Below are 142,198 nucleotides of genomic sequence, written 5' to 3'. Positions count from 1 at the left end.
CGGAGGTTGGACTCGATGATCTTGAGGTCTCTTCCAACCTAGAAATCTGTGTCTGTGTCTGTGTCTTTAAGGACTCATTAGCTGAAGTCTGCATCTCGTAATCATTTAGTTTTCTCCTCCTTTCTACACCATCAGCATAAATCACAGAAAAAATCACTAGAAATTGCACTAACATTCCCCCAATGGAATCCTTCAATTGTCTTTCACAGAAGCAAAAAAAAACAAAGACGCATCCAAATTCCACTGCATATGGGAAGCATTGTCTTCTTCATGTCTGATACTGGGTAATTCTTCATGAAGGATTTGACATGCCATAGCACTGCGCTGATCTGATTAGGATTTAATACTGATCTTCATGAAGTGCTGCAATTTGCTGCGGCAGTCCTAGCTTGGAACTGAGCGGCCCTGCTGAAGAGATACTACCCTGCATGAAACAGCTGTCCATCGTAAAGCTTGGGTCAACATCAACTAGAAAACAAAGTCAAGGGGCCAGTTCCTTCCTCCTCTCCTTCGGCACGGATATGAAGGTGACAGCTTTGTCCGAGGTACAATCTGCCAGGGAACTTAGGGGGCAGAAAAAGCCAGTTAAGCACACCTGGAAACTATGCTGGGAAACCAACTGAGGCATAGATGACTTCTTTGGCCACAGTGGACCCACTGAGTGAGCACGTGCTTGGAAAATTGTGCGAGATTTGCTCCCTATCCCTAGCTCTGGTTTGAGCTGTCTGGCAAAGGGAAGTGGGTTGATGCCTCAGTTTCTCCAACAGAAAAATAAAGTCAAATGCCATTTCCTTTCTCTTTGCAGAGGTGGTGCATTCCGAGGCCAACCACAGTTTAAAACTCTGCCAAGGTTTCTGGATAGAAGGTGCTATGTAAGTGCAAGGAATTAACATCATTACACTTTATATGTGAACCAAAGCCCTAATTCCCACCCCAGCCCGTGGACTAAGCCAGCAGCTGTAAAACTTCCAACATTTAACACATTGCTACTTACCAAGATGGGGCTTAGCTAAGAATACCGTTCAGAGGCATACTTGCTTCTACAGGAATTAAGCATATCGATTCAGGGAAGAGCAAATTTATCTAGTCTCATTATGAATCCAAGAAGATAAAATTGATCATAAATACCTAAGATCATTTTTAAGATCAGAGGACACACAGTTGGAATGGTAGTTCTGTTTCCAAGGAGAATAAAAAGATATATCAGTCAGGCAAGTAAGGCCAAGAAACTCTTTCTAGGCTTGACCTCCTTGACTCTATCAGGCATGCCACCTTTCCTCTCCTTGCTTTCTGATGTTGTTTTTAGACCATACACAGACAATCACCACCGTTATTACCACGACTTCAGAATACAGTCTTTGATGGCACACAGAAAGCAGTTTGTGATTTGGGAATCTGATGCTTGTCCCAATTCACAACCCAGCTTGTCTACCAAAGTATTCCCCCCGTTGCTCCTTAAATATTTGTGAAGGAAAAAAAGCAAAACATTAAGCCCTCTCATCTCACATAAATGTCTGCATCTCTGCTGTCACGTACATCGTGTGAAATTGAGCTGAAAAGGCCTTCAGACTTTAACACTTCAAAAACCAATTTGGACTGAAAAAAAAAAAAAATCCCCAAACCACAAAAGTGACTGATGACAAATTCGCTTTTACAAGCAAGTAAAACTCTCCCTTCTCCTAGAAACAGACATCTGTCTTGAGAGAGAAATCAAACTTTCCCTGACCACACTGACCTTTGCTCTTTCTGCAGAGCTTCTGCATGCTGTCTGTTCTCATGCCGCCACATCTGCAGCTCGTTCTTCATGGCATCCATGTCTTCCTGAATGTAATCCATGATCCTGCCAAGTGTAAGGGCACTCCGGCACAGTGTCTGAATAGAGACCTGAAACTTCTCGATTTCTTTGGCTACCAGGTCTCTCTCTTTCTTCCTAGCTGCTTCTGACACAAAAGGCTTCTCCTAACAAAAAGGAATGAATAAGGAGGAAAGCATCAAAATTAGGAAAAACGTTTGTTGTACACAAAGTATCGAATGATGAAGGCTTTAGAGACCGCTAACCGAAGCATCTGGAGAAATTTTTATGACAGTTTGCAATGAAAGGGAAGAAATGAAGCAATAGTCTAGAAACAGATGAGCAGAAAGTCTACCATATCCAAGTCTCACTGCTAGGAAGAGCTGCTACAAAACTCTGCAATAACATCAGCAGTATTAAATTGCTTTCGGGTCAGAAAGCACACAAAATTAAAATTAGTATTTGATCCCATAAATGACCTCACTGATGTTCTCAACATGATCTTTCCCAGAGCAGTGGGGGGGGCGCTGTTGGGGGAGACCTCCTTCTCATTCAGTCATGTTTGACTGAATACCTTCAACTCAACATATTTCTATGTTAAAAGGCAAGCTTCTGGGGCTTACTGCGGCATCATTACACAGAATCTCTCAACACACATGTAATGCTGAACAACACATTTGTTAGTGATCTGCTGCTGCCACTGGCTGCCAACAACTTCTCTCTGTAAATCACACATCCATCCGTCCATCCATCCATCCTCCCCCTGCACGCCGGGCAGCTGCCCAGCACAAGACCTTCGTGGATTGATGTTCACTCAATACTACCGCAAGTCACAACACAACCACAGCAAAAGAAGTTCACATTCAACTCCAGAGGACAATGATCATGACTTCTGAGAGGCAGTGTTTTTGGAGAAGCAGAAGCGTCCCTGCTCATGATGATACGGTACTGCAGCACAAACATTTGCTGGACCTGCTCAAGGCAGTGTTTTGGGAGGTGCATTGGATGCTCAAGAGTACAGCCACCTTGCAGCACATAGTTTAGTTCTCCAAATCGCTCCCTTCAGGATGCTTCTCTCTTTCCACCGGCTGTATCTGGAGTTCCAGCTCCTAATGCTGGTCCTAATAATAGCACCGCATGCTGCACAGCTGAAATAGATGGTGGTTACTCCCTTCCTTGTAGTTCTGTTAACAGTGTAAAGTCATGCCGGCTGCAGATGTGGCCTCAATAAACTGCACTACTCAAAAATAATTTGGTCTTGTGCACGCTTCCCTCGTGCGCAGCCAGCGGACTCTCTGTGGTCAGTCTCTGAAGCCTCACTGCAAGTTAAATACAGGGAAAGCGCGTGCTAAAACGGCAGTCACGAAGAGCAAAATGATGCTCCAAAAAGAGCAAAATGATGCCACATTACGAATACTTTGTCATTACGAACACTTTATTCCAGGAAAGCCCTCCCCGAAAACAACAATCACCATGGAAGAAAAGTCCACTGTTTTTCACCCCACAAGAAAAACAGCCGAATTTCTCTTTCTTTCCCAGAGCCCTAAATGTCTAAATTCCCAAACCGAGTTTTTCTTTTAGACACGCAAAGCTTTAAGTAAAGTTTATTTAAAGTAATTTCAGTCATTTAATGCATGCCGGAAAACAAGAAAGGTCTTTCTTTACCACCCCAACCACAGGATCAACCCGTTACGAAGCAGAGGTCCTCGCGGCTATATAAACACAGGGGTGGCAGCGTGCTGCTCCCTTGCAGGGACACAATATCTACCACACTGTCCCCTCCTGCCCTCCTACCCAATTGGCCTGTCTTCCTGTGTGAGCTGTGGGCTGTTTGTTCAGCTGTGTTTGGAGGCAGCAGGGACTACTGCCAAGCACATTTCAGCAGCCCTTGGCTTACTGATGAACTCAGATATATATATTTTAGAAAAATACTTCTAAAGATTTGAAGGCTGAGATTTACTTACGTCTGATGCTTGTGTTTTACCACACACACGGCACATGAAAACTGCGGGACTTCTGAGTTTACTGTGATTTTATAACGCTAAAGTTGTTTAATTAGCAACTGGGCTGAAGTGACAAATGCTGGTGAACTCATGACCTTCGCTTCCTAAGTCAATTCATGAGTGCTGGCTAAACTGTTAAAAATAACACTCATCTTAATTCCTTCTCACTCGACCTGTACCTCTCTCACAGAAGCAGGTGTTTCATTATGCTACATCACATAAAACACGTTATTCAGATACCTTCTGGAGGCATCCATGTGTTTGCTATCCTTTACAATGCAAAGATGAAAGCACTGCTTTTTGACCCATTTCATCCCCCCAGAGCTGGTGAGCACCCGTGTTCAGAGCACAGCTGCTCAGGCTCGAGAAGATATTCTCCCCTGGGTCTCCTCCTTGGCAAACCTTGGAGCACCACGGCCAATGGCATCCCCATCAACTTCGTTGGGTTTGTTTCCCTGTAGGCCCTGCAGCTCCCCAGAGAAGAGAGCTTTTGCCCAGGTGTCCCTGAAGGCACCAGTCACAGGACACAGTCCTGCACACCAGCCATTTTCTACGGCTAAGCATCTATCTGAGGTTGACAAAAGTTTCTTTTCCAGTGGTATTTTTCTCCCTGCTAACTTGCTGGACCTCATAAAGACAGTGCAGATCTGTTCATATGTCACAGGAAGTCAGATCCTATGCTCTCTATCCTATCTTGTTTTTTCCAGGCAAGTTCTTGCTGCGTGTTGTGCTCCACTGAAGCCACATACAAGGCTTAATCCACGGTACCAGAGTTTCCACATGTAACTGGGAGGTTATCTATAAGCAAAATCACCTTCAGTTCAATAGTGGAGCAAGGCTGTATCATAATCAACAGCTTCACAGGAAAAAGTCCTGCTGCCTTGCTTTTCCTCCTAAGTGCACCAAACCATCACCACTTTCCTCTGCCTGCATTGTAAAAATCCATAGCCAGGAGGTAAGGAATTTGTTTCAAATACAATTATCTCAAAAGCAAGAAAACTCAGTCAGTCCATTATCCAAGGATACATCTGTGTGTGTGTGTGTGTGTGTTAAAAATGAAGTATTCTTCGTGTTTTATTTTCCAAGTTCAATGTTTTACATTTTTCTAGAGCTGCATGACCTCCCAGATGCCTACACACTCCAAGCAGCCACACCTCTCAACTCCAGCAAATGTGGTATGAAAATGAAAAATAAAAAATGAATGAAGATCCCACAATTTAGTAAATGAGCAAAGCAGAACTGTATATTTTTAAGCATGGATCCAGCTAACAATTTGAAATATTCCATACTAAAATACACAGCTGATCTAAAAGCTCAAGTGGAAATAAAACACAGTGGAATATTTTCCATTAATCACGAAGATGCCCTTAGAGTATATTAGAAAATATTAAAAAATAATTTTAGTGTCCCTGTAACTTCAGTACATTTTATGTAGTTCAATTCTTCAAAACCAATATAAAAAGAAAAAAATATTATCCCATCTAAAGTAATTTCACGTAATGAAATATAAAAACATTACAAATCTATTAAATACTAATCAGACTTTAAAATGTACATCAACAGGATTGTTAGAAGCTCAGTGTCTTCAAAACACAAAACTGCGCGATACAAGTGGTATAAGAGCATATGAGCTTTTTAGTGTATCCTTCTTTAAAAGGGGAGCACTTAAATTTCAAGCTCCCAAGACAGATTTCCCAACACCTGAAGGCACAGTCCCTCCTTGAGTTAAAAAATAACAATCAATCCTTTCTTTCTTTCCGCTCACACTTCCACTCCAAGATGCCACATTACATTTCCTGCAGTCCACCGAAAGCTGAGCTCAGGGCACAGAATTATCATCACGGAGAAGTACTCAAGCTTCACCAGCTACTGTTGAATATAAGTGACTAAGGAAAAAAAAAAAAAATACAACCACCAAAATGTCTGTTCTCGGTTTCATAGGTACAGCTATGGGTTAAAGTCTGCATGGGTCACTCTTAAATTACTAAGAATTATGGCAGATGGTTTATTACAACAAGCAATGTGGGTGGTAAGAGTCCTGAATGCCACCTTTGCTCATTCTGCACAAACATGTAACAGGATATATTCATTTTTAAGAAAAATGCCAGAATCAGAATTGTTCCAGTCTATTTAATTAGGTCATACACCTCAATGAACTCTCCTTTCACAAAAGCCCAAGAATCAATAAATTATCCCCATATAAAAGACTGTATCACTTCTGTAGGCCCAACACGCTTCCTTTCCTTCATGTTTTTCATAAGGCACCAAGATAAATGTTTATTTTGGATTCCTGGGAAAAAGTCTGCCTTTCCCATTACCTCAATCCGAACAGAACACAACGTGGACTCAAATGCAGGGACCTAAGAAATTAAAAAGCAGAAATTTTATTTTTAATCAATACAGGGGAAATTATCAACAGGGTTCCAGAAACCACCAGAATTTACCTGCGTTTAATTTACCCTCACTAAAGCAATTAGTATAAATATTATAGTGTGCACAGCTCCATAAAAAGGATCATTCACAAGACATCCATTTCCAATATCCATACTGTTGAGGGCATTTGAAATGTCTAACGTCTACTAAGTTAAAGAGGTGGCATGATTTTTTTCCCCCCAGCGTTTTTGAAAGTTCATTTCTAGAAACAGGATTTTTGATTGCTTTTATATAGCTTCTTCTTTGTTTCCACTTTTAAAATTAACAGTTTTTAAATATGAAACAAATTAGAGCAAACATCCATCAAACAGCTAATAGTTTCTACAGCCCCTTTTAACTATTGTGTTATGTCCCATTATGGAAACAGACCCAAGTAATCATAGTTTTATTGAGCAGTACCATTTCCCTCCTAGCTCTTTCTATGGCTAGGACAGGACAGAAACTTCATTTTGGACAAGTAATTTTGATACATTCAATGCAAAAACAACAACGTGGGCTTTTTTATTGTACAAAATATTTTTTGATCATAAAGGGTGTTTTCTTTTCCTGGTTTTTACAGAGTCTGCATTTTAAGTAGATTGTAACTATCCACTAGGGATCACCATAAGAAACTCTTTCACAGAAACAGAGGGGAAAACGGTAATGTTAAATCACTTCAAATGAACAGGATGCTTTTTCTGCTTATGCCAGGTACTGAGTTCAGTAGCAGGCCAAGGCAGAGACGTGATGTTCTTTGCTGCTAGACTCACTAGAGTTAGGCTGACCTCTTTCACGCTTGGAAGACACCAAAAGACAAAAAAAAAAAAAAAAAAAAAAAAAAAGGGTTGCTCTTTTTAGGGCAGGGAGCTAGGGATTCCACATACACACCCTTCAGTTCACATCTGACACCTCTAAAAAAGAGCTGGAATTTTCCGACCTAGGTAAACATCCCACCTCAGCCCCCTGAGCCAGCTTGCCTTCCTTCCCGTTAACTCTGTGCTGTGGAGAATAAAACCTCACATATTGGGTGCAATGTTCAGCATGCTAAGCAGAATCCTGTGAGCCTGACCACACACACACACACCACGAGACAACTCTAGCAGTAATTAATGAGAGCAGATAGTATTAACTCAACTGTAATGGCATATTGGGTGCCAGTCCTGCCCCACTTTCCTTTTCTTCCTACACTGCTGAAACTGCGGGTCCGTGACCTCCTTTTCTCTTGAAACAGCAGCCCGTTTCCTGTCCAAAAGGAATTTGCAGTCCTCATGCTCCTTGTGTAAACCAACTGCTTCCACACCAGTCTATGCCCCAGGAGAATATCCTAGCCAGATCAGTTGATAAGCTTCTTGAAATACACAAAAATCGCCTGCACTGTCTCCTACACCACGCTATTACTACACCACTGATACGCTGCATCCTTTCCTGGGGATGGAAACCACAGCTGCCTCGCTGCACTTTTGTACATACTTTCTGTTTAACATATCCATCTGCTGTCTCATGTTGTATTTATATTATATCCACAGGAGAGAACATTTGTGTTTTTGTGTGCAAAGGCCACAGCAAAGGAGCCATGACACAAAGAATATCACAAGAGTGACAAAAATCCCATTCCTGCGTTCACAGCTTGTAACACAATTACTTGAGGGCCACATTTCTTTTCTGAGAGTTGTTATTTCTATAACAAGGACACTCAAGCATAAACTCATTCAATTCAAGCTCCTACGATGCCTGTCCATAACTAGACTGCTAGGTAGAGCTCTTATTTTTGAGGAACTGCATGCTTTCACGAAAAATTTCTCATGGCACCTTTGTTTCTATCACTGTGCGAACATCATGTCATCACGGCTGTCAGACAACGGTGAAAGCCCTTCTGCATGTAATTCCAATTAAATTCCCCTGTCGGCATTTCTCATGACATATAAACTGGCAGGATGCTAAGAAGCTGTGGTCTTCAACGGTGAACCTCTTCAAAACACCTAAATGGTGGGACACATGAATACATATGGTTAACATGTCACACTGCTAATTGCGTTGACTGGAGGAGACGCACAACGCTGCCCAGCTGATGGATTAATGTAAAAATCAATGTCCTGAAGAACTTTAAACAAACAGAATCAGCAATGATTCTGTTTGTTCTAATCTTCGAAGAATCTACTTAATTTACAACATCTGTAATTAAGGTTAATATTGTCCAGGTGCTAAGCTATTTTAATATCACTTGTTCCCAGCACAAACCTCAAAGCTGCTTCTTTTCCGAAGCCTATGAACTGCATTTGGTAGTGTAAAGATGGGAATTCTGTGATCCCCACTTGCTTAAACTATTTAATAACCTGCCTATATTTTCCACACATCAAATAAATGAAGTGGAATACAAAAGGTACCATCTGTTTCTTTCTCTGTTTAACATAAGAGGATTACACTCTAAACAAATACATTTAGGAATTCTTTTTAGGAATTTGTTAGGCTGAACACAGCTAATCAAGGCAGCAAAAATCTTGTGTATTTCCAGAATGACCTCTTTGTTTGACCTGAAAATCGTGTATATTATTTTAAGTTTCTGCACATGCAAAATCTATGTGATGAAAGTCCCACTCTTTTTTTTTTTTTTCTCTTTTTTTCTCCCTCTTCATTTTCTTTATTAAAACTTCTTAAAAAGCAAACGTATGTTTGGGAAACTCAGCACAACGAAGGTTTCAAATGACTGTTTTTAACACAAATAAATTCTCTTCTGCAATCAGCAGTTAGAAGCAAAGGTGTGAAACATGTCCAAGAGTCCATGAGTGCTACATTTTGATTAAGTATCAATTCAGCAGCTTCACCTAATTTCTAATTGACTAATCCACAATAAATCAGGTAGATCCACTGATAAGTTGATTGCTGAATACTGGACTTTATAAAGCACCAGCCAAAGGATCCAGTGCTCAGAATACAGATATATTCTCTTCTCCCTTCATTTTCTCAACTGGCAGAAAAACAAGGTTTTAAAGACTAATGAATATAACTGGAAAAATATTTCATTTATTTTATATGTATTGAACAGTTTAACAAAACCGTGGAAGATAAACATTCTTACTGACAGACACGAGGATAACCTTCAGCTATAATTTCCCAAAGCAAGTATTCTTTCTAATTTTCACTGGAATTTAGTTACCTTACTGCAAAATGCAGAAGTAGAATCACATTTTACTCTTCCATGCATAATACATTTTGGAATACTGTTGCATACTGATGTAGAAGATATTTCTTCTGGAGAGTTTGATGGAAAACAAATTAAATAAAAGAGCTGACAGTCTGGGGAGAAATGGTCAAATCGCAGACTGATACTGTTCCCAGCAGACTGCAGAGCTAGACCTGGCACAGAACACACGGCTATTTAACACAACACGCTGGCCAGAGTTCGCTGACCCATTCTCACAGTCCCAGCAACTTAACGGCACTTGGTTCCATTTGCCTGCCTGGAGCACTTGGCAGGAATAAACCACTTGAAACTCTTCTTTCTTTTTAATTACTTTTGCTGCCTCTCCCCGAAGAGATTCCACAGACCAGTAACTATCTTTCTCAAAACCGCTGGTCTGCACTCTCACAGGAATAACTCCTGTCACTGTCTTCTTGGGATCTCAGGAACGTCTAGGTCACGCATAAGCATGCCAGACCCCTACCTGCTACACACTGCATATCTGGCCCCTGAAAGACTCCTAGAGACAACACCACATTGGAAATGTATTTTTTTTACATTTACTTTCTCCTGCATCACAGCATCTCTATCCTCCAAAATAAATCCCCAGAACTCAGTATTCTCTCCAGCTCATGTTTTCTGAGCTATATCTGTCAAGTCCCAGGCACCAGCTCTGAGCATTTTTAATCACCTTGTGCACTGCTTTTCCCTCTGCTGTCAGGAAAACTATGCTTCTCCTCTCTCGATCACAACAACTTCTTCGACATAATTTGAAGAGCAGTAGCAGCAAAGAAACCTAACGCAGCAGCAGCCAGCTGCTTGGATATGAGATCAGATGATATTCCAGGAGCTTAGTGCTGTATGTTGCACGTGATAGACCAGGAAGTCAGCAGGTTTTTTTTTTTCCAGAATTAGTCGTCCATTATCAATGCTGCTAACGCAGATCAGTGCTTCAAAAAATGCAACAAAAGACAAACAAGGACTGAATGAATGTTTAGAGACTGAAACTAGGCAATGGGACTAAACAATGATTGTACGTGGACACAATTGTCCACGTGCATTTAAAAAAATCTAAGGGGTTAACAGTGAGTCATTTTAGTCAATAAAAAAAGGGAAAAAAAGAGAAAAAAGTTTAGTACAATCACCAGAGGAAGCTTCCCCAGCATGAAATCCATGAGGTTTTGTAAATCCTCCCCATTGTCCCTTTCTAGGTCCAGTGCTCAACCTGACAGGACACAATACAGAACAATACAGCCTTCAGTACAATTCTGTAGTGGCAGGAAAAATCATGAAATCAACTACTATTGCCGTCCCAAAACTTAGTCTGGAGATTGATGATTGAACAGCACCACCTAGTTATATAACCAGGAACAGGAACAGCTGTATCTCGTGTTCTCACAAGTGCCAGCTCAACATACGCTCCAGTAATGAGCTTTAGAGCTACTGCATAAACACAGCAATATCACCTTTAAACCCTTCTTTTCTCCAAACAGCTACATAAAGACAGAACTTACTCAGCAGGCAAGTTTTCACATCAGACATTCATTAGAAATAGCCAATAGCACTTAAATGATCAGTACATAGAATACAGAATACAGAAAGGGATTTTTTTTTTAATCAGCCTGGCAGGCCTGGATCTCAGACAGCCTCAAACTTCAGATAGGAAGATACTTCCCACAGCTCTGATCTACCTCCCTGTTTTTCTCAGTGTGTTGGGGATAGCATGAAAAAGGCTGGTCTGTGTGACAGCATAACCTACTATCACTAAACAAGAAAGCATATGGGAGTGTCTCTATCTAAGAGAACTGTTGATTTTACCCTCCCAAAACTGCAACCCTAAAAAGCTATGGCTGTGTCACTTCTGCTGCAGATTGCTAGAAGCAATTATGAAGTCATACAAGTTCTAGATAAAAATATATTTTTAAACAGCCTACTGTCTACCCCAGTTTTAGTCCCTCAGGGACTTTTTTTTTCCAGCTGTGCATTTTACTCATTGCCAAATAACTATATTTGATAAAGTGAAAAGAGGCAGTGAAGTGGTCAAGGCTTCAAAAAGTCACTACTGATTTCGGAGAACTATTTGAAAGAGCTTGATACTCAGCACTGCGAAAAGTTTAACTCCTGAGGTCTGAGTTATGGCATCTTATCAAACTGCAGCATGCCAAATCATGGATCATTCCCCCCAAAAAAGGAATAAGGTTGGTAAAAAACCACAATACTGAATTAACATTAAAAGAGATGTGCAATTGAAGATATAAGAGTTCTTTGAAAGTATGTCTTTCCAAAACGTGGTGTATGTGTCTGTATTTTTATAACAGCATTTTGAACTGCACTCCTCAGTGTCTCCTCATCAGCACAACAAACTACCTCATTGATTTAAAAACTTGCCAAAGGGTCAATGGACCAAAAAAAGTCAATCTAAAAATGCCCCACCTTTTGCTCCTTCTTGCAACATGAGCTTTGCAAGGCCGAAAGGGCAAAAGCTTTCCAGTTGTGACAAGAAGACATTAAAATCTCAGTGTTTCAACCATTTGCTTTTTTTTTTTTTTTTTAACCACTGCTAGACCTTTTCTAGGTCCTTTTTAAGCTGTCAACGCCCCCCCCCCCCCCCCAAGGGGAAAAAACAAAAAAACAAAAACAAACCACAACACAATCATAAAAGCCATACACCCCTACTTCTTTTCCTTTCCCAACTGCTGGCTGGGGAAATAAAATAAAATCACTTCATAGATTCAGAGTGTAACGTTGGGGTATGCTAGATGTTACTAGGGTAACATCCAGTGATATGAAAACACTCTATACAGTTAACTGCACCGGAGGTCTTATTTTTTTTAGGCAATGATAACAGTTGTTGGGCAACAGGACACTGTTCTTCATATGTCCAGAGGACAATTAAGATTGAAATAATAATGCTGCAGCTGTACAAATGTAAAGTATGTCCTACTACATCTAGGGCAAGGCTGAAATCAGCAGACTTTGTTCTGGAAAAAGAACAGGCTAAAGGCTACCTGAAAAAGTTTTGGATTTTATTCAGCATTTCAGTACACATAAAAAGTCAAGTTGAAGAAGACAGAGCACAATGCAGAGAATGTAAAGGGCTGATGGAGGAAAACAGTAAGTGTTAACACGTGAGGGAGGAAAGTTTAATCAAAAATAGAAAAAAAAATCAGTAAGGGAGAGAAAAAGGTCACTATTACAATACTTAATATTCACGATTCTTTGAAGGCCGTTACCATCTTACCCTCTCTGTTGCCTTCGATGATTTTGGTGATGATTCATAATCTTTCTTTGTTTCTAAGATTCTTTTTACAAGCCCACCTGGTGAAAATCAGTACATTTCTCAGCATTGGTTGACACTATAATATTATCCAGAATATTCAGACAACAACATTAAAACCAACACGAACAGCATTCTGTTATATTTTTTAATTACAGAGACAAAAGGTATTTTTTGATCTATTTTCTCCAATATCTTTTTATACACACACACGTATGCATATACATATACCTTTGCTAGGAATTTTTTGATACAGATAAGTATGTCTGCCTAAATTGCATCCAATGTAACCATAATGGATCAAAGACTCTGAATCAGAGATCTGAGGTCACGAGAAAGCATAAATATTTTTAAGAACCAGTCTATCTATTTTTCTAGAAGCTTTTCTGTAACCTGCATTCAACAACCAATCCCATCTCCTATCTCAGAGAGATGTATACAGTGAAACTGTATTTGACATCAGCTGTAAATCCTGCTGCTCAACTAAACAAGGTGGCATTTGATAAGTATTTCCTGGTTTTCTTGCAAAAGCTGCAAGCTCCTGTCCCTTCAAGAAGTTATCTTGCTGCTGTATTCAGCATATTAAGTGCTCAGCACTTGGTTTAAACTTGTGGTTTTATTCTATACATATATGTATACAAATATATATAAAAGCAAACAAACATACCGTGCTTTTCATCCTCGACCAGATCCACTTCTGGCTCCTACACATGCAGGAAGAAAGCTTTAGTTGCAAAAAGTTGACATTGGTATAGCATACAACTAGTCAAAGAAACATTTAGCTAGAAGCTACTTAAAAAAAGAAAGCTACAAAATGTGGAAAAAGGTGCTATAATTGCAACATTAACAGACCATTTCCATCTCTGGTATTTCAGGCACTGGCGGGGCTGCCTCCACCACAAACTGGTCATCATCATCATTAGAAATCTGCTGGTCTGTGATAACATTTGGGACCGTTTTACCACTACCACTCCTGAAAGAGACAAAACAAAAATGAAAATCTATTAAGATCTGTCCAATCCCATTAAGATCTATCCAGAATAAAGGAGACAGCAGCTCTCTCCCTTCTCTCCATAACATAAAGCAGCACATAAAATTCTGTCATTTCTAGTCACAATCCAATTCTGAAAACAGTCAGTCATCCTCCTCTCACAACAGGATGTTACTCTCCTTCTGGACACACTGCTTTAGTGCTCAGCACTTATTAGAGATCACCCATAAGCCATTTTGGCCATCATTTCAAGTGCGTGTTTTACAGATCTCTTCTAGTGGTAGTTTAATGTTCTAGTCTTATCTGTTTCAGAGTTCCCAGAGGCAAAAAAAAAAAAAAAAAAAAATGTTGTTGTATCTTTGAACTTGCAGATGTGGCTACTAACTGTAACTTTTATATAATGAACTGGATTTGCTGAAATAGTGAACAAATAAAGCAGGCTTTAATTTTCTAACCTGAATGAACGCATAATAGCAGTAAGGCAATCCCCTGCTAATGCTATACAGTGGCAGGGGATGGACAGAAAATCTAATGCTGTGGCATGAGAGCTAGCAACGTCTGCTCTGCCACCTCTCACATTCCTTACCTTTCTGGAAGTAAGGCCTCTACACTTTCTTGACGTTTTACTACTCGGGGCGGTGCTGGTCTTGCACTGCTGGGACGGGGAATACGTCTGCAAGAACAGAGACCTTTCCATTTATACTTTAAAAGGAAGCCTCACGTGTCCCCCAGAGAGAAAGACATGCATATACAGATGAACTTAGTAATTTAGTTGATGCATAAAAACACTCAAAACATTCCCAGTATATAATCCAATATAGCAATACCTTCTATCCTAGTGGGAGTCTAGGAAAATCAAAATCTAGGAAGTGTGACCTTAAAGAAAAAGATTATGGTTTCGTGTAGAACCACCTCTTGATTTGTATCCAAGTTATTTTTTAGTGAGACAACAGTTATTTAGCATTAACAACTAATTTAGCATTAAAAATACACGCTGCATTGCAAAAGGAAAAAAGCGATACAATTACAGCAGCCTTTTTCTGGGCAAAGAAAAGTAAATTGGGATTTGAAAGGCAAGTTCATCTTACCCTTAACACCATACTTCGGAAATGCATCTGCATAATGCAATACTCTTCTCAATAGACACTCCACACATCGCTCTTACTTTAATAAGACTGCATCAAAGCACTTCATGGATTATGAAAATAAGTCCAAAACACTTTAAAATGTTAGTTTTGTTTATAGAAGGAAATGAAGATGAACAAAATGAACCATATATGGGATAATCTTTATTATTTGGTACCACAAGCAGAAACATGCTGTTCCAAGTTTCCTTACTAATTTCAAATTGACTGAATTACCTCCAGACACCATCATAGCTTCATTCAGACAGAATAAAGAATAGGAACAAACCTTTGGATAGCCTGAGGAGGAAGATCATTGGGTACTTCACCATTTTCAGATACCACAGGCTTTTCAGGAGCAATGTTCTCTGCTTCTTCTTCTATTAAATGAAAAAAAAAAAAAAAGAAAAAAAAAGTGTAATTTTGGCTCAGCTGTCAAAGTTGCCACGGAAAATCTAACTTTTCTTTACAACAGTACTTCAAATCTTATCAGCACTATAATTTATGCTAATGAAATACATCGTATGAAAAACTTTATAAATAAAATTCTATTTGCTTATATAAAAGTTAAATATCTTATGAATTTCTAGTTTTTTGACACCTCAGAGTATTCACAATTCAGAAGGGACACTGCAAAAACATTTAAACTTTCATTTTTTATTTGTTTCTTAATATCGTGAAATTCCCTCATACGTTTAAATGACATCATCTCACTAGGTTCTTTCATAATTTCACGGCAATGTTTGCAGTATTTCAAGCTGCTCATTCTACAAAGTCACGAGAGGAAAAAAAAATGGTTTTAAAACTGTATCTCTACATTGATTTTTTTAAAACCTTAATTTTATTTACATTAAATTAACTCCTTATTTTCCTTTACTGGTGCTCTTAGTTGACCCTGACCTGAACAGGGCTCAAATGGAGTAGCTGACTTCCAACAACCCCTTCCAACCTGAAGGACTCTATGGCTGGAGGATGAGTGTGTATTCTATCATCCCGCCACTGTGATGCTCTCTGTAGGGCTGACCCATTTGCTGTTGAAACTGGACAGATGATGCAGCTGACGACGTGACCCCACACCTTCCAAGCTCGGGTTGGACCATCCTCCACAACAGCAGAGAAGATAAATGGCCTCTTTGCCCTGACAATCTAACTGAGCAGGCATCATTCACAACTTTCTGCTTTAATGTTGCTACAAAACAATTTTGGTAGGTAAAAAGCATTTGATGTCCTTCAATTCCATCTAGAAAACTTGCTCAGATGAACAACCTGTCAGTAAGCATTGCTCCTGTGTAATGCCACACACACAAAAGACATCTCTAACACTATTTCTTCCATCCCAGCATCCCTCAGCTCTGAAATCACCAATGAATGGCACCAAAGGCCAAGTCACACTGACTTTTACAGGCTGAAATCTAGGTAAAGAAAGAGTTTTCTTTCTCAGAGTCTTGTATTCCACCTCCCTAAAGTGTTTGTGTATTCTCTGAACAGCCATTTCACTTGTAGGACCTTCCCATATAAAACTACCAAGTAGTTTTATACAGTATTTTGAAGAAACTTTATGTTTAAAAAGTGTATTAATCCTACACACAGTCTACTGAAGAACATATGGAACATACATAAATACACTTACCTTAGTAAGCACTAAATGCACTTAACTAGTAAGCACTACGTTAAGTTTTCCCTCGGTCTTACTGGTATGGGGAAAAACAACTGTGCCTCACACGAGCGGGAGTGCTCCCTGCAGTAAGGCACCAGGCCTGAGTCCAAAAGGTTCGCCTGGTTGCTGGCCGTATCATAAATTTCCTATACTTCCCAGGGTGGCTCAATTAGCATACCTGCCTAATGAGTGTGATAGGGATTTCCAAATCCTCCTTCTGCACGGCAAAAGGCATTTTAGCACAAGATGGAGATCACGAAACAACAGAGAAAGGAAAAGCAGAGGTCTGCTCCTTACTGAAAGATCTGCTGTTGCATGGGGACTCTGCTCAGAGCCTGCAGCTGCAATCCCAGGAGCTGAGACTGGTAACCAAGGGTATGTCAGTTAAGTCAGACCGAGTGAAGAACACTTCGGCAGCCCTTAAGGGTTTGGGGAGATGTGTGCGCCCAGGAGTATTTCTCTTGGATGTGCCACATTCAGCCTACTAATGGCACAGCTTTACTTCTCGTTCTGAAATGCCACCACGCATCTTAGACACGGCTGGTTTCTGCAGCTCTGTGGGAAGCTCATGCGGTCCTCACATGCCCCTATACACACCTGAACCCCAGGAAAAAAATGCCTACAAGGTTCACTATTTCTGTTTTCAAGTCAACAGCTACCATCAAGCAAGGAGCACACACTGCTAAATAATTTAGCTTTTGGAACAGCATCAGCTATACCCACAGCTTCTGCTGATCTCTTGCTCTCGCTGCACCTTGACACGTATCACACTGACTTCACATAGACAGAAAGCCGATGGCTGACAAAAATCCTTCAGGAATTCATCTACTCCGTGTTAAAAACCTCACTTCCCTGGTTCATTCCAGCTCCGACAATGCCTCAGCGCGATACTGCGATGTGCACAGAGCCGAGCCAGGGAGGCCTTGGGGCTGCCAGGGGATTTCTACACTCACCCTTTGTTACTGGCCCAATTCTCCAGCGGTTGTAGGGAACTTTTGGTGGAATAAAACTTTCAGTTCTAATACAAACAGAAGCCACAAACACAAGTAATAGAGCACAGCAATGTCCCGTACTGACATTAAGAAAATGGAAAGCGTATGTTTTATTAAACTGGTTATTAATAATAATGACCTGTAATACATTGCAAGAAGCTCCTCACAATACCTGCTTATTTTCAAGTTAAAAACCATAAAGTGCTCATAAACTATTACTTTTTTTTTTTTTTCCCCTCAGGAAAGCACTTAACTGAAGCACAAAAGCACTTTCATAGATGGCTTTTTGGTATTCTTTTAACTAAAAACTATTTGAATAAAGTCTACTCAAACCATGCAAACACAAATTGTATTTTTATTCAGTTTTTAAAAATCTTTAATGTACAGCATTAGAGGTTAAGAGTCCCACTAAAGTACAGGAGTGTTTTATTTATTAAAAAGCACTGTTTTATTTCTACCAGAAGTTTTTAACTATCATCGGTATGTTCACTATATTCACCGTATATTCACTATAAATCACTGTATGTTCACGGTATGTTCTTTTGTTGCTATAAACTCAACTGATCCGGAGTCACTGGCAAATCCACCTGGAAATACCAAACACACTGATTTTTCAGAGAAGTTATATGAAATCCTTAAAAATAATATGAACAAATGAGACATTAAAAATACACACTGAACTACAACCAGCTTCTGACTCAAGATCTACTGCCAGAGCCAGGAGAACAGGGACAATCATATTAGGGATTGTTTCCAGCAACTCCACCACAGTGCTACAGACATCAATGTTCTGGTCATTAAGCAGATCAAACATCAGAAACAAAACATTGTTAAGAAGCCAAAAGACAGTGGAGGATCAAAACAATTGTGTGGATAGAATAACTGAGTAGACAGTCCTGAAAGTTAAGTAAGCTGTGCAAAAAGGTACAACGGATGATTAATGAGGCAAAGTCATGCCCAGCTAGTTTGCACTGCTAAAAGCACAGGGATTGCTCTCCCTTCAAGGAGCAGTTTATAGAATCCTCAAATATAATTAAAGGTCCAGAGGAAATTCAGAAGCAGCTCACAAATTTACTTATTTACTTATTTGTTGAGTAGTCACAAGTTCCGTGCACACTCTTGAAAACCCTGTAGGAGAATGGAGTTCAGCTCCTCCCTGACTAGCCTGCTCCAAAGGCACAGCTGCTGAGGAAGGACACCAACTGTGGTTTTCAAGCAGTCTCAACACCCAGCTCCCATTTAACTCTGCTGGAGTATAAATCTAATGCATAATTAATCAACCTAAATGCTAACATGGCCCAGCTGCACAAGCAATCGATGCAGTGCCTAAACATCTTGCAGGGACTGATGGCTGGGATGCTTCGACAAATGGAGCTGAGTTTCAGTAGCTTCCTAAATGCTTTTGTGAGTGTAAACTGGCACCATGAAAAAAACCTCCCGCTTCCATGCTTCCCACTCCTTCCTGTTAGCACACACGTTCACACACTGCTTAAAGAACGCCTCAGCACGGCTTGGTGTAAGGCACTGCCCTCCCAGTGTCTGTGGAAAGGACGTTCACATTTTATATGGGTCAGGTCTGCGCAGGTGAGTGGCAGGAGCTGTGATGGCTCTGCTGAATGACTGACAACATCCCAAGGTTACTGTAAGGTAAACTTCAGAAGGAAGACTGGCATTACTCCCACAGAGTACCTCAACACAAGCACCAGAACTGTGAGAACATCACCACCACCAGTGGAACCCCAAATAGGGCTCACTTTAGAATTTAACAATGTTAGGAAAGCCTTCAGTGTTAGTCATCACTTCTGAAAAGCCTCACAAAGGCCTACACTTCATACACTGACTGTAAAACACAGCTGCTCCGCCCTCCTTGCCGCAGTGGGTGCATTCATTTGGACATATCTAAAAGGAGCAGAACCTAAGTAACTTCAGGAGTGAACCTCCACACTTGTAAGAGCAATAGCTGAAGCAGGAGGTACACCCTACCGCCATGAAGCTTTATACAGATACTTCTTATTCAACAGGCTGCCGTGAAGTAGCCAGCAAGGATTCCAAATAGACGACATCAAGAAAGAATAAGCGACATGCTGACAAATCCACACTTATAAAGAAAGAAAAAAAAAAGAAAGGAAAAGCCTCTGTGCTCGAAGACTGAATATATGACTGAAGCTGAATTAAGAAATTACTATTTCTGCCAAAGGATCCAACAAATTAAGTTTATTTCAGCCAGTGAACAATGCTTTTAAAATCCTATAAATGATTCTTCACAGGATCCCAGACTGGCTGAGGTGGGGAGGGACCCCCGGGCCCACCCGCCCCAGCCCCGCTCCAGCAGGGACACCCCGAGCAGGGTGCCCAGCCCCACGTCCCGGCGCCTCCTGAAGCTCCCCAAGGAGGAGACCCCACAGGCTCTGGGCAGCCTGTGCCAGGGCTGCGGCACCCGCCCAGCACAGAAGTGCTGCCTGGTGCTCAGAGGGAGCCTCCTGGGCTCCAGGCTGTGCCCAGGGCCTCTCGGCCTGGCGCTGGGCACCGCTGGATGGAGCCTGGCTCCTACTTCATTGCATCCTTTGGAAACTTTCATTTGCAGTTATAATAATAATACAGAAAGAAGGAACAGGTCGCTTCTGACTTATGCTGATTACTGCAAAAATATGCATTCAACTTAGCTATCTGCAATGACTGCTGTTATAAATCGTTGTGATTTTGCATTCCAATTGTGAAAGAAATATTCATTCCTCTAAGAACTTACAGAAAATTAAGGTTCACTAATGCACTAGTACATTACACTCTTACTGAACAAAGCTGAAAATACAGACGACTTGTATTTTATACCACCTGAAAATCTGATCCAAATCAATAATGAACCTGGGGATATTTCTCTTATATACATTCAAATTGGAAATACAGAAATATAAAATAGTATTTCATAACAAGTACATTCCAATAGACAAGACAGCTCCAAAAGATAAAAGGAATTAGCATAGAAGTTCTCCCAGTTGTGTAAAGTCACGCAAATGTCTTGGCCAACTGTCTACATTTCATTGGACTGACCCAGCTATGAGGCCCTAAAGGCCACAGGTGGACTGGGAAACAGCCTTTGACCTCCCACATACATGGCATCAACTCTCCTAACTAGGTCAAGCATCTGGATCTGGAGAAAATAAAAACACAGCTTTTTGCGTAAGTGTCAGTTCTTTCTCCTACATTTTGCTTCTATTACTGCATGTATACTGTATCTGGATACAAATGACTCGTTAACAATGTATGCCTTGGGAGCCATACACAACTTTAAAAAAAAATGGAGACGTAGGAATGCAGAGATGGAATTTGTCTCTAAAATCCTGTAAAATGCAAACACTATGTGAGACTCCCAAACATTTGCACAAAAAGGCAACATGCAGTGATTCTCTTCTTACAAAGAACAAGTCACCAAGGGATTCAGGCGCATTTTTCCTTGGGACAGTGTAAACTCTGAGAACTTGCATAAGGGTAAGAAAGGATAGAAGGATACAAGACTAACTTGTTTATCAAGGAACACACATTTATCAAGCCAGGACATTAACCACAACATTTGATTAAAATACAAGGGAGCAGTTGGATTGAGTCATTTAACTTAAATCATTTTAACTGCATGGATTCAAGCTTGACCCCAAAGCACTGAAGATAGACTTTCAAAGGCAGACAAGCTTTTATTCTTCCTACCATTCTGTTTGACTGCAAGTCCTGGTTCAGCTTTCTCTTGCAGTTTAGCAACATTGTCCTCTGAAATCCCATCTGCCACACTCTTCATCTCTGTAGTTCCTATAAAAAAACCGTTTATAGTTAAATGAAACCACAGATACAATAACAATTTTAAATAAAAAGCCCTGCTAAATACCTGTTAGACTTACTAGTTCTTTAAGAGCTACCCTACTTTAACAAAACATCTTGAACGCAAATAAATAATATCTAAAGTTCACAAAGGCTTTTTACATGACCACTGATTAAAATCCTTATGTTACTGCAAATTAAAGGCAATTTCTTCAACTGAGAACTGATTTAGAGATATTTATTAGCCAAATAGCCGGTAACACAATACTGCATTTACCTAACAAAGCCTAAGTAATTACTACAATATGCAATATTGTTTGTACACTACTTGAAATGCACAATGCACTTTTGTTTATTTCAAAGGGTTTTGCTTTAAGTGCATTTCATACTAAAGCCATTAAGAAATTTCAAGCAAGAAAAGGTTATTTCCAGCATATTAATTCCACAGCTTGCTGGTAATGCTATAGAAGAATCTAGTCCATCACTTTTGATGCTACCTAAAATGGTTATTTTCACTAAAAAAATGAAAGACTGTTTTATTTACCAATTATCTTAAGTTAATTCTCCCACTTACAACAGAAGAATGTTGACAAAAGCAAGGTAACAGGAACTGGAAGAAGAAAGCTGAAGTGCAGGTATACTGGTGATTTCTAAGTTATGTGACAAAGGAAAAAGAGACATTTGGGGCAGAGGGAGACAAAAGGAGGAATGATTCAGCACCATTTGTACATGATTCCTAAAAACATAGCTGAGTGTTTAATGTGATATTAAAAAAAAAAAAAAAACATACAGTTGGTCACAATACCTACGGAATGGGTAGAATATTTAACTTTGGTCTTGCCATTACAAAATACACTTCCCTTACAATAATATGTTCAGTCTTTACACTCCTCAAAATATAAGAGAAGCAGAATACATTCAGAAAGAGGAAGATAGAGAAATACATCTGCAGATACTGAGAGGGGTACCCAAAGTGCTGCCCCAGAACTGAAATGAGAGTTTCCAAGTCACCTTATCTGCAAACAGGTAACTGTAACACAAGGGTAAAGGACAGACTCACCACACCTCTACCCTCAGGCCACATTTCCACCACCAGAACAAATAAGCAAACAGTTCTGAGTGCTCAGGAAAAGATTTGCCAGACAGAGGCCTGCCTAACACTTAAGGCTGAAGTGCCCAACACTTCCGAAACAGCGATGCAAGTACCACAAGCAGCATAAAGCTGATGCTTTCAGGACACACAGATCGATAGCAGAGGATCTACCCGTGCATTCATAATGCTATATAGCCCGTTGCAGCAGCAATGTTGAGTTCTGCTTGCTTACGATAAAATTAATACACAGCAGCAAATGGCCAACAGCCCTTCCATTTACCTGTGCTGACAAAGGCCAGGGTGAGGGGCCACTTGATAAATCTGAAACAAGCATTTAAAAAAAAAAAAAAAATCCTCACCAGCCTATACAGCTGTGCCACAAGGCACCCATGAGGTCCGGAGCTTTGCAGAAAAGCCATCCCAACAGTGGAAAGTGAAGTCCTTCACTCCATCAGAAAGGCAGGGTTTCATTCAGAAACTAATTATGTCATGCCATATATTAAAACAATTCCCAAGGCATCCATCGTTGAAGACACTAACCCGCCACTGATAAACAGCTACTGGCAGAACGGGTACAGACTGTCAGAGAGATGCTACAGGCTAGACAGATGACTAATGTGATTTCCCAGGGCAGTTCACACATTACCTTCTGACAGTTTCCAATTATCCAGACAACTAGATCAGACTCAGACCTGACATGACAAGCACTGCTTTCCCTTACTTGTAGGGCTGGCTCAACTCTCTCTCTGGAGGCTGTTTGAGCACGTCATGAATTGTTGTTTGCTTCCTTTCTGCCTAACAAAGCAATATACAGCAAGGTATGCACAACAGACAGCAGGCACGTGTGGTGACATCTCAAAATTAGCCACTGCGGTCCAACAGGCTGGCAGGTTGCCATTGGGTTATTCCCCAAATTAGTTGTTTTAATTTCTCAGCAAAAAGGCTCGGTTTGGCTCCCTCCTGAACATACAATATAACATCCCTGAGAAACTACTGCATAGGTCACAGACTGCAAACCAAGAGCTCTTTGCATTCAAAAGCTGGGTTTGTAATAAATTCTCCTGGTTTTCACCTCTTCCTCTTCTGTGGCATCAATCCTTATTACAGAACCAGTTTTTAATATTCATAGGTGGACATGCAAGTTTGTGGGCAGTTTTCTTCCAATACACACATGTGGTGTGCGCACACATGATGAGCATTACCTCCAGAAATAAGAGTCAACTATTTTCAGATGCACAATATTCAGTGTCTTAAAGCAAAGTTGTTTGGATCTCAATTAAGAGCAATTGTAAGTTTAAAAAAATATATATGCATTTAATTTATAAATCAACTTTTAAATTAGCAAAAAAGATCTCTACAACATGAAAACAGCTTTGCTGCAAGGCATGTTGCAATTATGAAATAATTATGGCCTTAGTAATAACATTAACTATAAAAAAATTGTTCTAATACCACTAGAAATTTGTTCTTAATATATAGATGTAATGATGTTACAACTTGTTTTCATTAGGAGGATAGCAAACATATTTGTAATTGCTTAACTGTCCTCCATTTTCCACTTCAGTTCTGTTTATCTAATAGGATGAACTGGCATTCACTAGCCCCTTTCTGTTCAACCGGTATGCATGTATTTATCTTCAGGTAGCATTACAAAATACAGAAAGCTCTGATCGTCATCGTCCATCACTACAGAGAACAGTGAGCAACAGGCATCAGCACAGCTCCAGAGGGTTTTTTCTACCCTCTGGATTACTTGTTGGGGCATCTATGAGCATAGATTGCAATATTGCCTATTGCAACTCTGCTGTACTAGAACAAAAAGAGGGTTAATGTCCCCAAGTGCTTATCATATAGGTAAACTGACATTTGAGTGCACTGGCCTGCTGCATCATGAAAAAAGGAGTATTTTAAAATATTTACCTTAAAAGACAAAACACGGGATAAAAGGTAAATCACATTTCATTTATTAGAATAACTGGATACTGATTTTAAAGAAGAAAAAGAAGAAATGATCCCATAAAACATGCCATGTCTGGTCACTGCAGTTTAGGTCCTGTCTAGGCTATAAGGAAAATATTCCATTTTGAAAATAAATAAATAAAGTTGTAGGATCAGCTAAGGATCACTAAGTAGTAAAATAAGACTACCTTTAATGAAATCCAGATGGTATTTTTCAGCAACAAAATTATTAAAACCTCACAGCATGTAAGTACATGAGACGTGATATAAAATTTTCAATAAGCACTAAGTTGACCTAAGCTCCTAAATAAACACTTGTTTATTTCGGAGCACGCCAAAGTACCAGAACATTTTAAAGTACTTAAGGTGCCTAAACATCTTTTTATTTTTTCTAAATTCTTTTGAAGGCATGACTATTGATTGTTATAAATACGTTATCTGAGCTCTAATATAGCTTCCCTATTTCAACACGGCCATTTTTAAACCCACTGAAATGCAAACCTAAAGAAAATACAGATTCTTGGGAAGACATGCAGCAACACAATCTCTCTACATAAGGTAAAAATAGTGTCATTGACAAACTAAGGGTGTGAAGATCCTCATGCTTCATTAGTCTAAACAATCAGTCTTTAGCCAGAATTAGCTACTGTAACAGGCATCAGTTCACAGGTGTTACTGTATCTTCTGAAATGAGATGTTAAATTGATTTATGTACAATGACCCTTCATTATGAATAAAACATCAACTGTCAAGGCACAAGACCACTGAAAGAAAACTTGAATCATAGTAAATAACCAGGTCACTGAAATACAAGTAAAAGGAAAAAGACACTTAGATCCATACGGAAATTGCAGTTACGCTGTGATTATATGAGCTCTGGTTATTAGCCACTTTTGTTCCTCACCTATATGCTTCTCTGGGCTCTTCCTGTGGGCTTACTTACACAACGGGCTAGCTGTACTAAGTTTAGATCCTTTTATTCCTGATGCAAAAGTTTAAGTACTTGGGATATTCTGAACAGAATCTAGTTTCCAATTAGGATGCAAATACAATATTGAATACACTTACTAACAAAAGCTGGTGACATAATCAATTACAATGAATCACTCTAAGAGATAAAATTATTTCCTTATTTGCAACATCTTGCACCACTGTCTACTAGATTTTGTTAAAACCATCTCAAGACTAAAAACTGCACTTTAATCTTGTCCAGAGACATCAAGAAATGACCAATGAGTGGCAGACAAGCAGCGATGTTTCTTGATGATTGTACCATTTGTGTGGAGCTCCAGCGAACAAAGATTTGGAAGAGGTTATCATCCAAAGGCCGGTACAATGGCCTGTACTCCACACCTTTACAGCCTGTATCAATGCACTTCCTAACAAACAAAAGCAATCTCACAGCACTGTTAGCACTTGTGACAGCCATGACAGACTTGGCACCAAAGCAAGGACACCACCACCAGGGACAACTCTTGGCTGGCACAAGGTAGCCTTTTGCCGCTTCTCATATCCTGCTGATAATCCCCAGGTACTAAATAAATATCTTGCCTTCCTTCCCTGCACTCTGATCAGGAATGCCACAGGGTTTGGTTCCCTTCTTACACATGGCTAAGATACTGAGGAAGATGACACGGGACAAGGATTCAGCACTGATGACACCCAGACCACCTTCCCTGCTCCAGCTCAAACCACAAGGTCCCAGTCTGACACCAGTCCCAGTACAACAGCTGACCACAGCTGTGGTGGCAGACTTTGGCCAAAGTCAAAGTCTACCAACACATGCCATGCTCCAAAACTCAGAGGAATCTTCTCCAATCAAAAGGGTGACAAGCCAGGGGTTTTAATTAACAGCTTATCTTCATCTGCTTTCCAGCTTACACCTGGACTACTGCAAGTATCTCAAGTTATGGAAATTACTCAAAAAAGATTTGGCTAGTCTTGAATTTACCTAACCATCTTTTCACTGAAAAAAGCCCAGAAAGTTGAACATAAAATTGTATGGTTTAATGTATGGCTTATCAGACAAATACATAGGGTAATTCCTTTCTGCATCGAACAGTAATCAGTTAATTCAGAGAACGGGCCTTTTTTTTTTTTTTTGACAAATATGATCTTTTCATCTATAAAGCCAAGATTTCTAAAAACCAAACACACAAGGACTTCAGATGCTTGAGAAAGGATTAAGAAATTAAGAATGTTAATTAAGTCTGAATTCCATAGCCAAATTTAGGAACCACACTCTTCCCAAATATTAGAAAGTGATGAAGTTAAATATTTCAGGGTTCTTAATTATATGATTAGTACCTACAGAAAAGCATATCTAGCCTCACAAATTTCTTTAATCTTACTAAAACATCTTAAACAACTAAAAAATCTTAAACAACGTATCATAAGTCTTACTTAAATAAAAATATTGTGCTGGATATTGCTTTGTTCTGAGTATTTAAGGAACCTTTACATGTTCCTTTATGTAAAGGTAATGTGCAATATTTTAGCATCTGAGACAATACTGTCCACTTACCCTCAATAACAGAAGAGAAACAAAATTAAGCCTCCTAAAGTTATGCAAGGCACGTTTGTCTAATCTTGCTAGATTATGGAGCAAAGAAACTTTTTTTTTTGTGAAACTAATGGAAAAACGAATAGCTGTAGAGCAATTAAAAGCACTTCAGAGAGAAAACTATAAATTCAGCCTCGTCTTGATTTTTATATCTGTAATTTTGCTTGCAGAAAACGACCAAACTGAACAAAGTACCACTCTCCACATACCAAATATATGCAAAAAAATTGCCTATTAGATTCACAAATGCAGACTGAGTAAAAATAAGCACTGAAAATAATAAACAAGGATATTTAAGTACTTATCCTGTTCCAGGATAATAATAACCCTCCAGCATATTTAATAGAAAGAATATCCTTCTCCTAGTTACCTTCTCCTCCGGGTTTGGCGCGTTGCCTTGATCCTTTTGTTGAAGGCTGCCTTGAAATTCCTGCAGGACTTTCGCTCTTAAAAAAAAAAAGGCACAAAAATGATATATTTTTAATATAGAAATGTATATATTTAGATATAAAATTTAATTACATGTGTTGCTTTTTTGCCTACATTTATTATGTATTAAATATACATAAAAATGATGCACACATATAAAAATATCTGAAGTCCATTTTCCTCAGAAGAGTGCAGATGTTTTTGCTGGATACATGCTAGTTATATACGTATTTTTAATGAATTCATACGATTAGATTTCACTATTGTAAAGACAACTTCCAAAAGTGAACTAAGCATCTTCAAGGCAGAGAGATTTTGCAAAACCTGCAGCACACCTGTGATGTCACTACTGGTCTTAGAATAGAGTGATTCCCTACCAGTGAGCTACCAAAAGGGATAAGATGCTTAGCATCACCTGGGTGTTTCAGCTATATCAGACTCACAGTTCTCCTTTAATCTTCCAGGAATTATTTTGAATTTATTTCCAGAATAGAAGCAGACACGAACAAAATCGTGACACTAGACTCATACAGTCTTTTACTCAATGGCAACTTCCTGGGACAAACTAAGAAATGGGTCATGTCAGAAGGACCAACAAACAAGAAATGGATGACCTGAAGGAGCAACCAGTACAAACAGGATGATATCAGTTCAAAAGTGGAAATATAAAACTGAAGGAAAAATCAGGACATTCATGAGGACTCTGTCCTAAGTCCCAAGTGATTCAGAGAGGCCAGGAAATGAAGGCAGGCAAGCATACTCAAGTTTTATTATTTTGTTTTCTCTGGATATAGTTTTCACTGCCTGAAGTTAAGAACAGCTGACTGACGATGCTTTCTGCAAAGGCACCGTGTTATGTGTTTCAGTGGCCATAGGTCCTTGGAAAGGAGCAAGTTAAATCAGCAGATCCATTTGGCTGGAAATTGGGAAGGCGATATGCACGAGCTGCAGCCTCTCGAATGATGAGAGCAGCACTGGTTCTAGGAGACAAAGCCACAGGGGTCCTCAGAGGCCTGATGTGTGAAGGGATAACTGAGCCTACACTCAACATTTGTTGCTAAAAAGGATGCAAACACCTCTGAAAACAACAGATGAAATACAGGTGATTTATAGAATACCATTTCACATTTCTATGCTCTCTATTCCCTGTAATACATCCCCGCATCACATTCAAAATCCTGAAATATGTTTAGCACCTTACTCCTTATCTGTTTTTTGTAATTCGTGTGAACTAACAATTCATGCAGTTTGCATTCAAGAACAGCTGCCAACTCTGCTGATAATGTCCATATTCATAACATGAACGAGAATTACATATTCTTCAATTTCTACGCAAATGTTAACATTATGTTCCAAAAACACAAGTAATAGAAAACTGCCAAATTACATAATGTAAATGTAATGTTCATTTGCCATAATATCTTATATATATGACAATGGAACATATATTCTGTAAAGGAAAATAACACTACAAAATGTTTCAAAATACAGGATACCAGTAGGGAAATTTACTCAGACTAACTTAGGTGACCATACAAGAGAGAAGCCCACCTCTACACGCCTACAACAATGTACCCTCTGGCCCCACAGGCACAGTTACATGAAGGAGAGTGAAGATTACACACCAGGAATATGGTTCTAAGTTTGATCTGAAGGCAAATGTTGCTTCTTTATACACCACAACAAACTACCAGCTCAACAGAAGCTCTCGGCAAACAAAGGGGAAGTGCTATTAACACCACAAACCTATGGTACGCAAACCATGATAGGGAAGCCAGCAGCTAAGCCAGAGTCAGCTCCAGCAATTAGTTTGGGTAATTCAGAAACTACGTTTCCTTCACCTCGGCAATGTAATATAACATGCACGTTAAGAATTTCAGGAATCTGGTATTGAATCAGCCAGAAGAAAGCCCTACACCCTACACTTGGCAAAAGTCTAGCCAATAGCTCAGTATGGAGTCCTGCTTTGACGTAAATTAATTTTGACGTAAAGTATCTTCACTGGATTGTTACAATCGTTGTTTGACTCACAACCAAAACTACCAATATTTTTGTTTTGCTCTTTGGGAAACACTGCCACATTTTACAGAAATTAGATAGAAGGCCAAAACGCACAGCTAATATTGAAGTGGTTCATCGTAATTCCTACCACCTTTGGCAATCACAGCCCTATACGAGGAGGAAAGCAAAGCTCCCATACCATCAGAGCCGGGCTCTACAGGCCTGCAGGCCACATCTGGCACACTCAAACATTGGCAGCTCCTTGGGTGATGTAATTATTAGCACAGGTGGGGAAGGAGTTGAGAATAGGTGCTGAGGCTTCTGGAGAAGTGGAGTCAGTCATTTATTTATGTCAGGCAGTGGCTGCAAACACTGCTCGACACTTTTGTAGCACCACATGTGCACGCTGGCAACAGGTGCAAAGTAAAAGCTAAAATTTAATCACTATGGTAGCATACAAAAACATAAATCCCACAATATTTATGACTTGAGCTTTTCCAAAGGGAGATAAAGTAGGTCATTCTTCTTCTTACAAATTCAGAGGTTCCAAGACTTTGAAAAGCAGTAAATGCAGCCATTAAAAAGAAATCTTACACTTCATCTCACACAATGCTGGAAAAAACATATTTAAGTGGAATCCAAGATGGATGTACACACACTTCCCCGTTTTGAGTAATTACATTTCTATTTGGAGAGGATACAGCAGTCTGCTGTAAACCATCCAGTCTGCTACTTTGTCCTCATTATTAGCCTTTATATAGGTTGGTATTCACTGTAAGACATAAGAAAATAATGATTTGTAACATTTCAGTTGATCAAGAAGAGGAATACACTGTGAAAAGACACCCTGCCAAACGGTTCATTCCTCTCGCCTTCCCTGCAGTAATCAACCTCTACATTCATGAAGGGATGTCACAAACAGATTCTATCAATAACTTTTACACACAGATCCTCGGGCTCCATATGCTTTGATTTTGTACTGCTGAAACTCATTGACAACCCTGATGCCTGACACTGAAGATGAGCAGAAGGCAGCACACAGAGGATGCAAGTGGTGTTGCAGCACTCGCACAGCCCTAAGTTTTCTTAAGATAGCAGCTGGGACACCAAAACTTAGCTTAGCTTAATAAGGCAACATTTTTTTTCCTGTATTACTACCATACAGTTTGCCTTGTGGGTGAACCCACAAGGGTTTCTGCCCTCCTAAGTAATTCTGAACATGCTTACATACCTCTCCAGCCATGGAAAGAAACTACGTGCATCTACGGTCAATGGGAGGAAACAACTGTCACCCAAGCAAAGGAGGAGGACAGCTCATTACATAAACCAGCCACTGTAAATTGCTCCCTGTAATTCATCAGAGCCACTGATAGTTCACTAACAATATATAAGAATTACATCTGTGCAGAGGGATCTTTTTCAATCACCTCTGTTTTGAACGACTTTCCTTCTGATTAGATCCATGGTGCCAGGAGGCATATTTGCATGTGTACTCTAAGTAGCATATACATAGAAAGACAGATCTTTTACATAAATAAAACTATATATACACATACAAACACACTTTTTATTTTTGTGCAACAGACTATTCCTCAGCACATAAACACAGCTTATTTCTAAAGCTTTTAATGCAAGCTACATATCCATCCAAGACTTTCATTGCTCTTTCCCTCAAACTGCCTATATTTCCTGTCTTTATTTCTAAAACAGACATAATTATTAATAGGCAGAATTCGTTAGTGTGCAATAGCAACATGGAAGATCTATATTTGCTAGGCTTCTTTTTACTCCAGTGGTGATAAAACTAGGAAAATATTGATCAATTATCTTTTCCTGAAATAGGGGCTCACAAGATGATGTTATATTGTCATTAGCTTCTGCTAATTAAAACCTCTCAAATGCAAAAAGAGCCATTAGAAAAAATTTGTTTCTTAGAATGTAAATTTTAATGTTGGATTTCTACTATGGGAGCCAATTATGAATAACTGACACCAAAAAGAGTTCCAGTTCACAGCGCTGGAACAAACATAGCTGAGCCACGACCAGGAGATTTCCATGGAACCTTTCTCTCTGCTGCTTCTGGGGCAGTTATGTCTTTTTTCATTCAGTGGTTGTTTCATTACACATTCTAGATGAGTTCCAACAGAAATAGAAGTTCATTAGACGAGACTTAGAGGCTGATTCAAATGACCAGTTCCAGAGCAATACAGTTTGAACAGCAAAAATAAAAGTTATTATAGAAGTGGCCAAAAGTGACAGGATATTACAAAAAGCTTTAGCCAAAAGTTTCAGCAGCCATCTGTAAAATGGAAGAGACTTTTCCAGCGTGTTTTGCCTTAGGGGTAAAATGACATACCTATTCAGCAGCCACTTTTCAGATAAACAGCACCATACGCTCCTAAGGTCTACAGCTTGAATCACCTCTTGTTAAAAGACAAAGTTATCTTCGTTATTTTGTAGCATGACTGACTGAGCTTCTAAGTGTCCATTTTAAACAAGACCTCTACCTGGACTGAGAGTTCACAGAATAGAGCTTAGCTAGCACTGGTCACAGTGTGGTATGCAACAGCTAGCCTTCAAGCAGAAAGGAGTCTCCTTCCACTTGCCATGTGTTAGCCAAATGTTTCTTCTTAATTCCTACTTATAGTTGCTTTCTTTTAGTTCCAGAAAATCATGGATACCCACACGATGACTATTACATGCCGGGTAACATACACTTTCTTCAGTACAAGGAAAATACATTTAAAAAAAAAATTCAACCTGTGAAATTTAAATCGTATTTTAAGGCTGGCTTTAGATAACTATCAGCAAGAAAAAATGAAAACTTCAATGAGTAAAGATAGACTCTTATCTAGACTCCTAATCTCAAAGGAGCAAAAGCAGGAATTAAACTTTGCAGTATGTGTACAATATAAAAAAAAAAGAAAATCAAAATTAACTTGTTCTCTAAAGTAAATGCAGCATAGAATCCATTTAGCCTGAAATTCCATGGACATCTCAAATTAAATAAAAGCTCCCATTTCCACATTGTTTCCACATCCTTATGCTGTGAAACAGGCAGCATGTCTGAAGGAAGGACCTGTTTGAAAAATAGTGAAAACAAGACAAAATCAAGTGGAAGATGAATGGCACAGTGCAACATAAAGCCAAGGAAGACTAGGTTTGGAAAGAAGGAGAAGCTGTGGCTAGGAGTACAAGCACAGAGAGCAGGACTAGAAGCCAGGGGTACGTAACCAAACACAACAGGAGCAATCCAGAGAAGAAGAGGTCAGTCTCTAGGGCAGAAGAGAGCAGGCATCATGTTAGGCGCTGGCATATCAGACACTGCTTGAAAGGGGCTGTTTCAAATTGTTTCACTTGCTGTGTATGATAATTACAAGAAGATGGATGCTAAAGATTTATTAATTACGCAGCAGACACTAGCAAATAATACAATTAAATACTCTTAAAGTGCATAAACACGTAAATTGTTTCCTTTCTTTTTAATATATTTATTTTGCTGCCACATGACTTAAATAGTATTACAGTAAATCCCTGGAAATAAAGGCATTATCCTGCTGTGAAACTACCGCGAGGAAAGGAAGATCAGCCCCAGTCCATTAAGATGCACTTCCCAATTATTTCATGCTGGAAATGATTCACTCACTTTGCACAGCTATCCCAGCTCTCCAGCTTTAAAGATTCATTGGAAACATTTTCATTTCGTTCCCCTCTTCCAGTCTTAACTAGGTGACCATTTGTCATGCACTAGTCTAAAGTGTATGTTTTCATCACCCAAAAGCTAAGCACTGTCTACTGTTACGCAAGCAAGTAAAGGAAAAGCATGTCATCTAGATTTAAGGTAGTAAACCAACATGCCTTGGAATCACTCCCAAAAGCACTTAAGACGGGAAATGAAACTTTACTGCCCTAGTGTATTATAGTGGTGCCCAAGAGCACTACGATAGTTTGGGATGAGGCTCAGAATTTCCATTAGAGACCCAATTTGCAGGAAGTTTAACTTGGCCATGAATATTTGCTTCAGGCTAAAAACTATTTTATAAGCTCTCCCTCCAAGTGCCAATAATTTAAAAAGTTTGGTTGGATTTCAGTCAAAGAATGGCTATAAATTTGTCATCTCATGCAGAAGACACAATGATGTCAGTGGCCCACAGACTCCCAACAGAGACTCCTGCTAGACTTGGGATCCTGCCGATTTCTTCCTAGCCTGAACTACTTTAGGTTAATTTATTGAAGGCTCACTCGTTAAACATTTAGCCAGATGGCTTCATAATTCCCCGAATTGCCTCAGGTCATCAAGAAGCAGCAGATGCAGACAATGGTATCACAAGCAACAGCTACTGTTCAGAGGCAGTCTGTGAATTCCTATTCTGCCCTACCGTCATCCAGCTGCAAAACACAGGCTCAACGCAACACTGGATTCATTTTCTTTCCAGCACAGCAACTTCTATTAAAGTCCCTCTCCTGGTTTTGGGACAGGTAGTCATCTTCTTCATAGTAGCTGGTGTGGTGCTGTGTTTTGGATTTAGGATGAGAATAATACTGACAGCACCCGGCTGGTTCAGTTGCTGCAGAGCAGCGCTTGCACAGAGCCAGGGCCTGCTCTGCTCCTTGTGCTGCCCCAGCAGTGAGGGGCTGGGGGTGCACAGGGGGCTGGGAGGGGACACAGCCAGGACAGCTGGCCCAGGCTGCCACAGGGACACCCCGCAGCCACAGGACTGGGGGCCTGGCCAGGGCTGGGGGACTGCCGTTGCTCAGGGACTGGCTGGACATCGATCAGCTGGCGGTGAGTGAGTGTGTTTTGCATCACTTAGATTTTTCTTTTCTTCTTTTTTATTTTTTTTCCTCCTCTTTCTCTCTTATTAAGCTGTCTTTATCTCAACACAATAGTTCTCGCACTTTTACCTTTCTCAGTTCTCTCCCCCACCCTGCTGCAGGGGGAGCGAGCGAGCAGCTGTGTGGTGCTGGGCTGCCTGCTGGCCTAAACCACAAAAGTACCATAAACAAACATGCAAATACACGACAGCATTGCAGGGAAGATTCAGAGGAATAGGGAGAAAACTTTGAACAGATAAACATTTTTCTGAAGTACTCAACGTATCAATAACTAGAACTAAAAATCTGGAAATGAAAATAAACTGATTAGGTTTTTTTGTCCAAGCTATGAGAAATTTTAAAACAAGCAAGAATCAGACAAGCACCTGTTTTAGAGCCCAAAAACTCAGCATCTGCCTATCTTTCAATCTGACTTCCATTACGTGCCAAGCCACGTAATGAAGCCATCCCAAGCCATTCTAAAATGTAACACCCTCTATAATCACCTTCCCAGATCTTCTATATTACTAACGTCATTATCTGGCTGGCACTTGCTGTCTTTAGTTGGCCTCTGCAATTTTCTAAGCTTGGATTCCTCAGAATCTGTGGACTAAAAACAAGTAATTGCTTTAGATTCCATGTGCTGAGGAGCAAGCTACTTACCTGAATTACGTGAAAGGGGAAATAAGAATAACATTGTAATGTGCTCAGTTCTGCTGTGTACTCATCCTTCTACCTACTCTCTTTACCTTGCTTGGCTCTCTTGGAAGCCTAACGGAGTAAAATTAAACACTATTTTTGAGTAATACCAAGAAGCCTCAAAGCCAGCAAACAGGTAATGCCAGAAGTGCTTTCTCAATTGCAACATAAATTAAGCTACCTCCTAACAGCAGCGTCATTGATATCCATTAATCCTGAATTTCTACCTTGAACCAGCAAACAAAAGAAGAGCAAAGGCAAACAACAAATGTTTAGATGAAGATTTAAATATTAAAGACAATGAAGAGATGGCTTTTAAGGCACTTTAGGACTTTACACTGAGACCTGAAGCAAGTTGTAGTGGCAGATGCACAGTCTACCACAAATAGAGCACCCTTGCTAAAAGGAAATGATTTGACCCAAATGGGCTTCCCAACAATTCTTTCAAGAAAAAAAAAATGAAGTTGGAAGCAAGCAGCTTAGACTAGAAAGCAAAAAAAGAAAAAAATGCAGACACATGACTGTCCTATGGGTTCTGCTACAGAAGAAGTAGGCTCAAGAGACAGACTAATGACCAGTATGGCTCACATAAACTCTCTTCAACCCGTATCCCAAAAGCTAGCTATGGCTGCAACAACAGCATGCATTATTGGGAAGACGTGAGGATGCAAGTACACAGTTCCAATCGTTGCTGCCACCCCCCTCTGCCAAACAGAATCGAATGTGGTGAGGAGAATTCAAACGTGCACAGATCAGAAAATAAACTGCTTGTTAGACGTTCAGGAAGCACAGTCAGACGAGTCCGAAGGCTCAGAGACAGGACGGTCCACACACAGCCTCGGCCACATTCTTACAAGATCAAATCCATACCAAAAAAACCCTTTCAATTCATGAGAGTAATTGCTGTTAAAGAAAGTACTTAATCGTTAAGTGAACATACAAGACAAGACACAAGACCATTTCAGAAAAATATTCAGTCCTTACCACAGCACGCCAGAAGTTATTTTTCTCTGAAATAAAATTTCGATTACCTTTTTCTCTGCTTTATCCTTTCCATGTTCTTTTACATGCTCCCCATCTTTTCCTCTGTCTCTCTGCCTATCCCTGTCCCGACCTTTTCCCCTTTCTCTATCTTTCTCTCGTTCTCTGTCCCTAGCCTTGTCTTTGTCTCTTCCTTTCAATCTGTCTGTTTCTCTTCCTCCTTCACTTTTTTTCTCCCTTTCCTGTCCTTTATCATGTTCAGCATCATCTTCTCGTTCTATGTCTCCTTTCCTTTTGTTTTTTTCTGTTTCTCTTCCTTGTTTGGTTGTTCTGCTTCTTTCCCTTTCTTGTTTTTCCTCTCCCTTAAAGGTGTCCCTTTCAGCGTCTTTGTGCCTGTCTTCATTTTCTTTCTGTTTATCACTTTCCTTTTCTCTTTCTTCACTTTCTTTGGAATCTCCTTTGGGTTTTCTGTCTCTGCTTGAGCTTCTGTCTTTAATTTCAGTATCTCCTTTTCCCTAAAAGAAAGTAAAAACTAATATTTAGTTTCAATACACGGAAGTTTATAACAGTTACTTTTTACAGATAAAATGTACGCTAAAAGAAATTTTAAAAAATAATGGTAGCCAGCGTACCCGAAAGTTGCAAATGCCTACCTCTTTATCCCTATGGGGTTTTTGTTCTTCTGTTTTGGGCTCTCTGCTTTCTTTATCTCGAGATTTAGAAGATGGAGGTTTCCCTTGAACATCAGCTCTTTCCCCAGCTAAGATCCTTTTTACAGCAGCATCACTGGAGAGCTGCAAGAAACAGAAAAATTCCCTGAAATGACTAGGTTATTTTGTTATTATCTCCCTTCTTCCTAACTCTGTAGTCAACATGACTTTTTTTTCCTTTTGAAATAAAGCTTGTATTTCTGCTCTTCCAAAAACATTCTTTCACAGGCGTAATAATGGTCCTTTAAGTTAAACACCTCTTTGTAATTCTCATAACAATTTGACCACACGTACCAGGACTATATAAATACATTGTGCTTTTTATGGACGTTAGCAGAATTAGCAATTCTCATTGCAACACCTTATACGTTTTTCAAAACAATAAGGTAAATTGCTGTCAAAACCTTATTCCATGGCTGCCATCAGTTAAACATTCTTAAAATTGCATTGTTATGTATTTGCATCCATTCTCAGGCCACTTCAGTGACATCTAATACTTGCTCAGCAACAGTCATTAACAAGGAAAACTACATTAAAAATGACTTTCCGTAAGCTGCAGTCACTGCTTTTAAATATCTTTTGCATTTGGTGAAGTTTTTAAGAAGACAAGCAATTCTTTAAACAGTTAAGTTAAATATAAGTTTTCATGTCTACTTAGAAACTTCTTAGACAAGAAGTTTGACTGTTCTTAAAGAAAAATAAATAAATTAAAAAACACACACACACACACCATCACATTTCTGAGGAATTCTTCCTGAAACAGGATTTGCTTTCAGATCACTAAAACCGATTTTGCCCTGAGGGTTGACTCCTGATCTGTAAATATAATATTATGGATTTTTGTGGGTTTTCACATTTGGACATTAACATCTGCACATTAACAACACTTGCCTGAACTACCTAACTCCAAGCAGCACAGTCAGCTCATCACCGAAAGTATCAAGCTAGAGCCCGAAGCAAATCTTTTCCACAATGTACATCAAGCTTATGTTTCACTATAAAGCCAAGGGGCTAGTTAACTTTGCTCAAGTGGGTAGACGATATCCTTTGGATATTAAATCTCATCACACCATGCTAGGAGGCTGTGCCATCAAGAACATTCTCTAACTTGTCCCATCTTAGTGCACATGTTCATCAACTTCCCCCTTCCCGATCTCAAGCAATCTATATGGAAGAAGCCTGTATAGAACACTCAGCTAACTAAAAGAAAATAATATAAATTTAAATTAATAGATTATCAGACAAAGATTATTCAAATAAAATCTCCGTACAGCTTGTACATATTATAGGACTTCACTGTTAAATATACACAATCTGTTCACATTCATAACTTCAAGGGTTTTCAGCTAAGATATCCAGAATGTATTTGTGTGGGGACCTGGCTCAAACTCTGCTAAGGATCACATACTATATTTCTGTTAATATTATTATTAATTATTATTATAAGTGGTGACTCAACATAGTATATCTTGTGTCATTAAAAATAGCAATGAGTGTCAATGTCTGTCACAAATAAGCTCTGATAATATGTAAAATAAATAAATATGTAACTATGTATATAAAATGCATACAGTGATGTCATACCTTATTTAAGCAACACTTCCCAATCGCTTGAAGAAATTCATTTGTTTTTTCAGGTTCATGTCCAGCCACAACACGTGCTGGTTTTACTGCCAGTGGCTCTCCTGTTACCATTACAACAGCATCAATTGCCTTCTGAAGGAAGCTGATTTTGGCATCTTTATCCTAGAAAAACAACAATTAAAAAATAATATTGAGACTAAAATAATTCCATACACCACCTAAAGGTTAGGAAAGCTCCGACTGGAGGTGCAGAAAGTGTCTGTACAACAGGAGCAGCTGAACTGTGGCTCACGAGGAAGCTTTGCCACGGATGCCAGGAGCCAAAGCATGGCTGAGCTCCCTGGGAATGAAGCATCACCAGCCACCCTGGCCGCACCTCCGGGTCGCCCCGCGAGGGCTGGGAGCCCAGCTTAGAGCTGCCCCGAAGCAGAGGGGCCTCTTAGCAGAGCAGTTTCCAAGCCTGGAACAAGGGATGCATTTGTGCCTAAATCTCTGTGCTTTTTTTAGACTCTCCAAGGTGAATTGTGAATTTGGAGAATCTCAGGCACGTGGGGATTTGGGCATGGGGTTTGGAAGGCCAGGGAAGTGGGCTACCCTGCTTTAGTTAGCCACTTATTTCTGATTAAGAAGTGAAAGCTTTGAGCAAGGATGAATATTGAACTTCAATGACCAAATTAAAAGTAGAATTTTGTGGTTCGTGTGGGTGGTTTTCGTATTGTTTTTATTATTATTCTTATTACTATTTTCTTTTAAGTATATTTATCATTCAGCTGCAGTACACTTTCTGACACTCTGTTTTCAAGAGAATAAAGACGTTGCAGAAAATACAATTTTGTATAAGAAATGATGCAAGCATTACCAAAAGAAACACTAAAGAGTTACAACAGGATTGTTACAGCAATTATTGCTCAGAAAGACAACCATGTTGCCCATTTTTCGACACAGGAGTCCCACTTTTATGGGGCTTGTGAGTCCAAACTGAAAGGCTTACATGCTTATACATGTACTTTAAAAACCAGACTTAACCTTGAGTAAAGAAAACATACAAAGGATGGTGGCCAAGAGATACAGGCACGTATTTTATCTCCACAATTACCAGATGTGTTTTAGTTTTACAATTACACTTACAATCAACTTTCTCCATGTACCCTTTAGCAAAAGCGATGACTCTTGGTGATTATGGAAAAACATTAAGAAAAATAAAAGCAAAACAACACCCACCAACTAAAATGTTATCGGATGCTTCACAGCACAGAGAACGAAATGATGGTGTGAAGTCTCTGCAGCTGCAGAATACTGGGGAGGGGGCATGGATTAATTAATAAAGCAGAGTAAAATTCATGGAATTTTACCAGTCCCATCACAGAAGTCTACTTACTTATCCTTTACTTTCTTGAGTGGAGATAAAGATACCTTACTAGCCTGTTAAAAAGTAAACCCACATGAGAAGAGTTCTATATGTGTGTTTTAACAGGTATTAGTTCGGAACAGTAGCAACTACAACATTTAAGCCAATAACCAAAAAGCTGACCACTGACATTTCACTTACTTCAGCAAAGCGAGCAGTTTTAACTACCCAAGAAAACACCTGATTTTGCACTGCACTTCTTTACTGTCTGGGCATCTCAGGTGCACAGATCCAGAACGATCTGGACTTAATTTGACAAACATACCAAAATAAAGGAAAGCACCAGAAGCCAGTAATTCCTCAGCTGAGCAAGGCCAATACCCTTTAAAGGCCATCTGGCAGCATTATCTACTCCTGTGGCACTGGAGCTTTATACGGCTGTCCGTGCGATATCCCAAGTCCCAGACCTGCTCCATAAACAAGACCTGGGTTGTGCTGCAAGCATGTGAATGATAACTAAACGCGTGGGAAGACGGTCTCCAGAGCCAGGGTACTTCCCGTCTCCGACTCTTCCAAACAGATTAAAACAAACAACTGCCACATAGCTAGGATTTTCAGATGTCTCCACCAACATCAGGGCCGCTTCACCCTCACCAGTGATCCCTGCATTGAAAAACAAGGAAAGAAAAGGAAGGAAATGCTGCACCCTCCTTTGATTAAAATAGTTGCCCACCCTTTCAAGGACATATGCAATCTGTTAATTCAGGGAAGGAAGCAGGATACTATTCTAAACCCAACATTTTCAAATAAAAGTGATCCAGAAGTCCCTCCTACATCCTTGTCTTTTTCAGCAGTTACATTATCAGTGTTTTCTGTCTGAACAAGAAATCTTTATGAAGCCAGTGAGAAACCAACAGATCCCACCTGGATCAGTAAATAAAGTTCTACCAGAATAGAAACAAACGTCTGAAACAGTGCTGAGAGCTTTAAAACCACAAAAAAAATATTTTCTATTAATCAAAGGCATCTCTACTATTCCATGTGCTAAGACTTTTCATATACATACATATATATATATATATATATATATATAGAGAGAGAGAGAGAGAGAGAGAGAGAGAGAAATAAAATATAAAGCTGATGGGAAAGGCTAACAGAGGCTGACATTCAGTCTTTCCATTTATAAGAGAACGCTTTGCTAGACCCAATGAGACAAACCTTTCTGATGGCCACGAAGGTAGCAATACTGCCCAATGCCATTGGTAGGAAGAGGTGAATTTGTTTCAGAAAAGTCCCAGCCACTCAGGAAACCTCATGCGTCCATTCCCTTACACTTAAATTCCCCTGAAACACATCCCTGAACCAAAGTACAACTCGGTGAGGTCCAGCTGCATGCTCTGCAGCATGCTTTGGCTCATCAGACGCTTCCAGCCTGCCTCCCACCTCTTTCTACACAGAAGGAGGTACCAGCTATCTAAGCAGTATGTATTATTCCAACAGTGGAGACAAAAAAAGGTACTGTAGAAGAAACGGTGGGTACTTTAAAGATCCTAGTGCTGTGCCATGTGGAAAAGGCGAGTCAAAACCCAACCCAAAATGGCTGCTGCACGCATAAATGCGTGCATGACACCATGTAGCTCATAAGGGGATTTCAAGACCAAGAGCCAGTCCCAACAGCCACAGAGGCTGACCAGGACACTGCCATGGCTTTGGGCTTTGGTAGTTTCAGCTTGTGCTTCTTGAGATCTTTAACTGCACAGCACAACCAGCCTCCAAAGAGCAGCCGTCAATTCTTCCCAGCCCACAGCAAGCAGACTGGACTACGGCACTAGGAGGGCTATTTCACAGCGAGCACAAACCTTTCCTTTCTTGCAGAAAGCACCCCGTCCATCCCAGGTCCGTGTGCCCATTGCCAGATCATCACAGCAGACGAGCATCATTCCCCAGAGATACATAAAGCAGATCACCCTCACATATACAGTGATCACAACGCGTACTCCAGCTGCTGCTCTCAGCCTCCAGCCATCTGCAGGTAGCTCTGGTCTCCACAGAAAGATTCCTCCCCTCCTACCACAAAATGCTAACTCTCCTGATTTTATAAAACTCTAACAGAAACCACAGTAAGGAAGCATCCTGTGACAGACAAGTCTTTCTCCCAACTTGTGCTTTGAAAAGAGGTACACAAGCTAGAGACATTTTCCTCAGCATTTTAATCTCCTTTTCCTGAACCCTTGAAAACATGATCTTACGGACTGCAGGAAAAAACTCTAAAAGAGCTACTCAGGAGGTTGGTGCAACTTCACAGATATCACAGTATGTAGATATTTGTATCTACATACAAAGACCCGCTTCAGAGCTGCTAGGAAATGTTTTTTCAATCCACAAAAGAAAAAAATGCACAGCGCTCTGCAAACAAGAGACAGCATGTGCTTAGCTGTTCACCTCCACTGACCCTACTGTCAAGCTTCAACAGGGAAAGTAGGAACAAATCCAATCAATTGTGTAATTAATTTAATTTTAGTTATCCCTACAACGACAGGACCAGTCACAGAAATAAACGTACCTATAAGGCCAATAATTAGCTGTGAGCAGCGCATAAACCATCCATGCAACTGGCTGCGGGGATGGCAAGCCAACACTTTAGTTGCTATGTTAAACAATCACCAAAGGATGTAGCTGTTTAACTAGCAACACACAACAGGGATTGTGTGCCATGCGCAAGTGACACAAGTTTTGAATCAAGTTGGTTGGTGGGGAAGTCAGCAGCCCTGGCTCCACAAAGAGGCAGACACTGGGAGAGCAAACACAGCCTGAAGTCATCTGTGCACTTAAGAAAAGCACTTCTCAGTAACAGCATTAACTTCCTCTTTCAGTAATTGGCCATTCACAGACAGCAGTAAAGCTACTGTAGAGTGCCTATAATAGATGAATGTCTTATTATAATTGTATTATAATGCAATAATATTTAATGTATGTGTATACAGCACACACAGATATGCCTGTATATACACACATTTTTTTAAAAAGCAAGAAATTTAAAAACACGCATTCTATCGATAGACCTCCAGGCTCAGGAAAAAGCTGTGTGCGGATTTCCAGTGTTTGAGATTTACTATCAGTGCCTAACTGCTTCAAGGCGAGTTCGCTACATAGTGATTATCATTATCTGCAATACAGCAGACATTTGGAAACCTATGTTTAGTCATCGGTTAGATCTCTCTGTTTTGAGATGTGTACAGAAATAGTTCTTTAAACATGACAGCTTGTTTGTGTCCACCCCCTGAGCTATACCTATAAATGTAATCTATAGGTGTTCACCCTACACATTGCATAATCTAACCAACAGGCTGCAAATAACCTTTTCATACTCCTTCACAACGTTAAACTAAAGGCAGGCAGCAGAAGCTGAACACAAAAAAGACCAGAAGAGCCTTGTGGAAAGTTTCAAAGAGCGTTCATGTTGAAGCTGGGTAAACAGGGAAGTTTCATACCCACCTTGACATTATCTGATTTCAATTCAAAATCCGTGTAAAGTCCTTTCATAAAACCTGTCACTCTGATCACCTGGACAACAGAAGAAAAGGCACAAGTTAGGAGCACTCAAAGGTTTCTGTGGGATAATACTTGGGTGGCAGCAGCAGGCGTAATGGCCTGCTTCACTTCCATAGGCAGTACAGCATTTGGGGCTGTGCCTGCAGCAGGATCGGGGCCGCTCGTGTCTGTGCACCAGGGAGACATAATCCTTGCTTACGGCTCCGGCCTCCCTCCTGTTTAATTCCACCTTTAACCTTGGCGGTCGGGGAACATGGGACACCTGCAGCGTTAACGAGAGCTCACGCATTTCAAAGGCAGCTTACTGCTGTTACCACTGACCTCTTCGTGCACAGCCACGTGTGGAACCAGAAGCTCAAGGAATTGATACACATATATTTTTAAAAAAATTAAAAACCTACCGGCTCCCCACTGACCTCTTGGTGCACAGCTGAATATAGACCCAGAATCTCAGGGAATCAATACACACAAATATTAAAATAAATAAAAACCTACTATCCCCCCAGTGACCTCTTCATGCACAGCCACGTATGGAACCAGAAGCTCGGGGAACTGACACATATATATTAAAAATAAATAAAAAACCTACTATCCCCCCACTGTCCTCTTCGTGCACAGCTACATATGGAAGCAGAAGCGCAGGGAGCCAATATGCATATATGTTAAAATAATTTAAAAACCTACAATCCCTGTCACTGACCTCTTTGCACACAGCCACATACAGAACCAGAAGCTTAGGGAACTGATATATATTAAATTAAATTTAAAAAGACTACTATTCCCTCACTGACCTCTTCGTGCACAGCGACATATAGAACCAGAAACTTAGCAAATAGATACGTATATATTAAAAATAAACAAAAAAACTGCTGACCCCCCACTGAGCAACTTGTGCCCAGCCACGTATGGAACCAGAAACTCGTGGAACCGGCAGATATATTTTAAAAGCTCGTGGAACCGACACGTATTAATTAAACCATCCAAAAATCCCCCAAACAACCCCCAAATCCCCCCCCCCCCTCCCCGCCCGCAGGGGGCGCGCTGCCGGCCCGGCCCCGTTGCCTAGCGACGGCGGCGCACCTCGGTGATGACGTCGTGCAGGTAGCGGAAGGGCGGCCTGCTCAGCAGCCGGTCGGTGAGCGGCGGCCGCCGGATCACCCGGCCCAGGGCCTCCCGCGTCTGCCGCAGCACCGCCTCGTTCATGGCCGCCCCCCGCCGCCGCCGCCGCCGCCCCGCCGCCCGCCACCGGCCGTCCCGGCCTGCCCCGCGGTGCCGAGCGCCTCGGTGCGCAGGCGCGCTGTTGCTAGGCACGGCGCGGCCCTAGCAACCGGCCCCGCGGCCATCTTAGAATCCCAGAATCCCAGGATCCCAGGATCGTTTGTGCTGGAAAAACCTCCGGGATCTTCTGGTCCTCCCGTCCCCTGCCACCTAAACACGTCCCTAAGCACCACGTCCTGCCTCTCCTTAAACACCCCCAGGGGTCGTGACTCCACCGTCTCCCTAGGCAACCCGTAAAAGTCAGTCAAAGAAACTCTCTAAGACCCAATTTGGACTTTTAGAAAGCAGGCATTCTTTATTTGTGGCGCCAGATGCACAAAGGATCGCTGCACCTAGTGTGCATGCCGAATTAGAATTGTAGAATAGCCCAAGTTGGAAGGGACCCACAGGGATCATCGAGTCCAGCTCCTGGCTCCGCATAGAATCATCAGGGTTGGAAAAGACCTCCAAGATCATCTGGTCCAACTATCGCCCTACTACCAATGTCACCCACTAATCCACGTCCCTTCTGGTCGTGGCTTCTTCGTGGCCACGTCTGACTTCTGGTGCGTCAGTGCAGCAAGACTAAAGTTTCCAGGAAATGCTGTCCAATGGATGTTTGATGCTCCCTGCAACCCCATGTCCCCAGGAACTGCCCCCCAGGTGAGCCCAGTAACCACAGCGCACACACACGGTAAAGTCAGGACAAGCTAGTTCTGAGCTGCCTGATGGCCATGGGTCTGTCTGACTTCACCATGTCTTGAAAAAAAAATTGCTGTGCATCTGTCAAACCCTAGTTCCTTCTTCAAATGCTGTTCACAGTCTACCCACTTATAAAACAGAAGACTGGTCTGTTGAGGTACAGCATGATTTTAAACATACGTACCTGTTACTCTAGAATACTCAGAAATGGAAAGGGGATTCAAGATACAGCTCTTTAGACTGCAGAAACCTTTGGCTTTTCTTTAAAAGTGCTGAAGCAATCAGTAACAATGATCTGAAAATAAACAATTGGTATCAGCTTCCTAGCTTACTGAGCTGGTTGAAGCCGAGTTTCTTATTCAAGCACTGCCAACAAAGTGAGGACAAAAGACAGTGAGTACACGTTTATTCAGGAGCAAAGCTCAAGAGTTGAGGAGAGATTTCAGCTACTTCAGAACAATCTGATGGTTCCAAATACAAGTGACCTGAGGAAAAAGGGAAAATATTTTGCTTCACAGGACAGCCAAAACTCATCTCTGATTAGGCACTATTACAAAGTAAAAGCACAGTGCAGGAAGTGTTAGGTGTGGTATCTGATTATATGGATAAAATGTAAGATCTGTGTGTCCTATCCCAGCCGTGCCAGAACAGACAGACTATCTGGGAAAGACTCCCTGGAACGAACCCTAAAAGTATCTTGTCCCATGCAATTAGTCCGACCTCAGTCCCTTACTTGAATAATTATCAGACAAACAGTGAAGTGTTCAGAAAGTTAACATTTCTTAAGGTGATTTTTTTTTAACTGTTCTTGAAATAAAGTAGAACGTAAGGGTGAAGAACTGGGGAGGAGCCAACTTTAAAATTCTCTGATCCCACATCACATTCCCTGTCAAAGCCAGGATGAGGAAAGTAAATGAAAGGAGAGCACAGGGTCCCCAGCACCATCATTGTCTTCTGCAGATGAAAGACACCACTGCCTTCCCACCAGGCAGTTTACTACATCCTCTGTGCAACCTCCTTTGTTCTTGCCACGTTACATCCCTTAACAAAAAAACAAAAACTTGGCTGTTCCTGAGTGTTCATGCTGCTGCCAATTGTCCAGACCATGACTGGGAACCTAAGAAAGAAAATACTACTTTTCTGCTTGACCAGTCATGACCATTAATGTGTGAGATTGAAACTTCAGTAGGATTGCACACAGTCTGAGTTGCTGTGTGTTGTGATTGCCTACTTGTTTAACAGCCCAAACCTGCAGCTCACCTGAGTTGCTGCATTTGTGCATTGTGTTTCTCACGTTGGTTGTAAAAGGCATTGTTACCAGCTCTTCCATGCCAGCTCCAAGTCTCAGATAAAACAAAGCACAGACTGAGTTAGAAGAACAAATCAGATTTAGGAACAAGAAGAGATGCGTTACAAAACAGATTCACCTGGTATAAAACAGATTTATCTGGTTTAGGCAGGGAAAGAGGTTGTTCTTACGCAGAGGAAGTCAAGTGGATAGCTTCCACGCTGACAGAGTAATTACACCTGGGCTCCTGAGAGCAGGTAGTTCAGCAGGAAGAAGTTGCAGGGAAACAATTTGTCTCTTCCCTCAGCCTGACACACACATAAATTGATGAGATTCCCAGACAGACTTTGACTACAGGATCTGGTGAGCCTGGGAAGAAGAAAAGGTGTTGACAGCTTCTACATACAAGGGCATCAGAAGAAATCTCAGAGGAAGCAAGAAGACTGGGAAGAAGCTGCTCTGGGGAAGAGGGTTGTTTGTTTTGGAATCATGGTTTATCTGGATTTCTGCCACCAGCTCTCTATGAAGCGTCTGCAATGCCTGAGAATGAATCTTAGGGGTTTTGTTAAATTTGACCTTTGGCATGCTCAGTTTGCTGAAGAGGTAGTACCCTGAGGAGGCACAGATCAATTTAACTGAAGAATCAAAAGCTAGCAACCCACAAAGACTCCATGAATCCCTGTGGACCTAAAGGGAGGCATTGAAATTTTAAAAAGTATCCTAAGGCTGTAAAACAGATAGCTTGAGGTTTAGTCTGCAGATATAGTCCTTTTGAGGACCTTGGACTAGAATTGTTATTAGAAGTTGGGCAAGTTAAGATGTTGTCACATGTGGTGAAACCAGGGACAGAGAATATCTAAGTAAACCTGGCACAAACACAACGATGGCTGGTGAACTGCAGAAGCAGTAGGAGCACTTACACATCTTTATGCTGCTACGTTAAGAATCTCATGCAGTCCTCCTGTCCGTAGAAAATTCAGCTGGATGTACAGTGTCAATTAAGAGAAAAATCAGATTATCAAACGACTCAAGAAAAGAAGGGGGGAGAGGGAGGTTAGAAGATCCTACTGCTTTTGCTGCAGAACCCAGAAAAGGCACACCAGACTGATAGTCTGTAATCATTTCTTAAGACATAGGGAGTTAGTGTTCCCCCTTCCTAACAACTAAACTTTTCTGAAGTTAAACGGATACAGACCCTGTGGTTATCTACTAGGAGCCAAAGCTGCTACAGTACATGAAATGCCCAGTGGCTGTTCCTATAAAACGCTCTTTTTCTGTTGCAAGAACAAAATTTGGGAGTCTGAAATCCTCTTAGCTTTTTTTGGTGACTCTATGACATTTATTAGTGTTTTTTTTGTGCTTTACTGGGTCTCCCAGTTTTAAGACTTTTAAAAAGATAACTGGAAGCCAAACAGTTTGCAGTTGTGCAGAATCCTAAAGCAAGTGGGAATTTCTCTAAAGATCTCCATGGTATAAGATTTGGGAAGTTTACAATACAATCAATTCCTGAAGCAGAAATAAACATTCACCCAGTACCCCTTACCCTAACATCAAGAACTGCAACCAAACCACGTCCACTGAAAGAGCCTGAGACATGGAAAAAATGGCAGTGCTTGGGAAACAGCCTTCCCGTGAGCATGCCTTTTAAGTCTCTAATTCCCTCTCCTCCTTTAAACAGCTGTGGGTTTGTTTGCCTTTTAAATTACTACCACCCCTTAGAAGTCAGGTTTTGCCTTTTGAACTACTACTCAATGTGGAATTTGGAATTTTGTCCAGCGATCCCACACATTTCAGATTACTATCAACAGCCAAAGTTACTCCCAACCTGTCAGGTAAACATCAAATGTAAGTGCAAATCACCACAAAGACAGGTTGGTTCTGAAGATCAGCAGGAAACTGGTGAGACACAAACTACTGTTGTGCTGCAGCCCATTACCTGGACATCTTTGCTCCTTGTCAGTTTGAAATAATTGTATTTTGATGTTGCACACTCATAAAATGTTTGGTTGTCAGGTTCTGCAAGATGCCTTGAAAAATATAGATTTAAACTGACGCTGACTGAGCTCCCCATTGTTGGCTCTGCATTGCTAGGCCAGCACTTACAGTACAAAAAGTCATTTTATCTCATGAAATTTCAACCTTGCAGATTGCAAAATCCAGGTTCGGCTATCTATTGATTGAACCTACTCCTCTCCTCTCCTGCGTGCTGGATAGAGGTCCCAGTGGCTCCAACTCACCAGTGCAATGCACGAACAGATGCTAATGACTGCTCGGCTTCAATCTGGTACCTTAAGGAACTGGACAGACATTTCAAAGTGCTCAGCACTTCCTGCAAAAGCATGGAAGTGATTTCACACCAAGCATATTTCGAAAAAAGAACTGTGGCCAGTGGGATGAAAATCTATGGCAGAGGGACCTGTTTGTACCAGCTACCACGTTGACAGGTAATACATGGCCACAGGCATCTTCTACATCATTTTAGGATTTCAAATGCAGGATGAATCTCAGGAAACATTTCTATGCCAGCTGAGTTTTTGGCATCTCTCTTTTGGGAGTTGGCATGGCTTGGGGTAGTTGTTTCATTGCCCAGTCACTGTACTGTTTCACATTCTGGTTCCTTGCCACAGGATGCATTTGTAGGACTTTCAGCTCCATGGAGGCTCTGCTGCCTTGCCTCTGCCACCCAGCAACCATCCAGCTAGCGAGACGTGTCCCGGTGCTGGCTGACCCTGCCTGCAGACTTGCTGGGGCCTCTCCCTCCTCAAGGGGACACAAAGATGCTGTGTCTCAGGAGTTCTGCGTGCAGAGCAGTAAAGTGAGTTGCCTTTGTGAGTTATTTTATCAGATATGAAAACATTTGATTGATAAAATACACCTTAAATTGTTATTATCTCATGTGGAGGTAATAACTAGACAAACAGCTGTGTGGTTTCCTAGATAGATAGTTCCTGCTGTTTTGAATCTGTTCATTACAGATTGCATACAACTTTAAGATATTTTTTCTTATCTTTACCTGCTTAAGATACTTAATGGAGGGACTATTCAGAACTCCAGCACAAATTTGTTTTGGCCAGTTATGTTTGGGTTATTGGATAAGATAAAACCACCACGAGCAGCCTGCAAACTGCAACATGTTTACTCCATGGAGTGTTAATCGAAAGCCTTGATTGATTTGGTTAAATCAAGTAGAATTAATTTTGCAATGAATACCCATATGTTGCATGTTCAGATTTGTTTTATCAAGAGAAACAGTTCCTTTTCAATCAATCGGTGTATTATATACATCATGCCTGCAGTTCTGGTGTGGATCTATCCTATCCACCCTGCCGTAACTGAAGTCTTTCACAAGAGCTGGGTCTCAGCAGCATCACTTCATTCCCTTGACCCACATGTACCCCTGCTCCCCCCCTCCCTTCACCTACTTTTTAATTCTGGCTGTATGCTAGTTTTATTTTCCCAACCTCTTCTACAGCTGTCCATGCTGGCTTTTATTTCTCCTGTAATTCAGGAAGGCTTGTCATTCAGAGCACAGCAGCATACGGACATTTTTATTTGCTAGTTTTGCAAATGAGCTCAGCTTTTGAATTTTACTGAAATGACCATCAAATTTCTTCTGCACAATGCAACTTCCCCATGTAATTTATATCCAGATTTCATGCAGTACCCTCTAGTTCAAGAAACATAACGCTTCACATTTCAGCAACTCTCTCTCTCCTGTAATCCTGTAAGCCACTGGTGGTGAAACACTGGTGAAGTTTCCTCAGTGGCTCGTTTATGCCCATTTACCCCCCTGAAGATTTTTCCCCCTCCTTGATGCACAGCCACCACCATCACCGTCTAGCTCGCTAGCAGCCCAGAGCTGTTTCACTGAGGTCTTCAAAGGAAGACCAAAATCTGACTGTGTACAGACACAGAGCTGGGATTTCTTTACAGGGTGGTGGTTGGTTCCACAATGGGAAGTGTGGTCTTTTTCATGTGAGACCATAAAAGCTTTGCCCAGAATTATCATCCCTCCACTGGAAGTCGGTGCTTCACTTAAGATTTATGATGGGGAAAGACCATCTCCCTCAGGCTGTGCAGCAAGCCCTGGTTATCCCACACGTTCACCTCTCTTATCCTTGCATGGCCCTTTCGGTTTGCTGCTGTTCCCTGTTACTGTAACATGGCTCAGTTATACCACGTTGTTGCCTTTTACATTGTGATTTCTTATTTTAATATTTTTCGGAAAGAAATATGCTAAGCCTCTTCTAAGAGTACTATTCTCTGTCCCACTCCTGGTTTGAAGGCACTGAGAAGTGTATGCATCTCCTCTGTATCTCTCCATTTGGCTCTAGGAGCCTTCACGGTACCTGGAGACCCACAGTTCATCCCCAGGGAGCCAGGCGTGTCTAGCACAGGCTCTGTGTGCGTGCTTTAATAAATCAATAAACCTCAATTAAAAACATGCGTGTTGCTGGGCTGATTAAGGACGGCTTTTGTAAGAAGGTTGTTCTGCACCTTGGCAGGAGCAGGATATCCTGGAATTCCAGCTGATGTCCACGCCAAGCCATTGTGCAAACACAGAGGTATAAAGCGACCTTGCCTTAGCTGGGCTGGGGGGAGAGACGGCGACAAGGACACTCGCTTCAAGGCATCAACGGGAGCCACCAGGTGAGAGACCAGTTCCATGGAAATGGCTTTTTCGGCTTGTCTTTGAGGAGGACCAGGCATTTCTTCCCCCTCAGCATAGCTGCTCTTTGTGGGTGGGCTGCTGCTAGATTTAATTGCTGATTATTAATTAGACCAGTGAACAGCACCCAGGTGAGGACTGCTTGGCCAAGCCAGATAACATACCCAGAGATCTCACACATTGAAAAGGGTGGCTGGCAGGACAGATGGCACCTGCTGCCCCATGGCTATTTCAGCCAACTTTTCCCAAGTCACCCATCAGGCTCCAGGTGCATTCAGATAGAGCTGACCTTATTTCCCTTGCTCCTCTACCACCCTACCTCCCACCAAACCTATCTGGAGCTCTAGCTGATCCATGCTGGGCTGAAAACATAGAGCACTTCAGAGTGGATTGAGCAGCTTATCTCTATGCAGGTGTTAGGAAAAATACAAATGCTGAAATTCAGCAGCAAGGCAAGCTACAGAGTTAAACAGTTGTTGCTGCTGTAGCCAGATGCAGCTGTTTTCTCTTGGTGAGATCAACCAGCTAGACAAACCCTTGGAATCACTTTAAAGGTTCCCTAAGCTTTTGCTCTGACACCTTGAGGTAAAACTATTTCTAACAGGGAGATGGATGTTTCGTGGGCTTCTTTCCAGTATTTGCCAAGTTCTGCCTGCCTGACTCAACCCCTTCTCTCTCAGCCAGAAGCATGCACAGCTTTCCATTACTGTGCTCCCTCCTTCTCTGCAACGGCCTAAGGGTAGCTGCACAGGAAAAGGTTCAGAAGCCCCCCAAAGAAGAGGAAAGCCCCGCTCAGATACGGATCCCACAGACTCTCTCTCGAGGTGAGTGATCAGGATGCATGAGGCAGCCCTGAAGCACTCATATTTCCCTGTCACAGCGTCTAGTGTGTACCTCCAGCCACACATCCAAGTACGATATGCTCTGAGCACAGTAGCTGGGAGTCCCTCTCTATCCCCAAGCAGAAGCAGAAGCCCAAACCTATCTTCCACAGGTGACATTTGTACCATGGCCAAGAGCCCTGTTGTGTTCAACAAGTGAGAAGTCTTCACGCCCTGTACTTGGGAACAGGCAGATTCTTTGCTCCAAACCTGGGCTGAGGATGGAGCCAGGAGCCAGACTGTTAGGCTGGCTGCTGATCAGCTTTTCAGAAGCTGAGCCCAACAGGCAGCCCCACCAGCAGCTCCTAAACCTACCAAAGCATGCTAAGTTGGCAGGAGGCTGCAGTCTCGGAGCCAAGCAGCAGCCAGCTCAATCTTTCTGCTGTCCTTTTTCCTGCCAGCATCATAGCTCATACACAGGCAGCACGTATGTCCTCTTCCCATAGGTTATGGCACTGTGCAGAATGCAAACAGGGAGCCTGATTTGGTTTTTTGGGAGGGTGTTCAAGGGAGGAACTCAGGACTCCAGCTTTTGATGGGCTGGAAATACCTGCCTGTAATCCTAATCCATCATCTGAAACCCAGGAAAGACGGGGTTTCACCCCCATCTCCATATCATCTGTTTCTTCATACATTTCCACCTGGGACTCTCCTGGTACCCACAAGAACTTGGAGGGTCTGGCTACCCTGAGGGAAGTGGTGTAGTTTGTGGCACCTGTGTGACTTTCAGCAGAACATCCTCATCCAAACTGAGCAGTAGATTAACTAAAGGTTCTTTCAACAGGCTGGGGAGATGACGTTGAGTGGGTGCAGACATATGAAGAAGGTCTAGCACGATCAAAACACAGGTAATCCTCCATTCTTCCTATGCCTCTTCATATGTTCAAGAAAACAGAACAAAGGTATGCTCTAACATGATGCTCAGACTGTGCACTGTGTAAGCAGCATTCACCTGTATGGTAGAGGTTGAACAACATTTTGGTGGGAGCTCACCTTCTGAGAGATCATCTTCTAGGACTGAGCCTCACATCCTTCTTCAAATCTTTTCTAACCTGCTGCCCTGCTTGATATTAGCCACACTTTTAAGAGCTTACAAGCCATGAAAAACACCTGGTCAAGCTCCAGGAATTTATTTCCTACCCTGTGCACTTCCAGAGCCATAACGGTAGGAGAGAGGCGTGGGCTGTGGCCTCCTGCACAGCCAGCATGTCTTACCTTCAGTGTATGTGAGCAGTCAGCTGGGTACAGCCCCTCTTTGAGATGGGAGTTCCTGGTGTCAGTCCAAACACCCTTGTGGTGCCTCCAGCGTTACCTTCTTGGGAATCTGCTCCCTCTGAACATGACTGTGTCTGCACCTCCCTGCTAGCCAGGGTCTACTGCTCCTGCAATGTGAACATGCTCCTGGAGCAGCTCAGTGGTTTAACTCCTTGCAAGTGCTGTTTGTAAGAGCCCTGAATTGCCCCCCCACTCCTTTCTTGCAATGTCGTTTCAGCAAGAAGCCACTGATGGTTATTCACCACTTGGAAGAGTGTCCTTACAGCCAAGGTGAGCAAAGCAAACCTTTCCAGACAACACTGGGGGATCAAAATCTCTCAAGCCATGCACATTCATGATGTGTTCTGTCACTGAGAAGGAAATGTCTTCATACACCAGCATTTCAGTGTCCCAAGGACTAAATGTCTTCTGCATTTTACTTTACTAGAACCAAGTCCTCCAAACTTTCTGTGATATGCACATGTCAGAAAAGTATTGCTTTACTGGTAGGTTTATGATCAACGTAAGATACTGCAGAACCACGAAAAGCAGCGATCCCTGTTTTTTGTTGTTCCTTTTTTCTTCCCCCACCCAAATAAATTTATTTTTTTTTTTTTTTAGCTTTGAGGAAGGCATTTGCTTCCAGCCCAGAGATCCAGCAGATGGCCCAAGAGGACTTCATCATGCTTAATCTGGTGGTAAGTTTGTAATTTAAAATATTAATCTAAATGTTTACTGGGGAGTGGAATAATCCATATTAATAGTAGAAATGGACTCACTTTGCACAGCTTTGAAGCTGTATTTGAAACTCTGGTTTTCTGCTTCTCTGGGAACGTACAACAAGGTTTGCACAACACCAGCACAGCTCCTGCTTGGAGAGAAGGCAGGGAGACTTTCATACACACACTTATTGGTATGGAAATACCATTCTGTATACTGCAAACATAAGCAATACTCTGATAAAAGTTTTTTTTTTTTTTAAAAAAAAGTCATCAGGCTTTCTTAGTTGCCTGCCTGGGGTTTCTGTCCTCCCCAAGCATCTAACATGGGACAACTTGGACAGAACAGGGTAACTCCCTACTTGATCATACCAGAATTGAGACGAGCTTAGCTGGTTCAGTCCATTCCTAGCACTTGGAGAAGCATTTTGACAGTTACCCTTCACTAAAAGAGGCTATCTATCTGACAGCATTCCAGCAGCGATGACAACATGGCACCTGATGGCCATTACGTCCCTAGGATCCTCTTTGTGGGTGAGTCTCTGGGCCCAGGGGAATAATCACAATAAAACAACCAACTGGCAGCATTTTTTCCTGTATGGTCCCCACTAAATTCATGTTGCTCCAAGTAATAGCTTACGTTCTTTTCAGCACTAAAGCTGTGAGAATAGCCCGGACTTTCAAAAGGAACATCTTATGTTGAAAAACCCAAATCGGGCCTTATCTCAGATTACTTGTTTAGCAATCAGAACTAAAGTGTGACATCTAAAAAACACTACTACTTTTAAAAAAAACAGGACCATGACAGGCTCATTCCACTGGTGGAAACAAACAGCATGTCACTCGTATTAACAACTAGCATACATCCTCTAAGAGTTTGGTCATGTCTGTGACACTGTGCTACACCTGAACACAGCCTCTTACTACGAGCCTGTCCTCACATGAATGACAGAGGCTCTGTCCAAGCCTGGTGCTCCAAGATTACATTTCTGCCAATCAACACCATTTTTAAAGGCCTCAGATTTTTCTCTTCCCTTATTATTTGCCACTGCCTCACTTCATAAACTGTGCATTACTAATGTCCTGCATTCCCCCCCCCGCCAAGACCCTTCTATGACAGTTCGAGCTGATCTAACCGGCAAATACGGGAACAGGATGTACGCTTACGAACCAGAAGATATTTCGACCTGTGAGTGAAATAAGCTGATTCCCTTTTTAACCATCTAAAGCTTACACAAAACAAATACAGTTAAAGGAAGGCTATGTAAGAGAATCTTGAGAAATATTGGGTCAATTTCTGTAGTAAAATCCATTCTCAGCACTTCAGAAACAATGTAAATTTAGTCCAAGCATCTTCTGGGAAGATGATGTTGAATATTTCTGAAGAACAGGGCACTAAACTATGGGGAGTTGCCCTTGGTGTCTGAACCTCCGAGGCCTGTTAGGGAACTGGTGGAGTTTTCAAACACTGTAGTTTTGCCCCCGAAACCCACCTGCTTTGGTTAAAGGCATTTGCAGACTTCAGTGCACTGCTGTTCTGCTTCATAATCTGAACCACTGAAGTTGTTTCGATCCGGTCCTAGGGGTAAACAAGGTTTAAAAATACATATTCCACTGAGGACTGAAGTTAATGCCTACGGGTTGGTGTCTCTACACTCCCCTCTCCTGGCTGTCCACTTCATTAACACTTAGAAAACTGCATTTTTCTGAGGTCTCAACCCCTAGAAAATAGTAAATTGGGGTAAACCAGATTCAAAAACTATGGGTAACAAAAACCTATTTCCACAGACAAGCAAAATAACAACGAGGCTGTGATTTGGGTTCACGGTCCTCTATTTTTTTCCACTTCTACAGTACACAGATTTTCGTCTGGCACTCAGACAAAGCTTTGAAGCTCAAAAGACACCTGCAGAGGAACACAAAACAACATCTGTGCAACCTGTGAACTGCACTAGATGAACCCCATCAGTATTTCAATAGCACTTTGTCACTGGACTACTAAAACAGAGTTTAATATTTCTGCTACCAACAAGAGTTACCAAAAACAGTCCAAGAAAAAATCTCTCAAGCCAGTTATTTAACATTTTCTAGCAGCTAATTCCAGTCAAAACTTTGTTGCTGAGACAAAATAACTAGTCAAAACTACCCGTTAAAATTGAAAGAAAGTCTTAACATTACTTTTTAGAAGTCTAGCTATCCTGAATAGCTTTAATTTCTGATTTTTAAGCTCTACAGATGTAGGAACCTCTCCTGTCATCTTTAGTAACTTCAGTGCTCTCTCCACAGTGATTGAAAACATGAGACAAGCAAAGTTGCTTCTGCACACAGAGCTCTGACCAAGGGGCACCACTGACCTGCACACACAGACTGGAGACAGCAGCCCCGGGAGCACTGAGGAACACAGCAAAGCAGACATGAGCCGTCCTCGTGCCTTCCCTTGGAGATGTTTTACAGAGAAGCCACATTCACAAGAACTCCGTGCATCCCACATCCAATAGATGCACGGAATGAATCATTACCCATTTATTCTTAAGAAATGGTTTACCTCAATGGCTTTAAGTTTATTTTTAATAGAAAATAATTTTGTCTACTAATACTTTACCCCAATTATAAGTTTGAAGAGTATACTTACTGACATTATAAATGCATTTTCTAGGTTTGCCCTGTGAGTGACTAGCTTACTTGTACTGGTAGAAATTGTGCTGTGGAAAAACGACTGCTCTTTTCTAAGCCACGAGTCTTTTAGTTTGGGGTTATTTTCTCATTTCCACAAAGAAACAGGTTCACTTTGTGCCATTTGATCATGAACTATATCAGAACATAAACCAGATATGGCTATCATATCCCGATTTTACCTTTTTGACATCTACATTTTTTTGTTTTGCTTTTCTCATACAGAAACCTATATTATATACACCTTCACTGATTTTAAATGTGCATAGTAAGAAACAAGCATAAAACTACATTAAGAGACACAGATTTTATATTTGTATCACTTTGAATTGCCATGCTCGTTACTGTATATTTCAGAAAATGGTTTTATTATTATGTTAAAGCTTTCGCTGTATAATTTGAAAAAATAAAGAATCAGACTATTTGCCTTCCAAATTTCCTTTCCTTTTTCACATTACATGTATAGCCAATAAAAAAGTGACACTGTAGAATTGAATGAATCCCTGTTATTAGAATTACATCATTAACAAAGTTCACTGAGCAAACTAGGTCTAAGAAATAATAACCAAGAATTCATAAGTCATAAGTAAATTCTGAATGGGGAATCTTTAATGGTCCTATACACCATCCTCAGTCAGGATTCACTCCATGCATACCTTATAGCTAACAGCTGTAATGTTTCTGCAGAAACATTACCAAGCTTATTAGCATTACACATTTGTTAAGAAACCTAAACATGCATCAATTTAGCAAACCATGGTGGCTGTACCTAGTTAAAATGCAAAAAAAAATCACATCCTGTCCCTGCCATGAGCGTCCAATGGGAGCAAAATAAACCATGCTATTAAAAATCCTTCCCTTTAAGAGCCAAAGGAAAGGTGGGCAGGAGAAGAGTTAGGCCTGTGTTTTTAACGCCCAAAGGAGTTTAATTCACAGAAGTCACCCAGGAGCTGTTTTACACCCAAACCGTGGATCTGGCCAGCAATTGTTAACCAGCGGTAAGAGGAGACATGTAGAGCAGCGCAGTTACAGGGTGCTCATCGTCTGCCATGTACAACACAGATCACATGCACTCAGCAGCGATCAGCACTTTCCTGGGACCACTAGGAAAAATGTGACCGCAGAGGAGTTTGAAGGCAGGACCTGTCTTGGTGGTGGTCACTGGGGAAGATCCTAGTGGATCTGCATGAATGATGCTGCCAGCACGGAAAGGGAGAATGCTCCTCAGAGCCCTGTGAGCAATAAATGCCCAGGGCTTGGGGCTATAGCAGAATAAATGCACACAGGAAACTAAAATTGGTTAATTGGTGGAACAAAAAATAGTTATTGAACTCCAGCAGAACTTACCACTCATGAAGCAGGTGTGATGGCCAACAGCCAGGTGTTCATTGGTGGTGGTGGGCTTTTTTTTTGTTTGGTTGGTTTTGAAGTGTTTCTCCCTGGCAAATAGAAAGGAAATTTTAGCAGAAGCAGGTGTTTAAGCCCCACTGATCACCATATGAATACAAACATTGGAATAAAAACTCATTTGAGGTCCAGTTAAAGTCTATAGGAAAGCTTTGTAATGCAAGGATTCCGAGATTTGTTAACCAAGAAGCTGCATCTCTCTTAGCAAGAGATCTCCAATCCAGCAAGAAGACTGATGCCCTTAGAAGCCACAAACAGGCTTCGAAGAAACAGGAGCAGTGGTAGTTGGAAACTGAATTCAACAAAACAAAGCTGATGCAGCTTCATGCAGCTTCACTAACCTGGCTGTACCACATCTTCCCAGGGATCTTTGTGATTACTGTGTCTTCTGCATGTCTGCATACAGTGCTGTGCTACCAAGCGTCAGTCAGTCAAAAAATAATTTAGTTGTTAGCTTTCTAGATACTGGCTCCAGGGCTGGGAGCTCCCTCGTTTTGGTTTCTCTAAGCTTGCTTGCAAACTCAGCTTGATACTATTACTCATCTTGTAGAGAGGCCTTGGATATGGCAAGGGCTGAAGATGGAATTTGCCTGTAATTAAAAAGAAGTGCTGGTAAAATCCCCAAACTCCAACTAACCACACTAGAGGGCACTCCCAGAACCCCTTGCTGGGATTTTTTTTTATTAGTTTGTTTGCTTTGCTGGGCAAACAGCAAAACCAGCCAGCAAGTCCCAGAATTGAGCAGCTTCCTCCAACTACAGCCTCCCTTGGCCATCACTCACCTGTCCCAGCTACACACCCCCGTGCTACCCTTTGTCTTCCTTGTACCTGTAATACCTTTAACAACTCCATGGCTCTGTTCAGCAGCTTCTGAGGGAGAATTAAAGAGAGAATGAGATGGCTTTTTAAACTGTCCACTTCCTCCTGTTCTGTGATCACTTCAGCACACTGGAGTGGAGTGAGTTCTGAGAAAAAGGGAAAAAAAGAAAGCATTCCCATAATAAGATCCCTCAAGTTGAGTACATTCTTTTACAAGGATTTTACCAGGATCAGCTACCCAAGACAACTATTCTTCAGCAATATGTTTCTTACTCTGTGCAGATCCACTGTCCTCTGGATGATTTATGCTACTTCTCTTTAAAAATAGATCAGATTAATACATCTGTGCACACACGTTGTTCCAACTCCTAGTTAGTGTAAGCTCTGAAACATACTTTCTGAAAAAGGAGGAAACGTAAGTTAAAACCACCAACTTGCACCAAAATCCTAATCCCGCAGCTGAACACAGGGCTTTTCACACTGCAGCCCCAGCTGGGTTGGGGAAACTTCTTGCACAGTGATCAGAATGCAGGCTTCCAAAGAAATTTTAAAATTTAAACTTAATGAATGTTGTGCCCTGTCCAGTGTTAGGAAAATAATTCATGCCACTCCCAAACATATCAGTGAAACATATATAGACAAATCAAATAGACATCTATAAATCACTCTTTATTTTGTGAAGAGCACTTGAAAAATAAAGACAAAAGCTTTTCCAGGCTTTGGAATATAACCATCGCAAAGTGTGGAATCACAAAGACTCCATTTTAAAAAGGTATTCCCTCTCCCCACCCTGCTTTTAATGAACTCATTGTGGAACGATCCACAATATAGCTTTAACAGAAAAAAAGCCTTTTGAGCCAACATTAGAAATAATTCAATACTGGTTCAGTGCAGAAGCTGCTACATTACACTTCAAAGGCACATACTAGAATCCCCCCCATTAGTCCTTGTAATTCATATTTAAATTTCTCCAAACCTCACATTTTCAGGAAGAGACTAGAGTTATTAAGAAGTAGTTGGCAAGGTTAAGCCCAATACAGCTGTCCAGCATGGAACTGTAGGAAATAAAGTGACAGCACAGTAAGTGTAACGCAATGGAACGACTTGCAAGTAAAAAAAGGCTTTCTCCTTTACCTTACTAATCAGCATGTGCCATAGTTTTGGTAAACCTTGGCTCACAAGACGACTTGCTGACAGGGAAGAAGGCTTCACAAAATAAGTTGGATACAGCAAGCTGAGTTAGAAAGAAATTTTTTCTGACTGAGTTGAGGGCAACGAAATAATCTATAAAACTAGGATTCCAAGAGTTCAAGATTCAAGCCTACCTATGACCAAAATAGTTAGGAAATTAAAATACCCCCTTGACTGAAACATCATAAAGCACAGAAACTGCTGAATTTTAAACCTATCAAAAGAATTAAAGACTAATCATATGCTTCAGAATGAGGTACGTTTTACTTTTCTTCCCTTTTGTTTTGTTCAGTGTCAGTTTGTCTTGAAATTGTCAAAAATACCAGAATATTACTAATCTACAAAAGGTAAGTCAGTGAATGTTCTCACATTAGTCAAAATTTTGGTAGTCTGCTATACTTGCATCTTCTACAAAATCTTCTCTATACATCTCCATACGAAACGGATTAAATACGGTAGCATCCGAAAATTACTTGTATTTTGTTCACTCAGGATACTTCAGGCTATGTTGAACAGTTGTTTTTAAAAGTTGCTTTGCTCATCCAAACATTTGTGCAGTTCAACAAGGCTGTGTAGTGTGTTTAATAGCAGACTCCATTTGATACAATAACCAATTTGCACAGGTTCCCAGCAGCAAAATGCAAACACATTACATGCCATCAGCATTTTACTGCTGCATGGAAATGCTTGTGTTATCTTCCACTATTCCATGTTCACCTTATCATTCATAGTATGCTTAGAATTTGATTATAAACAGTTAATTCTATTAAGAGTTTGAGTACAACTATTAGTGACAATTTAAGCCAAAGAAAATTTTGAACCTGATGGGAAATTAGGTAATGAATAGGCATGTGCAGTGGGGGAACACAGTTTAAGTATTATAAGCATTAGAAAAGTTTATCCGAAGATGCTAAAACATCAACTTTTAGTAAACCCTGATTCCCAGCTTCAGGTCTAAGAAAATATGGTCTCATTAGGTAATTACAGGCACTCTCAATCTTGAGATCCAATCTTACAAGCATTTGGCAAACATTCCACTTAACATTTAAGAACCTTTGATACTGAGTTCAGCTGTTAGTGGGCTGCCTACATGCCCTTCTGTTGTGGAGGCTGTAAATCAACCATCTGACTCAAGCGAAACATTTTCTTTTTCCTCAAGTGTAATAAATGTTAGCCTTTTTCCTGAGTACACTAAAACTCATACAAGACCAAACAACAGGCCTGCCCAATTTTTCCATTTTTTAACGAAGCTTGTGAACAATAAAAAAAACACCAGCAACTTTAAAATGTAGGGCTACTGCACTACTGTTTTGTATCAGAAAGGGTCTTCAGGTTTAAGAGCTTGACAAATTCTGAACTTAATCCTTTCTTAGTCAGTTTACTACCCTTTGTCCAGAGACTTCCACATTTCCTTCATTCCTGAAATCGGACTCGAGTTACTACAGATTTAGGTTTATATATAAACAGACAGAAGTAAACTCTGGTATTGCTAGTAACTTTAGTGATCAGAGATGGAAAAATAACTTCTAAAAAGATATGTTTATGACTGCATTAAAAAAGGAAGCAAACGTCGTAGTGATGGTGCAAGACATCAGCATCTGACAAAAACAGCATTTAGGGTGATTATAAAAAGTCAAAAAGGGTAATACAATATATTATTCATTTTTCTCACGAATAAAGTGCATTTACCTAGCCTGAGAATAAGTACCACATTGACAAAGGGATGCAAAAGCACTTCCAAGAGAGATTAGAAGAAAATCAGTTATCCTGAATCCTATATCCAGTTTGTCTCGGTGATTCTTGAAGATGCTTCGAGAACAAGCATCCCTCTTGCTGGTCCAGTTGAGGTACTCCAATTCAGTACATCGGTAGTAGGTTCTCATCAGCAAAGCATCTCCTGTGCTATCTGAAAACTCCCACGTTGATAGAAAGAGCCACTTCTGGTTTACGTTGCTTAATACTCAGTTTTTCCTCAGACAAAACATGGTCCTGTAAGCGTTCAGCTTGCCGACTGTTAAAAAAAATTAAGATGCCTGAAATTAATATGAGCCCTAGCACCTAAAGCAGAATGAGACAGCAGGACTGGAAATCCGATTTCCACTAAATTGTAAGAATGATACTGCCAGTTTCCACTTATGACCTCTGCATGGCCACTGCAGCAAAGGAGTTCATTTTTCATCTCCACAGGCAGTGTCAAACTGTCCAGCGTATTGCAAGAAAAAAAACTAAGGTAGGAACGTGGCACTTAAAGCCAGAAGTTTGAATTATCTGAGTGCTTCTTTTGGCACTACTAAAGTTGTACACTGTAACAGCTAACACTGTCCCAACAAATTATCCAGGTAATAAGCTACTCTGAAAGACTAGACTGTAAAGAACAGCTTTCACATTTCTGAACAAAAATAGAAGTAAATATTCAATACCTTTTCTTTTTTTCTAATGCAAGCTGTCTTTGTTTCTCCTTTCCAAGATCATCTCTCACTGTGCTGAAGTCCTTACTGTCATCAAGGAGAAGATTCTGTTGACAAAAGAGATTGAGTGTATTAGCATATAAATTCCATCTACCAAAACTATTCCCTACATATCGATCAGTTTAAACAATAAATTTAAGGCATTTCGTCTAATTCCACAGCAACTGATTTCAAGTTAAATGCAGATGATTAAAAAAGGCAAAAAAAATCTTCAGCTCCTCCGAATCGGCCTTAATCAGAAAATTTTCTCAATACTCTGATATATCAGAATAGGACACCAGACCTCTAGCACACTGCCTGACAATTCAGCAAGTATGTTCTTTCAGAGGTCTCCTAAGTAAGTTTTATTACCAAATCAGAGTTCAATATACTTCTATGTAACTTACTTATTTTAAGTACTTAAATGGATCTGTAGTAATTCTTTGGGAAATGTAATGGATTTAAATTTAGGATATGTTTTTAATGGGCATTGTTCTCGGATTTTATTCTGAGTTGAAAAAACAAAATGAGGGCAAGAAAAACTCAGTTTCTTCTGGATAGTGTTCAAGCATAGAGCAGAAACTGACTGTCTTACACTGGCTAAGAGAGCACTGCACAAGAACCTTTAAGGTGTTGCCCTCTAGTGCCAGTAGCAGGACATAAGGGGGGAAAGGCATGAAACTTCCATGACTGGTTAAGAACAGGAAGAAAAAACCCAACATATCAGTACCAATGAGGTTCCCCCCTCCACACTACGTACTGGCCAAATTCTTATGTTAGAACTTCCATACCGATGTAGCAGGATACAGGAAAACCAGAAAGAATTTGATTTACTGCAGACGGGACAGTGTCTGAACCTAATCCTTGGGCAACAATTAAATCCACGTTAATTTACCTTCACCCCAATGATATCTCCATCTTTCAGGTGATAAGGCGCTGACTGTAAACTCTCCTGTTTTTTCTTCCGTTTTCTCTTTGAAATTTGCTGAGTCTGTATAAAAATCAAAGTAGAACATTCATACACAGCTGATTTCAGAAATTTGCTTAAATTGACATTTGCTGGCAGTCCCTAAAGGTGTAGGGTCCCCACTAGCTATTCTTACACAGAGTCTTATTGTCAAGAAAATTAGTCATTTTGTTTTCTGTTGCTTCCTCATGAAAAAAATACTTATTTCTTTCTTCCACAATCTCTTCCAGCTCACCTATATAAAGTAAACGACACTTCGTGATCGGGAACAACTCTCAGCCAAAGGACCTCTTGTATAGTGAAGAGAAGAAATGCTCTGATTCTGCTACTTCTACAGAAGTCTGTCATTTCCATTAGCTAATTGCGACAGCAGTAGATTGAAAAAATCAAGCAAAACATACATTTGCATAACACCCATACTTATGAACTGCAACTAAGTAATGTTTCTCAACCTATACAAGCAAATTCAGTAGTACATGAAAAACCTTGAATAAACTACAGATTTATCCTGTGCCAACCACACTCTTAACCACATAAAAGTCTTTTGGGGGAACTTGGCAGAATTGTAAGTTCCGATGACTTGTGGTGTAATCAAAAATCCTAATGTCTTAGCTATGATTTAATGAAGTCCTAACGCACCCTTGAAGAAATAAACCACTTCCACCGAATTTACCTCACATTCATGTTGCAGGAAGATAAAGATGTGCATTCAAATACGCATGCTGAAGAACTGCAGCACAAACCAACACGTATATTTCTCAAAACAACTGTTGGATTCTGTCATTCCAGATCTTACCCAGCTAGATATTGGCAGCCACTCAAATTTTTCAGGGAAGTATTTGGCTATTTCAATTTTATCTACAGGGAGACAATAGTGAGAAGCCACTCTTTGCCTCAGTGACCAGGTAGTGCATTCTTTGGAGATATCCCACACCAAATCCATGGAGTCATAGTAGTCCCTCTCCCCTGGTATGCCCATCTGTACTCGAAGCAGCAATTCATGTGGGCTGTCACAAGAAAGAAAATAAACCACTCCTGTGAATCATGCTTTTAGAATCCAGAATAACTAGTTTTCACTGCCTCCCACCCTCCCTTATTTTTAGGCAACAGCTCTACCAGAGGAAAATAAAAAATAAGCCCCAAAGCATTCAAGCATAGTGACAGCTGTAATCTCGACTGAAATTATTTCAGTAAAAAGCTGCTAGGTTAAGTCGCATCTCAAACACACAGCAGTAAGAAATAAGTATTTTCAAGACTTACCCCAAGTTTTCTTCTTTTTGCAGAGGTTCTATGCAGATTGCCACTCTGGCACCCAGCTTATATTCACTGAAAACAAAAAGATTATACACATTTTTCAGTCATGTATTCTAAATTCACAAGTAGAAAAAAATCACGCTTCTAGTCAAGTAGATCCATGCTGATCTGAACCAAAACAAGAGGCTATTGGAACAAAAAAACTCAGAAAACTGCCAAAACTGCATTTAAAAATACAAAATAAAGCTTAGCATAACAAGTGTGATATGATCTACTTATGTTCACACTTGTCCATTCCATACCACTTGAGTTGAAAATTATGTTGAGCAAAAACTTGAAATAACCAGAAATGGGCTTTATTTGGCTGAGCCGACTTCTCTCTCTACCAATCCATCTCACAATTCAGTCTTTGGCAATACTACTTGAGTGTTCAATAAGAAACCTACTTGAGTTGCTGCTTGTTGTGTCGTAAAAGCTTGCCTGGGTGCTTACTTTCCACTGTCCAGGCTCTGAGAAATGTGGGCAGTGGGACAACGTGCTCCTGACGGCATGGTAAAGTCATAGCCTGAAAAAACAAACATTTCTTCAATAACTTCAGCAGCCATTCTGCTTGGAAAGAAAATGATTGATTCTCAATGCTATACTGAAGCAATTAGACACAGGGCAAAGTATTTAGATTTATTCCAGCTTGTGACTCACAGGTAGTGAGCAGGATCAACTTATTTGCTTTATGACCTCAAAGCGAGTTGACCTTCACTCCCTCCCAACACTTCTCAATTTATCCTAAGCTTCTAAAGTATTTTTATTTTTTTTTTTTATTTTTTCCCAACCAAAATTTGTATAACTGGGAGGGAATGAGGCTGACAAAATCATTACCATGATCAAGTACTGTAAAAAGCTTCTTTAAACCCTTATGGAGGGCACAATGCTGTTTCCATGCTAGGACAAATCTTGCTCGTAAGATGCAAATGGGCAGTTTTGCATAGCAGCAGTTTGGATGAGACTGTGAAACTGAAGTCATACCCAAAATGGCAAATACTGGTATGGATCAGAAACTAGAGAAATATCCTTTCCCATGCTGTTAAGTAGAACGACCAATTGGCTAAATAATAGAAGAGTCTTATGATAGTTTTTTCTATTTTCCCTTTAGAAGTGTATTAAACTTTTATTTTTCTGGTTAAAAAAAGCATTAAAAGACATCTTAGTTTCTGGCCAAAGAAACTAAGCTATACTTCCCTGAATGACAAACGTGACCTTCTGTGCATCTAAAGCAATTTTTTATTCATTAGATTCAACATACAAAAAAACACGCATAAAACTAAAACAAGAACAATGTGGAAATGAAAAGTGGCTTTTGAGGAGTGCTTGTATGTGTGTTCTTGTCATGAATAATTTGTACATTGTGAAATAAAAATAGGGCTGCAACCCAAAGTTCCAGATGAAGTGCAAGAAAGGCTTTTGCAGCTCAGGACACATGAGAGGTAGAATGGCAACTGCAGGGAACATACTAAGGAATTATCTGAGCTACATGCTCAAACTGCCTCTTGGTACTTACCACTGAACATGGCATATAAGCAAATGCCATATCAGAACATACTAGAGACAAGGGAAAAGGAAATAAAAAATATGTATTAATATAGCTCAATTAATCACAGTGTTGCTGTACATTTCCAACACAGGAGAGCATCTAACCTGCATCTTCAGATCTTCCAAAGTGGCTTCGCCTGCTATTTCTATACTCCCAGCGTAACACAAATCCGTGTCTGTTTGGATGCATTCTGGTGAGTCTTTAGATGGGGGCAGGAAGGGAAGAGGGAGGAAGAAAAACAATCGTAAAGTGAGTATGACATTGTCCATTGTCCTAAGAGATGGGTCACTTGTAGGTGAGATTTCACTTAAAGACCTGACCTAAGTTTTTTTATGGTAGTTTAAGAAACCTACTCAAGTCTGTAAATAGTATTAATTAGTGGTTATGGCTCTGAAATGCAGAGTGTCTCGCAAGGAAAATTAAAACTGTTCTTATCTACACTACTGGACTCGACATGGAAGCAAGTCAGACTGACAAAGCTTGAGAGAAAAGGAGGAAAAACTGAAAAACAATCTACACTTCTGCAACACAGCTCAGTAGCAAAGGAAGAATTTTACGCTTACTATAGAGAGGAAAATTGGTTAGTTTTCCCTTTTCCAATTTGTTGTTTTCCCCAGTTGCTTTTCTCCTTCCTTTCAACCCTGTATGTAAATGTAAAATTTACTCATTCTCCAGCTTCTCCAAAATCCATTTAGCTTGAAGTGAGATAAATGTGATATCAAGAATCTGACATTTGAAGCCAATCACATGCGTGCTCTTTAAGTTGATGCCTTATTTTGAGTTGATGCCTTATAATACTGCCACTGCCTTAAGTATGGAGAAGCAATTTTATTTGCTGGCAGGTAAACAACCCAGGCTTCAAACTCTAGTGAAAATCTTTGTCTCTGACCAAATACAGCCAAGAAACACGAACAGTCCCATCCAGCATTCTTGGTCTAATAAAAAATTAGATCTGTCTCTTATGTGGCTCCTTTCACCATAAGCTTACTGAAACTTGTACAGTTGCTCACAGGTCTCAGGAGAATTTTAAAGGTTCAGATTAAAATTTAGATTTTTGACCAAAAGCCCTCATTGTTATTACAGGCAATATGATTCCTTTCAAAAACTGATCAAGCTCACCACCTCCTGCAGGAGACACCTGCAAATCGTCCATCCTGCAGGTCAACCCATTCACTTGGTCTTGTCCATTTTCTCTATGTTTCATATGGCTTGAAGGCTTGAACCACCAGATGGGAATTTTCAGAAAGCCCTGAAAAATGAACAGAAAATACCAGTCAGCCCATGTGTTCCAATGCAAATTAAAAAATTTACCTTCCTCTAGTGAAGAAGGAAAAAAACTTGTTCAAGTCTGAGTTTTTGTAAAGATACTGGCATTCTTTTTACAGGGACTACTCAGTGAAAAAAAACAGCCTCATATCACATGCTATCACCATCCTGCTCTGCCATATGGCATCTAACATTACATTTTCAAGTGACTGACATTTGTCTGGAGATCTAGACATAAATATGACCTTACCAGAGGAAGCTGTATTCATTTAGCAACGTTGTTTTGCCACTTCAGAAATGCTCCTGACTTTCTTACCTGCTCCTTTCTTAGTGTCCCTTCCTGTCTGGAAGCAGGTAAGTGGATGTTTCCCTCATTTTCTGAGTAGGATATAGGCTTTATTTCTTCTCTTCAGATGCAGCTCTGAACTGGTCTATTACCACCCACTGCACTGTTGCTCTTATCCTACATTTTTGTCCTCCCAACAACTATATTAGAAGTATCTGTTTTTCCTTGAAGCTTTATTCACCATAAAATTGCTGAGATCTCTACTATGTGCCCAGTGCTTCTTGCAGTCTTTTAGCCTCCTGTCTCAACTTACAACACCCTTTATCACTTGAGGTTTGCTTGTGCAGAAACCTTCCATGGCCATTGCTGATGAGAATTTCCCAGCAAGGCCCTCCATTTTCAAGCACAATCATCAGGACAAAATCTGACCTTAAAAAGGAACACAAATTCCTTTTTTTTATGATTTTATGAGGAAATAGTAGCATAAGAATTGTGCCTTCACAAGACTCTTGCATTCCAGAAATACTGATTTCTTCCAGGTTTGTTAACCTTGACACACTTCTAGACAAAGCTGCTGCAATGGGAGATTTTTACTACAAAAGTCTAAAGAAGAATATAGACAAATTAAGAATATTATGAATAATGATTTAAATAAAAAAGAGCTGTAAAACTACAAAGCATTATTCATTACTTCTGACTAAAAATATTTCAGCTGAAGAATTCTAGAATAAGAGAATAAATTACTTTCGTATTCAAGTATCAAGATACAGTCACCTGACTAAAGGACATAATTTGTTTGTTTTTACCTTTGGTGGAAGCTTTCCTTCAGTTATAACCAAAGTATCTCCTCTACAAACATTAAGTTCCTTCAGAGTGGCATTCTGCAGGAAGAGAAAGATAGTACACTTGTAAGTCTACATGTTATTGTGCTTTGTTTTCTAAATTATGATTTTATCTTTTTTTATGCAATGTATGCCAAAGGTGTTTTTTTTTCCACATCCACCACTTGGAGACAACTTTGCAGCAGGACACAACTACTACATCTACAGGAGTCTGCACTGCAAGAGCCCTTCCAGTGCATCCTGCCGAGCTGCACATTACCTTCGCACCTCTTACCAATTAACACCTCATGCTTGTTTGTAGTGTGCTTAACACGTGCTAATCCTAGACTTTAGGAAAAACTATGTGGATATGGCTTAAAAATAATCCCTGAAAATAGGAGCCAGGTGCGTAAGATTTCCATTTTGACCTATTGTTAAAATGCCTTCATAAGGCCTTGTGAAAACAGAACACTGTGCTGAGTAAAGTAGCACACAAACACCACATTTACTTTATAGCAGTTCTCTTTGGGAAAATCTCTAAAGAAAGATGGAACAGACACTATTGTGTGTTTCAAGTCAAAACTATCACGTGATTCAAGTCAAAAATAGGATCCTCTTACTTCCTGACTTAATGCTTCCCCTGCTTCATAGCACCAGTCAATCCTTCTCAAATGCCAGCTGTCACCTACCGAAGAACAAAAACACACGGAAAACTAGTTAGCCAACAATACTGTTTCATGGAAGAAAAAACACACAACTATTACTACAATTAAGACATCTATAAAGGTTTGTTGCTCTATTTTTTTGCCCCCCTCTCCCAATAAAAAAACAAACATCTCTGACAAACTGAATCGTGTACCACCTTCACATCCTTCCTCAAACCCTAGAAATACACTTCGCTGTTTGGAAGGTTTTTTTTTTTTTAATAAATGCCCGCTTCCTCACCTACCTACTTAATTTCCCTAGTTTAAGAAGAAAGCAAAGCAAGTGCATTGACAATGCTTAGCCAAAAAGCATTAAAACAAATAAAATTGTACATAAAAAAATAAAATGCTGAGGGGGGAAAAATTTTGGAAATACTGTGTGTGAATTGCTGATGAACTTCTCAATTCATTATACCATTTAAATCAATGACAGGCTCCTTAAAATGAGAACTATACTATAAAGAAAATCCAACTTCCCCTTCTAAACTGCTTATCTTCTGGATTTCCGGGAGACTTTACAGTGGAGGACAAAAAGATGGTATCGTTCAGAAACTATGATACTTTAGATTTAGCACCTATGCATAAAGCATCAAGTACAGAAGGAAGAAATACAGCTAAACTTTTTAATTTGATTAAAACATAACAGATGAAAATGCACTTTCTTTGCAGAGTACAAAATTTGATTTTCACAACTAAACCAAGCACATAAGGAATCTCATCAATAATTTATGTGTAGAAAGGACTACTTTGCAATCTTTTTAAACAACATCAAGATTCAGTGAAGCCTGACATTTCTTTGAGAGAAGTCAGATCACAAAGCTCTACACAAGGCCAAATTTAATTTTCCACAAGCAGTAATATAAAAAGAAAGCAACGAAAACAGAATCACTGTTTCTTGGCAGTAAACCTATACCACAGGGAAATAAAAAAGGTTAAGCTTGTATTTAAGACATCGTTATGTACTCCACCCATATGTACATGTAAACAAGAACACAATACTTAATTTTATCTTGGGCTACTCAATGTGTATTTTGACAGTAACATGTTTCAGGTGAACATTTTTTATGGAGTATGGCTTAACATGCTGCCATCACTCCACCATAAAACAAATTCAACATTTAATGAATATTTAGAAGTAAAACTGGAAAACACCACCACTCCAAGCCTGTGCTTCTTCCTCCACATCAGCATCAACACAAAGACATTCAGCCAGGAAATTCACACGTGATGCAAGTGCTGTCTATCTCTCTTCCTTAATCCTCATAAAAATGGTCAGTAACAGGAACTCCTACCACTCAGATTCCCAAACAGTGACCAAACTGTGATCTCATTTTGAACAACTTGTTTTTGCCAAGTGACCTAGAAAGGCTTTTTTCTTTAAAAGTTCATCACATGCAGTGGTTTCCAATGAAACAGATGTCAAAACAGCCAAACACCTCCACCTGTATGTGCACCCAACTGTACATTCCAGAAACTGTGGGTTTTGCCATACTGCCATTAAATATAAAGCTGGAAGCTGCACAACCAGCTTTTATCAGAGCAAAACTATAAGTTCATAATTCTTTCTTCTCCCCTCCTCACATTACAATGACACAAATCATTGTAACAAATTAAGTTTCAGGGTACCAAGACCTGTCTTAGAAACCTGAAAAATACATTATTAAACAACAATACAACTAACCTGATAATCCAGATTTTTCCAGCATTAAATTTAGACACTGGAAAAAAGAAAAAACATAAGTTGAGACTTCACATTCTCAATTCATAGGTTGGGAAATAAAGTTTTCAGCAAATCTACACTAAAAATTCCTAAGACACAGAAAGAGAGTGACTGATTCCTGTTCAACTCCTAAAAGCAATATAGTTACATAGGCATGGTGCATTTGAGCTAGATATTATACCCTTTAAATAGGGAATTTTTCTCCTGTAGGAAGTTTACTGTGTCAGGTGAGTAGGCTCACACACAGTTAAAAGTTTGTGCTGTCAGTTTGTTGATTCACTAAAAAGTTCTGCCACTGAGCTCAAAAATGCACCTTTTAGAAATAAAACCTGCAAAACTCACTTTCCACTACTTCTAGACATCAGCAGTCTGTACCAGAAAGAGGGATCTGCAGTACTGAGGACTGCTTCCCTCACTTTGTGCACAGTTGTCCATTCAGAGTTTGATAAACTACAGAAGAAATGTTTGTAGCAAAATTGTCTGTAGCAACATGTCTTTAATCCAGTACCCCTCACTAGCTCTTGTTCTCCATAAGTAATGTAAGATGATTGTCTTAATTCCAAACTCTTTCCAGTCCATATACAGCCTACCATCCTCCACAACCCATGCAACTATTAAGTCTGATTGACTGGTCCAAGATAGAGTTATGGTGCTCACTGCATCTTTCTGGATTTTTCTGTGTTGACTGTCAAGCACATTAGAACAACTTTTTGAATACACATTCCCAAAGACACTGCACCATCCTCATACACTGCATTCTATCTCACCTGGACTTGGCCATAATTATCATTAAAAGCTGCCTTATCCTCTTTCTTTGAGCAATGCTGTCAGAGTCCAACTTTCAGACCTTTTTTTTTTTAAAGTCTAATTGCACAGCACGACTCAAAAGCATGCATATAGAATCATTCAGGTTGTAAAAGACCTCTAAGATCATTTAGTCTAAAGATTAACCTAGTATTGAGAAATAAATATAAACTACCACATACAAAAATTTAACTGTGGCAGTCTCTGCCATGATTACATCTCATTCTGAGTATTGCTGTTTATAAAAGGAGTGGCTAGCCACGCATGAAGTAGTGAGACTACATTCATCCAAAGGAAATATGGTGTCTCTTTACTACTTGGATGGTGTCTCTTTACTACTTGGTGAAAGCTCAAGGCAAGTTGAAACACTTCCTTTGATGCGATGTCTCCTGGCAAGCTGAAGTGACACAGGTACAAAACAAGGTTCTCTACAAGCAGCAGTCCTGACCCAAGCATGACATAAGCTTTTAAGAGCATCTAGACTTACTTCTTTCACAGAGGCAGTCTCTTCCACAACTATCTCCATCTCAGGGCCCATATGTTGGTCATGCCCAATAATAAAATATAAGAGCAGCTAAAAAGGCAAGTATAAACTATTTAGAATACATATTTAAGTACAGAAATACTGAGAGAAAACTCTCCCCAATGCATGCACTTATTGCATGAAGTACCAGCTATTGCACTGTTACCATCAGTCAAACAGCACTGCAACTACAGAGAACAGAGGAGCACATGCAGTTAAGTTATGGACATCAGTATGGACATCAGTAGAGCTTCATTAAGCAGCTGTACATGTGCTTTGCCTGCTGCAAATGAGAGAGAAAACCTGCTAGCTTAAGCCCTATTCTGGCACTTTGATCATCAGAAATATACAGCCCCACCCATCTTTACAACTTGCAGATATCAAATATAGTATTACCTCCCTTTTCTTTATGCTCTTTTGTTCATATGCACATGAGAGCAAACATGGAAAACTGCAAACAGATCAATTATAATAAGTGATTTACAATTAGTCAAATGAGCTATATTAACTGTTAGTGTGTATAGGCTCTTGGCCTTCAGCACTTGAGATGTGATGTGAACCTTCCTGATAATACATATAATTCTTGATATTAGTAAGCATTTTTCCCCCCATACTGATTACCACTACAACCATTGTAAAAGTACAAAGAGGACCACATGAAATATTGAAAAGCATAAAAGCACCTCTAGTCCCTTTTCAGTCCCAGCCCTTTTATACCTGTGTGGAAGTTAGAGCTTTTCCACGACACAGCCCGAGCAAGCTTCCCATTTTCAGTTCTGCTTCCTTGACAGTATAATCCTCAGGCACTTCAGGGAAAAGAAAATAAGGAAAACATCATAAACTGCTGTTTCTGAAAATATCCATTCTATTGTGCTGCTCTTTAGAGAACGATAAAAACGTTCAGTGACATTTAGGGAGCTTATTTTCCAGTGTTTACATTAAATCTGTAAGCCTTCTATGACTAGGGCAAATCTGTATAACGGTTTCTCCCCACCACCCCTTGTACACCCTTGTATGGGGTGACAGAAGACTTTAGGATGGAACAGGCATTTGTAGGTTATCTGGCTCAAACCCCTGCTCAAAGCAGGACCAGCTCTGATGAGGTTTTTCCAGTCAAGCTCTGAACACTTCCAAGGATGGCTAACCCATGCATCTCTGGGCCCCATGCCTATTGTTTGACCACTCACAGTGTGAATTATTCCCTTTCCCCCGCTACCACACCCAGTGGGAATCTCCCTTGCTGTAATTTGTGTCAGCTGCCTCTGATCCTTTCATCCAACTCTGGGAAGAATCTGACTCTGCCTCCTCTACAGGTCCACACTGAGGAGTTAAAAAATGACAATTATTTCCCCTGAACCTCCTCTTCAGGCTGGAAAAAAAACAAACAGCTTCCTTCCTCTCATGTTCCAGTTCCCAAACCATCCTGGATGCTTTCCTCCAGACTGGCTCTAGTTTGTTAGGGTTTCTTTCTCATACTTGGGAGGTCCCAAAATGGACGCCACACTCCAGACGTTGTCTGACAAATGCTGAGTAGAGCAGAATTAATCTCTCTGGCCTCCTGGTTGTACTTTGCTTTAGCAGTGTTATCAGTAAAATAGTAAAAATAGAGAAAATATTTTCCAACAAGTGCAAAGCTGATCTATAGTCTCTCGCTACTGCCCCAACAACAGTGAAAATAAAGCTTGAGTTTCTATTCTACTGAACATTGGCCATCAGGAGCAGAGTCATACAGTGACAGTAGTATTACACACATCTAAATCACGGACCAGGCTGTGGCATGAACATGTTCCTCTATTCCTGTGGAAGCAAAAGTCCACACATTACTCTGTTTAACACCACAGATACAAGCAGCCTTCTCATAGTGAACAGGAGCATAACAGTGCTTCCTCCATCACCACAGTATTCAAGTCTACTGTTTCAGCTGCACTAAAATCCAATAATCAAACTTTACACATCACTTCAAGTCTCCTAATTTAATTTCTTAAAGAATGATACCAAAATAAGTAAATAAATTTACCTGGAGAGAGAAGTTTCCCATTTCCACTAACAGGTCTAAGACAACTGTCACTTGCTGTAAAAAAAGGGTGCAGAAGAGAGGTTGATATATTAAATAATTCAAATAAGAAGTTTGGCTCAGAAATTTAGATGGGTAACATATTTCAGATTAATGACAACAGGTTTATCCTAGGGGCCTTCCTCTGGAGATATTACATCAAAAGGAGTGAATTCCTAGGTACTTCATGAACAAGTTTTTATACTTTCAGTGACAGATTACTTTCTCTTTGAAGCCACGTGTTAGCCACAACGAGTAAAATATGAAACTGGCCAAGTGTTTCCAAAGACTTTTTTCTTGGAGAGCTTTAGGAGGTGACGGGACATGGGGCTGGGCACCCTGCTCGGGGTGTCCCTGCTGGAGTGGGGTTGGGACAGGTGGACCCAGGTGTCCCTCCCCACCTCAGCCAGTCTTGTCATTCTGTGAAATTCTTTAGATCTGTAAGTAAAGCAGTTGAACACTTACCTAGCTCTTCATCTAGTTGAAACTCCTGTATTGCTTTCATTTTGATATCTGACATCACCTAAAAAGAAAGCAGTATTAACACCTCCAATACAAAAAAGCCAATGTATCTGCTGTTCAAATGCCAGTCCACAAAAGGCAGCCTTCACTTGAAATTCATCCCAGTTATGTTCTTATTCCTGCTAACATTATACACAACTAAGAAAACATTTATTTAATATTATCACACAAATATGATATCTGTACATTTATTACATGCAACATATTTTGGGAAATTTTTCTTACAAAAAGTATTCCAAAGAAAAGAAAATGGTATTTAACTTTTGAATTTATCAAATGACTAATATTTAGCAAATATTCATTTTGCAAGCAGTACGTTCTGTAACAGGAAATAATTTAAAAAGCAGAAAAGGTATCAGAAATCCACCCCTTGGCAAAACCAGCATTTCTTTCTTATCCTGTTTTGAAAAGGAGAAATAGTATTTTCTTCCTCTTTCAGGTTTTGTCACTGGCATGGCCTCAATACGCTTACAGGATGGTCCAAAAAGAAAATTGTTTCACACAAAGACACTAGTGTAGACTGCACTGTATTAAGTCACCAGCATTATGGTCTTAATACATAACATCAAACCATTCCAGTAACTTTAACTCCAAGCTGCACACTATTTTCCCCACAGAAACTTCACTTCAAATGCTAAAACCAGTCCTCATTAACCTGCCCAACTGCACTGGCCAAACATCTCAGGGAAATAGCCTGTCTTAAATGCCTGAATAATCAGACTTCTTACTGTTTCAATAGTGGCAGTAATTTTAACGTGTTTCTCTTCATCTTCCATTCCGCAGAAGTTTTTAACTTGGAGCCAGCTGATGTCGTACGTAAAAGCAGTCAAATTGCCACTTGAAACATTCACAAAGCTGTAAAAATGAGCAGTAAAAATATAGTCAAAGACAGGAGAACTTTGTATTATCTGGGCTAGATTGCTAAATACCAAAGCTCTAAAATAAATCAAAAATGCCTAGGTCATTAATAGTGATAGCCTCAGGCAGAATCCAGGCACCACTGGGCTGGCTATTGAGCAAACCAGGAAAAACTGTTTTGGTAACTGTCTTTCAATGGAAATAGAGCTTTTGAAGGCACTCAGAGTCGAAGTCACTTTGTGAGGCTGGATCTAAGCCTTCTGGAAAAAATATTTTAAAAGCATACCAAGTAATAACCAGACTTTGAGGCTGTCTATGTGTCTGCTACTACACAAACAGAGAAACAGCTCTTTGAGAAGAACCCTCTCAACTGATGTAGTTGCAATTTTTCAGAACTGTTTCAGCTAGGAAGTTAGAATTTATATAACGAGCACATATACACATCTCTAAAAACAGGAACCTACCCTCAGGACTATACATTCAGAAGGGAAACGAGACCAGAAACTTGCCTCTGGCAACTTTAGATTCAACTTGGGAGATTCAGCAGAGCTGCATACTCTTCTGATACTGCACAGTTCTCATTCCACCAAGTCTCTCAGAGAACCACAAAACTCAAGGCTTAGAAATTCAAGTTACTCCAAAAATGTGCCAGCACACTGGGCACAATTTGTTCTCATTAGGTGTTTCCTATTAAAAGTGTAAGTCAAAGGATGTGACTGCATCTGCACTTTATGAGCAAAATATCTAACAGTTGGTAAGAGTCTGATCCCAAAAACGTAAGACTACATTATCTTGAATTTAAAAGGTCACAAAATGAAAATTAATTTGAGTAATGTATATATAAACATATATACATACACACACATCTAGCATAATTTTAACTGAACAGATTTTGCCACAACTGCTTTTTTGATTAATCATACTTAAAATCAAAATGGTTACCTCTGGTCATGGCTGTCTAAGATTAGTACCGAACATCCATCTGTCAGACCAACACTTCTGATCGTTTCCTTCATATGTTCTTCAAGAACTTCCCAGTTCTTGCCTTCTCTATCAGGTCCTGAGCCATTCTTTAAAATGATTCCTCCTGATGGTGCTAAGGCCCTGTGCAGATCCTCCAGTTTTGTGCTGCATGGAAAGATGTGCTGCGATTCTGTGAAGTGTTGACCCTTCCCTCCTTCATTATACTCTGCCAAACGAAGAACGTTTATGATCACAGGTTCATGATCAGGGCCTGTCATCACCTTTGTGCCACCAACCTGAAGTAAGGAATGCATAGATTATGTAGAGATCAATAATGCACATTTCTGTAAATAGGAAATACTATACAGCAATAAGTGACAACAGTAAAATTATTGAAGCAAAAAGGTGGAACCTCTCTCATTAGAAATAAGCCATTTTTGGCCAAATGCCTAGTGAACAAACAACGAGAGTAACTCAAATGTATTGGCACAGGAAAGCATGCTGCTAAGGTCTGTTCTATGTCTGTATGTATAGTAAATAATGTTGGTAACAGTAATGGGGTAAACAGTGGATGGAAAAATCAGTCTCCACCAAATTATGAATAGCTGACTTTAACCCCTCAGGATATTAAAAATTAGCATGACTGAGGCAGGTGAAGAGAATTAGATTTTTAAGTCTGTGCTTTCTGATTTGTTACCTAGGCCAAGAATATAATTACTTGCTGAAAGCAATCTGATTGCGTAAGAAGCTGAAGCATTGAAGACCACATCAAAACTACAACAAAGACAAGAACTCTGTTATTGGAAGGTTGTTTTTGTTTTTCCTTGATAAATCAGAGAACAAATGTATACTTCTACAGCAAAAATCTGTTTAAAGCAATATTCTATTCCATAATAGAGATGGAGGGCAAACTTTTGCTGTGTTATGTAATCACTGAAACAAGCACTTGAAAGTTAAGCAGAAGACTGGATATTGAGGGGACCCGAAAGAAGCATAGCATTTCAGGGAGACCATATGCAAAAATAGGTGAATGGTTCACCACAGGGCATAAGTTATCACATTACTATCAACTGATCTACCAAGAGGCACCAGATCTTCTCACGATTATACTCCAGTGTAACTGGCATTGGATACCTACAGGCACCTATTAATCTGACCGTATCACATTCTGCATTCTGTACAGTTCTACCAAGAACCACACTGTACATCACACAGAAGGTTAACAGTGACAAATTGTAAAAATACTGTATTCTAGATGAGGCTGAAGGGGTGTCCTCAAAGCCAATGTTAGCATGTCAGTAGCACAGCTGCAAAATAGACTGAAGCTTCCAAAAACACGTCTAGAGACTAGATCTTATCTCTTGGGAACTAAGAAGAAATATTTGGTTTTCATTTACCTCTTTCCCGTTCCACACAAAAACATCTGCTCCATCAGCCAGCCCAAAGCAGTCCAGTGTCAGCTCATCTCCTAAAAAGAACAAGTCATCAAGTTCTTCTCCCCCAAAAAACACACACAGGGTCAGCTGGTAACTGCTATATGCTGGCACATTCTACTCTGGCTCAAGTCCGCCACTACAAAAGCTGCTGTGTGATCAGAATTTACAGGGGGTAAGTTAGGGTTCACTCAAGTAGCAAGGGCAACAAGAGTAGATACACAGTGAAGATGGCCAAAGCACAAAGGTTTCAATTCCATTTCCCTTACAAATCAAGGCTCACACTAGCACTTGATAAAGGTACTTGGTCAGGATTATCCAGATAAGCTTTAACATCAAATCAATAGATTTAAAATAAAAAAGCTGGACTTAACAAGTGAGTTACATACAATGTGTTCCATGCATATTCTTTGAAATACTAACATCCACACTGCAATTTATTTTACCTTCCTACCATAAGCCAGATACAGATTTTTTTTTTTTAAAGACTGTCATTTAAAGAACCATACTAAGATCTGAAGCAATACTGACAGCTGAGTGCATCTGCATTTTGATGTCAATATTTTAAAAGTTGGGCTATGTTCTGAAAGAGCTCTAATTTTCTTAAGCAGACCATAAATCTTGTAAAAATCTAAAAATAACTGAGTAGATTTTTGAAGACTTACACCTAGAATTACATAATAATGCAAAGCTGGAGATAGAACACATGGTTTTAAAATATGAATTTTTACATTGAAGTTAATGTTCTTCTTATGTAATCATTTACCTTTGCACAATTCCTACTTCAGCTTAAGCCTAAACTAAATTTTTTTTAGTATCACCCTGGCTCCTCTCTATCATCTCCTCTACCTATTAGGTAATTATTATGAAAACAAATACTCATAAGCAAATCAAAGTCAAAATAGAAGCCATTATCTTTTTGTCAGCAAATACACTTCTCCAAGATATTTTACATAAGAAATCCTCAGTGTCTTCAATAAATACACCAAACAAATAACACAGAACCCCTGTACGTGGTAGTCTTACCATCAAGAATCTCGTAAAGATGCAGTCCTGCTGGTAAAGGTTTGGCATTACTGAGAATCATGTCTCCTTCCCAAGATTCCAATATCTAATTGGTAAGAAAAGGAAAAAAACACAGAACTTCAACAAGCAGTAACTCAGACACAGACACAGATTTCTAGGTTGGAAGAGACCTCAAGATCATCGAGTCCAACCTCCGACCTAACACTAAGTACTCCACTAAACCATATCGCTAAGCTCTACATCTAAACGTCTTTTAAAGACCTCCAGGGATGGTGACTCCACCACCTCCCTGGGCAGCCCGTTCCAATGCTTAATAACCCTTTCGGTAAAGAAGTACTTCCTAACATCCAACCTAAAACTCCCCTGGCGCAACTTGAGCCCATTCCCCCTCGTCCTGTCACCAGGCACGTGGGAGAACAGACCAACCCCCACCTCTCTACAGCCTCCTTTAAGGTAACTGTAGAGAGCGATAAGGTCGCCCCTGAGCCTCCTCTTCTCCAGGAGGAACAATCCCAGCTCCCTCAGCCGCTCCTCGTAAGACTTGTTCTCCAGACCCCTCACCAGCTTGGTCGCCCTTCTCTGGACTCTCTCGAGCACCTCCATGTCCTTCCTGTAGCGAGGGGCCCAAAACTGAACACAGTACTCGAGGTGCGGCCTCACCAGAGCCGAGTACAGGGGCACAATCACTTCCCTAGACCTGCTGGCCACACTGCTTCTTATACAGGCCAGGATGCTGTTGGCCTTCTTGGCCACCTGAGCACACTGCTGGCTCATATTCAGCCGACTATCAACCAATACTCCCAGGTCCTTCTCAGCCAGGCAGCTTTCCAGCCACTCATCTCCCAGCCTGTAGCTCTGCTTGGGGTTGTTGCGCCCCAGGTGCAGGACCCTGCACTTGGCCTTGTTGAACTTCATACAGTTGGCCTCAGCCCATCGCTCCAGCCTATCCAGATCCTCCTGCAGAGCCTTCCTGCCCTCGAGCAGATCGACACACGCACTTAGCTTGGTGTCATCTGCAAACTTACTGAGAGTGCACTGGACGCCCTCATCCAGGTCATCGATAAAGATATTAAAGAGGACCGGCCCCAGTACCGAGCCCTGGGGGACACCACTTGTGACCAGCCTCCAACCAGATTTGACTCCATTCACCACAACTCTCTGGGCCCGGCTATCCAGCCAGTTTCTAACCCAGCGAAGCGTACGCCAGTCCAAGCCCCGAGCAGCCAGTTTCTTGAGGAGAATGTTGTGGGGAACGGTGTCAAAAGCCTTACTGAGGTCAAGGTAAACCACATCCACAGCCTTTCACTCATACCACTCAAAATTACAACTTTGCTGAAAGCTGTTACAGACTAGCTACACCAAGCTCATTTTGGCACTTAACAGGTCCCTGCTACTTCTTTCTACTAAACTAGTGGCACAGAAAACACACAAGCTTTTTAGGACTTGTGCTTTCACACTAGTCACCAGACTAAAACAGTTTCAACTGGATGCTAACTGAAAGTTGTACAATATAAGCAAACGATGTTTTCAGAGAGCAAGATAGCTTCAATTTACATTTTCAAAGTCAGGTTAGGTTGGGCTTTGAGCAATCGCATGAGCAGGAGGTGTCCCTGCCCATGGCAGGGGGGCTGGAACTAAATGGTCTTTAAGGTCCCTTCCAGCCCAAACCATTCTGTGATTTTATCACAGATGTCAACAAAAAGCATTTTACAAATTGTCCCATTCCTTTAACATAGTAAATACAAAGACACCACTTTCAATACTTAACTAAAAGAAATCTTAAGCTTAATTTACTTATTTCTTAAACTCTACGCATTTCTTGTTAAGGCCAGCCAGCTCCTTGAAAACACAAATACATGTCACAAACTAAAATGTTAAAGATAAGTCTGAAGTTTTGCAGAGTGGCTGCCCAAATACAAATAGTTAGCTTATGAACTTTAAAGTCTAATTAATTAAAGCTTCATATATCAATCAAAAGCTTCATCAATACATCAAAAGTTGACCACATAGGAATGTTTCCTTCTGTGAAAATCCATATAGCTTTGAGCCTCCTGAAATTACATTTACTGTTAAAAATTTCTCATTGAAATAAAAATTGTGGCATAAATACATACATAGAAAGCAGTTGTATCTCAATTAAAATTAAAGTGTTTGAGTTCATTCAGCATAGTAAATACCTGGAATATTGACTGTCGAAGATCTCCTAGAGTTTTTCTTCTGTCAATAGTCAGATCCAGAACACTCTCTTTCCAAGTAAGTGAAGGATGCAAAGCTCCATTATCAAATTTGTAACACGAGCTCAAATGGAGATGTAAATCAATACCATTGTTTGCTGAGTCACGTTCCGCTCTTTGAAAAAAACACAATTAAATGGTGAGTTTAATACTGATAAATGGCTAACTTATTTCAGAGATGCTTCTGGGCAGCTGTCATGTAACTGATAACCTCATGACTAAATTCAGTGTCACATTCTCTCCTCTATTAAGGAATATGCAGAGGTGCTCAAAAATGCCATATATGTATATATATAGTACATACAATACAGAGCAAGCTTAGATATATTCCACATACACAGAACACAGTTACAGGGCTTGTTTCTACACCTTGCTTCAACCTTTCTAAACAGGACAAAAACTTTATCTTTAGGGATGGGGAGACTATAGCATTTTTGTTTTGTTTTTTCATCTCCAGACTGTGTTCCAGAACAGTCCTCTTGAAACAAACAGAAAAAGAGAAAATTCCTGGAAAACTGCCAGGACAGACACAGCCATGCCTTCCCCCCGTTATAACTATATTTGGTTCTATTAGCAAGAAGCTAAATGTAGCAGCAAATGTCACTTAAAAATAAAAGGAATGAAGTTTTCACAGCAGGAGGGTATCACACAAGACTTCCATCTCTTGCACGTGTCTACATTTTGACAGCTTAACTGGCATTCAGGCACATCATCAGCTCTGTTTGTTCCTCACAAGAAGGAAAGTTTTCAACTAACCTAGATACCACCAGCTTTTTTTTTCCACGTTTCAGGCAAAGGATACCATTTATCTGTTGTTTCACAGGAAAGCAAGCCATTCCCCCTTCTCCCAGTGGAGAACTCCCTCTATAAATGTAATTTAGATAACATATTCCATTCTCCTTCCAGAATTGTACTTTTCCATGAAAAACTGGTACAATTTGAGACTAAGTAAATTTCCTCTGAAATCTTGCAGAATGAGTAGGTAGGCCTCTAACAGGGAGGTAGGGGACCAATACAAGACAGAAACTCGATGTACGGATTGTATTCCTTGATTAACCTCTATTGTATTGACTCATTTTAGTATCTAATTCCACATCTGTTCAATGACTTTCTTTAATTTTAAATCAATTCTGAGATCTACAGATTAAGAATGCTGTTTAAGAGATTCATACAGTTACATTAATATACCTCATTTTTTGCAGCTCAGTATTAGCAGCATTCATTTCATTCAGAAGATGTTCAGGAATTTGGTACCTTGGATTTCCTCGAGCTGCAACAAATAATATAGGCTAGTTTGGCCTCAACTGCTTAAAATGTGCTTTGGTAAACAAGAAAAGTGAGATGAAACATTACTGTAATCATTGAAAATAACATTGCACTCTTTCTTAATGGAGTAAATTAAATTGCAAATGATACAACAGTCAAACAAGCATTTTTAATTCTTCCATGTTCACATCCATCTTTCCCTAAGGGGAAACAGATACATGAATGCCTTTAGCAAGAACTTATTTAAGCAGAAGATATTCTGCCAGTATTTGTGAAGCATATGAGAAAAAAGTTAGCGTCAGCTATAATCATTTAACTGTTCATTAGTTCCTTGGAGCTCTTTGTATCTTGAGTCAAGCCTTTTTTCCAATTAGCTCTAGAAAGTTTTGTAAGGACAGAAACGCTCAACTGCCTTCACCCTCTGCAAAAAGTGTCAATGACGGAAAGCCCCAGAACATAAAGATGAGTTGTGCATACCTTCAGGAGGTCTCTTCAACTGCAACTTTCGATAAAACAGCATGTAGGCACTCTCTTTACCCTGAAATTGTTGCTCAATATCCTCCTCCTTTATCGGTTGGACTTTCGAATCATTCAGATCAAACCAATGGCAACCAACAGAAATGTCCCTTAGTCTTGTAGACATTTTTTCTAAATTCCACTGGATATCATTTTTCTGAGAAGGGCTTTGGAGATCAAGTCCTTGAGAATCTGACTGAAATGGAAGCTTGTATTTTTCCTTTAGACCAACCTTATTTTTGTCAGGACTGAACTGAAATATCTGAGGATGATTTTGCAAATACTACAACGAAAGCAAGTACAAGAAAGAACATTTTAGTAAAGGAAGATGCTTTGGATTAAATATAGCAGACTATGTTAACTACATGACCTGATTTGTCCTCAATTCATAGACAAACTTTCATTTGTGGAAATCCATTCCAACAAAGAAAAAACAATAAAAAACAAAGAACTGAATTACAGTTTAAGTCATAATCAAAATCTCATTTGATAGCTCAAAACATGTGAACTAATTTAGTTATTTCAGTTCTGCACTGTTCCATGTGGTTTTGAAATAAATTTAGCACTTGTGAAAAGTCACTTTTAGTAACTTCACAATAACACTGAAACTTTGAAATTGTTAATATTGGTTTACCCAGAACTTGTTTCTATCAGTTCTCTGTCAAAGTCAGAAAAACATCTACCCCTGTGGAAGACTCATTCAAATTTTACAACTACTTTTAAATACTTAGTTTTGAAACCTGCATGGTTGTTCTTAAAAAAAATATGGATTTTCCACATATCCATAGCACAAATGCAGAAGTATTTTTCTTAAAGCATAAGAAAATACAGCAACCAACTGGATAAATACAGGACTTTATTTCAAGGGTTAATTTTACAGACATGCCCTAAACAACCAGAAAGGGTCTTTTTTTCCTAAACAAAGCTTATTTCATTTATTTCTGTTACAACTGTGAAGAGTTACTGTGTTTCTTTTGTAATTCTCATCAGTGCTTTTATGTTCAAGTGGCAGTAGTTTTGTTGCAGCTTCATCTGCAAGTGAAAAAAGGTGTAATAGGCAGAACTGGTTATTTTTTAGGCCAAAAATATAGATGGAAAAAAGATGCATGCTTTCAAACAGATGATACGCTCAGAGAATCTTTTTCCTGCTCCCCAGTCTACTGATTTGTCTCACTAACCACTTATACACACATTATCTTGCTAGTCAAAGTGCCAACATTTTCATCTACCATCCTATCGACTATTCAGTAGGAATATAAAGTTACCTTAATAATAAAAAACTAACATACGTATTACCTTTCGTAATGCTCCATATTGTTTTCTGTATTTCTTATTCCAGGACACCTTTTTTTTCTCCAATAGCTTCTGCCCTAATTGATCCACAGGAATTTGTTTAGATTCTTCCTAAAGAGAAAAAAAGTAGGATGACAGGCTACACTGTAAAAGAATCAACACAAAGTAGGTAATTTTAAAGTGATTAAATAATTCCTATTTGTTAGTAATCCAATTTAACATTACCTTCTGTAACAGCTTGAGCAAGCAACTTCAGAAATACTCCAAAAATGGCTTTTTTGCTATGAATAGTCACTATTTGTATTGAAGTTAGGTTAAGTTACAAGCTTTATGTGCTTCACAATAAGCTCAGAAGAGTTCTAGGTACTAAAGCCTGCCTCTTGCATACTTCACCCCTTCTTCTGGGTTCCTTAATATCAAAATAGAAGCAATAAACTCTTTACATACCATACCTCTGATAAAATCCCTTTCAACACCGCCAGTGGATTTTCTGTTTCTTTGGCATTTTCATTCTCTCTCAAAGCCTTATGTTCAATTAGCCTATCCTCATCTTCCTGTAGAAGAAAAATAATAGATTCACAAACACTTCAAACACAGCCAGCAGTTTTCCAGTCAGTACTACCAACAGCATGTGCACTTTAGAAGTGTAAAGGAAATCCTCTGAATGCATGTTTTTGAGCAGGCTGTGCACAGTGTTTTACACAGGATTGTTTCTGCAGCCTCTTTACATAGGCATCTGGATGCTGTACAAAAACATCCAGTTCATCATTTGACACACAACACATGGCAAAGATGCACTCAAAGATTGCTACAACAGAGCTCAAAAGCAGCTTGCACTCTGACTGGAGCGTATACACACCCACACTCTGACTATCTGTGCACATGCCATACAACAGGCAGTAGTAATACAACAACCCAGTAATGTTCAGCAGGTCAGAAATATAAACTTTGCTCCAAAATCCTGAGAGTTTCCAACCTGGAGAGATAGTATACTGCCAAAAACTAACCTCCTCGAGGTAAAAGGCCAAACGTCTCACTAAAATATTAACTTGGATGTCTGTTTCATTCTCTTAATACTTTTTTGAAAAAAATGAGATAGAACAAGAAAAAGAAACCTTTAGCACTTACTTGTAATTGCCAGTTTCCTAATTCATCCACATCTTTGATATAAACATGATAGTGTCCTCCATAGCAGCCACCTTTATGTATAATAACAGAGAAGAGCTCATACATGTACTCTGAATCATCCATTTCAGTCTTCAAAAAGAAAAATAATAATAATAAAAAAATATCAGCAAGTCTTCCACATAAGGACAGTTTTATACCATCAGCATAGCTTCTGATACTTCTCAATGTGCATTTGCACATGCAAAGACTGAAGGGTCTCTTCAGTGATGGGGAACACTAGCAAGGACCAACATGAAGCATGGACCAAGGCACAGGCTTATAAAGCAATTTTTTAGATGTGATTCTGAACAGTGGTGGAAATTCAAATATTTCAAATTTAAAATAATTAAATATAGATGCAAATAATAGAAGGGCTCAAATTGTTTGTGACAATAACCAGCTTATTTAAAAAAATAGAGGAAAAACAAATGTTTAAACTAACTGAAGGCTTCCTCAAATACGAAAAACAATGTTTTAAGAAAAATCACTTCTTCAATAACAGCACATCTATTAAGCATATTCTATACATATTTTAGGGATCAAAAGCTGGTATCAGGTAATGGTGTTGCTCAGTTTATAACCAAAATATACGTATATGAATACAAAGAGGAATTTGTAAGAAAAGTAACTAATGACACAAAACATATGTAGCTAAATTCATACGTGACATTATATATTTGTTAACGTATATATCTGTTAACGGGCATTGCCAATACAAAAGTAGATTTAATCTGAGATTTTTCTTAAGAAGTTAAGTTTTAGGTCATTATTAAACCCTTCCTCTTTGTATAGCTCCAAAGTATTTCTCACTCTTAGAAATTGATCTTTTGGAGATATTTTACAAAAGCATTGGAACTAGGGACACAGGAGAAATCCACAAAGTTTCCTTAACATCCTGCTTCGACAAAATGCAAAATTAAAGATACCTTGTCCTGAGATATTAGTTCTCTGCTGAGTATATAGAAACTTAACAAATATAACAGTACAAACCTGCTCACAAAAAGGCCTCAGGTTTATCTGGATAGGGAACGTATAGCAACTAGTTTCCTTGTATCGTTCACACTTCTCAAAGTCAAAGTTAAATCTCAGGAGAGAAATGGTGAGAAAGGGAGGCAACTTACGTAGTTTAGCAGACTGCAAAACGATAAAAAAAAGTTAAGCATATTGTTATACAGAATAATGCTTCCACCTTGCTATAGTCAAACTTTTATTTTCCAGCAAAGCTTTACAAGGAGGCAGACATGGCCAGTGTTTTCATTACTAGAAAATGCCTTCCCTAATTCTCAATTTCCCTGTCAACTAGCCATTCTAGAAAGCAACCAAGATCCTTCACTTCTGTGACACCCTACATCTTCCCTGATCATCAGTCCCATACTTTATCCTGCTACAAAAATGAAACAGAACATTGCTGAAATTCAAGTTAGTAGCTTCCATTTCCAAACACCACGTGTTCTTTGTGAGAGGATTTTCACAATTTTACACTATGAAGCAATTGCTTCAAATCCCTGGGCTTGTGCTCTCCCACGAGGTCAGGCTACGCAGTGCTTTCCCAGCAACTTTGCTCTTGACCCCTTGCACAGTACGTGCCATCACCAGACCCACACAGCTCCCAGGAGCCCAGAGAGAACACACAAACTCAGCTCCCACTTTGCAGGTGCTACAGCAGAGCAAGAGCTTCACGATAGCTTTGCCATGCGCTGAACTATGCTATGAACAGCTATGCTCTGAACGTAAGCATAGATTCGGTGGCCTCTGAGTGCTTCCAGTGTCTCTATCCAACTCTCCATTTACACAGCCATAACAGGGTTCATCAGGAACACATGCACGGCTCAAGAAAGTTAGAATTAGGTATTCCATTTGCATCAGTTGTGAAGACTATTTTGCAGAGGCACACAGGATTTTGCTCTTCAAAGCAGCTCTTCCAAGTTTAGAGAGTGCTAATCAGACTGTATGATTAAAGTTTGATAAAGTTCTTGAATACGAGATTTTTCAATACTCATTTTTTTAGAGGTCAGGACAAAAGAGGGGAGAAAACTTCCAAAGACCCTCAGAAAGCTGAAGGAAGAGAGGAGTGGCGTGGATAGGTATGGATCACCTTGTCTTTGAAAGAAGCTAGGTGCATGCAGATGGTCATGCTGTTAGACAACTGCCTCCCTAGTGCTGGCTACATGACCCAATTTCAGAGGTAGCCAACTGTTACCTTGCACTCCCTTGAACCCGGCAAATTTTAACTCAACCTCCCATAAACAAGCCACATGAGGCAGTGGCAAACTTTCATGAACTCTAAGGTATTGATTAACTTCACCCGTCCTGAATTTGCCTCTGCACCTCCTGCATTCCACATTAGGTATGTTGCAAGGTTTGGATCACACTCATCGTGACACAGAAGAATGTCCAAAGCAGGTCAAAGAGCTCTGCTGTTGTGAAGAGGGAAAAATACATCGAAGGCAGAGTGCACTAACAGCTATGTCTGATTCCCCTTTACAAAAAATACCAGGAATATGAGGAAAAATGAGCAACTTTTTTTTTTTGAAAAACTGTATGACATCAAAAACAAGCACAAAAGAACACTAAACACCATTTTGTCCCATCCTGGAGAGATCTACAATTCAAAGACCTACAGCTCTAGTAAAGCGCTCACACAACTGCCTTTCCCAGACCCAGACACAGAGCACAGACAAGACACAGAAGTATTCACAAATTTGATTACTATGATGAGGAAACTACTCTGAATTGTAAAACAACAAAACAAGGACTGGTTTTCAGCACAAGGATGCAGTAAGGTATGCTGGCAGACAAAGTAACCATATCTTCAGCCATGCCACCACTTAAGAGCATTCAGGGCCACATACACAACTCCTCTGAAGGATTAACAAGTTTTGTGTTAACAAGTGTCAAGCACCTGAAACTTTCCCAAGGTGCCCAGCAGTGAAGGCAGAAAACCAAGCCAAAGGAAGGAGCTCTCCAGTCTGGATGTCCCTACGCTCCTAGGGATTGCTCTCAACACAGGCTTAATGTCGACAGCTCTCAGCTGAACACTGATGAACTCCAATGACTCAGCACAGGAAAAGGTCACTCACTGCATTTAGCTTTACAAGCAATTAGAAAACGCAGCAACAGTAAATCATTAACTAGAAGATAATGACAAGGCAGCACAACTCAGCAGATAAATCCATCCACTTCCTCCAAAAGCATCTTCAAGCTACAGCCTGAAGAAGAAGACGCTTTCGCAGTCACTACTCTGACCACAGGAAAATGACTTTTCGGCTCTGCTATCTGCTTGCTGCCTGGATTTGTATCCTTTTCATTCCTGGCCTCTCCGAAGGAGGGAAACTGCTGGTGGTGCCCATGGATGGAAGCCACTGGCTGAGCATGAAGCAGCTAGTTCTCAAGCTTAAGGAGAGAGGACATGAAGTGGTGGTGCTTATACCAGAAGTAAGCTGGCAGATGGGAAAGGGACAGTCACACATTGTGTAAACATACCAGTGGATTACACATAGAATCACAGAATGTCCCGAGTTGGAAGGGACCCATAAGGATCATCAAGTCCAACTCCTGGCACCGCACAGGTCTGCCCAAAAGTTTAGACCACGTGACTAAGTGCACAGTCCAATCGCTTCTTAAATTCAGACAGGCTTGGTGCAGTGACTACTTCACTGGGGAGCCTGTTCCAGTGTGCGACCACCCTCTCGGTGAAGAGCCTCTTCCTGATGTCCAGCCTAAACTTCCCCTGCCTCAGCTTAACACCGTTCCCATGGGTCCTATCACTGGTGATAACAGAGAATAGGTCACCTGCCTCTCCACTCCCCCTCGCGAGGAAGTTGTAGACTGCGGTGAGGTCCCCCCTCAGCCTCTTCTCCAGGCTGAACAGGCCCAGTAACCTCAGCTGCTCCTCATGTCTTCCCCTCTAGGCCCTTCACCATCTCCGTCGCCCTCCTCTGGAGGCTCTCCAACAATTTAACGTCCTTTTTGTACTGTGGTGCCCAGAACTGCACACAGTACTCAAGGTGAAGCCGCCAGAAGACCTGGTTAGTTCCTTTCACGAGTCTGTTGTTACTCACCTGAATGCTCTAGCACTATACAGCACCATAACAGATGTTTTCAGTATGTTCATGTATCACTGCAAGAACCTGCTCAGCAGCAAACAACCCAATACCTGAACCAAGAGAGCCCATTTCCCTGGGCAGAGCAAGAGTTGCTTGTTATCTGTGCTCTTCACGTGAGAATTTCCATGTAGTTTACTTTGTTCTTTTCTATATGACCTAGCAACCTATTCACAATTGGCTAGACTAAAGCCAGCGACAATACTCAAGTCAAGAAATGAGTCACATAAGCTTTTGATGACATAGCTGCTGAGCTTTAACATGCAGGTCCGTTTTTGGTATTCTAATCTGGTGGTATACAACAAGAAAGGTGCAGATTTTTTATCTCAGGGTTACGGGGTGGACGCACATGTAAGTGAAGTTTCTAATTGTTAGCAAATCAAATACTGAGCGACCTAACGCATTACCTTTGAAGCTTCAACAAGTTTATCACAGGCTCCGCATCGATACAAGTTCTCATTTTCAAAGCATTCTTCTTCCACATACATGTTCCACAGGGCCTCCTCCAAGCCAGCTACACCTTTTACTGCCACTGTTAGGTCTAAGAAATCTTCCTATGCAGAAATACAACAAAAAATGAGACAGTAAGTAGTGTAAGTTTACAGTACATTATAGAAAGATACTCATCCCATTTGCTGCAGCAGATGTGAGCACTCATTTTGCTTTCATCATTGATGGGAAAGAACATACACCCTAGATTTTAATTTTTTAATTACAAGGAGCAGTATAACAATGTAAAGATATGTTTTATTGTTGTTACACCCCAACCGTTCAGCTGTCTGCTATCTACTACAGGCAACATTTGCAACACAGATCTAATAATGCTATTTTTTTTTCTTTTTCCTAGTGAGTCATTTTTTGATGTAGGTGGTTTAGCAAATGCCAGCCAAGATTTAGCAACAAAGTCATGCATAATTTTCATGTGTTTGCAAGTCCGCAGTGCCCTAATCAATATACACTGCCCAGATTCAAGTAGACTACTAGTGACACTTTAGAAAGTAGTCTTTTTTTTTTTTTTTGAGTTGGGGAAAAAACATTTTAAGCATCTTCAAAAGACCGAACAGAAACCTATCCTGGAATATCCTCCAGCTTTACCTGTCTCTCACTGATATTCTTGCATTCTTTACAAACAATCTGGTTGACAACAGTTCCATGGTACAATCGATTAATAAGGTCATGACCCGAAGTCCCCACAAGGGAAGTCTCCAAAGCACTAAACAGAATCCGATTTAATTCCTGCACATCGTGCTGCCTCATTTCCTGCATGATAAAAAAAACTTGAAGAAATAAGAAGTGCCATCTGCTATGCTTATTGCTTAAAAAACAACTTACATTAAGTGTGGCAGAGAGCTGCCTCAATTGTTACCTATGTATTTACTACCCCAAAAGAAATTTATTATTCTTAACTTATGCTTTTTGTAGTAGCTACAAGTATATAAAATAAAATGCACCCCACATGAGACACTTTCACCTATGTAGGTTTCCACTGAACTCTAAGCAGAGTTACACAGTAACAATTTAGGTAGAAATTTAAGTACATAAAGGACAAGCACCTTAGTTACTGCTGGAAAAAATGTTCCTGTAAAAACAAAGGGAAACAAATGAAAGCTATTGAAACTGTATCTAATGGAAGAATTTATCCTGTTGCTCACTGAGAACAATTAAGACATCCTTCCTGCGGAGGTACAATAGTATAAAACAGTTGACCTAATCAACTGCTATCTCCACAGCCTGAAATATTCTAAGAAATTTTTTCCATGTCAAAATTCAGTATCGATGGTGACACAGGTGCCCGTTTGTACCTCATTGCTGTTCCACCCAAAGCTCTCAGTAAGGTCTGTCGTAGACGCAGCCTGCTGGTCTAAGAGCAGAAGCTGAGCAAATAACCGTTGAAGTTGCAGTGGAATTATTCGAACCTAGAAATATAAAACAAAATATACCCAGCAGATCAGAAAGTCTTTAAACCAATCATTTTGATTTAAAAATAAAACTAATTTATTAAAAATCTTGTAACAAGCCACCATTGTCTAAGGCTTTCATAAATCAGGTTACTTGACTCTCACCAAAACTTCTGCCAACAGCGGTTCCCAGAACTGTACAATGCCTCCCCTTACTCAATACAGTCATGGAACGTAAGTTTTGTGATAAAGCAAAACTGTGCAGCTTAAAATTAACTCAAAGTACACAATGACAACATTATGTCCTATTTTTCATAATCCTAAACCTTAAGAACTTGTTACAAGACATCAAGACATTGACTTATGAGCTACTCCTTGATCAGTAAAAAAAAAAAAAAGGGATAATGAGGTGGAAAGAGAGGGGTTAATGTCCACAAGCTTGATCAGCTGCCTATATTTATCTTTGATTCACAAAGATAAAATGTTTCTAAGCAACCAGCTTCAGCCCAAGAGCTAAAGAATGAAATTCTGTAGTCAGCATTAGTACGCACTCTTAAAATAAATAATAAATTCCAGTCCCGTAACATCCTGTGTATGGTTGGGCTGTTAAACCTTCGGAGCCTCAATGCAGTCATCTAGTCCGCATACTTTTTTTTTTTAATTGGTGAAAAAATAAGTCATAGCACTGTAGCTTTAGTTACAGCATAGAAAGTACAAAAAAGCATTGTATAAACTTTGGGATTGGTTTTCCTTTTCCTGAACACAAAAGAATCTCTACTATCAAATTCAGCAGAAACAAGCTCAACATCTTGCTTCTGAAAGACAGGCTTACAGCACTGAAAACTTGCATCTAGTGTGCAAAAATGAGTGTCAGCCAACCAAACTGTCTTCCAGTATCTAAGTTAGACTTTCATTCATCCTCATGAGAGATTTCAGAATAGTGTTTCAATCCACATGAATCAACACTCAGTGACAGGAAAGTTTTAAATACCTTTGCATCTGGTTTATTGATATCATCCAGAGTTCCAAGCTCTTCAGGTCCTAGCGAGAACAGTGCCTCTGTAATTGTAAAGAAAAATTCCTATTTAAGAAAAAAAGATGTCTTCTCTTGAGACATTTTATCTTAAGTGTCAAGTATCATGGTTGTTTGTTTGTTTGTTTTCTTTTGGTCAGATTAAGACATTAAACAACGTATCTCAACATCATTCATCTTTACAACTGGTTTGAGCTATAAAGTACCCCTAAGCATGGAGGTGTTTAAATGGCAAAATATACTTTTTTTCAAAAATTGTAGTATTTACATCAAAAATGAACAGCAATACCCTCTTATTTACACTAGCAGTAAATGGCTACCTCTAAGAAGATATAACACATACATTATTTATAATTTGCATGGAAGTGGCAATACCAATTTAAGAGATAAAACTCTGAGTATCCTGTAATAACTTATTTAAACTGAAGTGAAAACTGTTCATGAAAACTATCTGTGTTTGTGGTGCTTCTTTAACAAATAATTAGAAATGCAAGTCACTGCAAGATATCAATTCCAACATTACTTTAAGAAGATTTTGAACACAGTACCTCTAAATTCGGGTGTGAAAAGCAGCGTCTGCAGAAGGGAATTGAGGTAGCAGGTCCCACCTTGATTTTTGATACCGCTTAGGTTGGTGAAGTCTCTGGGAGCTGGAGGCTCAGAATCTCTGGGCTTTGATTTCTTCCCTTTTCCACAATGATTGTTTGAAATAAAGGAAAAATCCTCTTCAAATAAGTCCCCAAACATTGTGAAGACAAAACAGTCCTATAAAAACACAAAATAATCAATTTAACATAAAAAATGTAACTGAATCCACCTTCTTCAAATCCTCAGGTGATGAACCTTTCAGTCCCGAATCAAGAAATTGCTTATACTGTTCTCTTTCATATTCTGTTCACTTTAAAAAGGAGTGTCAGATCCATACAGAGATATGCACTAATGTGACAAAAAGGCTCAAGTAAAAGCGTTTATCTTCACACAGGTCTGAAAACACTTCTAACTAAAATCAAATTTGTCACATTTCAATTTTTCATCAGCAGACATATGCATACAAAAAAAAATTAGGTCCTTCTCAACACCTGTAATTAACTAGTGTTCCACTTACCTGCAGGAAAACTTAGTAAGGCCCCCAAAATTTGTCAAAACGCCCATGCTGGGTCTCAACAAATCCATCTATGCAAAACATCTGTCTCTATTATTGGTCGGTTCAGGTGGGAAGAACTTAATAAACCAGTAAATATAGAGCAATATTTTACCGAAACATTTTCTTCACTTCCAGATATTGAAAGTCAGAAACTCAATGGCAACAAACTGGTGCTTCTTTTTACCAGTCCTGTTCCATAGCCCTGTGATCTTTCAGGATGTACCAAGATTCCCAACTAGCTCCTGTTTGTACCTGCCACCCCATAGTTCCATGTGGTATGTTGTAATACTTGTTTTAGAAGTGAATAAACAGTGAGCTATATTGAAGCAGTGAATTCCTGTGCCTACCTTCACCTTCTTTACCATATTCCACTCAGGTGTCACCTCCAGACAAAAGTCCCTATAGTGACATATGCATTCCTACAACTGAACCTCTCCCCCCATCTTCAATTATCTTTATCAACCTCCACTGATGCCCTTACACTTTTTGACATGGGGGGGACCACATCTGCATGCAGTATTCAAGATGGGTAGAAACCATGGGTTTCTATACCTAAATTACAGTGTACTATTTTGTTCTTCTTGTGCGATGGCTGTGCATTGAGCTGCCTTTAAAGAAGTCTTTATCATCCCAAGGTTTCGTTCCTGTACATTCACTTCAAACCCTGCCACTATACAGTTTCCATAAATAGTATATGTACGCAATTGTTGTCTGTCTCTGCCCCATGATGCATCTCTTTTGACTCACCTACAATCGATGCTATCAGCTATTGCATCATTCAGCTGTTTGGTAGCTTAAAGACTTGAAAATTTCACTACTGAGACTTGACTATACCACAACATACCAGCTAGCTTCACAAGAAAAGTTAACCACCTGACTTCACAGTGGTTCCCTGAGTTTACATGCTGAACCCTACGAAACAGGCCCTAGAAAAGGCACAAAGTAACAACCCTCACTCCTCCCTGCAAGGGTTCATCTTTTGTTTCCTATCATTTAGCTGATTATTTAATCAAGCAACAACATTCTTCTTCTCCTGGGTCAGCTTAATTTCTTCAATAGCCATCAGCAGCAAACCTTGGTGAACACCTTTTGAAAATCCAGTTGTGGTTTATGGCTTCTCATTCAACCAGCTGTTCGTTCTTCAGGTACCTGCCAAAACTCTTTTTATTAAATAGCATTACATGAAGCATTTTTAGTCCTTCTCACAGCAGGGCACTTTTTAAGCAAAAGGCTATGCTCTGAGCAGCATGGAAACATTCACTCAATGTTTCTGTAATGTTTCTTTAGCACTTCACATAATACATATACACTTAAGACCCACCACAAAATAAAACTATGCGGTTGGGTTCACTAAGAAGGAGCTCCAGTCAGGAAACAAACCATCTCATTCTCATCCCAATAGGTTTTTCTGCCCTGAGCACACGTCCAACACCTGGATCCCACCTCCCACGCTTCAGGACATAACTGCCGAGCTTCGAGCTCCCTCCAGCCTCTCACCCTTCGCTTAGCCATGCTGCACGTTACCGTTTAAGCACACCAAGATCGGGATGCTTACTTTGCTTACTTTCCTCGCCTGAACACACGCTCAGATCCTCCCCCAAGCCCCTGGCCGCCGCCCCACCGCCGCCGCCGCTGCCATATTTGTTTGGGCGCCGCGCGAGGCACGCCGGGAGGCGCGGCCTCGCCGCAAGGCCTGCTGGGGGCTGTAGTTTTCCTGCAGGCGGCCATGATGGGGTGTCCGTGTTAGTCAGCAGTTGCCTTGCACTGCCTTGAACCCGGCAAAGTTTAACTCATAAACAAACCTTCGCCAGATAATTAAGCCAACCGAGGGAGATAGTGGCGTGCTCGCAAATGCTCGGAAGCTCTCCTGAGATACTGATTAACTTTACTTGTCCTGAGCTCGCCTCTGCACCCCCTGCCTTCCTTCCCCATTAAGCACCCTCTGCCTTCCTTCCTCATTAAGCACCCCCTCCGTTCTCATTAAGCACCCCCTGCCTTCCCCACTACATGTTTTGCAAAGCTGGGACGACACTCATCCTGGCACTGAAGGGGCCCAAGAGGAGGCCCAGGCTTCAGGGAGGGCAGGACACCTTCACTTACGCCTCTTCAGCAAACTGGGGGTGCCATTACTAAAACATTTTCAAGAGAAAATGTTGTTTATTGAACTTCTCATACTTCAAAGGATCATTTTAAAGTGTATTTTGCATAAATGTAGAAGTAGTAGCTTGTTTTAGTTATTACTCACCCGTTTTTTTCCTTACGCTTCCACCCAGATGAAAGGTAAAATTCCCCCAGCTCTAAAGTCCAAAGATTTTGTTTTCTGAAAAGTTATCAAGTGCCTAAAAGAAAAATGCTTTCTGCCACTTACTCTGTAGCTTCACTACACAAGGAAAAAGTTCCAGACGTTGGTAAGGTAGGAAAAAGAAGTTAAAAGACTGACAGGAAAAACATGCAGAAAGCTCTACATAATTAAGATCATTGCATAGACAGTGGTATGGAAGGGAGAGAAATACTGCTTCTGCATCTCAGTTGTGCTTCTAAGAGGACCTGAGGGAATGACAGGTATGCTTCAGGCTGGGTGTCACAAAAAGGTTCTGGACCCAGAGGGTGGTTGGGCACTGGGACAGGCTCCCCACGGATTTGGTCACGGCACTGAGCTGCCGCAGTTCAAGAGGCATTTGGACAACACTCTCAAACATAGGGTCTGATTTTTGGGTGGTTATGTGTGGAGCCAGGAGTTGGACTTGATGATCCTTGTGGGTCCCTTCAAACACAGGATATTCTATGGACCTGTGGTTCTAAATATCCTATGTTTCATTATTTTTCCACATCACAGTGCCATTTAGGCATCCAATTGTTTAGGCGCTGATAGCTCCAAATCTGCTTCAGATGCCAGGTCAGCCCTTCTCAATGTCTCTTGGTGTTACTGTATGCTGTGGGAGGGATACTCTATTTCCTGCTAGCTGAAAAATCGTGGTTCGTCTGCCCTTTCCTCTTATCCTAAGGTTCTCCTGTTCTGTCTTCAGAGAGATTCTCTGAACATCTGTAACTCCAACTGTAATGACATGTGTTGAAGCTGTTTTCATTCGTTACTGTGTTATTGGAGTTGTTCTCACCAGACTCGCCTTGCTTGGCCCTGTCTAAGTGGTAAGACAAGACACAAGAGTGATAAAGAGGGAAGTCTTAAGAAATCTGATTAGGATGTTGAGGAGCTAGTTCTCTGTTAAATGCTGAAGCACTCCAATGACTCAGCAGAGGAAAAGGTCACTCACTGCATTTGGCTTTTTTGGCAATTAAAAAAAAAAATGCAACAACAGATCTCATCCATAGCTGAGCCCAGATCAAAGCAGTAAATCATTAACTAGAAGATAATGACAAGGCAGCACAACTCAGCAGATAAATCCATCCACTTCCTCCAAAAGCATCTTCAAGCTACAGCCTGAAGAAGAAGACGCTTTCGCAGTCACTACTCTGACCACAGGAAAATGACTTTTCGGCTCTGCTATCTGCTTGCTGCCTGGATTTGTATCCTTTTCATTCCTGGCCTCTCCGAAGGAGGGAAACTGCTGGTGGTGCCCATGGATGGAAGCCACTGGCTGAGCATGAAGCAGCTAGTTCTCAAGCTCAAGGAGAGAGGACATGAAGTGGTGGTGCTTATACCAGAAGTAAGCTGGCAGATGGGAAAGGGACAGTCATACACTGTGAAAACATACCCAGTGGATTACACATTAGAAGACCTGGATAATTCCTTTGAAGAGTTTTTAAGTGTTCACCTGAGTGGCCAGCCTTTCCCACTGAATGCTCTGGCACTCTACAACATCTCAAAACACACTTTCCGAATATTCTTTGTTCAGTGCAAGAACCTTTTCAGCAGCACAGAAATAATGCAGTACTTGAATCAAAGTGGCTTTGATGCTCTCCTAACAGACCCTATTGCTTTGTGTGGAGCAACAGTTGCTAATTACCTTTCTATTCCATATGTGTTCTTCATGAGAGGATTTCCTTGCAATCTACACTATGAAGCATCAAAGTGCCCAAGCCCTCTGTCGTATGTCCCAAGACTGTTTACATTCAACTCAGACAACATGACATTTTTCCAGAGAGTGGAAAATGCATTGATTGCACTCCTGGAGCTTGTGTACTGTAATGCTTTCTATACAGATGGATTAAAGTTTTCCTCTGAAATTCTTCAAAGAGAGGTATCCCTGGTAGACATGCTGAATGGTGCTTCTATTTGGCTACTGAGATACGACTTTGTGTTTGAGTATGTCAGACCGGTGATGCCCAATATGGTCTTCATAGGAGGTGTAAACTGTGCTCAGAGTAAACCACTGTCTAAGGTATGTTCTTTTTCTCCAAATTATACATTTTCCAAAGAAATGTAATTACATGGCTTATGGGGGTTTAGTGCTCTTGAATTTATTTATTTATTTGGTAATGATTTAATACATCTGGTTTTTGCCAGTTGCTTTCCAGAGGCTGAAATGGCTTTATCTTGATGGAGGCAGATGACTGTTATTTGAATTAGTAAAGATTTTCTGACAAGTCCAACAAAAAATGGACTTCATCAGCCAGCTACCGTCCTCAGTGAATATTTATTTTATTCTTCAGTCTGATGCAATTTTGGTTTCACTATCATGAATTCTGGCATATATTTCTTTCGTCTGACTAAAACCCCAAAGACCATGCTTTGAGAGTCTTTTGTTGTTGCTGTTGCCATTAATTCTAGGCTCAGAAAAGTCAGTTAATTTGCTTTGGTTATATTTTCATAACATACGGTTTCCTAACTGGCAGTCTATGTTAATTCTGTTTGTACATCATGGTGAAACATAAATCTCAAGCTGAAATTGAAAGAATTATTCTAAAATAGCGTATTTTGTGAAGCACATATGCAAAATCAGGGATGTTTTTATTATGTGTTTCTTGACATTTATAAGAACCGTTCTGTGGGATTTTTAAAGCTAATCTAGAAAGTTAAAAACAATTAATAGCACCATATATTTCTTACCAGGCACATATTATATTGCCGTGAAATTACTTCCTCACTTCTGAATTGTGGTCACACAATATCACTACATGATTGCACTACAGTATCTTTGAGTTGATTTTTTTCTATTTTTTTCCTTCTTTTATATTCTCTGATGGGCTTACACAGACTCCACTGAACCGCTCTTAGGCAAATAAAAAATAAGCTGACTGCAGACATTCTCTAGTGTTAAACTCGAGAGAGTGGCACTTAGTAGTTTTAGATTTAAGAGGTACCATGGCATGTTCTTTCTGATTGTGTGACATTAGTCTTCTATATGCTTTTATATCCTGAAGGTCTCAGAGCTGCAAACACATTGTAGCTTGCTGCTTTCCAAAGGGGTAGAACCATCCTGCCTTTATTTTATACCTGCCGTCTCCTGTCTTCATACTGATGTTTGTCATTGAGTGGAAATCATATGTTCTGCATCTTTAAAAACCTTGTGTATTCCTCCTAACTTCACTCTGGCTTTTCTACCTACATTTTCTACAGAGAACAGAAGAATCGCTCCTATTTCACTCAGAACTACCCACCAGCAAGACCATAAGGTAGTGAAGTGTAAATATGCAAAGGGAGTCACATGGGTGAAAAACGTCTGCCTAACTATACACAGTTGTAAACTCTAGGTTAATCATCTTTGTTCATAAATATAGTCATGTGATAAAAACAGATGGCTCTCTGAAACCTGGTAGCCCATTGCTCAACAGATAGGAAAACAAAAGGTTAGAATGACTAGTAAAGAAAGGGAAAAAGAAGAAAAGGGAAAAGCTCTCCGAGCTACTCAATAAGTCCATGGCATACTTTCATTCTGAATATTGTCTGACCCCTCATCTCAGAGGAAATATGGTAGAACTGCAAAAGTACAGAAGAAGGTGAGAGGGCTGGTAAAAGGTTTGAGCAAGATCTATTTTGTGATCGAAAAAACAGATCTATAGAACAAAGGTCTCAGAAATTGTGAATGACATGGGCAAGATGTGTGAAGAATGATTGTTCTATGTTTCTTGTCGGGCAAAAACTAGGGGATGCTTGTAAAAATCAGGTATTGATTTAATGGTTTCAGAGCAAAGACAGGAAGGTGATTTTTCTTCCCATGTATAGGCAAGCTTTGAAATGCCTTGACAGTGGCCATTATAGATGGAAAAAAGTTACAGGAGTTCAACAAGGGAATAGACAAGTTCATGAAAAAAAAAAAAAGAAAAAAAGAAAAAAAAACGTAGAGATGTGTAATATAAAGCCAGAACAAAGACAATATAAACAATATTCAATGTCAACAATACAGTTTGTTTCAAGAGCTCTCTGAGCCACTTATTGCTGGTGGCTGGGAGGCTGCTCTGCATGCAGATTATTGCTGCTTTCTTACAGCATTCCTCAGCATTACTTGATGTCCAGTGTCAGGCTGTCAATTTATTTTGCATGCCAAACTGAGATCCAATATGAGATTTGGAAATCATTTACGTGGTTAAGCAATAAGCTCAGCACTGTGCCCAGAGCTCTTATGATAACTATTAATTATAACGAAACCAACCCTGTGAATGATTGACTTCGGGTGATAAGACCTGCTCCTGAACTTCCCTTCTTGAAGAGTTTTCTTGGGATTTTCTTTGGGGTTCCATACAGGCCTAGAAGACATTAGTTGTCTTATTTCTTCATTGGCTTGCTACGTAGGTGCTTTTTATGATGTTCCCTGAGCTTTTACATCAGTGGGATACTTCTAGAACTGTCTAAGGTGAAAGCCACTGGCTTAGCATGAGTCCAGTATTGGAAAAGCTCAGGCAGAATGGGCACAAAATGCGCTTGCTGATGATCTACAAACCACTATGTAGACGACGCACTGGAAATATATCCAGTGCTTTACACAAGAGAAGAAGAGCTGGGCAGGTGAACTTCTGTAAGGCTCTGCAGCGACAGCCTGTCCCACTTCATGTTCTAGCAGTCTGTAACAGCTCAGTACTACACTGCCAGGGTGATATTTTCTCCCTGCAGGAGTCTGTTCAGTAAGAAGAAAATGACAGAGTGTCCTATTCATGGTGGCTTTCATGCTCTCTTTTGATGCTCTTGTGTGGAGCAACAGTTGCTAATTGTGCTTTACTCCTATCCATGCCATTTGGGAGAGGATCTCTGAGTGGTTTACACCAGGAAACAGCTCTAGGAATCATTCTGCAGGTTCTGATGGGCTGCAGCTGTAATTATCCAGGTTTTGTGCAGGAGAATCATTAGATTCATAGGCCTTTGCATCCAAGAGAATGGTGGTGGTGCTTGGCTAGGCATTGTCACTTTGTCCTTTAGCAAATCCAGGCATTTGTAGTTCTATCAGAGTGGCACAGTGACAGTCACAGGCTTAGACCTGCCTGTAGGTGGCCCGACATGAACTCCCTGAGCTAAGAGGCTGCTTATCTTGCAGTGAAGTGAGCAAGCAGGGCTGTTTAGGATTACAACACTCTCAAGTTTACTGCATCTGCAGCCAGCCTCTTTGTGGCTGGGGATGTGTGGCAGGAGGCAATGCAAGCATCCAGCCGGAGGGCAGTGCCACTCACAGCTCCCTTGCTTCCTTGGGCTCTCTCTCAGGTTTTCCCCTCGGTGCTGCTGTACCTTAATAACCACCTGTAGGATAATGACATGGATCTCCTGTTTCCCTGGCAATTTTTTGATCACTCTGAAATACATTTTATCTTCTGTAGGTCAAAAATACATTTTCTATTTCAATGTCAGATTTGGAAGTATGTCTATAAAGAAGCAAAGTTACAAGAAAGGACAGGCTGGCACTGATGGCTTCTGATGAGTAAAGCACTCCTGGAGTGCAGCTTTCTTTTCTAAATCAGTGGATCAGTGGTTCAAAATGAGGTTTCTTTTCTTAGAAGAGTAGCTTAAGCCACAGACCTTTCCGTTACAACACTTTCCATAGTTTTCCACAGGCAGAAATATCTGGTGTTGTCACCCAGTTCCAGAAGAGGGCTCCTTTGTGCCACATTTGACACTGCCTGACGGAGTACCTGTTCAGGAGCTGAAGGCATTGCTGAGGAGCTCAAGTTTTCACAGAACTGGGCAAATGTGTCATATGCAGCACAGAGCTGGGAATTAAATTCCAAATTCCCTGACCCTCCTGAGCCATAAACATCATCCTGAAATACTCTCATCTAAGGCGGAGTGGTAGAGCCTTTGCTCCCTCAACATCTGACCACAAGACTATGCCTGGGGAAACACAAACTGCATTTATTCATTGACTAAGATAACTAGCTGCCTCAGGCTGTGTTTCCTCTTGTCTTGCAATTTACATTGCCATCTGTTTCAGTATCAATTACATATTCATTAACAGACATATAAATCCAGTTGCCAAGTCCCAATGTCATGGAGGTTTAATACAAGGCTTGCAGAAAACAGACCTGGTATCTCAACTGGGCAGAGGTCCTATGCCAGCATCATATTGACTCCTGAAGTACCTGAAGGTTGTTGTGATAAGTGTTCCCTCATTAGGGAGACCAGAAATGAACTCTCACTGTGTGTCCAGAGACACTCTGATGAGTATCTCATTTGTAACCAAAGCAAATGCAAAGCTTCATTTTTTTTTGAGGCAGTTCACAAAGTTTGTGTAAATTGATAAAACAAAGTTCAGAGATGTAAGCTATAGCAACCTTTCAAAGAAGTTTCTAGCTTTTTAACCCAAACCACCAATTACTTATTTAAACAACTGGTCAACTTAAAATAGTAAAATAAACTGATTCAAAAAGATAGTTGCTCCAGTAAAGCAGAAGTATAACTGAACAAAGGTGCTGTGTTTTGTCCCTCCAGCAAAGGGATTAAGAAAACAGGCCCTGTTCCGAAACCCTCTTGCCAGAGCCAGCAGCATCTGAGAAGCTCTGATAAGGAGACATTTCTAACTGGTCCTTTGAAATATGCAATTGAAGTGGAATTCAAAGACTTTGGCAAAAAGTCAAAGAATACAGTAAGCAGTACCGCAACACACAGACATACCTGGTACGCAGAGACACGCTTTTCAAAACCTGCACAACCCAAATGTCACTGTGTGTCCTCAGAAGGGACTCACATGTCTGAGGGTACCATTACTTTTCTAACATGGGTAGGTGATGTAGTACAGGCACAGGGCAACTCTTCATTTTCAGCACTGAGGTAGCAATCATCACTCTGTTCATGAACCAAATAATAGGCTCATCTTCTGGTGCAATATTCAAGGTGTTGATGAGCTTACTGACATTTCAGAGCACTCTTATATCGTGCCAGTATTTGTAAAGTTGTTGAACACCTTTAAAACTAGCCACACTGCTCATCTGCCTTACATTGCAATGGCAAAATACACATCAGGCAAATAAAAGCAGTACTACTTGTGGGGGGAAAAAATTAACTGCCGTGCATTGTGCATCTTCATTGCACAGCATGCATCAGCCTGAAATGGTTAGTCTAACTAAAGTGTTCATCTCACTGTCCTCTTCAGTCTGTTCTTGTCCACATCACTGTGCTTCCCATATTTCAAAGAAAAGATATAGAAGGAGGCTAGAAAACACTTCTTTCTACAAAAATTCCTTCATATCAAATGGAACTACTGCCTTTGTTTCCCTTCCCATGGCAAGTTTGTCTTCTGGTCAAGTTAGCCTTCTCTAATATGCTTCTAAAGGTGCATGTAAAGGTAAAAATATTTGACAGAGGTCTAAGCGCAAAAATCGAGAAATGTTCTAAGTGTATTAAATTTACAAACATCAAACACATTGCTCTACAAAAATCAGGAAATGTTCCAATTACAGTTACCTGGGCAGCCTTAAAAATAACTTATCTTTCTGTTAGGATACAGTCAATAATTTCAGGATCATATACTGTCATTTTCATATGATCTCTATTTACTGCTTAGAAGAGGGCTGCCCTAAAAACGATCTGTGTTCTGTGGTTTCCTTAGCTGCCTGCTGCTTCTTGCTACTGCGAAGACTTAAAATTACTTCCCAACTTGCAGTTCGATGAGTTGTTATCCCTCTGAAGTCATGCTAGCCATACTTCCTCATTCTGTGCAGGTGAATAACAGTGTATGTCCATAGCTATGAAAGGGAGGAAATCAGGGAGGTTCATGCTAGCAGCTACCAAGCTACTGTAATCCTTTTGCCATGACACTTGAGCATCGAAAAAGGACTGGGTTCAATTACACAAGGATTCCTTCTGAGAAAATCTAGAAGCCCTATCCATCATCCAAAAACCTGGGAAATCAAATTGTGCTGTCCTCAAACTCAGGTGTTCGAACAACTTTTTACTGCTTGCAAAACCCAGAGCATAAGGGTGTAAGCAATCTCATCTAACAACAGGAAAACAAATTGAGTAGGTGAAACAACACCTCTAGATTGCTTCTTCCCTAAGTGCCACTCACTGTTTGCTGCTTAGATGAGAAGGAATCCACATTGCAGCCAGTCTGTCCTGGTGTTATTAACACCTCTTCCAGCTGAAGCAATCACAGGGTGAACGGTAAACTCAACTGCACCTTAATTTCTTAACATGATTATGGCTCAGGGCAGTGTGAGTCCGATCAGTCTCAAGTCCTCAAAGCTATTTGCATGCCCTTGCAGCACTGCTCCATTGCTGCAATATTCCTTGCCAGCTCAAAAAGACACCCTGGGGTAACCCAATGTTTTGTCTGTGACGCACAAGAGCCTGCGTATTGTGAGAGAGACTCATAAGAAGAAGACAAATCTGCAGTCATGGGTGATCCAAGCTTAAGACGTGTTTAATTTCTGTCCCTCTGCATGCAGTGGGGAAGACTTTCCGCCTACTGCCAAGAGCTGGCACACAGCTTTTGCACTTTGAGTTCTCTTTTCTTGTAAATTCTCCGAGGTGTTCTTCCGCAAATACAAGTGGAGTCAGTAATGAGCAGCAGAGCATTCAAACCTGCAAGTGACACCAGTGCCCTTTGCTACTGGATAATGAACAGCAAACACATGTAAACCTACCAAGTTATGTTCTTGTTTCAAGTTTTCTGAATACCAATTATTTGGCTTAGATCTGACCCCAGCTGAATCTGTGCTAATCTAAGAACTTCAACCTTTATTTGTCTGTTGTACTCTGTGTCTTATTAAAATGGTTTGCCTTTAATTTCTCTGGGTTTTATTCTGTTCTTTCTTTTGCTTCCTCACCTCTTCCACAGTTTTTGGTCTTTGGTCTGGCATTGCTTTTAATTGCGTAGAGACAAAACATTCCTCCAGAAAAGCCCTGAGGGCACAGAGGAAAGCAGTGAATGCCAGCAAAACAAGGGGTCCGCACCATCCTAGTCAGAGCTGGCGTATTATCACCAGGCATTTTTTTATAATGGCCCAGCAATCAGATCTCCCTCAGGCAAGGTGAACTCTGGCTTGTGCCTCCCTGTGAGGGGATTCAAACCCCCGGGCCCAACTGTGAGTTCCTGGGTAATTTAATCAAGAGAGGATCTGTCTTCCCATTAAAGCTGGGCCACTGGATAGAAGGTTTACAAGGGCCCACCTCTCAGGCCTGCCCAGGGCCCTCTGGATGGCATCCCTTCCCTCTGGCATGTTCCCAAAGGCTCCACCAAGGAAGTGTGTGACTGCCTCTCTTCATCTGTCAGAGTCTAGATTGGTTACACCTTCTTCTAGAGCCCATCTGACAGCCTTTGCAATGGTTATGAGCAGCGGGTCTGTGTCTGTGTATCAGCTTCTCCTGAGCTGTTTGAAAATTCGCATTAAGTTACTCTTTTGTCTTAAGCTGCTGATGCAGGGGTAGTGCAGGTGATGGAACTGGCTGTTCTTTTTGAAGGTAAGTTTCCAATAAGGTTAAAGCACAAGATTTGGAAATATGCAGGCAGAAAATGCAGATAAAAGAAAGAAACACCAGCAATGCAGAGCCTTGAATGCCCTGGAGGATCAAATTGTTATACCAAAGGCAGGGTACAGTCTTCGTTGCCTGTGGATAACACCTGCCTAATCACCTACTGATACATAAACTTTTACTGTGAGAGGTGACCACCATCATTTAATGACTCAGCAGTATACCACCAAGAAGGATCTGGCCCCACAGAGTTCATGAACTGTTTGAGTCGTGAACTGAACTGACACAGGCCATGAACTCGTAAGTTCATGAACTAGAAACATGTTGGTTTATGTTATCTGATGTTCAGCTGTGAACTTCTGTTTTGCAACTTAATTTTATACCCGATAGTATGAGGGGTTAGATGGAAGTTATTTGTAGAGATGGGGAAAGATTTTCAGTTGGCTGCTTATATTCAAAAATGCAGGTTTGCATCAATGGAAAAAAAATCACTTTTCTCAATTGAACCAACTAGTCTTTGTTGTTTAAAAAATGACACAGGTAGTTCAACATTGATTTTTCATATTTATCTTTAGTGTAAGTTATATTTCACTGTACCATTTGCTTTAGTTGAATTGGAAAAGAAAATGCTTATAAAAAATTACTATACTGTAACAACTCAACAGCCTGCAGTGGGATGGAGGACTCCAGCACTATATGGATATGAGTGATTTTGGTACACTCTGTATAGACTAAGTATGTCCATGTGGGGTAATTCTAGCAGTCCACCTGTTCTGTGGATACCTTTCTGTCACGGATCCCCACATATGCTATATTATCTTGCCAGTAAGTGTCCAAATACCATTTCTTATATCCCAAGGAGCTCTACCAGCTGCACAAACCACGTGGCAGTCTTCTTGCAGGTGCTGAACCTCCTTGTCAGCAAGTGATAGAGCCTACCTTCTAAGGACATTTGTGCCAGGTTTAAACATTGGTTTAAAGTCTGAAGAGATGTCCATCCACCATCATTTTATCAAAGGGCTCTATTTGGATACCAAGATACCACTCCTTTTATGCCCCACCTTCTCTTCACTCGAGGAATCAGCTGCAAGAATGGGAAAAGCCTGTTGAAGGTACATGAATCTGAGGCAGATATTTTGTGCTTGATGGGAGAGGAAGCCTTACACAGGAGTAAAAGTTTCACACAGGTTTGTGAGAGAATTTTCCACTCTGTGACAGATCTTCTTTGGGCAACCTTCATGTTTTCCCTTGTGCTGGTGTTGCTGTAAGATGGTTACTTCCCAAGTGTGCTGCAGTGAGAAGCTCATGGTGATAAAAACTATGAAAAGAATTTAGATAGGACACAAGTTCAATACAATCACATGGATGAATAAAACCTAGGCATGTGACCAACTGAAGGTGGCCCAGCGCCACCTCTGCAACCTGGGAAGTGTTCTTACAAGTAAGTGAAGCTGCAAACCTGGATTTACCTGGCATTGCCAACAAACACTCTCCATCTGTATCTGAGACTGCTGTGGCATGTTCACATGTTGTGACAGCTCACACAACAGCGGTACACCGCCCTACATCCTGAGACCATCCCTGGGAAAGGGGCAGACACAGGGTATATAGGGTGCCCAGATACCACAGTCCAACCTGGGCAGGGATGGGGCGGATTCACCATCTCCTTTCCACATCAGAGCTGCAGTTGCGCTGCATTGAGTAAACATAGCGGTAAGAGCACAGTGAGAGGTCACGGGGGACTTGGCTCCTCATGGATTATTCCAGATGTGTAGTCACTAGAGAAAAATGCCCAGTTGTGGGAGGAGTAGCTCTGACAAAAAGCCAAGCCTTTCTGGGCAAAGAACAAGGGAAAGGCAGGAGTCATTCCCAGCTGCCTGCATGACTTGTGCTCACATGCCCGTAGCTGCTAATTGGTGCTGCCTGCCTGCACATGAGGCTAACTGAGCCACAGGCTAAACCTGGGCTCTTATTGCTTTCCATGAACACTTAACCCTGTGGCTCAGTAACACTAGTTGCTTGCACTCCGTGGCATGACAGCAGTCAGCCAACACTGAGCAGAGCAGATTTACCTGGCAGCTTGCAGTCCCCTACCTCCCAGCCTGCTGTGCTCAGAGGCAAGAAGGGTGAACAGGAGAGACTGCTGCTGTGGTTTGGGTAAGGAATACGAGATGAGGTGGGGTCTGCATGGCTGGGCTGCTGATGGTAAGAAGGATCATCAGTCAGTGGTCCTAGTATGGGACAAAGAAGAGAAGGCTGAGGCACTGAGCTGAGGTCACAGCTTGGGAGAGCCAAGTTTACGGCAGAAGACACACCTTTCTCATGTTTGTGCAAACCAGCTTTTGAAGAACAAAATCCAGTTCAACCTTTTGTAATAATTAATCTTCCAACGTAAATCCCATTGCGTGCAAACTGCTAAACACATGAAATGTGCGGCAAGTCAAAAAGGGCAAAGGTATCGTGAAAAAGCATTGCCAAGTGGTGTATTTGCGTAGGTGGGTCATAGCTACAAAAGCTTGCAAACCACCCCGGCCTCTCTCTCACTTGGGCTCCTGTCTGTTCAACTCCGAACATGCTGGTGGCTGTGCTGCTCCCCCTCTTGTGCTGCCTGGGTACTGCTGCTGCTGGGAAGCTGCTGGTGATCCCGATGGAGGGCAGTCACTGGCTCAGCATGAAGGAAGTGCTGATTGAGCTGAGCAAGAGAGGTCATGAAATAATTGTCATGGCACCAGAGATGAAAACGCTCGTAGAATCTTCAGAGTGGTACACGCTGAAAACATACCCTGTACCTTTCAAACAGGAAGAGATGGAAGAACTTCTGCATTCACTTACTGCAAACAGTTTTAATGAGCAGCCTTTTATTTCCAGATTTTTGAATATTTGGGAGCTTTTTAAAAAGAGTTCTGCCGTCTTTGAAGCTGCTTGCAGTTCCCTACTGCACAACAAAGAGATGATGAAATTTATTGAAGAAAGCAAATTTGATGTACTATTTACAGATCCTGTGACACCGTGTGGACAAATAATTGCTTTGCATTTTTCTATTCCTACTGCTTTCTTCTTGCGGGCTATTCCATGTGCTATAGACATTCACGCCGCTCAGAGTCCAGACCCACCGTCCTACGTCCCACGAATGTTCTCCCTCAATACAGACCATATGACATTTCCTCAGAGAGTCAAGAATGTACTGATCACCATTTCAGAGGCTTTCACCTGCAGAATTATCTTTTCACCATTCGAAAGACTGGCCTCAGACTTTCTGCAAAAGCCAATCACAGTTACAGAGCTTTTAAGCCATGGATCTATTTGGCTGAAGAGACTTGACTTTGTCTTTGACTATCCCACACCCGTGATGCCCAATATGATTTTCATTGGAGGCATAAACTGTGGACGGAAGAAGCCGTTATCTCAGGTCAGTGACTGGCTGGGAAAAGTATAACAAAGGAGAAGTTCCGGCAGTATTTGATGTAGACTTTACTTACCTAAAGATGTAGCTCAGATTAACTGTTTCTATATAGCCAATCCACATGAAAACCAGAGAGGTGCAGCTGACCAGCAGAACAAGTTGTGATTCCACCTCCTTTTCTTGGGCCTGCCCAACACAGGGATTTTGTTCCGTGAGGGGATCACACGCTCTGCAGCGTTTAATTCCAGCTGGTCAGGTGCACAAACACCACTTGGTCCAGCAATGAATGCAAAAAGGGCAGGAGAATTATAGCAGCTCTTCCAAACATTCCCTGCCCCACGAGGCAGTGGCATATTTCTTCTAGAGCACTAGTTGCTTATCCGGTCAGAAAAGTAACTCGCCGGGTTATGTGCAGTAGCATTATTTGCTCTTCTCTGTAACAGCAGTGTTGTGTTTGAGTTGAAGGCTAATAATTTTTCTGTGTTAAAAGTTATGATCTAACAGCAGTTCCCATCCCAAAAACTAGACAGCTGAATTCTCTACTGCATTTTTATGAGACAGCCAGCTTGGATGGGAAAATGTTGATGGGTGGTTGCTCAGGCATCTGTGACCTAAAAAGTATGCAATCAAAGCACTTCCTTCGTGTCCGTGAATTCCAATAAATATTGTGGGATCTTTAAGGCTGATCACTTGTTGCATGTATATGATACATGATAGCTTGCTGGTGCTCATGATGTACATTCAGCCCATAGCTGCACGTGATGTATCTTGGCTTCTTGCTTGCTTGTGATATAAGTAGAACAGTCTCATGTTGTGAAGCCAGAGATTAACTAGAAAAAGACAGCTAAGAGGAGACAGCTCTCCTCAGCAGCTGATGGATCTGTAGTTAGTGTCATCCAGCAGTTTTAGCAATATATCACATAATTTCCTGGAAATAATAAAGTTTTATCCTCTACAGATGCTCCTTAGAAATAAACAGGCGCTTCTCTGCTCGTCCCTTGAACTTTACTCACTTGCCAGCCTTTTGTGTGTCATAAGGAACGTACTCCTCCTTCTCCTCTTGCATTCACGCGTCTTTGTGAATATGAATGAATGAAGCTTCACGATAAAACAGATTTGCATTTTCCAAGCATAGCACACCTTCCCCAGAGCCAGCCTTAAAGCTCTCGGGCTTTGCTTTAATCCTCACAGTACTTCGCCTGATGCTGCCCATTGAAAGTACCGTTTATTTCTGTTGAGCTGCTATCATTCAGATCTTGCTTTGTCACAAAAGTGTCTTTCAAATTGCCACTCCCTCCCTGCATGGGCACTTTTATCGGGGTAGTGCTTTTTCCTATCTGTTCTGTCCATCCAGCTGTTTAATGGCTCCCTCAGGGACAAACCCAGGTGGACCCTCCGGGAAAGCAGGGAGACCAGCTCTGCCTGCAGGCCAGGCCATGTGGCAGTTCCAGCTTAAATTTAGGCTCTGCTCTAAAGACAGAGCTCACTCTTACCTTATCTTGCTCAGGGACTAAAGTTCACACTGCAGCAAGAATAGTTATTACTGATTCTTCAGTGGTGCTGCCAGCCCTGATTTATTTTTTTTTTAATTTTTTTTTTTTTGTGGCTATGGCTGTGCATCACACAGTTGCATCTAACAGCAAAATTTAATCCTGCAGGTTGGCGTCTATAACTAATACTTGCTAACTGCTTAGAGTTTTAGTTCCTAGTCTTAGCTTTTCATCTGCAGTGAGAACATCACCACTTACCATTCACAGGCAGTTCTTGTCCTGAAACAAGAGGACTGTTATTGGCTACTCCTGTTCAGACTTTCCTGTATCTAATTGGATACAAGGGGAACTGAGTGGCTTTTCTTATAACTTCTGGAAGAAGAAAGTGTTTCAGAAAGGCACAGAGATGGGACAGGATGAGAATGAAGAAGTGTCATGCATGCCAGCACAGATTTAGTGGTTTGCCTTGGCTCATGCAAGTCTCTGCTGCAGCATTCGTTCTTGTAATACATTTGTACCTGGTGTTGCATCTGGACTCAGGGCTTAGCTCTGTGTAAATCACAGAGCATTCTCCTTAGGATTTGCACAGGTATTGTGTAGTATAGTGGCATAATTTTATAATTTATTTAAACATAAACCTGACAGACATTTCAGAACAACTGTAAGATGCTTATAAGAAAGCAGCAAGCAAGGAAGGAAGAGGAAGAGGAAGAGGAAGAGGAAGAGGAAGAGGAAGAGGAAGAGGAAGAGGAAGAGGAAGAGGAAGAGGAGGAAGAAAAGAAAAGAAAAGAAAAGAAAAGAAAAGAAAAGAAAAGAAAAGAAAAGAAAAGAAAAGAAAAGAAAAGAAAAGAAAAGAAAAGAGAAAAGAAAAGAAAAGAAAAGAAAAGAAAAGAAAAGAAAAGAAAAGAAAAGAAAAGAAAAGAAAAGAAAAGAAAAGAAAAGAAAAAGAAAAGAAAAAAGAAAGAAAAAGGAGAAAGAGAACGGAAGAGAGAAAAGGAAAGCAAGCAAACAAGAAAGAAAAAGGAAAGAGGAAGAAAGGAAGAAAAGAAAGAAGGGAAGGAAGGAAGGAAGGAAGGAAGGAAGGAAGGAAGGAAGGAAAAAAAGCATTTTAATATCAGCTACAGTTACTTCCATGTACCAGCACGATTCACAAGCATGGGATTTTGGTTTTGCAAAGTCTTTTTTTGTTTGTTTGTTTGTTTTTGTTTGTTTGTTTGTTTGTTTTTTTTTTTGTTTTTCAATCTGACATGAATCATCACAGAGAAACAATCAGAAAGGACCCGTCCCAAGGGATCCTCGGATTCCCAGCCCAGTTCTGCCCAACACAAGTTGATTATCACATTCCTTAAATGTCTCATCAGTACCATGAATGGTTGCTAGTGACTGGTTTTGCTGGAAAAACCAGATCATTAAGTGGGAATGTGAGAATCTGGCAGGGGGCTCTCGGTCTACTTAAGATCTTTCATGTAAGGGCAGAGAAACAGAATTTGGATTTCTAGAAACATGGCTCTTGTAAGTAATCACGGTTACTTAGTTTCTGCAGGGGTTTGGGTTTTCCTGTCTCTGTTTTGCTTGGGCAGTGGTGGAAAGCTGTTGGTTGTGCCTATGGATGGGAGTCACTGGCTCAGCATGCGCCCAGTGCTGGTGGCCCTTAGTCAGAAAGAGCACAAAATTGTCGTCATTGCACCAGAAGTCAACTTGAATGTGAAGGCATCTGAATACTACACTCTCAAAACATATCCAGTGCCTTTAACTAGGGAAGAACTGGGAGTAAGCATGCATTCGTTTGCTAATGATCTTTTTGAGAGAAGACCTCTTCTTCAAAGAATTACTGCACTTTATGAAAAAGTTCACGTCATCTCTGATCTCTACTTCTCCTCCTGTGCCAACTTACTGCACAATAAGGATCTGATGCAGTATCTTGAAGGGAGTAAATTTGATGCTGTTCTCACAGATCCTGTTGTACCATGTGGACAAATATTGGCTTTGCATCTCTCAATTCCATCTGTTTTCTTTTTACGAGGACTCCCCTGCAGTTTTGATTTGCAGGCTGCTCAGTGTCCAGACCCCCCATCTTATGTCCCGAGAACATTTACAGACAACTCAGACCACATGACATTTATCCAGCGTGTGGAAAACTTAGTTCTCAAGGCATCAGAATCCTTTCTTTGTAATTCTGCCTATTTGCCATTTGAACTTCTGGCCTCGGATTTTCTCCAAAGACAAGTAACAATGACGGATCTTTTAAGCCATGGATCCATTTGGCTTAAAAGAATGGATTTTGTTTTTGAATATCCCATGCCACTGATGCCCAATATAGTTTTTATTGGAGGTATAAATTGTGGAAAGAAAAAGACATTACCTCAGGTCAGTGATTTCCTTGATAAAATATATTAAGCTTTGAATGGAAAATGCTGTTTGCAATAATCACCTTACTATATGCTGTGTCTGTATGTAATTGTATACAAGTATGTGGTGTTTAGATTTGCAGTAAGGTGCATTGTAAAGAAAATATGTGAAAAACTGTGTTAATTTTAATTCTCTCCCACTATTGCAGGTACTCTAGTGGTATCTAAGCAGTTTTGCTTATACAATTGTTTTTTTTTTTGGACTAGGTGGAAAAAGTTGTGGTTTATCACTGCTGTCTTGCTAACGAGGCACACATCTAGGCAGGTCTGCTGCTCATCTTTGCTAGGTATTATTACCTCAAACTGTTTTACTGATTCTTTTCAAAACAATTATTTTTTTCTCAGTTAATACAACCATCCTTTCAGAATTTAGAAATAATGTGTCATAAAGTGTCAATTGGCAGGTAACATTCTGATTGTTCTTTCAGTCTAGGGTTATGCTTGCAAAGCATGGATGCCTTATGCAATTTTCTGCAAATCTTTTGGAGGGTTTTGCAGCTGCTAGCCAGCACCAAGCCATGTACAACAGCTTGCATTACCTACTGAAAAGCTTCCCTAAAAAGAGTTTATCTAGAGCTGAAGTAGATTGCTAAATGCGCATTTAAAAAAAAAATAAATCTGGTATACGCTATCAATCTCAGTAGTAAATTATAGTATTGTCTACAATATTTCTGTTTCATCATTTTTATAACCAGGGCTGACTGTCTATGCATGAAGGAAACAACTTTCCTTTCACAGCCCTGGGGTATGCTCTTCCCAGGCAGAACCAGAAAGGTATTCATGAGTTGCTAATCCAGTTTTAAGTATATCTGCCAAAAACATGGCCTTATCTTTACCCCTTCCAGCCCTACTTCATCCTTCCAAACACAGACATTTCAGAAAAATAGCCAACATGGGTTCACAAGGGCTAGGTCCTGTTTAACAAATTTGATTTCCTTTTATGATAAGATCACCCATCTAATCGATCAAGGGAAGCCAGCTGATGTAATCTTTTTGGATTTCAGTAAAGCTTTCGATACAGTTTCCCGTAGGATCCTACTGGACAAAATGTCCAGCATACAGCTAGATAAAAAAAATCATACGATGGGTGAACAATTGGCTGATGGTTAGGGCTCAAAGGGTTATGGTAAATGGGATTACATCAGGCTGTCGGCCAATCCCCCAGGGCTCCATTTTAGGGCCAGTTATTTTCAATGTTTTCATAAGCAATTTGGATATGGGACTAGAAGGTATTTTGATGATGTTTAAGGTTTGATGGTAACTTTGCTGATGACACTAAACTTGGAGGAGTTGTTGACTCTGTTGAGGGTGGAAAGGCCTTGCAGAGAGATCTGGACAGATTGGAGTGCTGGGCAATCATCAACTGTATGAAGTTTAACAAGAGCAAGTGCCGGGTCCTGCACCTGGGACGGGGCAACCCTGGCTATACGTACAGACTGGGTGATGAGACGCTGGAGAGCAGCCCCACAGAGAGGGATCTGGGGGTTGTGGTTGACAGCAAGCTGAATATGAGCCAGCAGTGCGCCCTGGCAGCCAGGAGGGCCAACCGTATCCTGGGGCAAGCACGGCATTGCTAGTCGGTCGAGGGAAGGGATTATCCTGCTCTACTCTGCGCTGGTGTGGCCTCACCTCGAGTACTGTGTGCAGTTCTGGGCACCACAGTACAAAAAGGACGTGAAGCTGTTGGAGAGTGTCCAGAGGAGGGCTACAAAGATGGTGAAGGGCCTAGAGGGGAAGATGTACGAGGAGCGGCTGAGGTCACTTGGTCTGTTCTCCCTGGAAAAGAGGAGGCTGAGGGGAGACCTCATTGCAGCCTACAGCTTCCTCATGAGGGGGAGCAGTGGGGCAGGCGCCCATCTATTCTCTTTAGTGACCAGTGATAGGACCCAAGGGAATAGTGTCAAGCTGCAACAGAACATGCATAGAACATGATTTGGATTGACAGGAACAGAGGAATTTTCTTATACAGAAAATTATTTTTAAGAAAACTGCTGATATGTTTATCAGCATTTTTTAGCAGATCTCTTGTTGAATGATCCCTTATTTCCTTAAATCCCAATGTTCATTCAAAACAAACGGGTGGGTGTCATCCTGTATAGCTGCAGCCCTGATAAGTGCCTGAGAGATTCGATGAACTTTAACACCTCTAATTTGTGTTTGCCGAACCAGTGATTATACATTTACCAAACAGTAAATAAGTCTAAAGATCATCAGAAAAAAGCACAGCACATTTACCTTAAAAGCATTGAGGTTGTGGTACTCTGTGTGCAGCACGCACCCGGTTTCTGCAGGAATGGCCCTGGTGCCTGCTTCTCATCCGCAAGTCGCAGTGACGCTGGTTCTGCTCCTGTCCGTGCTCGGTCTGGCTGCTGGTGGGAAACTGCTGGTGGTGCCCGTAGATGGGAGTCATTGGCTCAGCATGCGGGAAGTGTTGGACAGCCTCAAGGAGAAAGGGCACGAAATAGTCGTCGTTGCACCAGAAGTCAATTTACACATAAAGCCAACAAAGAGTTTTGTCATGAAAATGTACCCAGTCCCTTTCACGCAGGAAGAGCTGGATAGAGATTTCCATGCATTTACACAGGATACATTTGAAGAAGGATCCTTCCTGGAAAGATTTGTTAGAATTTATCAACGGTTTGAAAAAACCTCTGCCTTGTTCCTGTCTACCTGTGAACACTTACTGTACAACAAAGAACTTATGAGATATCTTGAGGAGAGTAAGTTTGATGTTGTCTTTACGGACCCTGTAATACCTTGCGGGCAGATACTGGCTGAGCATCTTTCAGTCCCTTCTGTCTATTTTTTGCGAGGAATTCCATGTGGCTTAGATTTTGAAGCCACTCAGTGTCCCAATCCCCCTTCTTATGTCCCCAGGGTGTTTACAGAATACACAGATCATATGAACTTCCTCCAGCGTGTGAAGAATCTACTCTTTGAAATCCCCAATCTTTTTCTCTGCAATTTTTTTTTTCAACCGTATTCCAAACTGGCTTCTGAGTTCCTTCAGCGAGATGTGACTGTGTTAGATCTCTTGAGCAAGGCTTCTATATGGCTTCTGAGGTTAGACTTTGTGTTAGATTATCCAAGACCGCTGATGCCCAACATAGTTTTAATTGGCGGAGTGAATTGTGCTCACAAGGAGCTACCTCAGGTAGGTCATGCTCTATTCTTACTTCTTGTTCTGATTGACTTCTGTGTTCATAAGAGTGTAGTTTTGTGTAGCAGATAGATATTAAGTTCTCATTTAGGGAGAGTTAGGCAAACCCTGGTGAAAGAAATGCTATTTCTGTCATTTCTTCCTTGCTTTTTTTTTTTTTTTGGTGTGTATGTGTGTGTGTGTGTAGTCAGCTACATCTTTTGGTGTCCCAGGTATGCTCAACTGAGCAGCAGTAAGTGGTTTCCAAGGGATTTTCTTTCCCTACACAAGAAGTTACTCTTCTAGTTGGCTGAGGAGAGGCAACCTTGCTTTTGTGTATGCCAATCAAGTGCTGCTCCTTATTGAAGGCTTCAGCTGGGGCTAGAAAGAAAATGTATCTCAGGCATCTTCACCTGTACAATGCCTGCTGGATTTATTACAGATGACTTTTTCATTATATATCTTCAGTTCAGTTTTGTAGGGTGTTGAGTAACTTGGTTCTCTCATGTTCTCATAGTGAGTGATGGAAGAGCAGAGGCAAGTCTGTAGGTCTGTCAAAGCCTCGCAGTCAGGTATAATCCATACAGCCTGGCACCTGTTTGGAGCAGAGTCTGGTATTTACTGAGAAATGCATGTCAGGCTTCTGCCCTGGGGTACCCCTGCTGCCTTTCCACTTCCTCTGTTGTCAATGGATTTGTCTGCTTTACACAAGGGTATTTCCAAAGCCTGGGTGAACAGGAATATCACAGGCTCTGACCTCTCAGGCTAAGAAGCACCGTCTGTGTTTACAGGTAGACCTCGGAAGGTTTTGCCTTGTTGGTGACCATGTGAGATCTGAGGTACAATCCATGTCGCTGAGCCTGAAGAGACTATGGTGGCTCGTTGGATCCTAGTCAAAGGCAAGATTGCTGCCAAAGCTTTTTGCTGTGATTTTCACCTTGATGTTCTTTCAGAGCTGCTAGATATTGAAGAGAAATGCTATGTTCTTATAGTGAAGGTCTCTGATGGGACTATCCAAAAGGGTTGCCAGTGTTTGTGGGAAGTAGGGCAAGGTGCTGGATTTGTGTGATGAGCACCTCTGATGGGCCATCCCAAAAAAACCCTGATGTGTCTGTGCAGGCTGAAAAACACAGTCCTAATGAGTGGCAGAAAGGAGCAGGTCTGCTCCTACTCATTTCAGTGCATGACTGGCACTGAGGGGATGGATGTAGCCCCTCTGGTCATGGTGACCTTTCAAATGTGGTATATGCTTTGGGTGCTTCGTGTAGTTCAATGCACACATTTCTTACAGGAGAGCCTTTTCTGCCTCTCTCTGGGAGAGCCTGGAGAGCTATGCTATTCCTTTTTAGTGCCCTGGCTTTCTCTTCGATCGTATTGTGTAGGACTTGTGTTCCTTGAGTTGAAGCCAACAAGCCCGAATGGCAATTCCACCCATCTCCAAGTGGCAGAGGATATGTGGCATCCTACAGACATCGTCCTGCAGACAAACCCGAGGTCGTGGTTCATTCTTCACCCATCTCCTCATGCTAGAAAGCATCCTGACCAGCTCTTGAACACCCAGTATTGAGTCATAGGCCTGTCAGAGACAAGTGTTCAAAGAGAGAGGTCTTGCCCAGGGGAAAACGTGTTAGGCTGACTGGTGATGTAGAGGTGGCAGAACTGTTGTGCATGCAAAAGTTTCAGCCAGAGCAAGGCTATCAGAAGCACAGTGCCACCCAGAACCACCTCCTTCCAGGGTCACACTTTATAGTTCCTCCTCTGGAAAGAGATGGGGCATTGCCGGTCGGTCCAAATACATCATCCACCCTCAAACTCAGATGAACTCTACTGCGGGTTATCTTGCCTTTTATCAAAACAACGATTATACATTTACCACACAGCAAATACTGCTAAGGATCAAAAGTTAAGGTGTAGCAGAGATTACTTAAAAGCATGGAGCTGGTGCTATTGCTTCAGTGCTACCTGCAGACTCCTTTCTGGGCAGCATGCACCGAGTTTCTGCAGGAATGGCCCCGGTGCCTGCTTCTCATCCGCAAGTCGCAGTGACGCTGGTTCTGCTCCTGTCCATGCTCAGTTTGGCTGCTGGTGGGAAAGTGCTGGCAGTGCCAGTAGGTGGGAGTCATTGGCTCAGCATGCGGGAAGCGTTGGAGGGTCTCAAGGAGAAAGGGCATGAAATAGTCGTTGTTGCACCTGAAATCAATTTCAACATAAAACCAACAGAGAATTTTACTATGAAAATGTACCCAGTCCCTTTCACACAGGAAGAGATGAATAAGGACTTCCACGCATTTTTAAAAGGAGGGTTTGAAGAAGGATCCTTTCTGGAAAGATTTATTAGAACATACCAAAGGATGAAAAGACTCTCTGACTTTGCATTCATCAGCTGTGAATACTTAGTGTACAACAAAGAACTTATGAGATATCTCGAGGAGACTAAGTTTGATGTTGTCTTTACGGACCCTGTAATACCATGTGGGCAGATACTGGCTGAGCATCTTTCAGTCCCTTCTGTCTATTTTTTGCGAGGAATTCCATGTGGCATAGATTTTGAAGCCACTCAGTGTCCCAATCCCCCTTCTTATGTCCCCAGGGTGTTTACAGAACACACAGACCATATGAACTTCCTCCAGCGTGTGAAGAATCTAGTCTTTGATGTCCAAAATTTTTTCCTCTGTGATTTTATGTATCAGCCATACACCAAACTGGCTTCTGAGTTCCTTCAGCGAGATGTGACTGTGTTAGATCTCTTACGCAAGGCTTCCGTATGGCTTCTGCGATTAGACTTTGTGTTAGATTACCCAAGACCGCTGATGCCCAACATAGTTTTAATTGGCGGAGTGAATTGTGCTCACAAGGAGCTACCTCAGGTAGGTCATGCTCTATTCTTACTTCTTGTTCTGATTGACTTCTGTGTTCATAAGAGTGTAGTTTTGTGTAGCAGATAGATATTAAGTTCTCATTTAGGGAGAGTTAGGCAAACCCTGGTGAAAGAAATGCTATTTCTGTCATTTCTTCCTTGCTTTTTTTTTTTTTTTTGGTGTGTATGTGTGTGTGTGTGTAGTCAGCTACATCTTTTGGTGTCCCAGGTATGCTCAACTGAGCAGCAGTAAGTGGTTTCCAAGGGATTTTCTTTCCCTACACAAGAAGTTACTCTTCTAGTTGGCTGAGGAGAGGCAACCTTGCTTTTGTGTATGCCAATCAAGTGCTGCTCCTTATTGAAGGCTTCAGCTGGGGCTAGAAAGAAAATGTATCTCAGGCATCTTCACCTGTACAATGCCTGCTGGATTTATTACAGATGACTTTTTCATTATATATCTTCAGTTCAGTTTTGTAGGGTGTTGAGTAACTTGGTTCTCTCATGTTCTCATAGTGAGTGATGGAAGAGCAGAGGCAAGTCTGTAGGTCTGTCAAAGCCTCGCAGTCAGGTATAATCCATACAGCCTGGCACCTGTTTGGAGCAGAGTCTGGTATTTACTGAGAAATGCATGTCAGGCTTCTGCCCTGGGGTACCCCTGCTGCCTTTCCACTTCCTCTGTTGTCAATGGATTTGTCTACTTTACACAAGGGTATTTCCAAAGCCTGGGTGAACAGGAATATCACAGGCTCTGACCTCTCAGGCTAAGAAGCACCGTCTGTGTTTACAGGTAGACCTCGGAAGGTTTTGCCTTGTTGGTGACCATGTGAGATCTGAGGTACAATCCATGTTGCTGAGCCTGCTATGCTATGCTCTTCTAGCAAAGGTCTGTGATGGGGTATTGTATGTACCACCCAAAGGTGTTGTCACTGTTTGAGGAAAGTAAGTCAAGATACTTCAGTCAGAGCAAGCCTATCAGAAGCACAGTCCTACCCAGAACCACGCCTGCTGCCTTCTGTGATCAGACTCTGCTGTTCCTCCAGTAGTAAATGTTTCAGCTTATCTGCTGCATCCACCACATTTGTACCCGCCTGTGTACATTTCTGAACTCTAGTGCTTGTTATCTGGCCTTTTATGAAATCAAGGATTATACATTTACCATACAGTAAATATTTTTACGGATCAAAATTACAGTGTAGCACAGATTGCTTAAAAGTGCAGAGCTGATGCTATTGCTTCAGTGCTGCCTGCAGACTTCTTTCTGGGCAGCACTCACCGGGTTTCTGCAGGAATGGCCCCAGTGCCAGCTTCTCATCCACAAGTCGCAGTGACGCTGGTTCTGCTCCTGTCCGTGCTCGGTCTGGCTGCTGGTGGGAAACTGCTGGTGGTGCCCGTAGATGGGAGTCATTGGCTCAGCATGCGGGAAGTGTTGGACGGCCTCAAGGAGAAAGGGCACGAAATAGTCGTCGTTGCACCAGAAGTCAATTTACACATAAAGCCAACAAAGAATTTTGTCATGAAAATGTACCCAGTCCCTTTCGCGCAGGAAGAGATGGATGAGAATTTCCATGCATTTTCACAGGAAGCATTTGAAGAAGGATCCTTCCTGGAAAGACTTGTTAGAATATTTCAACGATCTAAAAAAACCTCTGCCTTGTTCCTGTCTACATGTGAATATTTACTGTACAACAAAGAACTTATCAAATATCTTGAGGAGAGTAAGTTTGATGCTGTCTTTACAGATCCAATGCTTCCCTGTGGGCAGATACTGGCTGAGCATCTTTCAGTCCCTTCTGTGTTTCTTTTACAGCAAATACCGTGTGGTTTAGATTTTGAAGCCACTCTGTGTCCTAGACCACATTCTTATGTCCCTAGGATACTCAGTGGCAATACAGACCGCATGAACTTTCTCCAGCGTGTGAAGAATGTATTTTTTGACATTCCAAATTATCTCCTCTGCTATTTTATGTTTCAACCGTACTCTAAACTGGCTTCTGAGTTCCTTCAGCGGGATGTGACTGTGTTAGATCTCTTACGCAAGGCATCTATTTGGCTTATGCGATTAGACTTTGTATTCCATTATCCAAGGCCATTGATGCCAAACATGGTCATTATCGGAGGAATAACATGCACTCACAGGAAGCTAACTCAGGTGGGTCACGCTCTATTTTTTGTTGTTCTTCTCATAAGCTACTGTTCTCATTAGAGAACTATGTATCACAGATTGTGTTAGAAAGGTCTCTTTTACTGCCTAAATATCTTCGATCTGCTTTTCATTTACCAAGAAGCGTGAGTACTTGTTTCAGTGAAGACACTTGAGTATCACGGTATAAAATAGTGTTTTGAACAGACATAGCTCTTCTGACATCTGCATAGAGTTGTGGGGGGTCTGAATCTATCAATTTCGCTCAAAACCACCCTCAAAACATGTGCCACCAATTGAAGAATTCAACTTCTTGCTAGATCTAGGTGTAAGAAAAGATGTTGGGAAGGGCATAAGATGTTTTGATATCTGTGAGAGCACTGTTAATGGTTACATGTGAATCTCCTAGTTTGTTCTTTCACATTTATCTTTAATTAGAGCATGGATCTGTGCTTTTGATCCTTCTCTCACTGTCTGCTGGATAAAGAAGAACCAGTAGCCTATGGTAGGTTCTTCTCCTGACTTTCTGCAGCAGCAAGAACCTGTGGTAATGTTTGTTTTGCGAATCTCATCCTCACTGATCTTATGGACACTGATTCTCATGCTGTGTTTCTGCTTTGTGTCAATTACCCTTATGCATAAAGCTACTTTTAAGGTTCTAATCTGCAAGTTCTCTTCTGGGATTTAATTCCATTACTGGGTTTACACCACCTTGACAGAACCTGCTAGGTCTCAGCTGTGGCATCCTTGGTAGCTTTTATAATGCATTTTTACCTGCTTGAGCTCATGAGTGGATGAGCCTTAGCAAACATCTTGTTTACAACTAGTAACTTTTCACAGTGAAGTGCCCTCCAAAAGAAATTAGTTTCTACTGCTTTATGGCAGATCTTGTTTTTCACAAGGATGGATGAGGTGTATTTTTTCTCTCAGCCTTGGGTCCCATTTGCACCAGGACTCCTTCCTTTCCAGTGTTCCCCCATGACAGACAAGCCTGTTACAAAACCCAGTGGATCATAGAATCATAGAACCATAGAATATCCCGAGTTGAAAGGGTCCCAAAAGGATCATCAAGTCCAACGCCTGGCTCCACACAGGACCACCCAAAATCACACCACGTGTCTGAAAGCATTGTCCAAATGCTTCCTGACCTCTGTCAGTGTCGGTGCCGTGACCACGTCCCTGGGGAGCCTGTCCCAGTGCCCAACCACCCTCCCGGTAAAGAACCTTTCCCTAACACCCAGCCTGACCCTCCCCTGTCCCAGCTCCATGCCGTTCCCTCGGGTCCTGTCGCTGTCCCCAGAGAGCAGAGCTCAGCGCCTGCCCCTCTGCTCCCCTCATGAGGGAGCTGCAGGACGCCAGGAGGCCTCCCCTCAGCCTGCTCTGCTCTGGGCATAACAAACCAAGGGACCTCAGCTGCTCCTCATACGTCTTGCCCTCTAGACCGTTCCCCATCTTTGTATCCCTCGCTTGGACACTCTCTAATAGTTTTATGTCCTTCTTATATGGTGGCACTCAAAACCACACACAGTACTCGAGGTGAGGCAGCAGCAGTGCAGAGCAGAGCAGGACAATCCCTTCCCTCAACCAGCTAGCACTGCCATGCTTGGTGCACCCCAGGGTACAGCTGGTACTTTTGGCTCCCGGGGCATGCTGTTGACTCACATTCAGCTTGCCATCGACCAGAATCCCCAGATCCCTTTCTGTGGGGCTGCTCTCCAGCCTCTCATCCCCTGGTCTATACATACAGCCAGGGTTGCCCTGTCCCAGGTCAGAATATGGCATTTGCTGTTGTTAAATTTCATGTGGCTGGTGATTGCCCAGCTCTCTAATTTGTCAAGATCTCTGTGCAAGGCCTCTCCACCCTCAAGGGAGACAATAGCTCCTCTTAATTTAATGTCATCTGCAAACTTTGTATGCATTTGAGTCCTGCATTCAGATAATTTATGTGTGGATATAAGTCCCTGTACCAGTGTGAGTCAGGGAGTGGAGCTAATCTTTTTGAAGGGATGTGAAAAGCTTGATCTTCTGCTATAATGCAATTTACTCATGAGAGTACGGTCAGACACCAATGAGCAAAGCATCACTAGCATCTCAGAATGCAGGAAGATTTGAATGTGCAATTTCAGGCCCTTGGTTAAGGTGTATTTGATAGTATCCTCTCTGGGAAGGGGTTGACAGCACATGAAGAACTGTCTTGTTTTATTAGCCACACCAACTTGCCTCGGTGTTGCTGTGTCATGGTAATACAAATGCTCTTAATTTCTTGACAACAGCAACTGTTGTTTATCTATGCATCGCTCAGCATGTTTTGTCTGAGAAGCTGCCACTTTCCTCCCTAATGTCAAATCACTGCAGGGCTGATTCTTTCCCACACCTCTCACCCCACACAGGGAGCTGCTGATGGTGCTGCTGGGTAGGTGTCAGTGGTTCTGTGTGATTGCAAATGAGTGTAGGCAGAGCAAGTATGAAATAGTTGACCCTGCAGGTGCAAGAGCACGTCTCCCAATAAACGTCAAGGAGGAAAGGAAGGAGATGGACCCAGCACTGATCCCAAAGGAAAACATCAATAGACATGTCCTATGGAGGATCTCTGATGAAAAATCATTTTAAAGAAGCCTTAAAAGGCCTAAGAGAGAACAGCCCTGTCCTCCAGTTCTTCCAGCTTTCATGGCAAGGGGCACAGTTTGTTGTATAATAGAAAAGCATGTTGTATGCACCAGCCCTAAGGGATACTAATTATTCTTGAGTCCAGTACTTCAGACTGTCACACATCTCATGGGGAACCTTAAACAAAATTCTTCTTCAGCTGTGTCTTTGCAGGGACTGCTAGTACTGCCCTGATGCTTAGGGTATGAGAAGCACAACCCCACCCGGAACCACCCCTGCCTCCTTCCAGGGTCACACTTTATTGTTCCTTTTCTAGAAACAGATGCTGCTTCTCTGACGTATTCACTACATGTACCACCTTCCTATGGAGTTGGCTGAACTTAGTACTTGTTATCCAGCCTTTTATGAAATCAAGGATTATACATTTACCATACAGTAAATACCTCTGAGGATCAAAAGTTACGGTGTAGCACAAATCGCTTAAAGCACAGAGATGGTGCTGTTGCTTCAGTGCTGCCTGCAGACTTCTTTCTGGGCAGCACTCACCGGGTTTCTGCAGGAATGGCCCCAGTGCCAGCTTCTCATCCACAAGTCGCAGTGACGCTGGTTCTGCTCCTGTCCGTGCTCAGTCTGGCTGCTGGTGGGAAACTGCTGGTGGTGCCCGTAGATGGGAGTCATTGGCTCAGCATGCGGGAAGTGTTGGATGGTCTCAAGGTGAAAGGGCATGAAATAGTCATCGTTGCACCAGAAGTCAGTTTATACATAAAGCCAACAAAGAGTTTTGTTATGAAAATGTACCCAGTCCCTTTCACGCAGGAAGAGATGGATACCACTTTCCGGAGAACTGGACAGCAAACATTTGAAGAAGGATCCTTCCTGGAAAGACTTGTTAAAACGTATGAGGGTGTGAAAAATACTTCTGCCATGTTCCTGTCTACCTGTGAACACTTACTGTACAACAAAGAGCTTATCAGATATCTTGAGGAGAGTAAGTTTGATGCTGTCTTTACAGATCCAATACTACCCTGTGGGCAGATACTGGCCGACCACCTTTCAGTTCCTTCTGTGTTTTATTTGCAGCAAATACCGTGTGACTTGGAATTTGAAGCCACTCAGTGTCCCAATCCCCCTTCTTATGTCCCCAGGGTATTTACAGACAATACAGACCGCATGAATTTTCTCCAGCGTGTGAAGAATGTAATCTTTGACATCCCCAATTTTTTTCTCTGTGATTTTGTTTTTCAACCTTACTCCAAACTGGCTTCTGAGTTCCTTCAGCGTGACGTGACTGTGCCAGATCTCTTACGCAAGGCTTCCATTTGGCTCATAAAATTAGACTTTGTTTTACATTATCCAAGACCACTGATGCCCAACATGATTTTGGTTAGTGGAGTAAATTGTGCTCACAGGAAGCTAACTCAGGTGGGTCATACTCTGTTTTTTTCTTGTCATTCTTGCGGGATTTTATGCACACTGAGAAGCTGCAACACAGGGTATGTTAGAAAGTCTCTTTAAGTGGGTGCTAGTAAAAGCATCTAAAGCTGCTTTTCATTTACCAAGAGGTGCCAGTACTTCTTTCAATGAAGACATCTGAATATCTCAGTGTAAAAATGAAGGAAGTGTTGTAAATTAAATTACCTCTGGGAAACTCCTCATTAGTCATGTGCCCTCTGGTCAAAGCCAGCTTTGACTCTAGAGCAGGTTTCTCATGGTCTCTCCACTCAGGCTGTTGTTGTGGTGTTTGCCATTTATAAGCATCTTCTGCATGAGAGAATTTTGTTTAAGGTGACCTTTGCTTAGCCTATGGCTTGCCTTGTCATTTCTGATTTCCTCTCTATCCCTCCCTCTTCTTTAAAAAAAAATCTCGATGTTTTGAGTTGTAATAAACTCAGAAAATACTGGAGCATGAAGGATGTTTGCAGGCCTCATCCAGCCAGAAGGATTGAATAAGCAGGAGTCAAAGCATGTTCACTCAGTTCAGGTTGCTCCATTCTGTGTCTCACCAAGTTCACTGTCTTCTATGACCAGCCCTTCTAGTGAACACATTTTCTTAAATCAAAGGAAGTTTCCATTTTGCAGCTTGTGTCTGCTGCCTCTTGTCCTGTCACTGTGAATCTCTGAGAAGAGCCTGGTATTGTGTTCTTTATGCCTTTCACTAGGGTGGTTGTTTAACAAAAACTTTGCTTTTGCCTTTGCTGACCTTCATGAGGTTTCTGGTGACCCATTTCTCCAACCTGTGGCTTTTTTTTTTTTTTTTTTGCATATCCCATGCCATTAATCATTAATGCTCCTTATTTGAAGTAAAAATAGGCATATTAAAACTTAAATATGTTGGGTTACTTTATTCTTCTAAGATCAAAGTTGAATTTATTTAAGTTTTTTTTTTTTAATTATTATGTGTACTCAAATATATTTTGTGGTTCTCAGAGCAACACTGTACCTTGCATTTTTAGAAATAAGTTCCTGTAAAGTTTTTCAGATATTGAATTTGCAAAGCGTTGAAATAGGACTTAACTTTAAGGAAAAGCTGAACCTCACACAGTAAAAATGAAGCATTTTAAAGAGTATTCAAACTAGGCACTCCATCTAGAAAGGCAGAGATGAAATAAACTGTATAGACAAACCTGTAAAAAGAATTATGACAGAGGATCTATAACAGTGGTCTATAAAATCCTGGAAAGTGTAAAGACGGTGAAAGGGGAACTGATATGCATCATTTCTCCCAGTACTTGACCTATGACTAGCAGTGAAATGAGGAGACAGCAAGTTTAAAGCAAACAAAAGGAAGTACATTTGACAGCATGTACCGAAAAAACCTGGCTCACCACCAGCAGTTTTTTTTCTGTAGACAAAAACTGTGAATGAATTTAAAAAAGGATTTTGGTGGTTAATAAGAGGTACATTGTGACTGCCAGGAATTGTAGAATTGCAAATAGATAACCATTGATTCTTACAGCTGGGGATATTTACAGTGCTGTTTACAGTGTACAACCTTGGCACTCAACTCTGTACTTTAGCTTTACTTTCTCCTGATAAATATCTCTTTTTTTCCTTTGCCTTTGGAAGGGCTGAATTTACAATTCCACTAGTGGACTTCCGTCTCTGGACTTATATACACATGGATCAGTTGCAGGTGTTTGTGTGTTTCTTCAAATCCTGTGACACAACCTTTGAATTTTTATGAACATGCTGTTAGCCTTATTTTTTTGTTTGTTTGTTTGATTGTTTTGAATCTCTTTAATGTTGTTTTATGGCACTATATATTAGTGTTACACAGATAGATACATGTTTGACTGAAATGTTAGCAGAGCTTAAAGACTATGTGGAAGGGACTATACATCAAATACAAGATCCGAGGGCCCCTTATACGTTACCATAGGGTAGCGATAACAGGATATCCGCTACTCTGGGGTTGTATATACCTGGTTGTATACTGCTACATCAGGGTATATGTAATGCTGCATCTCCTTGTCACAGTGAGATCTTTTCCTCTTTATCACTGAAATGTGAAGATGCACACATAGGTAGTGCACCTAACTCTCTGTCTGCCACATGACAGAATACCTTCTGTCTACCTCTGTTAAATTTTTAATTTTTTTTGTACTACATGAAGAACCTCCTACAGAAATAAACCTTTTAGGATACTTTTAGTATTAGCCTTGGATTGTGCTTATCACAATCAGGTACCTTTGGCAAAGGTAGCTCTTCCATGAACAAGGTTTCCCATCACTCCCGGCTGCTCCAAGCCAATTCTTGCAGACGTGCACAGCATGAAGAAACTGCTCAGTGCTCTCTTCTTTCAGGTGTGACTGGTTGGAGACATAAAAGTTTCTCTTCTCCAGCCAGCAACTGCTCTTGTTCAGCTACCATTCCTATACATAGTTTTAGATGGGCCCATCTTCCTGTCTGTGAATCCAGAGGGCACTAACTTCCTAATTTCTTTCTGACCCAGAGGTCAAGGAAGCTGAACTCCAGCTAGGATGCTCATTATGGTTCTTGGAAGTAGTGAAGAAAAGTTGTTGACTGTGTGGTCTTCCACAAGAGCTGTCATACCATTTGTCAGACCAAAGGAGCAGCAGTGCCCAATCGCAGGCAGCAGGCAGCAGGAGATATGCAGAGAGGTGTTGTAGAACAGGGCGAGGAAATAGTAGTGTTTCCCAAAAATGTTCTCTCAGTTTCCAGGCTGTGGTTTAGAAATGTTATTGTTGTACTCAATAGGCCTCTAGAGATTTTTTCTTCTAGTCCAGTTTGTCTAATAACTTTTGTAAGTTTGCAAACTTTTGGCATCCACCTTTTCCCTTTCCATGACTTAAGGGTAGATGAGACCTGCTTGGTCAGTCCCTTCTTTCAAGCACAAACTGCAGATATCCACTCTCCTAGGTTTATCTTGAAAGTTTTTCTGTGCTTCTGCATGATCTCCCTATCTGCAGGCAGTGCTTTGTTTACAGTCACCGATTTCATTCACCCACTTGGGTATCCACTTGTTACCCCTTGCATCAGTTGCTGCAGCTTCAGCCCAGGTTCTCAAGAGTAATAAGGGACTTAAATTCTACTCAAATCAACCTGATCTGGATATTGAAAAAAGTCCTTGGAGTGGGACTATCCTCAACATTAGATCATGGAATCTGTGGTGTTATACAAGCAAGCTTTCAAAACACTGGAGGTAAATAGCATTGGAGCATTTTCCAAATGCTCAGTCCGAATCTCTCAAGCTGCCATTTGTGGCCATTACCCTATGCTGTATCGCTGCTGCTACCCAGGAAACTTGACTCCATTGTCATCGTTCTCTGTGTAAAGTAGTTGTAGGCTACTTTAGAGTGTGACAGGGAACAGGACTTCCAATATAGGTATTTTTGTTTTGCGTTAAAAATCTTAGCATAGTACATGCAGAAGCAGCTCGGAAGCTCTGTCCTCCCCTTCTTCTGGTGACCACAGTACAGAAGTTTGGCGCACATCCTATTGGCTCGTACCACAGCCCAGCCTTACTAGCTTCTTTTGAAAAGTTGCTGTTATTAAGAGCTTTCAACAAAGTTTGGCACAGAACCTCTCACCTAAAAACTCTAATGCCCCCTCTTGGCCAAGGACTGTGTTTTCTGATGCATCAGAACTCTCAAAAAGGAGTTTAGCCTCAAACCACTCACCTACGAATTCTTGTAACTCCTCTTGAGTAAGGACTGTGTATTCTGCTTCATCATTGCTTATATAAAAAAGCTTTTGGTTAATATGTTACTCAAACTTTGGTGACACCACTCCTTGGTGTGCTAGCTCCCGCTTACTGCTGAGGACATGGTGAACTCTGGGCATCTCTCCTAGCAAAGGTGCAGGAGGGAAAGTCAGGGCTTTAGGACTTCCATATCAGTAGTGCAATACTGCTGAACAATATGCTTCTTTTATGGTAAGCTCTCTGGAGAAATTCAGCAGCCATGAAAGTTGGGCAGTCTTGAATCTGGCACAGGACAGTAAGTCACTTCAAACTGCCCTGACTTACGAAAATCCCTCTACAAACAGCTGCTACCTCTGTTAATCAAAGACCATGGTGAACTGTGCTAAATCATTTAAGATAACTTAAGTACATGAAAATGCTTCTTGCCTGACATCCTTTGATAGCACTCGTATCAATGCTTTTATCGCAGTGTAAAATGTAATCTTTGAACTCCAACAACCTGTTTTAGCAATCATTTTGTAGACATAAAGATTAAAGATCAAGGCATAAATGAGGTACAACTATTTTCTGCTTTCATACTGATTGGGATAAGTAGGAAGGAATTCTTTTTCTGCCAGCAGCCCCATGGCCGTCATGTGGAGGTACCGGATACGTGCTGAGCTTGTTCTCTTTCTTTCTTTCTGGAGCTTGGCAGCTTGGTCGTGCCTCAGGATGGAAGTCACTGGCTTTTTCTTATGTGACAAGTACTTTCACATCCAGTTCAGATCACATCATATTTACAGAGCGTGTGAAAAACCTCCTGGTTAGGTTTTCAGAGCATTTATTTTGTTATCTGCTTTATTTAAAATAAGAGAATTTATCTCATAATGCAAATGGATGCTTTGATAAATAGTTCCAGTCCTATTATTTCTCTGTGAAAAAACTCAAAAGCTATGATTGTTTTTGAGTATACATGGCCAATAATCCCAAAATATGGTCTATATTGGAGGCATCAACTGTGAGCAGAATAAACCATTACCAGAGGTTTGTCATTGTTTAAGTTGAGAGTATTGCAGCATTTATTAGTTATAATTTAAGATTTGATTTTTTTAGGTGCTTCCTGTATTCGTTCTACATTTATGCTTGAGATGATATGCAATTGAATACCAGGATGGCATGATTTGGAAGTTTAGGCTCTGATAGATGGCCACCAGAACCTAGCTTTGCTGCACTGCAAGCACCTGAAGGGTTTCTGTCAGGGAAAGCTTAGGTGGAGTTGTATAAGGTATGTAGCAGCATGGGTATGGCTCAGCTTGGCCTAAGCATATTGCCATAAAATTAGACACTTGTGGCATGTATGCTGTGTTTAGATAAATGACAACATAATTCTATGTCAGAAGATTTAATATCCATAACAGAAGAGGAATATTGATTAATTGCAGGAGACTTGATTGGACAAAGAGTGGAAATGCAGAACTAACTCTGTGCGTAAACCCAGGCACTTATGGTGTGCCATAGAGATTGATAATGTGGCTGAATACCCCAAAACCTAGCAGGGCAGGCAATCAAACACAGGAAAGGGAGATCTTTTGACTCTGAATTTCTAAGAAGCAATGTAAGACAGCATATAAGAGGATGATTTGAAAAAGAAGCCTTCAGGTTTGTAACTATCTACCCACTCTCCCTAACTTGTCTAAATCTCCCTAGTGGGCTGCGTAAATAGTGCAGATGTCAGTCATTTATTTTGTATTTCAGACCACAGCAGTGTTGCAACCGCAGAAGTAATTGCCAAGTTTGCATCACATTTACTACCGTAGACCCAGGGCTTTCACTTTGATAACTGCTACAACATACAAACAAATCTGAAGGTAAACCTTATCAGCACCCTGGCTATCAAATCTCTGTCAATCATTACTTCTTGTTTAGGCTGCCTCAATGGCACAAAATATTCCAAAGGTCAGACTCCTGTTACAAGTATTGCATCCACTCATCTGAACAGACTCAAGGCTGGGAGTTCATAATTCAGTTCATAATTCACTGGATATCAGTCCCTGGATAGTGACAGTGACTGCCTGGCTAGTGCTGCCTCCCATTCATGACTCCGTTCAGCTTTTCAGTGCAATGCATCGCTTGTTGCTGGCCGTCTCTCCCTCGAGCATTTGAATGCTCTAATGTTAATTCAAACATTCAACTTTACCCCATGGTACCCGTTTGCCTAAAGCCTTCACTGTGTGCACAGAAAATAAATGCAACCTTTACCCAAAGTTAAAGATTACCCAAATTTCTGCTAGCGTTCAGCCCATTGGGAATTAAACATTTACCTTCATAAAAATTGAAGAGCAAAGTACCCCATGAGCCATTCTTTGTCCCTCACAATAGTTCTGCGTCCACTTAAAACCTTGCTGACATTCTGCAGTGCAAGGAAAATGGCCTCTGTGAATCCGGGATTTAATTTTCTTACCTCCAGGGCTGTGTTTTTCCTTCTCCTGTGGATATTTTGTGAAGGTGGAAAGCTTTTAGTTGTACCCATCGATGGCAGTCACTGGCTCAGCATGCGGCCGGTTGTGGAGCGGCTCAGGCATAGAGGACATGAAATAGTGGTTGTTGCGCCAGAGATAAATCTGTGGATAGATTCATCAGTGCATTATACCATGAAAACATACTCCGTGCCTTACACCAGGGAGTACTTGGAGGCAGAATTTAAAAAGCTAGGCTATAAGAGTTTCACACCTCGACCCTTCTTGGAAAAATTCTCCAAAGTGGCAAATATTACAACGATGTTTTTTGAATCCTGCAAAATGCTTATTTCTGACAAAGAGCTGATTAAATACCTTGAAGAAAGCACATTTGATGTTGTTTTTATGGATCCTTTTTTCCCATGTGGACAGATTCTGGCTGAACATCTCTCCATACCTTCTGTGTACCTGCTGCGGGGACTGCCATGCAGCCTGGACTTCCATGCTACCCTCTGCCCAAATCCTCCTTCTTACATTCCTAGGTTCTTCACACACTACAGTGATCGCATGGGGTTCCTCCAGCGTGTGGCCAACATCATCGTTAGCTTGAGCAGTTCCCTAACCTGTAGTTTTTTTTATTCTCCATATGATCTTTTGATCAAAGAATTCCTTCAGAAAGAGGCAACACTGCTAGAAATTTTAAGCCATGCATCTATTTGGCTCATGAAATATGACTTTGTGTTTGAGTATCCCAGGCCTGTCATGCCTAACATGGTCTTGATCGGAGGCATAAGCTGCACTCAGGAAAAACCGTTATCAAAGGTTAGTTATTTTTTTTTTTCCCCGTTTGCCTATGACTGCACTGCTCCCTCCCACCGTTAGATGGGGCTCCTATCAGGGACAAACAGCAACAGGCTAGCAAGCTGAAGGGGGCTGAGGAAAGCTCTTGGCACCTCTTCATCCCTTGTTCAACGAGGAGTAAATCACTTTGTGGAAGACCCCTAAGATGGCCAGACAAGTATACATGAAAAGCTGGGCTTCTCCTTTCCTTTGCCACCAGTATTTTCCATCTGCCAGTAATTTCGTTTTGTATATCTGTTTACAAGACTGCTGCTACCTAGGGTAATGCAACACACCAGGTAAGATCTCTTCCCTTGAGCAGATGACCAGTTCTGCAGGAATTTCAGAGACGTGAATGAAATCCTTCCTTCTCTCTTGTAGCAGCAAGAGCTCTGCCTATTTTGAGTAAAATACTTTGTCCCAAATCTGGACTGCAAGTGTATTTTGATTGAACTCTACCAAACTTGATAAATATGGGATATTTGCCACTTCCCACTTCCTCCTAATTCATTCAGCTTTCTCTTATTTTTCAGCAAGCGTCCACCATTTCTCAAAGGAGGGTTGCAAAAAGTTTCATAAAGGTAGTGGCGTTTCTGAGCAGAAGTTAGACCTTGGCACAGAAAAACCTTTAAAGAACAGAGTAAAACTGATGTGACTGGTCCCATAGAAAATAAATGGGGCTAAACATGCCCCATAAAATATAGCTGTATCTGCTCTACTGCAACAGGAACTAAGGAAAGCAAGTAACCACTGGCCAAAGAATTGTGTGCCAAAAACTCATCCGTAACCTTGGGAGGATTTTGCAGTGCCCAGATGCCCATGAGTTCACACAGAGCTGGGCCCTAAGTTCCCAACCAGCTATCTGCGATGACTTAATGGAGAATCTGTTTTCGGAGACAGCTGGTATGACAGAACCAAGTCTGAATTACATTCCACCTTGTTTGCCTTTAGGAGAGCATCAGGTCAGCTGCTCAGCATGCTGGTATCGGCAAGCTTTCAAAGGTTCCTTCCATTTGGGATTCAGCCTAAAGGAAAGGGTCAGCCACAAAAATACAGAACAGAGTAAAACCTCAGGGAGTCAGTCTCAGTTATCCCCTCAGGCCCTGGAGATTACATTTCAATTGCTAGGCTCAGTTCATTTTATTCCACTTGTTTAACTCTGATGCTCACAGCAATTCCCTCCGGTTTCATCTTTCCTTCCCTGGCTTTACCAAATATTTTTCTATGGCACAGGAATTTCACTCCAGCCTTTGGCTGTCTTTGTATCAAAATCCTTTTGCTCTTGGATTCCAGTGACAGATCTTCTAGTTCCTCTTTTATTTAAATCAAACAGACAAAACAGATAATAGAATTGGTAGTGGTTCAATATTATCACAGTCAAAATAGACCAAAATTCCAGATACAATAAGTTAAAGCTATGTACTTTCAGAACACTTAAAAATCTTAATCTTCTCTTGCAGCTGCATGGTCTGAAAAGAAGAATATCAACTCTAAATCCAGCTCATCTGGCATTCAATAAATGTGAAAATAAAACACAATTTACAGATTGGTTGGCAGGAATAGTATGATAATGAACCGATCCACTGAATTGGTACACCATCTTTTTAATTTCACAGAAACTGATGTCTTTGAGCAGGCAGACTTTGCTACACAGCCGTTTTATTTTTTATTTTTTTTCATCATGTCCATTCTGAATCTTGGTTTGGGCTCCAGTTCTGCAAACACTCATACCCCTACATACCTTCACTCAACAGCCTGCACCCATTTTTTCCCCAGGCCTCATTTTCTAGATAACCAATTTTCCTAGTCATAGGTCTCGCTACGTTGACTATTCATTTTATTGCCTTTCTAGATGCTTTTGTGGAAACCTGACAAAAGTTACCACATATGACACAGTAAGGATTTTGACTAAGTAAATAAGTAAGGATTTTGCTTTGTGTTGACAGGAATTCGAAGCCATCGTGAATGCTTCTGGAGAGCACGGCATTGTTGTCTTCTCACTGGGCTCCATGGTCTCTGACATTCCTATGAACAAAGCCAGAGAAATCGCAGATGCTTTGGGATCAGTCCCTCAGACGGTACAGTTACCCTTTCCTGCTTCCAGCACAGCAATCCAAAACTGTACTCAAATATAGTGTAAGATTACCTTTGGCTTTCGGGGTGCTCAGTCCTCCCTTAGTCCTGCTCCTTGATGCCAGAAGAAAACACCATCCTGCTGCTCTGCACCGCTGTTGATGAAAGAAATTTTGTGCACCACAGATGCCTTTAGCTGTGCTTTTCAAACCAGCTGAGGAGCTTTAAGAGGCTGTTTGCTAAGAATTGACATTGTGTTTCCTTCCCTTCAAAGGTTTTGTGGCGATACACAGGAGAGGTGCCCTCCAACCTGCCGAAGAATGTAAAGCTTGTCAAATGGCTGCCACAGAATGATCTTCTAGGTAGGTCTGAGATGCTTTGGGTTATGCCAGCTGGTTTCTTTTAATCTGATAATGTAGGTGCAGGCCCTCGTTACCATCATCTGTGCTGACTCTTAGTATCGCAGTGGGTTACAGGACTTCCTTACAGACTTGGCTGTTTGAACCAGAGCTTGTCATTTAGAAACATATCTGATTGCAATTTCAAGATTGCAAAATTATGAAACAACACTGTTTGGAAAGGTTTTCCACCATTTGATTACCTTACTGTTGAAGATGGGGAGCTTTGTCTCTGACTACCCAGTCTCAACACCCAGCCATGATTTTTGGCATGTCGTTGTCTCTTAGACTGAAGAGGGGATTTAAGTTCCTCAAGTGAGCACTTCCAGACAGGTCCTTGCACTTTTAAAGTGGTGATGTTGTATGTGTTATTGCCTGGAGTGCATTTGTTGGTTAGACAACATGGCTCAGCCGTGGGAGACTTGTAACGCCAGCAAATGGAGGAAATGGTAAAAAAGCAAGCAAGGACTCTGGTTTTTTATTTGACTTTGACTTCACTTGGCTGTGGTTTTATCCTAAAATCTGTGCAGGATTATACTGGGCTTTTCAGAGATTACTCAAAGCAAGATGGAGCTCTACAATCCATGGTTCATTTAGTCTCCCATAACGTCCTGCTCTCTGCAGCATTAAGTTTGCCCATAAGTAATGATGCATGTGACTGTCTTGATGTACACCCATCAATGGCATTTTTGTGTAAGTTTTTCCTCAGGGATGTGTTACCATGACTTAATGGATCAAATAGCTAAGCAAGTCTCTCTTTCTTCCACAGCTCACCCTAAGACTCGTGCCTTTATTACCCACGGAGGCTCACATGGTGTTTACGAGGGCATATGCAATGCAGTGCCAATGGTACTAATGCCTTTGTTTGGAGACCAGATGGACAACGCGAAGCGAGTAGAGTCACGGGGAGCAGGACTGACACTGAATATACTTGAAATGACTTCAGAAGACATGTCTAACGCCTTGAAAACAGTTATTAATGATAAAAAGTCAGTAATAGAAGCACAGCCTTTTTCCTTCTACTGTTGTATATCGACAGCACTCTTACTTCCAGCTTGACAAAATGCTAATCTGTTCTTATATCCAAGTTACATTGCTGAGAAGCCAATGCTTGACCTTGTTCTGCCCCTGTACCAGCACCATCCATCTCACTGTCTAGGATTGTAATCGTTAGGTGATGAGAACAGGCTTGTGGACCAGGCTTGCCTCCTCTGCTGTTTCAGTGCTCCCACAAGGATAGCATACTGCTAGCCTTGCCCAGTGATGCCATCTGCACAGCAGCAGGAGGAAGGAAACAAGTGGCAGTGCCTCAGTATAGTCCAGGGGCTGTATTGCATCTGAAGGTAGGATTTACTCAACAGACCCACGGAGCAGTTTTCTTAGTCATTTTTTTTTACTTTCTGGTACTCATGAGGAATTGTATGAGCACAGCCACTACCTGGCTCAGCAATGCTGTAAATTCCAGCACAGAGCAGGGGAAATACACACAGTATGCTGAGGAAATACAGGGAGCCCCTCTAGGCAGCACAGTATTGCTGTCAGCATGTCCAGGGTGTTTTGAGACATCACAGCAAAGGGGGGCCTTAAGACATACCCTCCTCTTCCACTCTCCCATTCTCTCCTGTGATTAGGGCCTCTCTCAGTCCTTGGCATCCTCTTTGCCATCATGTTTTTGGGAAATAGTACGTTAATGCAATTATTTTCTAATCACTGTCCTTATAGCATTAATAATATTAGTACATCTTGCTCTTCAGCTGGATGGCTTTTCCACACTCAGTCTCACATTTCGTACTCATGCCTTCACCTTTCATCCCAGGATTTTGCTGACAGCTCAAGCTAAGCTTTTCTACTTTTTTTTCCTGATACTTTTTCTCCTTTGTTTACCCTTGAAAACAGGACTTTTTGGGGTTCATAACTTTGCTATTTTACCTCTCGTGGTGGTGGTAAATATATGGATAAGTCCCCAGCAGGCCATCAGACAACTGACACTACATCCTATTTTTTGGGGGGGAGACTGAGTCTCAGAAGCACAAGTCATTGAAAACACCCAATGTCTTGTCTTGGCAGGTACAAGCAGAACATCAAGCGTCTCTCAGAACTTCACCTCGACAGGCCCATCCACCCTCTGGACCTGGCCGTGCACTGGGTGGAGTTCGTCATGAGACACAAAGGGGCTCCACACCTGCGACCTGCTGCTCATGACCTGAACTGGATCCAGTATCACTCCCTGGATGTCATTGCCTTCCTCCTGGCCGTGGTGTTCCTCTCCCTCTTTATTTCTCTGAAGTGCTGCATGTTCTGCTGCCGCAGGTGCTGCTTTAAGAAGGGAAGAACAAGCAAGCCAACCAAATCAAAGTCCCACTAGTGGATGAAAACAGTGGTGGGAGACAAGACCTCTGCTCCAGACCAGAAGGATCAGAGAACACCTCAAATTTCACTAAAATAATTACTGGTTTCCAATCAGGAAATAATATCATTCTTTTAAACTAGTGCCACAGGAAGAGTTGTTTCATTGATATAATTTTTATCTTTAATTAAGAATTAGTTTTTTTAAAATAATGTGTATAATAGTACTTCAGTCACTTGGGAAGATACTGTTGTGAAGTCCAAGGCTCCTGGCTTCCACTTCTTGGTGTACAGAGGACTCATGGTGACATTTTTTTAACCTCTATTTGTAAGGGAGACATACAGGGATTTTTCACAAGCCCTTTCCCTTCACAAGGGCTTTGGGAGAACCACTTGCTCTAGTGTAAGACTGTCAGGTTTATCAAGCACTTTGAAATCCTTCTACAGCTGTTGTTATAGAAGAGGCAAATGTTGTAATCTGACATTATGTGTCACATAAGCCAAGCTAGATGCACATCTTAAATGGGCTTTGTGTGTGTTTACAATACCCTGAGCTTGATTAAGGCTTCAGCATGAAAGTGGTTTTAAAGCCACTGGTGTTTCACCAAGTTGACCAGAGTTCTGTATCTGGAGATTACCAGTTGGGTGATGTGATCTGTGGAAGTATTTTTAAAAACCCATCTGATTTTGTAAATGATCCTAAAGACCCAAACCCCAGCCCTATAAATAAATCCCCACTACTAACAATAATGGTCCATGTGTTTTCTGGCTTGAGAGACATGGGGCTGTCACTTGTCAGTCTTGAAGAGAGAGATGGAGAAAGGAAAGTTTTGGTTCAACACTGTGAGGTGTACTCAGTGAAAGCCACCTGAGCACACAAAAGCTGGTTCTCAGCATTATCATTTCATCACTTGGTGAAGCAGCACTTGCTGAGAGGTTTTATTCTGTGGCTGCCACACTCCCCACTACTAGTTATAGAAAAGGCATGTCCAGGCCTCGGGCAGAAAAGACCTTAACAAAATCTGGGGCTCAGAACAGGACGGGGCATCCCAGTGTGCCATGGCAGTCCTTTGCAAAGGAGCCCTGGCAAGTACCTGGTACTGCTGCTCTCTAGTGCAGACTGAAACGGCACATACTTAGTGCAAGCCACTAAGTTGGCTTCAGGAGAGTGGTCCTGCTCCTCATCTCAGACACATGGGCCATACATGCTGTGAGAAGTGTCTCACCCGCCAGGAAGCTGCTGGCAGTGCTCACACATGCGTGCAGAACGGAAGAGAAGGCAAAGGGGGCAGGTGGAGCCTCATTCAGCCTTTCCTTTTGCCTGATTCTCTCGGGCGTTTGTGCCATCTGTAGTCTGCCAAGGAGCAATGCTGACTGTTGCTTTTCATCCCCTGCCTTTCCCTGCCCTCCTCCTGCCCCTGGTAAATACAAGGAAATCTCTTCCTTGGGACACAGGGAGGGAGTCCCCATGGTGCATGAGCTCTGACTTCCTTTCAAAACACAGCTTTCACGGCTCCCCGTGTTTGTGAAGTGACAGCTCTGGCTGTCCCCATGGTCCTGGTTGGAGCCAGGTGGCAGCAGCACTGCTTGGTGCTCCTGGACAAGAGACGCAGTGAGACCTTGCACTGCCCATTGCACCGTGGAATATGAACTGAAAGGGCAAGAAATGGACAGGCAGGGCAGCGAGAGGAAGGAGGGCTGCAGGAAAAAGCAAAGCAGCTCGGTGTGGTTTTACAGCCTTCTACCGGCATGTTGTGCGAGGGATTCATCACTGCATGGCTAATGGGGGTAGAGGGAAATTGAACTGAACCCAGTTGTGGTGGTTTCAGCTAACCCTGGGCATGGGGTTGACTTCCAGCAACTGTTGGAAAACTTACAAGAGCATCTTACATGGCCTCATGGAGAAGTTGTCTGAGTACCCTGCTGCAAACAAGCTCTACATCAGTAGATGCCTCTACTAGTAGACTACCTCTACTAGTAGACTCTACTAGTAGACTACCTCTACCTGGACATGAGAAAAAACAAACAAACAAAAACTAATATCAGATCAGATGAACAGAATAAAATAAATAAATCACATCTGCAGCTGTTTTTTTTTTTTTTGATGTTGTTGTTCAACTCAATACATTTTAGGTAGGTGGAGGTCCAGTCCTGTTTCACATCTTCATTACTGATGTGGCCGATGTGGCAGAGGGCCCCCAGCCGGGAGGAGCGAGCAGAGGGCCGTGCGGCCACCCAGAGGGACAGGGACAGGCCGCAGAGATGGGCTGGCAGGAGCCTGGGGGAGCCCAGCCAGGAGAGGTGCAGAGTCCTGCCCCCGGGGAGGAGCAGCCCCAGGCCCCGGGACACGCTGGGGCACCCAGCTGGGAAGCAGCTCTGCAGGAAGGGCCCTGGGGTCCTGGTGGGCACCGCGCTGAGCACGGGCCAGCAGCGTGCCCTGGTCACCAAGAGGGCTGGCGGCACCGGGGCTGCGTTAGGCACAGTGCGGCCAGCAGGCCGAGGGCGGTGATCCTTCCCCTCTGCTCAGCGCTGCTGTAAGGCACCTGGAGCCATGGGCCCAGGGCTGGGCCCCAGCACGTCCACGTCCACAGACACCTGAGGGGAGGGCACAGAGCACAGAGCCGGGCTCCATCCAGCGGTGCCCAGCGCCAGGCCGAGAGGCCCTGGGCACAGCCAGGAGCCCAGGAGGCTCCCTCTGAGCACCAGGCAGCACTTCTGTGCTGGGCGGGTGCCGCAGCCCTGGCACAGGCTGCCCAGAGCCTGTGGGGTCTCCTCCTTGGGGAGCTTCAGGAGGCGCCGGGACGTGGGGCTGGGCACCAGGGTGCCCCTGCTGGAGCGGGGCTGGGGCGGGTGGGCCTGGGGGGTCGCTTCCCCACCTCAGCCAGTCTGGGATCCTGTGAGGAAAGGAGCTAGGGAAAAAGCAGGGAGGATGCAAAAAGCCTATCCCATAGATTTTGTTTCAGTTTGAAGAGATCTCTAACAAAATCAAAATAAAACAGCAGCAGAAACCAACCTTCCTCTTCTTTTCCTTTCACTGTCCTTAGATTTGCCTAGTTTGTCCTGCTGTTTGTTTTCCCTTTGCCAATGGAAATAAGGAGGAGAGGAAATGGGCAAAATCTCAAATGAAAACCAAAGTAAACTAAAAAACCCATTCAATTTTAGGGAATTGCCCTTATTCTTAACTGACAATTTGCTAAAACTTGGCCTCTCACAAGCCCAAGATGAAGGAGCACGTTTTGGGACGGAAATCAACCAGCTCACAGCCAGCTCTGAAAACAGACAAGAGGAGACATAACTGCACGTAAGAGCATAAATTTCTGCGCAGGGCTCCGGGTGCCAGTGACGGAGAGGGGCTGGACGGCACGGTGGTACACAGGGCCGGGGCACATCCCATCATTTCAGCTGTGCCTAGCAGAGGACACTACGGCATTGCTGGCACGCTGCATCCTGCAGGGAGAAAGCAAGGAAAAAGCCGATTTCCCCTTCCAAGGCAGTGCAGGTAGCTCAGTGGAAGGTGACAGCAACTTGTTTATCCCCCTGGCAGACAGCGATGCTAACGAACCTTTCATCTCAAGGCCCCAGCTAATGTAGCAGGCAGGAAAAAAAAAATGGTATGCTCCAGGAATTCAAACCGTGGTGCAGAGAGATGATTTTTTAGGGTAAATTAGGAGCCAGGCTGTGTGGGCTGAGCAGCTTCAGGGCAGAAGAGCGAGCCAGAGGCACCACAGCACCACCGCAGGATGGCCTCGCAACCCTTCTCAAGGGAAGAGCAGCGCTAGGGCTGAGGATCCCTCTTCTCACCCTTAGGTCAGGTGCAGTACAGAGACATGCTGCCCCTTCAGGAGCACCAAGACCCCTCATCCTTTACTGGGAAAAAGAGAAATCCTTGGCCACGATGCTTTTTTTTTTTTAAGCAGCAGAGCTGAGATCAGGTCTATTCCCCCAGGGGAAACTGAGGCAGGGCCAGCAATCGCTCCTCTCGCTGCCCTGCAGCTCCAGGAGATGTAGTCTAAGCTCCCAGGAACTTCTCCAGAATTTTGCTTTTACATATCAGCCATAGACTTAGCATGCTTCAGGTGTGCTTTCAGTAGCCCTCAACACACCACCACCCTTGGGAAAAGGACGGGCACAAAAAACCTCCTGCAGCCACGAGCCCCACAAAGCTCTTGTCACCTCTGCACGCCTACGGTGGCACCCCTGGGAGCTGTGAAAGGAGATGAGAGCTGTTGCTTTCCGCTCTAGCCTGGGGACTTTTTCAGTGTTGATTTCATTTGCCTGGTTTTTAACACTCAGGCTTGAGGTGTCACCTGCTGGTGAGAGTGGCACTGCTGGTGACCCAAGACTCCTGTCCCCAAAATGAGGGACAAATGAGGCTGCTTTGGGGTTGCTGGCATGGGTTTGCCTTCGTGTGAAAGCCTGGGGAGCTGTGTGGGGCTCTTGGAGCCTGGGGGATGGTGGGGAGCTGACATGAGCTGGATCAGCCGTGCAGCCCTCCAATTAATTATCACCCACAGAGGTGTTTTTAGGAGTTATTTATAGGCGGGAGTGATGAAATCCAGGGAAAGCAACTGGCAAAGCAAACCAGCCACGGGGTGCAGGACAGCCTCTCCTTCCCAGGACAGGAATGTGCCCGGCTGAACCCAGGTAGAAAGCAAAAAGCCATGGCGTTGGCATTTCAGATCCATGGGCAAGGGAAAGCCCAAGCCAGGCTCGGTCCATAGCTCAGTCTATAACTCTGCTGCTGCCTGCTGCTGGGACTGAATCAGGCTTACGAGGGAAAGAGGAGGTGATATCTCTGTGCACAGGTTTCTCCCCGCTGCCTGAGCCAGCTCAGGTTGCTGACATTTCCCAGGGAGGCGATGCTGCCTCCGAGCTCATCTTTCACAGATCGAATTCCTGTGACGCCTATGGTGGGTGTTAGAGATCAAGCATGGCTCGCGCTAACCAGATGGGAAAAGCTGCTGTCGCGTGAGTCTGCTTTGATAGGTAGCAGCAGGTGCTTCCAGCACCAGTTCCCTTTCTGTTAAGGACAGGAGAAAGGTTTCATATGCCAGAGCTGATTGCTTAGGATGATAAAAGCAAGTCACCACTACAGGCTGTTTAGGCACCATCAGATCCTAAATCCCCCCAGCCAAATATTGCCTGGCTTGCCTACTGTGTGACCTCTCTTCAAAAGCCAGCCTGAACAAATGGAGCCGGCGGATTTCTTCCCGAAATGCTCCCAACTCAGATTGTCTGGGGGGCACAGTCCCCCTGCCCTGGGGCGGATCAAAGTAAGCTACATGATACCAAGCAGCCCCATCGCTCTCCTGGGGAGGGACCAAACCACGTCCCAGCGACTCGCTTTGAGACTTTGCAAAGCAGCTGCTGGAAGCTTTAATTAACATT

At 41.4% G+C, this 142,198-nt stretch overlaps 9 protein-coding genes across 19 annotated transcripts in view; 7 read left to right on the top strand and 2 right to left on the bottom strand.

The window, feature by feature from the left end:
- Nucleotides 1-44,199, bottom strand: part of TRAF3IP1 (TRAF3 interacting protein 1) — a 46,089-nt gene extending 1,890 nt beyond the window's left edge. The window contains exons 1-15 of one of the 5 annotated variants that reach the window (XM_035570206.2): nt 44,048-44,199; nt 42,911-42,979; nt 38,068-38,229; nt 36,427-36,567; nt 35,824-36,288; nt 27,219-27,294; nt 21,126-21,224; nt 15,067-15,157; nt 14,240-14,326; nt 13,515-13,635; nt 13,330-13,366; nt 12,627-12,703; nt 1,736-1,959; nt 1,129-1,175; nt 995-1,040 (exon numbers count right to left, since the gene is read on the bottom strand). In XM_035570206.2, coding sequence (XP_035426099.1) covers nt 1,006-1,040; nt 1,129-1,175; nt 1,736-1,959; nt 12,627-12,703; nt 13,330-13,366; nt 13,515-13,635; nt 14,240-14,326; nt 15,067-15,157; nt 21,126-21,224; nt 27,219-27,294; nt 35,824-36,288; nt 36,427-36,567; nt 38,068-38,229; nt 42,911-42,979; nt 44,048-44,170 — 1,854 coding nt within the window. In that variant the 5' untranslated portion in view covers nt 44,171-44,199 and the 3' untranslated portion in view covers nt 995-1,005. The other 4 variants (XM_035570223.2, XM_050711626.1, XM_035570197.2 and 1 more) reach the window with 4 other exon arrangements.
- Nucleotides 44,200-51,571: 7,372 nt separating this feature from the next.
- On the top strand, nt 51,572-56,073 carry LOC118259204 (anterior gradient protein 3-like). Its single transcript, XM_035568559.1, has 7 exons — nt 51,572-51,707; nt 52,549-52,612; nt 53,257-53,309; nt 53,640-53,716; nt 54,208-54,271; nt 54,843-54,926; nt 56,024-56,073. Exons 1-7 carry the CDS (start codon nt 51,572-51,574, stop codon nt 56,071-56,073), a joined length of 528 nt encoding a protein of 175 aa, XP_035424452.1.
- On the bottom strand, nt 53,375-95,385 carry USP40 (ubiquitin specific peptidase 40). 6 transcript variants are annotated; one of them, XR_004782185.2, is made up of 38 exons: nt 95,272-95,385; nt 93,121-93,337; nt 92,531-92,598; nt 91,444-91,557; nt 90,737-90,901; nt 90,049-90,195; nt 86,529-86,672; nt 85,500-85,628; nt 84,824-84,925; nt 84,375-84,482; nt 83,040-83,361; nt 82,485-82,566; nt 81,240-81,411; nt 79,063-79,147; nt 78,001-78,071; nt 76,583-76,899; nt 75,511-75,637; nt 74,726-74,783; nt 74,225-74,278; nt 72,925-73,013; nt 72,172-72,258; nt 70,842-70,878; nt 69,077-69,141; nt 68,442-68,516; nt 67,203-67,332; nt 66,188-66,282; nt 64,942-65,060; nt 64,502-64,567; nt 64,038-64,248; nt 63,170-63,265; nt 62,248-62,342; nt 59,618-61,838; nt 58,910-59,034; nt 58,159-58,782; nt 57,758-57,849; nt 55,231-55,316; nt 53,798-53,886; nt 53,375-53,486 (listed from the first exon to the last, which is right to left on the bottom strand). XR_004782185.2 is itself a non-coding variant. In XM_035570163.2 (32 exons), the coding sequence occupies exons 2-32, from the start codon at nt 93,317-93,319 to the stop codon at nt 61,730-61,732; spliced, it is 3,738 nt and encodes a 1,245-aa protein (XP_035426056.1). In that variant the 5' UTR covers nt 93,320-93,337; nt 95,272-95,385; the 3' UTR covers nt 59,196-61,729. The 6 variants fall into 6 exon arrangements, 4 of the variants coding, with proteins under 4 accessions (XP_035426066.1, XP_035426056.1, XP_035426074.1 ...); XR_007708488.1 differs by lacking the exons at nt 53,375-53,486; nt 53,798-53,886; nt 55,231-55,316; nt 58,159-58,782; nt 58,910-59,034 and having other exon boundaries at nt 57,827-57,849; nt 61,517-61,838; XM_035570163.2 differs by lacking the exons at nt 53,375-53,486; nt 53,798-53,886; nt 55,231-55,316; ... (1 more) ...; nt 58,159-58,782; nt 58,910-59,034 and having other exon boundaries at nt 59,196-61,838.
- A 1,816-nt stretch (nt 95,386-97,201) lies between these two features.
- Nucleotides 97,202-99,729, top strand: LOC118259196 (UDP-glucuronosyltransferase 1A8-like). The gene is made up of 2 exons (XM_035568548.1): nt 97,202-98,056; nt 99,670-99,729. Exons 1-2 carry the CDS (start codon nt 97,202-97,204, stop codon nt 99,727-99,729), a joined length of 915 nt encoding a protein of 304 aa, XP_035424441.1.
- A 7,574-nt stretch (nt 99,730-107,303) lies between these two features.
- LOC118243162 (UDP-glucuronosyltransferase 1A1-like) lies at nt 107,304-138,863 on the top strand. Of its 2 annotated transcripts, XM_035537008.2 has the most exons (6): nt 124,116-124,838; nt 131,835-131,975; nt 133,940-134,071; nt 134,341-134,428; nt 135,234-135,453; nt 136,532-138,863. In XM_035537008.2, the coding sequence occupies exons 1-6, from the start codon at nt 124,116-124,118 to the stop codon at nt 136,827-136,829; spliced, it is 1,602 nt and encodes a 533-aa protein (XP_035392901.1). In that variant the 3' UTR covers nt 136,830-138,863. The 2 variants fall into 2 exon arrangements, with proteins under 2 accessions (XP_035392900.1, XP_035392901.1); XM_035537007.2 differs by lacking the exons at nt 124,116-124,838; nt 131,835-131,975 and adding an exon at nt 107,304-108,919.
- On the top strand, nt 110,627-113,918 carry LOC118243165 (UDP-glucuronosyltransferase 1A1-like). Its single transcript, XM_035537010.2, has one exon. It carries the CDS (start codon nt 111,907-111,909, stop codon nt 112,798-112,800), a length of 894 nt encoding a protein of 297 aa, XP_035392903.1. The 5' UTR covers nt 110,627-111,906; the 3' UTR covers nt 112,801-113,918.
- On the top strand, nt 115,081-116,912 carry LOC126913347 (UDP-glucuronosyltransferase 1A1-like). Its single transcript, XM_050711640.1, has 2 exons — nt 115,081-115,965; nt 116,904-116,912. The coding sequence occupies exons 1-2, from the start codon at nt 115,105-115,107 to the stop codon at nt 116,910-116,912; spliced, it is 870 nt and encodes a 289-aa protein (XP_050567597.1). The 5' UTR covers nt 115,081-115,104.
- LOC118243138 (UDP-glucuronosyltransferase 1A1-like) lies at nt 116,189-119,060 on the top strand. The gene is made up of 2 exons (XM_035536921.2): nt 116,189-118,817; nt 119,037-119,060. Exons 1-2 carry the CDS (start codon nt 117,936-117,938, stop codon nt 119,058-119,060), a joined length of 906 nt encoding a protein of 301 aa, XP_035392814.2. The 5' UTR covers nt 116,189-117,935.
- Nucleotides 119,042-121,751, top strand: LOC118243164 (UDP-glucuronosyltransferase 1A1-like). Its single transcript, XM_035537009.2, has one exon. It carries the CDS (start codon nt 120,096-120,098, stop codon nt 121,008-121,010), a length of 915 nt encoding a protein of 304 aa, XP_035392902.1. The 5' UTR covers nt 119,042-120,095; the 3' UTR covers nt 121,011-121,751.
- Nucleotides 138,864-142,198: the final 3,335 nt, after the last annotated feature.

Source organism: Cygnus atratus, chromosome 6, assembly GCF_013377495.2.
Source record: "Cygnus atratus isolate AKBS03 ecotype Queensland, Australia chromosome 6, CAtr_DNAZoo_HiC_assembly, whole genome shotgun sequence".
Classification (NCBI taxonomy): domain Eukaryota; kingdom Metazoa; phylum Chordata; class Aves; order Anseriformes; family Anatidae; genus Cygnus; species Cygnus atratus.
The sequence above is the reverse complement of the archived record's forward strand: the minus strand, read 5'-3'. Positions and strand labels throughout refer to the sequence as shown.

Excerpts from the sequence above, each read along its gene's own strand:
- LOC118259204 (XM_035568559.1), top strand. The coding sequence starts at position 51,572 with ATGCACAGCTTTCCATTACTGTGCTCCCTCCTTCTCTGCAACGGCCTA. Across the intron at positions 53,717-54,207 it reads TCATCATGCTTAATCTGGTG|CATTCCAGCAGCGATGACAA; the intron begins GTAAGTTTGTAA and ends TCTATCTGACAG. Across the intron at positions 54,927-56,023 it reads ACCAGAAGATATTTCGACCT|TGATTGAAAACATGAGACAA; the intron begins GTGAGTGAAATA and ends CTCTCTCCACAG.
- LOC118243138 (XM_035536921.2), top strand. The coding sequence starts at position 117,936 with ATGCACCGAGTTTCTGCAGGAATGGCCCCGGTGCCTGCTTCTCATCCG. Across the intron at positions 118,818-119,036 it reads CTCACAAGGAGCTACCTCAG|GTATGCTCAACTGAGCAGCA; the intron begins GTAGGTCATGCT and ends TTGGTGTCCCAG.
- USP40 (XM_035570163.2), bottom strand. The coding sequence starts at position 93,319 with ATGTTTGGGGACTTATTTGAAGAGGATTTTTCCTTTATTTCAAACAAT. Across the intron at positions 75,638-76,582 it reads TTAGACAGCCATGACCAGAG|CTTTGTGAATGTTTCAAGTG; the intron begins GTAACCATTTTG and ends TCATTTTTACAG. Across the intron at positions 64,249-64,501 it reads CAAAAAGAAGAAAACTTGGG|CCCACATGAATTGCTGCTTC; the intron begins GTAAGTCTTGAA and ends TTCTTGTGACAG.
- LOC118259196 (XM_035568548.1), top strand. The coding sequence starts at position 97,202 with ATGACTTTTCGGCTCTGCTATCTGCTTGCTGCCTGGATTTGTATCCTT. Across the intron at positions 98,057-99,669 it reads AGAGTAAACCACTGTCTAAG|ATCTATAGAACAAAGGTCTC; the intron begins GTATGTTCTTTT and ends TCGAAAAAACAG.
- LOC118243165 (XM_035537010.2), top strand. The coding sequence starts at position 111,907 with ATGGCTCTTGTAAGTAATCACGGTTACTTAGTTTCTGCAGGGGTTTGG.
- LOC118243162 (XM_035537008.2), top strand. The coding sequence starts at position 124,116 with ATGGCCCCAGTGCCAGCTTCTCATCCACAAGTCGCAGTGACGCTGGTT. Across the intron at positions 124,839-131,834 it reads CTGAGTTCCTTCAGCGTGAC|GCAACACTGCTAGAAATTTT; the intron begins GTGACTGTGCCA and ends CTTCAGAAAGAG. Across the intron at positions 135,454-136,531 it reads ACAGTTATTAATGATAAAAA|GTACAAGCAGAACATCAAGC; the intron begins GTCAGTAATAGA and ends TTGTCTTGGCAG.
- LOC126913347 (XM_050711640.1), top strand. The coding sequence starts at position 115,105 with ATGGCCCTGGTGCCTGCTTCTCATCCGCAAGTCGCAGTGACGCTGGTT.
- LOC118243164 (XM_035537009.2), top strand. The coding sequence starts at position 120,096 with ATGGCCCCAGTGCCAGCTTCTCATCCACAAGTCGCAGTGACGCTGGTT.